The sequence below is a fragment of the Calliphora vicina genome, chromosome 3 (genome assembly GCF_958450345.1).
Source record: "Calliphora vicina chromosome 3, idCalVici1.1, whole genome shotgun sequence".
Lineage (NCBI taxonomy): Eukaryota > Metazoa > Arthropoda > Insecta > Diptera > Calliphoridae > Calliphora > Calliphora vicina.
In genome coordinates, this window is record NC_088782.1 from 59033132 (window position 1) to 59156789 (window position 123658).

Consider the following 123658-nt stretch of genomic DNA (forward strand, 5'->3'; position numbering starts at 1 on the left):
TTAAGTCCATAAAGTTGACTATTGTTTTAAATTTCGTACCATAAAACAATTTTCAAATATTATTTAAAATGTTGTTTTATTATTTAATTTTTTTTAAATTTTTTGAAATTTCATTTTTTTTATTTACATTCATTGAGAAATATTTTCAATTATTTGAATGTATGTATAATAGAGTTAATTTCAAAAATTTGATTTGCGGATATCATCATTATTCTGAAGGTTTTTGCGTAAATAAAAATAATGGCGTCCTTTTTTATTGGAAAGTTTTCACTCCACCTAAACACGCGCATTTTGAGCGAGTAAAAACGGTTGAATATACTGCAAATATGATTTCACCAATGGATTCTGCATCAAAATTGGGCGCAAAATCTCTTTTAAAAATATAAAAAAAAATTTTAAGCTTATCAAAACGGTACCAATATTTCCTTTCTATGACAACCCGTTAAAAAGTTATGTGGTTTTAAAAATGTTTTGCTAACAATTTTCAAAACTTTTTTTTACCAAATTTTATTTTCTTGTTAAATAAATAACTTTGAAGCCTCATAACTTTTTAATGGTTCTATGAAAGGCTTTTTAGAATACAAAACATAAGGATTTTGGCAGAGACTTGCGACGAATGCCTATGAGTCGGTTAAGCCGAGCTGCCGAGCTGCCGAGTCGTGATATATTAGAACATTATGACAATATGACTGATAAGACACCTTGTGAATTGACCAATTGTTATTAATTCCAATTGCAGAAAAGAAGAGTCTCAAATTGACGATTCACAGCAAAAAGTGGTTTATAATTTTATGTATTTTTTTCTAGCAGTACAAATACAATTAAACTCAAAAGATAGTAGTTGTAAGATTATCTCCGATTTAATTTAAAATTATGTATGAATTATTGCCAGTCGAATATTTCAGATCTTTTAAGTAATATAACAGATTTGCTGTATTTAAAGGTTTAAAAAACTACCGATTGATACAGCTTTTGTTACTCCCCGTCTCCATGTAACATAAGTTAGAAATTTTTATGTTCGCAATTGACAAATTCTATTGCTTATAGGGGGGTCAGACGGCATGTATTGCTTGTGTATTGGGACATGTATTCCATATACATGGAATTCCATGTGTATGTCAAAATTCACGTTATACATACGACTCATTATTTCCACGTTCAAACGTACATATGTAATTGCATGTGACATAACCTCTATTAGTTTATATGTTTGTTGTTTTTAACAATATATTTATTTAAACATTTTTAAATCACAATAAATATATTTAATGCAATGAAATTTATTTTGTAATGATTTTTCTTTTTTGTTTTTTTTATTTTGCACTCACACAGTGTTGTATTTCAAAATACAACACTGTTATACACACGAAAATAGAACATACTCTAATTGCCAAAAATGTCACGAGTAATACACATGTATTTTACATACACAAAGTTTCATATGGATCACACGGTATGTATATGTTTACATATGGAAAAATGTCCCAATACATGGCATAAAACACAAGCAATACATGCCGTCTGACCCCCCTTTTACATAGAAATGTTACATGTATTGATCCACATGATAAATGTTAAGTTTTGTGGTTGTGCAATAATATTTTAACATATGCTGTCAAATTTGAGATTTTAAAATTGTGTTTTTTCTTTGCATAAACCAAATCAGAACAAAAGTAGTTTTTTTTTTTTTAAATAAGATAAATTAAGAAAAATGTTTAAAAAGTAAAAATAGTTATAAAAATAAATTACAGGTTTTCCGCCCCATGATTTGGAAATAAAGTTCCGTTATTCAGCCAACGCTATTTCTTATGTTAAGAAATAAAAATTGTGTGTGGAGAAGGGGGCTTAGGTAGATAATATTTGATCAAAAGAGATTCTTATCATATCGAAGCCAAGATAAAACTGTCTACTTTCGCTTTAGCGATAATTTGCAGTAATTTATAAAGATTTTGTTTTAAGTAGATTAAATTTCATAAATACCATAATTTCATTACTGCAATAGAACTTGGATATTTAATCTAGTAAAATAAAAGTTATTTATTGGTTTCAACAAAAGAAATCTAGAACAAAGACAAATATCATTCCAAAAAAAAAATATATTTTTAAAAAGTTTTATGCTTAAAGAAAACAAGGGCTGATCGTAATTTTCTTATTTGAGATTGTGGCATTCGATATGGAGTAAGAAATTTAGTACATCTTATTACAATTTCGATATCGAAATCATTTATCGAAACGATAGCCCATTCGATCATGAATACGGTAATTCGGCCCCAGGTTTAATGGGATTATCACTTTTGTTGCCAATCGCATATTTTAGTTCTCGTTATGCAATTTTTGTTTCTAAAGAGTTTGCAAGATTTCGAAATTTCTTTTATAGTAAAATACACATTGTGCTTAGTTGACAATTTCTTTAATGTTATTTTATTTGTATCAGCTGATGTTGAATTATTGCCGGTTCGCACACGTCAAATTTACCTTAGCAAGTCTTGAGTTTATAGAAGAGAGAGGAGAGGACATTGGAAAGATTTTCCTCTTGTCCTAACTCTCTATAAACTCAAGTAAACTTGACGTGAGCGAACCAGCACTTAACAGTTTAGTTTCTGTAAACGATGCCACAAAAACCTTGTTGTAGCAACTATATTTCAACTTTTTATACCCTTTACCATCATGAGAAGGGTATATATAAGTTTGTCATTCCGTTTGTAATTTCCTCAATATAATTTTCCGACCCTATAAAGTATATATATATTCAGGATCCTTATAGATAGCGGAGTCGATTAAGCCATGTCCGTCTGTCTCTTGAAATCAATTTTCTGAAGACCCCAGATGTCTTCGGGATCCAAATCTTCAATAATTCTGTCAGACATGCTTTCGAGAAGTTTGCTATTTAGCAAAATCGGTCCACAAATGGCTGAGATATGAGAAAAAACCAGGACAACTAATGACCGATATTTCAAAAATCTTTGCAACGACGTATATAAGACCATAATTAGTAGGACCTAATGGGTCAAAATCGGAAAAAATACTTTTCAACCCAAATTTTTTTTTCACCAAAAAAAAAAATTTTAAAAAACAAAATTTAAAAAAAAATTTTTAAATTTAAAAAAAATAATTTTAAAATTTAAAAAAAATAATTTTAAAATAAAAATTGGAAAAAAAAATTTTCCAAAAAATGAAAAAAAAACACTGGAAAAAAAAGAATAAATTTTGTTTACCTAAAAATATTTAAAATTTGTATTTTGAAGTATAATTTGATGAAGGGTATATAAGATTCGGCACAGCCGAATATAGTTCTCTTACTTGTTTATTAATGAAATTATATTCCCTAATCATGAACAATTTCCATTACATTGAAACGGTTATTTAGTACTTTAAATCAACCAATTATGTTAATTTAATTTTTTTCGTTAAAATAAATAGTGGAGGTTATAAAATATTCGGCCCAGCCGAGTGCAAATTACATTATTTACTTCTCTTACGAAGTTTTCTTTTCTAGCACTTTTGGTACTATCACATTATTTTCCAAAAAGATAGCAACCTTTTTTCAGAAAAGAAAACTTCATTTATGTTAAGGAAATGTGGTAGTAAAAGTAGCATATGTTTAGACAGAACCGAGTTTGAAAAATTTTGAGAAAAAAAAAAAATTTAAAATAGTTTTTGTTTGTTTTAATTTTAGTAAACTAAATTTAAATATGTGTAATTTATTGTATTTAATATGTATATATAAAAACTATTTATGCCTTATATTACAAAGAAAAGAAATTATTTATATAGTCTTTCGTATCAATTACAAAAATAAAAATTAGTACATTTGTTTTCTTTTTTTTATATTTTAAACACTTTACAAATTAAATTAATATTTATAGTACACTTTCTTTTAATTGTTTTTGTTCTTATCTGTGTTATTTTCTTGTAAAAACGTTTTTCAATAATTTTGCATTCTTAAAAAAAAGGTGGGGGTGTAGAGAATTTTAATAAAATAATTATGTATTTGGAAATAAAAACGAAATAAATTTAAAACAAAAATTTATTATTTAAATCAATACGATTTGTTTTCTTCTTGTTTCTTCTACTTAATCGTGTAAGTTGTTTTGTTTTGTAAAAAAAATACCACCATAAAATTCGATTTAAATCGTACTATGTATTAATATGTAATTAAAAAAAAGTGAGAGATTATCTTGTTGGTTTGTTTGTTCCTTTTTGAATTTAAAATAATATTTAAACCTAAAGGTTTTTTATGTAAACAGTGGCAAATGATAGAAATCAAACCCTCGATAGCCTTTGGCAGCCAGCCATATATAGACAACATGATAAGCTCCGGGTATGAAACATATAAGACCGGCCACAAAAAACACTACACCCTGTGAGGTGTTCGCTGGATCGGCCACCGCAAAGGTGCCCATAACAAATAGTCCGGTACCGACAATTAACAAGGTAACGGCTGCTAATACGGTACGCCAATTTTCTCGTACTTTGGGATGTCGCCAACAATATGTGCTCACTTCATCTGTGGATATATTGCCATATTCTTGTATTAAAGAATCACTATCACGTGATGTGGTATCTTCGGCATATTTGTTGTAACCTCTGGAAATAAAAAAAAATAAAACAAAAGACATTTAAAATAAGTTCAAACTTAATATAACAATGTATGTAGATATTGTTAATAATTATCTTACTTATGGAGTATATGATAGAATGTAATAATAATAATAAAATTGTCTTCATATAATCTAGAATTTATTTTGTATGCCGCCTACTTTTACAGGATAATAATAATAACAAACGTATTATGTCCTTGTGAAATTCTTGTACATTTTAAATTTCAATCCTACCCAAACGCCTACTGTTTTCAAGTATTTGTTTGATTGCATGTGGCTTGTTTCAGAGTTCTAAAGGAGTTTGTTAAATATTTGATAAAATTGTTATTAATAATTAAGAAACACTTTTACTATTTACTATCTTTTACTAAATTTGAATATTTTTAATACAAAAAGTAAACAAAATGTTGTAAAATACTGAAAATATAATATAAACAAAATATTAAAAAAGTGTTGCCTGAAGTTAGGCGTTAAAAACGGTAGTGACCACGATGCAGAATTATTTTATCAATTTAAACCAGTGGTGCCCGAACACATACCATCAAAGCTTTGGTTGTGTTGGTAAAACAGCGGAGAATTTGATTTGATTTTGTTCTGTGAGATGAAATCAAAGCAACAAACACATGATCATTATAAGAAAACGCACAAGTAAGCTTATAGTGTATGTGTATCAATGTAACGTCAGCAGAATTTTCTTGCCCTATTAGGGAATTGTGATTTCGGGCACCACTGATTTAAACAAATCGATCATATCAAAAAATGGACTTCAATTTCGACAAAATTCATTAATACAGGGTTTCGTATATTTTTCGAGAAAAAAATGCAGAAAACATAATTCTTAGGAAAAATTGTTAAATTAAATTTTTTTGTTTTATAAAGAAAATATACAAAAATGAGTTGCCGGAAGTCAGGCATTATAAAAACAGCTGTGACTAAAACCAAGCCACTGTGGTGCAATTCTAAAAAATCGTTCGTATCAAAAAATTGATTTTATTTTCGGCCACATTTAACTGCTAATTGCGAAGATAAATGCAAAGAACATTTAAATTTTACTTATTGCTTTACAAACAAAATATTAAATAGAATTTGATGCTAGAATTCGGCGCTACAAAAACAAAAATTAAAATTATTTTAACAACTTTCAGGAGGGTGAAAAATTAAATTCCCCCAAAACCCAAAAAGGAAAAAAATAAATTTTAATTAATTTTTCCTGGTTCTGCGCTTGAAAAAGTGGATCAATAAATGCATAATACAAAACATTAACCAAAAATGTGTTGTCTGCTGTCAGGCGCTATAAACATAGCAGTGCACTATGTGTCCAAAAGCCAAAATTGCGTCAAAAAATATTTCCAAGGGAGCTAGCGTTATTAAACTTTGTGTAGAGACCCCTGTTGCTAAAATAAGCATTTTAAAAAAATTGGCAATAACCCCCTCCCCCGCCATTTCTGGCATTTATGTCATCGTAGTGTTAGGAATTGAACCGTAAATTTTTTTCCAAAAGCGAAAGTTGAACATTTGAATTTTTGCCGCAAAAATTGGAAATGGGCACATAGTGCAGTGGTCCATTTTTTACAAATATTTATTTCGAAGTTGCAAAACAGACAAATTGAATATTTCGTCTCGATTTAACCGCTTTTTAGGATATTAATGCAAAAACCTAAACTTATGGTAAAAATTGATTGTTTGATTTATAAAGAAAAATGTATTGCCGGCAGCCAGGCGCTATAAAAATCAGCAATGACTAAAACCAAAACACAGTGGTGCATTAAATTTAAATTATTTTATCAATTTAAAAAAAAATCTATCGTATCAAAAAATTTAAATAATTTAAAAAAAATATCGATCAAATAGGAAGACTGATTTCATTTTTGGATTCTGTGGCTAATCGAAATTAATCCTTGCAGTGATGGGATTTTAACACTTATATTTAGTGCCAAATTGATGTCGAAAATTCGCCAAAATGTGACCTACAATTGCTTTCCAAAAAAATAAACAGGATGTGGATCCCTTTTTGACATAACTTTTATATTAATTGTCAATTTATTTGAAATACTCTTCTTCATCTCATATCAAACTTGTTAACATCTGGAATGCTGTTTCTTCACAGCTGGAGGTTCCATTGTAATTTGTTTTGCAACAATATCTCGTGTATTTTGCATTCTGGCAAACTGGAGGGTATATTCCTGAAGAATCCAAATGTGACAACTTATTATACCCTTCACCTTCGTGAGAAAAGTAGGACAACCTACATATATCTGGATTACTAAGTCATTAATATATACAATATGGATATCTAATGATAGATATTTCAAAGACCTTTGCAACGACGTATAAAACACCATAGTAAGTTGGACCTACAATTGGTCAAAATCGGAAAAAATATTTTTTAACCCGAATTTTTTTTTTCAGCAAAAGTTTTTTTTCGCTAAATATTAAAAAAAAAATTGAAAAAACAAAAAAAAAATATTAAAATTTAAAATATTTTTTTTTTAAATTTTAAAAAAACAATTCGAAAATTTTTTTTTCCAAAAAATTAAAAAACAACTTTTGAAAAAAAATAAATTTTGTTTACCTAAAAATATTAAAAATTTTTATTTTGAAGTATAAGATTCGAAACAACTAGTGTTTATAAACCGGTTAACCGAAAAGCCGGTTTTTCTTCGAAATCTCGGTTTTTTGCGAACCGGTTAATTTAAAATGTTGAATTTCGGTTAACCGGTTTATCCGATTTTTATCAGTCGGTTAACCGGTTTTTGAAATTTAGGTCTAAAATCAAGAAATCTCATGGTTTTGTGCATTTTTTATATTCATTGTATACACATTATTGGCCTTATTTGAAACCTAAACTGCTGATTTACAATACAAACCTATTTATATTGATATTTTTAAGAATTACAATGATTCTAAATAGTAGAGGACGATGAGTTTACTTAAAAACTTTTTCAGAATAAATTGCACATAATTCTAGAAGTTAAGTTAAATCTTAATAATGATTCATTATAAACTGAGTGATGATTTTACCTAACGTTAACTTGAATTTGATGTGCATACCTTATTTCAATCAATTTGAATTCATTAGTGTATTTTGTTCTTAAAATTTAATTTTATTAATCATTTCGTTAGCTTAGTGTTACTTTTCAGATATAATTCAATGATTTGAAATATTTTTGAAATCTGATAATGGAGTTTTATTAATTATTTGGTAAGATTTATAATGACAAATTATCACAGTTATGAAGAAGTGCGTTTGCACCTCATATGTCCTTTTTTGGACTTTGAACATTCTCTGTTTCATATCAGAAAGTCGAGGTGATAATAAATTTCAAAATTATCAAATATTTAATTAAAAAATTGATTTACATTTTTTGGTTGAAATTTAATGAATATACCAATAATTAAAACAAGTATTATATATATAGTAATATGGATTTAGCACTTTTGTATATTCATAGTTATTTAATATTAACCATTCCTGACTACTAAAAACTACAAAATTTTAAGCTGTATATACTTTATTGGACAGTTTATGTTTTCTACGCATATATGACGGTTAACCGGTTTTTTCGATGTCGGTTAACCGAAAAACCGGTTTTCTAAAAAAGGCCAATTTTCGGTTAACCGACAAACCGGTTTTTTAAAAAGTCGGTTTTTTATAAACACTAGAAACAACCGAATATTTAAAATAAAAAAAAAAAATTTCAAATTTAAAAAAAAAAAAATTTTAAATTAAAACAAAAAAAATTTTAAAATTTAAAAAAAAGGAAAATTTTTAATTTAAAAGAAAAATTTTTAGAAAAGAATTCAAAAAAAAAAATTTTCCAAAAAATTAAAAAAAACAACTTGGAAAAAAAAATTTTTTTGTTTACCTAAAAATATTTAAAATTTTTATTTTGAAGTATAATTTGGTATAAGATTCGGCACAGCCGAATATAGCTCTCTTACTTGTTTGAATTTTATTTGAATACCACCATTTTTAAGATATTTATGTTCGTTAAAGTGGGCCGTATATGGTAGCTATTACTTATTATTAAGCGATCGTCACAAAATTTGGTAACATAATCAGCGTATACACTCAGGTCTCGTTTTATGCGATAGATGCGTTCCAAATAAAATCGCATAAATTGAATTCGCATAAAACGATACTCTAGCTTCATATAAAAACTAATGATTCGTTCCAAAATTCTGAAAAACCGCATAAATTCAAATTTTCATTAAAAAACCAAAGCAAATTCGCATAAAAAAATCAACAAAAATATATTTATTTCATTTACTTAAATAGTAAAAATACAATCCGTTTAAAAAAATAAACAAAAATATAATATTAATTCATTAATTACAGAAAAAACTGGAAATGATCCAAAAAATAAGCTAAAACATTTTTTAAGGAAATTCTGTAAATATGTATGGTTAATCTGAATCATTGAATAATTGTCTGTATCGTTTTGGAATTGGTTCAACGTCACTTTCATCACTAGATGATATAATATATTGTCATCATATTGTAAAATATCATTTTAATCACTAGAATTTAAAAAAAAATTAAAATTCCAAAAAAATCGTTAATTTAAAAATCGCATAAATTTGAATCCGCATAAAACGAGACCTGAGTGTATATAATTTATATATATATGTATATATATATTTTCGAGATTTATGATTATGATTTTACAACCGTTTCTAACCAAATTTAATAGGATTGGTCCTTGTGCCAAAATTTGTCTAATTATATTTGAAATTGCGATCTGTAGTTCGATTACAAGGTTTACATGTACGAGCGGACAGTCAGATGGACGGACAGAAAGTGATCATGATCCAGATTGGTACACGTTACAGCACTAAACTGTTTAAAAGATTTGTTTGTCTTATTTGATTAAATTATGTTGGATCGTGGTCAAGTAGAATTGTCTCAGAGTGATCGTGCAGCGAGTTATAAACTGTGGCCAAGAGTAAGCCAATGTAATCTGCACAACCTAAATGCAATACATATGTATGATTTAAATAATAATATTAATACAACATTTATTAAAATACAGCATTCATTCAAAACTCTGCTTTTTATACTTACCATAATGGCACTTGGAGACTATACAAGGTCATTCATAAATAATAATAATTTTATAAAGTGAACATATTTCAATTCATTATTTTTTTTTTGTTTTTAAATATTTATACATGCATATAAATAACAAAATAATTTTTATTTAAAACGCATTTGTCGTTATAAATACAAAATTCCAGTGTAACTTATAGCAAGGTATTTTGCATATTGGAATTGGCAATTGAATTTATGCACGCCAGGCATACTAAGTAGTGAGACAGATACTAGTTTTCATTAAAACAATTTAGCTGGAATTTATTTATTTTTTCTAGTATTTGTCTCAGAAACTGAAACTGAACGCAATTACTAATTACCTACATACTTTACTACATTAATTTTATTTTGATTTAAATAATTTTTTTTGTGCAAGACATCCATTTGCAAATTACGAGTAAACAACAACAAAAACTATTTATTGTATTGAATTGAATTATTTATCTTTTATAACAGTTGGATATTTTAAATAAATATTTGTATTGCACTGCTCGGCACTGCTTTGTATTTGTTTGTATATTTTTGAATCGGTTTCTTGCAAATATTTATACATTTGGCGTGTGTCTTCATTATCATTATCATCATTCTCATCATGAACATCATAGTTATATTAAGAACGAGAAAAAATAGTTTAAAATAATTGCTGTATTTCTGGCTGATTGTTTGACTGATGCAATTCATTAAATGCTTCATTGTCTAGATCAGATTTTAATGTGTATTTTTCTAATATGAAAGTTTGATTATTTTCATGTTGTTTTTACAAAGAATTATAATTGTAGAGAATAATTTTTTAATATTTTGTTTGTTGTTTTTTTTTGCACAACCGCTGATTTTAATGAAACGATAAATGTTTAGACTATTTAAAGAAAAATTTTATTTCAGTTTATGAGCATAAGTCGTAATTAATTGTAACATTTTTAAATGAAAGGTTAATAATGCTCCTGTCAGTTGACTCCTGTCAAATTTTGAACAAGCAGCGTCATTTAGTTTGTGTTTGACAGCCATTGCTAGCAGACTACCGCGTGACTTGAGGAGAAAAGGGAAAAAAGTGAATTTCTTGTGCTCATTAACACTTTCAGCCACGGTATTATGTGTATAAGTTTAAAATCAAAACAATTGCATATTTACTTTAATCAAAGTTAGTTTATTATAAAAAATTAGAAAAAATAAATCAAAACATGAAAAAATCACTCCATTCCAAGGTTTTTTGTAGAATGAGGTGGTTAATTTATCAACCACCTCATTAAAATTTTCGTATCGTTTAAATTTTTTTGGAAATCTAATCATTTTAACTAAATTTCCTGATCAAACAAACGAAATAGCAAAGTAACACTGAATTCTATGAACAATAAAAACTCTGTGCATTTTTTATTGAATGCGTGAAAGTCTTTTAGAAAAACTGCGGTTTAGAATATTTTCAATTTAATATATTAATCTAAATTTGTTTGTAAAACTTTGCCCTCAGGATGGGCAAAGTGGATATCTAATTAAAACAAAATTAAAGCCATGTCCGTCTGTCTATTGAAATCAATTTTCTGAAGACCCCAGATATCTTCGGTATCCAAATCTTCAATGATTCTGTCAGACATGCTTTCGAGAAGTTTCCTATTTAAAATAAGCAAAATCGGTGTACAAATGGCTGAGATATGAGGAAAAAACAAGAACAACCTCGATTTTTGACCTATATCTGGATTATGTCATTAATATAGACAATATGGATATCTAATGATAGATATTTCAAAGACCTTTGCAACGACATATATAAGACCATTGTAAGTTGGACGTACAATGGGTCAAAATCGGAAAAAATATTTTTTAACCCGAATTTTTTTTTTCACAAAAAAAAATTTAAATTTCAAAAAAAATTTTAAAATTTAAAAAAATTTTAAATAACAATTCTAAAAAAAACATTTTAAATAACAATTCGAAAAAAAAAATAAAAAAACAACTGGAAAAAAAATTTTTTTGTTTACCTAAAAATATTTAAAATTTGTATTTTGAAGTATAATTTGGTGAAGGGTATATAAGATTCGACACAGCCGAATATAGCTCTCTTACTTGTTTTTTTTATTAAAGGCACCACTGAATTATAAATCAGCTGTTTACTGTGTAGCTGTCGTCTTTAAAATAATTCAGTTGCTGCCACACGACTACAACTGCAGCCAGCAGAATTTGTGTTAGTGTAACCTGTTGCCTTGAATGTGTTTAATGCATATAGAAAAGGTGGTTAGTAAAGTGAGCACTAAACCACAAAGAGCTAAGCATTATTTTTGCGGAATTATCTCATCACTCAAACTAAGACTAAGCTTGATAAATACTATGAGAACTCTGCACCATCAATTTCAATGGTAAATAAGTGGTTTAATGAATTTCGTAGTGGCCGTGCATGTCGAAAGTTCTGGACGCCCAGTTGAGGTCTCTGCACCCGAAACAATTGGAAAAAAAATCACGATATGGTGTTGACCGTTCGGAGTTTGAAAATGCGACAGAATGTGAAAGCCATAGTCATCATGGCTCAGTGGTTTCAATTTTTAATGATCACTTGGGTATGAGAAAGCTTTTCGCAAGATGGGTGCGGCGATTGCTCACGATCGGTTGCACACATGTGCTGATTCCATGGCATAAATGGCTCGGCGGAAAGAAATTTGACTCCAACGATGAAATCATCTCACAAAAAAATAACTAATTCGATGAGCTCGACAAACCTTATTTTTTTGGAAGGGATACAAAAATTGGAGAAACGTTGGACAAAGTGTATAGAGCTCTAAGGAGACTATGTTGATAAATAAAATATTTTTTTTGTCAAAAAAGCTGTGTTTCATTCAACAAGTCACGGACTTATTGACACGCCCTAGAACCTACAAACAAGCCTATATTCATAGAGAAATTTACATGGAGCGGAATCCAGAAAATAACTCAAACAAAAAACTTATATCTACAAGTGTTGTTTTTGTTTTCACATAGTTTTTTTTACTAATACATTCTCATCACTTAGGTTTTAGACAACTGAGTTAGGTCTTTGACAGGAGAGTTTCCGATCTATGAGTGTTTATCTATAGCCATATTGTTTTTGAATGTTTAACCCTTTGATGGCCAAATCATTTCAATACATTTTTGATGAAAGCTGGCCTGGCCCACAGCTTTAGGTTTCTTAAATTTTAGTAATTATGTTTTCAATAAAATTACTTTGATTATAATCAAATCATCTTTCATTCAATAACCTTTAACAACTCTCATAAACTTACATATACATATGTATGTAAAGTGAAAGGTTTCCACAATAAAGCTTCATGTTCTTTATGAATAATTTGGGTCAAACTGTCAACACCTTCAAATCTATTCTTATTTATATATCGTACCACACTCAAACTAGACAGCTATAAATATCTACTCGTAAATTAAAACTCAATTTCCAAAACAAAAATAAATTATAATTTCTTCAATGTTAAAAGCAAAACTAAACTACAAATCATTAAATTCTTTTCACAAAAGTACTCGTACTTTTACAAATCGATTATTGGTAAAATGTGTTTGTTTTTTCTATCCGATTTATTTTTAAACTCATGCAAGTACTTTCCAGTATTAATCATATTTTCTTTATTGCTGATGGCAGAAACTTAAAAACAAAAATAGAAACTAAATTTTTAAATAACTAAATTGTGTAGGCTTTTAAACAGTTTTTTGCTGTTGTGTTTTAATTCATTTAACCAAATACTGTTTAATGCAGCGAATATTTATTTAATCTTCTAACGGTTATTGTGGGCTGCTTTAAAAAAACATGTTACCCAGTTTGTGTATTCAATAATATTTATTTATTAGATAAGTTTTGTTGTTATTTATGTTTTATTTAAACAAACAACAAATATCGAAACAAAAAAAAATTTAACACATTCGATATTTTTGTGCAATAATTTGTGCAATTGAAAAAATAAAAAAAAAAAACAAAAACATATCAGTTTTACGGCGTGTGATAGTATGAATTACAACGTCATATATGGTTGTGGTTTTAATTATTATTAGATTTTTAAAATTTCAAATTATAAATTCGATCAAATACAGGTGGCACCAATTAAGCACAGTTAGCTAAATTAAAACAACAGATTTGAAATGTATGTCAGATTTGTTTACGTGCCAAGATATTCTCATAAAAATTGTTATAGGTCAGTAAGTATATAAATACTAGGGTTTTGAATTAACCGCTTTTTAATCTAAATAAAATTTTTTTTTTTTGAAACATAGTGACCGAGCCATCAGTTTAAAATTAATGTTTTTTCCGCGGTATTTACTGACTATGTCTACATAGTAAAGACTATGACGTCTTTCAGGCTTCTGGATGAATGTCTTTCCGGCGAAAATTCTGGTGAATTTGAAAGCTACAGATCCGGTGTTGCGAAATTTCATAAGGTGACTTTCTATGTTGCTAGTCAGGCGGTGTTAAAGGCTCTGAAGGTGTCAATTCAGAGCTGGTAAATTACTATAAGCGAGCTCTAGACACTACAAATGACCACTGTGTTGGGTTCCAGGACACTCTAATATTAATTCATCTACTAACTCTGCATTGAATTGAGAGACATTTTTCTCAGGACTAACTAATCCTGGGTGGGAATATTGAACTGTAGGCTCTCTGACCGAACATGGCACGTAGAAGGCAGTTACTGGACCAGGACGGAAGTAGTATTAGGGTAATCATAAGTATGGTTACTGATCATTAACCAGTTAGAGCTAGGACTAGTAGATGGGACAACGGCACTCCAGTCAAACGTCTTAGAAACTTCTTAAACAATTTTATAGTCTTTAAAGGAATTTACAATGGATCCACGGGTCTCCAAGTGGAATTAACTTAGGGAAAGAAAAATGACTGAGTAATGTGAGGGGACCAGTTGTAGTTCTATTACTTTATGTGAAGAATACAATATACATGTCAAAAAAGGACAAAAGAGAGCAGAAGAGTGATTGGCTCTAGGTGAGGTATTCATTACACACCAATGTTTTATGATCAATCCAGACTTACATAACAAGATTCTGATGGATCTCAGAGAACAGGTGTACAAGCAATAGCGTTGCAATGACAACCACCTCGACAAAATAAGTTGATACAGTTCTATCAATATTACGATCGATATTCGGCTAAATATAAAGCAGCCGTGGCACACTGGTCGATCCCATAGGTCAAAAATAAAAAAACAAAGTGAAAAGTTTGTCACCAAATGTGTCATTACTATTCTTATAAAAACAAGGTTTTAATATTTATAGATGTTTTTGTTTTATTCCAACTATTAGGAATATTATAGCCAAATTGCATATAAAAACTTAGTGTTATAATTATTAAAGATCAGAGCTTCGAAATAATTAATAAAATTTGAGCTTAATTCACTAAAATCTTAATCCGTAATTGAAGAATGTCAGCCTTTCATTCCATAAATCCATTCCTAATATTTAATTTTTTAGATTCATTCCAAAGCCTTTGTTTAAACTGAATTAAATTTAAAGTTAATTAATAACAGAATTTATTCAAACTTTGAATGATTAAATTTTTGTTAAATCAAATCATTTACAAAATTAATTAAAAGAATTGTCTTAAGCCTTTTTGTACTTGATTTGAATTGAAAAAAAAATTTAATCTATTAATAAATTTTTTAAGCTATTTTGTTATGGATTTGAAGAAGAAATTTAAAGAAATTAGAATGATTCAATAAGAAATAAATTCACTTTTTAAATTTTCATACGAAAAACCTCAAATAAATAATAATAGTAAGCGGTCTATTATTGCCGCGATATAAGCAAAAAACTGTAAAAAGCTTTTCACTGTTTTTGGTGAAAAAATTGGAGTTCTTAGTTGTTTTCTATGTATTTTTGTCAGTTTTTAATTCCCGGGATTCCCGACTAAAAATCCCGGGAATCGGGTAGTGAAAAATTGGCAAAATTCCCGGGAAATTTGTACCGGGAATTCCCTGGATAAAAACCCTAATTGTTATGCATGTAAAGAATTGTGTTTGTTTTTTTATTTTCCACGGACTTTTAATATTTTTACTTTATGAATTTGGTCCTTATTATAAATTGTTTTTGCAATAGTCACATCTTATAATTGCAAACTTTCGCGCTCACATATTTTTGATATATGGTGCTTAGAATGCTGAAAAAGCTCGAAAAGTGAAGGATGTCGTGAAAAACTCGTGAAACAAAAATGCAATCGTATAAAAACAAAAGTTCAAAATACATATTCTGATTGGCTTGCCTAAAAGGAGTCGATTTTATTAAACTCACATGAGCGGGCGGACCACGCCCAGATTTAGTTTGCAATATTTTTAGTAGGAATTCTTATTGATTTTAAATTTTTTATCAATTTTAAAAAAGTTTATAGTTTCACTTATATGGAGAGTGGGTGTGGCTGTTGTCCAATTACGCCCATTTTTGAAAAAAATGTGTGTTATCGTTATTATATATTGTACCAAAAATTATAAATGTACTATTATTTATTACCGAGATATGGAATTTTGATTAACTAGAAGCAGAATAGTGATTGACTCGAAATGGTCTATTAACTCAAGGATGAACTATTGGTTATATACTAATGTTATATGATAGATCTCACAGAACAGGCAACGGCAAGGTCCTGCAAAACTGAAATGTTTTAAAAACAATAGCGATGCTTACTTAATTAATGAATTTCTAAAATCATTCCAAGAGGCAATATCAGTCCTAAAGTTGTGATTGAATTATAGCGAGACATTTATTCATCGATTGATTTTCTGAAAGGGAGCAATATGTATGTTTCATCCAAAAAAGGAACTCAAAGTATTTGCAAATAATGATTATATTGTCTAACAGGGATTGAATTAAGCAATGTGGTCTTTAAATTAAGAATGTTTAAATTCGGGTATGCTGTAAGTAGTTGCAGCAGTTGAAATTATAAAATTTTCAACCTAGAGGTTCTAAAAGGAGATCAAGTCTCACTACTGCCACTTAAACTGGATGAGACATTCACCCCTATCGCGAATCAATATTTCACATGAAATATGTTATCTTTTCCTTTTTTCGTTCATCAACTTTCTTCACGTGAAAAAATTCCGCATGCTGTGGAATTTTTAGATGAAATTTTGTAAACAATAAACAGCTGTTACGAACAAAATCAACTATTGTGAATGAAAAGTTCATGGGGAATTTCACGATAGCAATTTTTCGTTCGAGGGAAATGAATATTTCATGGGAACAAAATTTCACATGTTAAAGGGGGGTCAGACGGCATGTATTGCTTGTGTTTTGTGCCATGTATTGGGACATTTTTCCATATGTAAACATATACATACCGTGTGATCCATATGAAACTTTGTGTATGTAAAATACATGTGTATTACTCGTGACATTTTTGGCAATTAGAGTATGTTGGCTATTTTCGTGTGTATAACAGTGTTGTATTTTAAAATACAACACTGTGTGCGTGCAAAATAAAAAAAAAACAAAAAAGAAAAATCATTACAAAATAAATTTCATTGCATTAAATATATTTATTGTGATTTAAAAATGTTTAAATAAATATATTGTTAAAAACAACAAACATATAAACTAATAGAGGTTATGTCACATGCAATTACATATGTACGTTTGAACGTGGAAATAATGAGTCGTATGTATAACGTGAATTTTGACATACACATGGAATTCCATATGTATGGAATACATGTCCCAATACACAAGCAATACATGCCGTCTGACCCCCCTATTATTGCCGATAGGGGTGAATATATCTACTAGGGTGGCCCTTAATAAACGAAAGTTGGAACATTAGTAAAAAAATCATCCTGAAAAATGTTTAGGTAAATCGGTTTGAGATGCATTTACAAGGGAAAAAATGAATTTTTTTCAGTTTTTGTAAAAATTTTACCATTTAAAAATTACTTTTGTAATTTAATTTAAAAGAATCGAAATGTGCACGTAATTGTCGTTCTAATGAGACATAACAAACAGAAATTGGTCAAAAATTGTTAAAGTTATTAAAAATTCGCCAGGCCATTAACGTGTCTCAGGCCACTAGAACATGAAATGTAGGAACAAAATTAACATATTTTGAGAAATATTAAAATAAAAGTTTATTTTTACTTAGAATATATCCATATTTACTTGTATATGAGTTTTTGTCTTCGTAGGATACCGTTAACCTATTCCAAGGTATGACCAAACAAAATTATTTTTTTTAACGGCAGTTTCAAAACTACATTTTCAAATTATTAAAAATTTTGTTAAACAAATTGATCATCACATGGGGATTTATTAAGAATATAATAGGGAATAAAAATGTGCAAAAATTATGAATATATCTCTTATAGTTTTTCCGTACTCGCGATTTAAATTTTGCAATTTTCGAGAAAAACCAATTATTTGGCAATTTTTAGGCCAATAAGCTCTATTTCCTTACTCTTATGAATTTTAAGTAAAACTTATTCAGAATATTATAGTCCAGATAATTGTAAATATACTCTGAAACTTTAACTAAAATCGGAAAACGTTAACCCTTAAATCGTGAAGGTCAAAAGTCAAATTTTTCAATATTTGGAATTTCTCTTGGAAAGCCGATTTTGATGAAATTTATCTTTCCAAATCCAACTTTCGTTTATTAAGGGCCACCCTAATGTCTACTGGTCTTAATGAAAAGGGGACCATTCGCTAGGCATAATTTAGGTACCTATTGCACCATTTGGACTTGTTGTTGATATAAACTTTATGAATAACTGATGTACAATTATATAAAATATCAAACTCTCTTGACAGAGTCGAAGGCTTTCGTTAACCACGAGTATCATTCAATCACAAGCACTTTGTCATTTAATGCATGGCAGATACTTCACGCCTTCTGATATACATGCTGTTGCTGATAATTAATTCAACTGTAGGTGGTGAAGAGCTTCCAGTGTTTACTCGACAGTGACATGAGTGATATAAGTGTGAAGCTTTGTCACTCAAATACCGTCGAAATGTTTCATAATCGGCATGGATATTCGGCTGCTGCAAATTAAACCACGTTGCAAATTTTCCTCGTCGGGTTGAAGAGACAAGATACTAGGTAACTACTCATATTACGAATCAGGAGGGCGATCATAGGATCGTCTCCATTGATACTTCGGATGTCAGTATAATTTTTTTTCCAGTTGCTTCATTGCCTAGGTTCATCAGTGTCCACAAAGACATAGAAGAAGAAATATTGATACATTTGTTTTCCTAAAACTTTGAACCTTTTTATAAACACATAGAACTATTTTTCTGCGGGATACGTACACCAACTTCGTTAAGTAAAGATTTTTGTTCCCAAAACTTTTTTCTATTTATTTTAAATTTTTCGGAAATAGTAGCAAAAGAAATTCTCACAATTCACCTTTAACACAGCCCTCGTAACATAAAGACCCTCATAATAATGTCTTTAATATTTTCGAAATGATTTAAATTGGGTTAAATTTACAAAACATAAAGCAGAGGTTAATGACATGATTCCGAATAAATAAACTAAATTTTTTTTTTAAAAAACACCAAAAACCTAAAACAAAAACGAAATGAAATGAATCTTTAAGCTGTAAATGAGAGCAGTGGTTATAGCTTGCGGTAACAGTTTGTTGGTTTTGTTGTTTTCTTTTAGGTGAATCTACTATATTTTAACTACTGTAGATATATTCATATGGTAGGGCATGGGATGGATAGATTTATTTTGTATGTTATGTAACTTTAGTTACTGATGATACAGATACAAATATAAGCAGCATTAGTAGAGTTTGCCAAACTTTTAGTATGTAGTATGTTAATAATTAAGTGATACTATTACATCATAAATCAAAGGGAATGAAAAAGAGATTTTAAAAGTGGTTAAGAGATTTTTTCCCTATAAAATATTTAATGTGTGTAGGTATGTATGTATTGACGCACAGCCACCAGCCAGTATACTTAGTTGCATTGTGTAATGAGTGGTACTTTGTACTGACTTTTGAACTCAACGTAAGTGTAACATTCAAATATAGTTGGAGAAATTTAATTTAATTAATAATATTCCACTAGTTTACAAAATTTTTGTTCAAGATGTAAACCATATATGGATTTATTATTTTATGCCATCTAACTTGGGGAAAAATATTGGAAAAAAAAGCCTGCAAGTTTAAACGGGACTCTATCATTCCTCGTCTTGTTGTTAAAGACTAAATTGTATAAAATAAGTTGGTAATAACCATACTCAAATAATCTAACCAATTTTTTTTCGCTTCACCTCATTAATATTATGCTGATACTATGATTTAGGTGGATCGTCAGGATTTATATTCTGGATATCACTATTCTTCATTGCAATTGCCGTTCATTTGGGAAGCGTTCATGTTCGGCAGTGTCCATAAAGGCAATACAGAAGAAATAATGAAGAATTTGTTGTCCTTAAACTTTGAACCTTTTTATAAACTCATAGAACTGTGTATATCTCTGAGGGGATACGTACACCAACTTCGTTAAGTAAATATATTGTTTATAGCCAATATCCGGTCGGCATTTTATTCAATTTCGTAAAAATTATATTAAAACTAGCTGACCCGGCATACGTTGTCCAGTCCAATCAACAACAGCATACATCTAAATCAATGTACATATTTTGAGTTTTTATATAAGTAATCGAATTTTAGTCTGAAATATGAGTGACTAGCTGACCCGGTGCCCTTCGCCACCCCAATTAGAAGAAAGAAATAGTACTATTAAGTCTCCCGTTCACTCGGGTCCATATAATCTTTATTTCATGTTTCTAAATTCATTGGTGAAGAAATTACAAAAAGTACCATTCGAATAAAGAAAAAGTACCAAAAAGTCTCCCCCTAGAATTCTCACTCACTTAGTACCATATATGCTTAATTTCATGTTTCTAAGTCCATTGTAATATAAAATTCAAAAAGTACCATTAGATGAATGAAAAAGTACCTATAGTTCAGTTCTCACATTTTGGTACCTAAATATAATCCCTTATTTCTAACACTAACTTCACTCAGATACATAGCATCTAACTTTAATGTCGATAAGTGAAATAATTTAAAATATAAAAAAGGTACCATTAGGAGAAAAGTACCAATTTCCCTTTTCCTCCTTGAACACCCCTCAAGTTTGAAATTTAAAAATATTCTATTTTGCGAAAGTTGTCATGTCTCAATCGATTAAAATCTGTGTTAATGTGCCCAATAATAAATATGTTTTAAAAAAAGTACCAAACTGTTTACCCGGATTTGGCCTAAAATACACCATGCCACTCAAGTTCCAAATAACAACCTGTTAGTTAATTTTTGTATGAATCCAGGAACCAATGTTAAAAAAATTATTAAAATCGGCTTAATAATTTGCAATAAAATGTATTTTCCCGATTTTATCCCCTTTTTGCCCATTGCGGTGGTAAAATATTATTAAAATAATTTTCTGTATCGTGGTGGAAGCTCATAGTAAAATATTCGAATGTCTATGTCAAATTATAGAAAAACATATTTTATGAAAAAGTACCAAAAATAAACACAATTTTTATCCCTTAAGGGTTCGAATTTCCAAAAAGTACCAAACTTATATTTTTTATTTTTTGATAAGTAAAGAATACGATTTAAATTTTGTTTCTATGTTTATTGGTTTAAAAGATACATAGGGTGCCAATAAAGTACCAAAATACAGTTTTTACCCGTTTTCTATCCTAAAAGTTTCGAATTTCGAAAAAGTACGAAACACCTGTCAGCTTATTTTTTTAATGGAGTAACATGCAATTTTAAGTTTTTTTGTATCTTTATTAGTTTAGAAGATATAAGATTACCGGATTTACCCGTTTTTACCCTTTTTACCCCCTAAACGTTCGAATTTCCAAAAATCCCTTCTTAGTGGATCGTTTTGGGGAGGGAGGAACCCACAGTTAAAATTTCATGATTCTAGCTTCAGTCGTTTGGGCTGTGGGATGATGAATCAGTCAGTAACGTTACTCTTTTATATATATAGATCACAGATCGAGCACTTTTTCTTGATTAAACGCTTAGATATATGAGTGATCACAGATCGAGCTCCTTTTCTTGATTAAATGCTTATTGGTCAAGTTATTAGCGATTTTAGATATTTGGAGTTTTTATATAAAAAATCGAGTTTTTGTCAGAAATATGAGTGATCAAGCACTTTTTCTTGATTAAACGCTTAGATATTTTGAGTGATATAAGAATGATATAAGAGTGATCACAGAAATATGAGTGATCACAGATCAAACTCCTTTTCTTGGCTAAACGCATATTGGCCAAGTGAGTCTTTATATAAAAAAATCTATTTTTTTTCAGAAATATGAGTGATCACAGATCGAGCTGCTTTTCGTGATTAAACGCTTATTGGCCAAGTTATTAGCGATTTTAAATATTTTTGGCCAACGCAAATAGAAACACTCATCGTTTCTCTGATGGACCTAATGTGTGGTTGGAAAATAAATGGGTTAAACCTGGAACTGGAATTCCTTGTTTGCGCCTTTGAAATTTCTTTGACGATTGATTCCAAGTATTATATCTTGGCATTTCGGAGTATTATATCTTGGCATATCAAAAACTCTGCTAGAAAATGTTGTAGATGGCGGTCGATCAACCATTTTCCATATGCTATGTCACTACCTTTGTTCACATATTTACAGCATTTGATATGTGGGCGTATAAGTGAGTGTATTATTGGGCGTAAAAACCTTTTGTGGACTGTTGTGAACGTTCTGCGATTTTAGATATATCGAAAAAAAGTGGGCGTGGTAAATTTTTCTTACGAATTTTACTACGAACATTTAAAAACAAATTAGCCAAATAGCCGTTTTTCGATTTTAGATAATTCGAAAAAAGTGGGCGTAAAAGTAGGCGTAGTCAATTTTTCATTCCGTAAAAACCTAAGTTAGACTATGACCAACATTTTAAAAAAACAAGTAAGAGTACTATATTCGGCCGTGCCGAATTTTAAATACCCTCCACCCTAATATGATGGTATAACAACTGAAATAATATAACAATTGTTAGTAAGACTAATTTTTCCTTTTTAACCTCAAGTGAATAAACAGAGTATAAAAAAAGAAAATCTTGTGTAGAACAACATTTTCTGTAGAAAATCTTGTGAAGAACAACATTTTCTGTAGAAAATCGTGTGTAGAACAACATTTGCTGTAGAAAATCTTGTGTAGAACAACATTTGCTGTAGAAAATCTTGTGTAGAACAACATTTGCTGTAGAAAATCTTGTGTAGAACAACATTTGCTGTAGAAAATCTTGTGTAGAACAACATTTGCTGTAGAAAATCTTGTGTAGAACAACATTTTCTATAGAAAATCTTGTGTAGAACAACATTTTCTATAGAAAATCTTGTGTAGAACAACATTTTCTATAGAAAATCTTGTGTAGAACAACATTTTCTATAGAAAATCTTGTGTAGAACAACATTTTCTATAGAAAACTTGTGTAGAACAACATTTTCTATAGAAAATGTTGTTCTACACAACATTTTCTATAGAAAATCTTGTGTAGAACAACATTTTCTATAGAAAATCTTGTGTAGAACAACATTTTCTATAGAAAATCTTGTGTAGAACAACATTTTCTATAGAAAATCTTGTGTAGAACAACATTTTCTATAGAAAATCTTGTGTAGAACAACATTTTCTATAGAAAATCTTGTGTAGAACAACATTTTCTATAGAACATCTTGTGTAGAACAACATTTTCTATAGAAAATCTTGTGTAGAACAACATTTTCTATAGAAAACCTTGTGTAGAACAACATTTTCTATAGAAAATCTTGTGTAGAACAACATTTTCTATAGAAAATCTTGTGTAGAACAACATTTTCTATAGAAAACCTTGTGTAGAACAACATTTTCTATAGAAAATCTTGTGTAGAACAACATTTTCTATAGAAAATCTTGTGTAGAACAACATTTTCTATAGAAAATCTTGTGTAGAACAACATTTTCTATAGAAAATCTTGTGTAGAACAACATTTTCTATAGAAAATCTTGTGTAGAACAACATTTTCTATAGAAAATCTTGTGTAGAACAACATTTTCTATAGAAAATCTTGTGTAGAACAACATTTTCTATAGAAAATCTTGTGTAGAACAACATTTTCTATAGAAAATCTTGTGTAGAACAACATTTTCTATAGAAAATCTTGTGTAGAACAACATTTTCTATAGAAAATCTTGTGTAGAACAACATTTTCTATAGAAAATCTTGTGTAGAACAACATTTTCTATAGAAAATCTTGTGTAGAACAACATTTTCTATAGAAAATCTTGTGTAGAACAATATTTTCTATAGAAAATCTTGTGTAGAACAACATTTTCTATAGAAAATCTTGTGTAGAACAACATTTTCTATAGAAAATATTGTGTAGAACAACATTTTCTATAGAAAATCTTGTGTAGAACAACATTTTCTATAGAAAATCTTGTGTAGAACAACATTTTCTATAGAAAATCTTGTGTAGAACAACATTTTCTATAGAAAATCTTGTGTAGAACAACATTTTCTATAGAAAATCTTGTGTAGAACAACATTTTCTATAGAAAATCTTGTGTAGAACAACATTTTCTATAGAAAATCTTGTGTAGAACAACATTTTCTATAGAAAATCTTGTGTAGAACAACATTTTCTATAGAAAATCTTGTGTAGAACAACATTTTCTATAGAAAATCTATTTTCTATAGAAAATCTTGTCTATAACAATATTTTCTATAGAAAATCTTGTCTATAACAATATTTTCTATAGAAAATCTTGTCTATAACAATATTTTCTATAGAAAATCTTGTCTATAACAATATTTTCTATAGAAAATCTTGTCTATAACAATATTTTCTATAGAAAATCTTGTCTATAACAATATTTTCTATAGAAAATCTTGTCTATAACAATATTTTCTATAGAAAATCTTGTCTATAACAATATTTTCTATAGAAAATCTTGTCTATAACAATATTTTCTATAGAAAATCTTGTCTATAACAATATTTTCTATAGAAAATCTTGTCTATAACAATATTTTCTATAGAAAATCTTGTCTATAACAATATTTTCTATAGAAAATCTTGTCTATAACAATATTTTCTATAGAAAATCTTGTCTATAACAATATTTTCTATAGAAAATCTTGTCTATAACAATATTTTCTATAGAAAATCTTGTCTATAACAATATTTTCTATAGAAAATCTTGTCTATAACAATATTTTCTATAGAAAATCTTGTCTATAACAATATTTTCTATAGAAAATCTTGTCTATAACAATATTTTCTATAGAAAATCTTGTCTATAACAATATTTTCTATAGAAAATCTTGTCTATAACAATATTTTCTATAGAAAATCTTGTCTATAACAATATTTTCTATAGAAAATCTTGTGTAGAACAACATTTTCTATAGAAAATCTTGTGTATGACGATATTTTCTATAGAAAATCTTGTGTAGAACAACATTTTCTATAGAAAATCTTGTGTATAACAATATTTTCTATAGAAAATCTTGTGTAGAACAACATTTTCTATAGAAAACTTGTGTAGAACAACATTTTCTATAGAAAATGTTGTTCTACACAACATTTTCTATAGAAAATCTTGTGTAGAACAACATTTTCTATAGAAAATCTTGTGTAGAACAACATTTTCTATAGAAAATCTTGTGTAGAACAACATTTTCTATAGAAAATCTTGTGTAGAACAACATTTTCTATAGAAAATCTTGTGTAGAACAACATTTTCTATAGAAAATCTTGTGTAGAACAACATTTTCTATAGAAAATCTTGTGTAGAACAACATTTTCTATAGAACATCTTGTGTAGAACAACATTTTCTATAGAAAATCTTGTGTAGAACAACATTTTCTATAGAAAACCTTGTGTAGAACAACATTTTCTATAGAAAATCTTGTGTAGAACAACATTTTCTATAGAAAATCTTGTGTAGAACAACATTTTCTATAGAAAACCTTGTGTAGAACAACATTTTCTATAGAAAATCTTGTGTAGAACAACATTTTCTATAGAAAATCTTGTGTAGAACAACATTTTCTATAGAAAATCTTGTGTAGAACAACATTTTCTATAGAAAATCTTGTGTAGAACAACATTTTCTATAGAACATCTTGTGTAGAACAACATTTTCTATAGAAAATCTTGTGTAGAACAACATTTTCTATAGAAAATCTTGTGTAGAACAACATTTTCTATAGAAAATCTTGTGTAGAACAACATTTTCTATAGAAAATCTTGTGTAGAACAACATTTTCTATAGAAAATCTTGTGTAGAACAACATTTTCTATAGAAAATCTTGTGTAGAACAACATTTTCTATAGAAAATCTTGTGTAGAACAACATTTTCTATAGAAAATCTTGTGTAGAACAACATTTTCTATAGAAAACTTGTGTAGAACAACATTTTCTATAGAAAATGTTGTTCTACACAACATTTTCTATAGAAAATCTTGTGTAGAACAACATTTTCTATAGAAAATCTTGTGTAGAACAACATTTTCTATAGAAAATCTTGTGTAGAACAACATTTTCTATAGAAAATCTTGTGTAGAACAACATTTTCTATAGAAAATCTTGTGTAGAACAACATTTTCTATAGAAAATCTTGTGTAGAACAACATTTTCTATAGAAAATCTTGTGTAGAACAACATTTTCTATAGAAAATCTTGTGTAGAACAACATTTTCTATAGAAAATCTTGTGTAGAACAATATTTTCTATAGAAAATCTTGTGTAGAACAACATTTTCTATAGAAAATCTTGTGTAGAACAACATTTTCCATAGAAAATCTTGTGTAGAACAACATTTTCTATAGAAAACCTTGTGTAGAACAACATTTTCTATAGAAAATCTTGTGTAGAACAACATTTTCTATAGAAAACCTTGTGTAGAACAACATTTTCTATAGAAAATCTTGTGTAGAACAACATTTTCTATAGAAAATCTTGTGTAGAACAACATTTTCTATAGAAAATCTTGTGTAGAACAACATTTTCTATAGAAAATCTTGTGTAGAACAACATTTTCTATAGAAAATCTTGTGTAGAACAACATTTTCTATAGAAAATCTTGTGTAGAACAACATTTTCTATAGAAAATCTTGTGTAGAACAACATTTTCTATAGAAAATCTTGTGTAGAACAACATTTTCTATAGAAAATCTTGTGTAGAACAACATTTTCTATAGAAAATCTTGTGTAGAACAACATTTTCTATAGAAAATCTTGTGTAGAACAATATTTTCTATAGAAAATCTTGTGTAGAACAACATTTTCTATAGAAAATCTTGTGTAGAACAACATTTTCTATAGAAAATATTGTGTAGAACAACATTTTCTATAGAAAATCTTGTGTAGAACAACATTTTCTATAGAAAATCTTGTGTAGAACAACATTTTCTATAGAAAATCTTGTGTAGAACAACATTTTCTATAGAAAATCTTGTGTAGAACAACATTTTCTATAGAAAATCTTGTGTAGATATAACAATATTTTCTATAGATTTTCTATAACAATATTTTCTATAGAAAATCTTGTCTATAACAATATTTTCTATAGAAAATCTTGTCTATAACAATATTTTCTATAGAAAATCTTGTCTATAACAATATTTTCTATAGAAAATCTTGTCTATAACAATATTTTCTATAGAAAATCTTGTCTATAACAATATTTTCTATAGAAAATCTTGTCTATAACAATATTTTCTATAGAAAATCTTGTCTATAACAATATTTTCTATAGAAAATCTTGTGTATGACGATATTTTCTATAGAAAATCTTGTGTAGAACAACATTTTCTATAGAAAATCTTGTGTATAACAATATTTTCTATAGAAAATCTTGTGTAGAACAACATTTTCTATAGAAAACTTGTGTAGAACAACATTTTCTATAGAAAATGTTGTTCTACACAACATTTTCTATAGAAAATCTTGTGTAGAACAACATTTTCTATAGAAAATCTTGTGTAGAACAACATTTTCTATAGAAAATCTTGTGTAGAACAACATTTTCTATAGAAAATCTTGTGTAGAACAACATTTTCTATAGAAAATCTTGTGTAGAACAACATTTTCTATAGAAAATCTTGTGTAGAACAACATTTTCTATAGAACATCTTGTGTAGAACAACATTTTCTATAGAAAATCTTGTGTAGAACAACATTTTCTATAGAAAACCTTGTGTAGAACAACATTTTCTATAGAAAATCTTGTGTAGAACAACATTTTCTATAGAAAATCTTGTGTAGAACAACATTTTCTATAGAAAACCTTGTGTAGAACAACATTTTCTATAGAAAATCTTGTGTAGAACAACATTTTCTATAGAAAATCTTGTGTAGAACAACATTTTCTATAGAAAATCTTGTGTAGAACAACATTTTCTATAGAAAATCTTGTGTAGAACAACATTTTCTATAGAACATCTTGTGTAGAACAACATTTTCTATAGAAAATCTTGTGTAGAACAACATTTTCTATAGAAAATCTTGTGTAGAACAACATTATCTATAGAAAATCTTGTGTAGAACAACATTTTCTATAGAAAATCTTGTGTAGAACAACATTTTCTATAGAAAATCTTGTGTAGAACAACATTTTCTATAGAAAATCTTGTGTAGAACAACATTTTCTATAGAAAATCTTGTGTAGAACAACATTTTCTATAGAAAATCTTGTGTAGAACAACATTTTCTATAGAAAATCTTGTGTAGAACAACATTTTCTATAGAAAACTTGTGTAGAACAACATTTTCTATAGAAAATGTTGTTCTACACAACATTTTCTATAGAAAATCTTGTGTAGAACAACATTTTCTATAGAAAATCTTGTGTAGAACAACATTTTCTATAGAAAATCTTGTGTAGAACAACATTTTCTATAGAAAATCTTGTGTAGAACAACATTTTCTATAGAACATCTTGTGTAGAACAACATTTTCTATAGAAAATCTTGTGTAGAACAACATTTTCTATAGAAAACCTTGTGTAGAACAACATTTTCTATAGAAAATCTTGTGTAGAACAACATTTTCTATAGAAAATCTTGTGTAGAACAACATTTTCTATAGAAAACCTTGTGTAGAACAACATTTTCTATAGAAAATCTTGTGTAGAACAACATTTTCTATAGAAAATCTTGTGTAGAACAACATTTTCTATAGAAAATCTTGTGTAGAACAACATTTTCTATAGAAAATCTTGTGTAGAACAACATTTTCTATAGAAAATCTTGTGTAGAACAACATTTTCTATAGAAAATCTTGTGTAGAACAACATTTTCTATAGAAAATCTTGTGTAGAACAACATTTTCTATAGAAAATCTTGTGTAGAACAACATTTTCTATAGAAAATCTTGTGTAGAACAACATTTTCTATAGAAAATCTTGTGTAGAACAACATTTTCTATAGAAAATCTTGTGTAGAACAACATTTTCTATAGAAAATCTTGTGTAGAACAACATTTTCTATAGAAAATCTTGTGTAGAACAACATTTTCTATAGAAAATCTTGTGTAGAACAACATTTTCTATAGAAAATCTTGTGTAGAACAACATTTTCTATAGAAAATCTTGTGTAGAACAACATTTTCTATAGAAAATCTTGTGTAGAACAATATTTTCTATAGAAAATCTTGTGTAGAACAACATTTTCTATAGAAAATCTTGTGTAGAACAACATTTTCTATAGAAAATCTTGTGTAGAACAACATTTTCTATAGAAAATCTTGTGTAGAACAACATTTTCTATAGAAAATCTTGTGTAGAACAACATTTTCTATAGAAAATCTTGTGTAGAACAACATTTTCTATAGAAAATCTTGTGTAGAACAACATTTTCCATAGAAAATCTTGTGTAGAACAACATTTTCTATAGAAAACCTTGTGTAGAACAACATTTTCTATAGAAAACCTTGTGTAGAACAACATTTTCTATAGAAAATCTTGTGTAGAACAACATTTTCTATAGAAAATCTTGTGTAGAACAACATTTTCTATAGAAAATCTTGTCTATAACAATATTTTCTATAGAAAATCTTGTCTATAACAATATTTTCTATAGAAAATCTTGTCTATAACAATATTTTCTATAGAAAATCTTGTCTATAACAATATTTTCTATAGAAAATCTTGTCTATAACAATATTTTCTATAGAAAATCTTGTCTATAACAATATTTTCTATAGAAAATCTTGTCTATAACAATATTTTCTATAGAAAATCTTGTCTATAACAATATTTTCTATAGAAAATCTTGTCTATAACAATATTTTCTATAGAAAATCTTGTCTATAACAATATTTTCTATAGAAAATTTTGTCTATAACAATATTTTCTATAGAAAATCTTGTCTATAACAATATTTTCTATAGAAAATCTTGTCTATAACAATATTTTCTATAGAAAATCTTGTCTATAACAATATTTTCTATAGAAAATCTTGTCTATAACAATATTTTCTATAGAAAATCTTGTCTATAACAATATTTTCTATAGAAAATCTTGTCTATAACAATATTTTCTATAGAAAATCTTGTCTATAACAATATTTTCTATAGAAAATCTTGTCTATAACAATATTTTCTATAGAAAATCTTGTCTATAACAATATTTTCTATAGAAAATCTTGTCTATAACAATATTTTCTATAGAAAATCTTGTCTATAACAATATTTTCTATAGAAAATCTTGTCTATAACAATATTTTCTATAGAAAATCTTGTCTATAACAATATTTTCTATAGAAAATCTTGTCTATAACAATATTTTCTATAGAAAATCTTGTCTATAACAATATTTTCTATAGAAAATCTTGTCTATAACAATATTTTCTATAGAAAATCTTGTCTATAACAATATTTTCTATAGAAAATCTTGTCTATAACAATATTTTCTATAGAAAATCTTGTCTATAACAATATTTTCTATAGAAAATCTTGTCTATAACAATATTTTCTATAGAAAATCTTGTCTATAACAATATTTTCTATAGAAAATCTTGTCTATAACAATATTTTCTATAGAAAATCTTGTCTATAACAATATTTTCTATAGAAAATCTTGTCTATAACAATATTTTCTATAGAAAATCTTGTCTATAACAATATTTTCTATAGAAAATCTTGTGTATGACGATATTTTCTATAGAAAATCTTGTGTAGAACAACATTTTCTATAGAAAATCTTGTGTATAACAATATTTTCTGTAGAAAATCTTGTGTATAACAATATTTTCTGTAGAAAATCTTGTCTATAACAATATTTTCTATCGAAAATCTTGTGTAGAGCAATATTTTCTATAGAAAATATTTTGTGTAGAAAATCTTGAGTATAACAATATTTGCTATAGAAAATCTTGAGTATGACGATATTTTCTATAGAAAATCTTGTATAGAACAATATTTTCTATAGAAAATCTTGAGTATCTTGTGTATGACGATTTTTTCTATAGAAAATCTAGTGTAGGACAACATTTTCTATAGAAAATCTAGTGTAGGACAACATTTTCTATAGAAAATCTTGTGTAGAACAATATTTTCTATAGAAAATCTTGTGTAGAACAATGTTTTCTATAGAAAATCTTGTGTAGAACAATATTTTCTATAGAAAATCTTGTGTAGAACAATATTTTCTATAGAAAATCTTGTGTAGAACAATATTTTTTATAGAGAATCTTGTGTAGAACAATATTTTCTATAGAAAATCTTGTGTAGAACAATATTTTTTATAGAGAATCTTGTGTAGAACAATATTTTCTATAGAAAATCTTGTGTAGAACAATATTTTCTATAGAAAATCTTGTGTAGAACAATATTTTCTATAGAAAATCTTGTGTAGAACAATATTTTCTATAGAAAATCTTGTGTAGAACAATATTTTCTAAAGAAAATCTTGTGTAGAACAATATTTTCTATAGAAAATCTTGTGTAGAACAATATTTTCTATAGAAAATCTTGTGTAGAACAATATTTTCTATAGAAAATCTTGTGTAGAACAATATTTTCTATAGAAAATCTTGTGTAGAACAATATTTTCTATAGAAAATCTTGTGTAGAACAATATTTTCTATAGCAAGTCTTGCGTAGACCAATATTTTCTATAAACAATCTTGTGTATAACAATATTTGCTGTAGAAAATCTTAAGTATAACGATATTTTCTGTTGAAAATCTTGAGTGTAACATTTTTCTATAGAAAATAAAATAATTTTCTATAGAAAATCTTGTGTATAACTATATTTTTTGGACATGTTGTGTATAACAGTATTTTCTATAGAAAATCGTATGAAAAACAGCATTTTCTTTAAAAATCTTGTCTATTATAACAGCATTTTCTATAGAAAATCTCGTATTCAACAGCACTTTCTATAGACAATTTTGTGATAACAGACGACTGTTTACAACATAAAGCTACAGTAATATTAAAATTTTAAGTACTCTGGTGATGAAGAAAGTAATTTTTTAATACTATTTTAATACGGAACAAAAATATAATTTTCCATCCCTGTATATAAGATTAAAAGTAAATCTTAAAATAGGAGAACACATATGGAACCGTAACAGCAAATCAAATATAGAATCGTTTACATAATCTGTTGAAATTTCATAAAATTTTATAGAAATTGCAAACGGAATGACAAATTTACATATACATATGTATATAGCCATGCCACTTATGATGAAGGGTATTAAAAGAATTAAACACAACAATCGAACAAAAAGCTTTTTCTGAAATGTTTGTTATTTACTTTCATGTTTAAAAACGGCTAAAAAAATAGAATAACAATATGGGAGTCAAGGCGAATTGTTTAGACAAGTGAACTGTCAATTCACTTGTGATTGTTGTGGCGAAAAATACAACAAACCCAAAAGCAAAAACAACAACAGGCAACTTTGACAGTTCGACTATCTTTTAACAAAAACAAAGTACCTGTTGTTTTTGTACATGTTGTAGTTCTGTCGTCACCTTCTATAGATTCGCCTTGCTGGGAGTGGTTGCGTTGCTCAATTATTTGTTGACAATAGCAACAAACAACAACAAAAATGAAATAAGCGCAAAAGCAACGTGCTCAAAAAACGTGGTTGTTGTTTTTGTACAATATGTGTTTTGTGCAGTGTTACCATATGTTAAGTTTTCCCTTTTTAGCAAGGTTTTTGAGACGCAAAAAGTTTTATTTTTAAAAAAATATTTTTTTTGGAATATTGATATCAATAAATTGAACCGATGATTTCAAAATGATAGTCCCCAAATTCATTCACGAAATGGGGAGATTGATTTGAATATATTGAAAGTGTCTCCAGCACCAAATTCACATAAATTATCTCATATATGTACGAATTGGGTTTTGTAATTTTAGTATGTACTTAGAAATAAAAAGTTTTCTTCAAAAAACATATAGCAACACTGGTTCTGTGTACGCGTGAGAGAGTTGCTCTTTTGAGAACACATTATAAAAAGCTCTCTCTCAATGCGAATTTATATACTAGCTGGTGTTGATAGCACAGCTGATTAATGCTGTTTGAGCTGTCAATTATCCTGTGATTGTTGCGGCGAATGCTACAACAAACGTAAAAGTAACACAAACAACAGGCAAACTTTGACAGCTTAAACCACATAAACAAAAACAAATTGCAAGTGGTTTTTGTAAATGTTATACTTGTTGTAGAATCGACACCACCTGGTATATAAATTCGCATTGCTGAAGATTGACAAAAAAACACATTCATACATACATACATACAAATAAAGATTTGTTTGTTATTATACATATATTTGCATGACGTCATGGAAAACAATAACAAATTACATTGTGTTTTGGTTTTTTTGGTTATATCTCAGCCCAGGTCCAACTTACTATGGACTTATATACGTCGATGCAAAGGTCTCTGAAATATCTATCATTAGATATCCATATTGTCTATATTAATGACTTAGAAATCCAGATATAGGTCAAAAATAGGTAAAAAATCGAGGTTGTCCTGGTTTTTTCCTTATATCTCAGCCATTTGTGGACCGATTTTCTCGATTTTAAATAGCAACCGAGCCGGAAGAATTCCGGAGATATTGATATATGAATCATGTATGTATGTTATTTGGGGGCTTCGGAAAGTTGATTTCAACACACAGACGGACAGACGGACAGACGGACATGGCTATATCGATTCCGCTATCTATAACGATCCAGAATATATATACTTTATGGGGTCGCAAATGAAAAATGTGGAAATTACAAACGGAATGACAAACTTATATATACCCTTGCCACTCATGGTGAAGGGTATAAAAAATTGTCTAAATCAGTTTGGCCGTTCTCAACTGATGCAATTACCAACGAACGACAATTGATTTTAATTTATATAGATTCATTTTTTTTATTATTCAACTGTTGACAGATGCGTCTTCACTGAAGATAAAATAATTTTTACATTTTTAATCCTTTTAAAATTTCCAAAATTATTACAAATATTCATTAACATATATTGCAGCAAATGTCAAAATCTTCAGTGAAGACGCATCTTTTTCGTATCTGGCAATAATTGTCAACAGTTTTTCATTGACAATTATTGCGAACATAAAATATCAAATTTGGTTGTCAATTTGTGATTGACATTACAAAGAAAACAAAAAAAAGAAAGAAAAGAAAATTATTTGCAGAAATTTTACAAAAAGATAAAAGAAAGTAAATCTTCTTTTACGTCTTTTAAATTTTGTGTTAACATAAATACTTTTCCCCGTAGCCTTTACATAAATAAAGAAATATGCAATATTGTGCCGTTAATGTGCCGGGAGGGAAATAAATCTGTAACTTCTAGACGATTAGTCCGATTTCAATGAGGAAGTGCTGTCGAGTTTAAGTTTTGAGTTTGAACCTCATCGGCCTACCAAATACGCGACCAGAGGTCCCCAAATTAGGACACCTCGGGTATGTTACATTTTTTAAACGATCCTATTTCTTCGTTTGGTTTCCGATTTCAAAAAAAAAAAATTACACATAAAGAATCTCCTGGTTGAGCACTATAAAAATGCTATCAATTATCTATAATTATCTATACCACTGTGCGGCGTTATTTCTTTATTGCCAACATATTTATTGCTAGTCTAGTCGAATGGTAAACAAATATTTTTTTATGAGCTTTGAAATACAAAAATATATTTCTTTATCAACTACCATTTATAGATTTTTTCAAAAATATATTTTTCAAACAATCAAAGCTTCGAATTAATTAATTCAATTTGAGCTTAATTCACTAAAAACTTAATTCGGAATTAAAAAATATCAGCCATTCATTCCATAAATCCATTCCCAACATCTAATTCGTTAGCTTTATTCAAAAGCATTTATTTAAATATAATTCAATCATTGTTGGATTAATTCATAACTGAATTCATTCAACCTTTGAATGGTTCAATATTTGTTAATTCTAATCTTCTAATCTTGTTGTTGTTTTGCTTTTAATCATTTACAAAATGAATTGAAAAACATTGACTCAAGCCTTTTTGTAATAGATTTGAATTTTGTAATGGATTTGAATTCAAGAAAATGTTAATGATTCAATAAGGAATTAATTCTATAAAGAATGAATTATCAAAAGTACAAAATAATTAAGTCTATGAATTAATTCATAAGGAATTCATTAACGGAATCGTTGAGAGATACATTTTTTTTTGATTTCTCAAATTGAACAAAGAATTAATTCTTTCGAACGCATTGCCTCAATGAACAAAAAATAGTTTTTTTGTAAAAGTATTTCATACACAGTATTACACAATTAATAACGAATACTTGAACTTTGCAGATATTTGTTGATTGATTTCAAAAATTATTTAGATTCTCTTTTATACACTTTTCCATTATGCCTTAATATTGTCACTCACTGTGTAATTTTCATAGAATTAAACAAGTAAGAGAGCTATATTCGGTTGTGCCGAATCTTATATACGCTTCACCAAATTATACTTTTTTCCAAAGTTGTTTTTTCATTTTTTAAAAAAAAAATTTCAAAAACTATTTTGTTTTTTTTAATTTTTTTTGGTCTTATATACGTCGTTGCAAAGGTCTTTGATATATCTATCATTAGATATCCATATTGTCTATATTAATGACTCAGTTATCCAGATATAGATCAAAAATCAAGGTTGTCCTGGTTTTTTCCTCATATCTCAGCCATTTGTGGACCGATATTGCTGATTTTAAATAGGAAACTTCTCGAAAGCATGTCTGATAGAATTATTGAAGATTTGGATCCTGAAGATATCTGGGGTCTTCAGAAAATTTATTTCAACAGACAGACGGACATGGCTTAATCGACTACGCTATCTATAAGAATCCAGAATATATATACATTACAGGGTCGGAAAATTATATTGTGGAAATTACAAACGGAATAACAAACTTATATATACCCAGCTCACGAATGTGAAGGGTATAACAAGGAAATGTTTTATTGAAAAATTAACGTGCCCACTGCCAATTTATATTAAATTTGTTTTCCAAAACTGAAAACATAATTTCGAATTTAAAATGTAAAATTCTTTAGCATTTTGTTTATGCAGTTTAATTACGTTTTATTAATTAAACAAAATATTTTGTGTTTAAATATAGCCAAATATGAGTAAATAATCTTATCTGGAATTTCAATTTGTTTTATTTATTTTTAGCTATTAAATAAATTGTGTTGATAATAAGTTTTTGGACAATTGATTTTTGCATTTAATTTAAAATATTAATTTTTAATTGCATTAAGGTGGCCCATATTTTGCACTTTTAGGATTTTCGATGTTCCCAAGGTCTGAAATTGTTCTCCATTGACCGAAAATCAAATGCTGATAGCTAACTATTTTTTATGAGATTTTGAATTATTAAAATTTTAAAAAATTAGATGTTGAAAAAATGCAATTAAAAATAGTTTTTGTATTTAATTTTTCCATAGATGAGTAAATAAAATTTAGTTTTTGGTCTTAAATTTGTTAAAAATATTTCTTTAAAGTAGCAATATTGAAAGTTCCACCCTAATGTGCATGTTTCATTTTAATGAAAAATATTGATTTTTGAGTGACTCATTATATTGTTGTCTTTTGTCAGCAAAGCAAAGAATATTTGTTCAATGCAAATATTACAAATTAACATTTTAGATTTAAGTACCAAGTTTTAGATATTTCACTAACAAGTCAGAACGCAGCAAGGACTCAAAACTTATTATCTCAACGGTTTTAATTGAAAATGGAGTACAAATATTTAAAACAGATTCATAATATTTAAAACACACAGGATTCTACAGTTGAAATAAAAAAATCGAACTTTCGACTTTTAAAAAGTCGACCTTTTGACTTTTTTTAATTTTTCAGCAATAAGTTAATTGCTCTAGCAATCGACTTATAGAACCCTAGTACATTAATATTGTTATAAAATATATTCGATTTCTGACGCATTTCATTTAAATCAACCCAATTCCAAAAAAAAAACTTTTATAAATCAATTTTCTTAAAACACACTCCATTTACAATGAATTGAATGTTCTTTTTTTTGCGGTTTTTTTGTTTGTTTATATCTTTTGTTTATTTATTTAAATTTATTTTTTTTTCGTTCCATAAGACAGCAAAAATTAGTGTGTGTACAAGCTCAACAGAATGTTTTATATTTAATAATATTATTAGCAACCTTATAAATGTTTAAGCAAATATAGAACAATAAAATTAGCGTTATTTAGTTTTGCCACTATTGAAACCAAACAAACAAAAGCAAATAATAAAATTGGCAAAATAAACCAAATATATGCTAAATAGCGCAACAAAATCAATAATTTTTGCAAAAAACACTAATAACCCAATAAACAATTTAAGTGGCCAATAATTTAAAATTCAAAAAATCAATCACGTTCTCATTTATTTAAATGTGCAAACAGACGTAATTGTTTTGTAGTGTATTTAAAAAAATGAGAAAAACAAACATAAATCAACAACAAATACCTATTTATTTTATAATACTAATTTAAGTAAATAGCTGGTAATTAAATCAATTCGTAAAATGTTTGCAAAAAATATTCCATATTTTCAATGGAATATTTTTATTTTGAGAATTGGAACAAAATAATTTTAGTATTTTCCAAAAGTAATTATTCAGGTATGTGGTGAAAATCGATATCGAAAGCTAATTCATCATCAGCTTTTAAAAATCAATAGATTTTCAGATACCCCCTACCACTAGTAGGGGTGCCACTCGAAGCCAACGGATTTTAGACCTATCTGTCGAAAACTCTTGAGAGACTGATAGATCTTTATCTTAGGAGCAATATAGCTACCATCATCAATAGCAAAGCTCAGCAAGCCTACCTCAAGGGTAAGTCCGCGGCATGAGGTTGTGGGTTACATTAAGCACGTCTTAGACCATAGGGAATATACTTTAGCTGCGGTTTTGGATATATAGGGAGGCAATCAGAGAGTCGTTAGTTGAAATCGGGGTTAAAGACTTCATGGAGATTTGGATAGTTTCGATGCTTGGTAGCAGGATTATCAACTCAAACCTAGGGGATGACAGGATTAGAAGACGGGTTACCAGAGCTACACAGCAAGGTGGAGTATTGTCTCTCCTGTTATGGTTACTAGCGGTGAACTCTATTCTCATGATCTCTGAATCTAAAGGTAGGAAGATAGTTGGCTATGCTGACGATATTTTGATTATGATCAAGGGAAAGTTTCTTTCTAGGCGACCTTTCAATCTGGACCAAGACAAATGGGCTGGGTGTAAACCCAACGAAAACAAAGTTAGTACTCTTTACCAGGAAATATAGGGTAGGTAGTTTTAATTTGCCGGAAATATACGTCGTTCAGCCAACTTTATCAGAGGGAGCCAAGTATTTAGGACCTTCCTTGATTACAGATTATCATGGAAGAAGAAAGGCTTAACCCTCTAATGCTTAAGCATGCCTTAAGGTACTCATCGCAAAATGTCAATAAATGCAAATATAAGTGATATTTATGTGCTGTTTTTCTATAGCGAGTGAGCGCTTTGAGTGGACGTTTTACATGTATTTTGTTTTTGTTACAATAACAAAACACATGTTAAATTTCCACTCAAAGTACTCATTCGCTATAGAAAAACAGCACATTAATTTCAAACTTTGAAAGCTTTTGAAAATAATTTAAGTAAGTTTTTTAGCAACTGTTACATGAGTTTTTGAAGAAAAAAAATCAGTTATATTTGCATTTTTTGGCATTTTTGCGATGAGTACATTAGGTATGCTTGAGCATTAGAGGGTTAAAAGGGATCTCAATGACTACTGCACTTTCAGGAACTCTATTGGTAAGAATAGAGGACTACGACCAGGCATGGTAAACTGGATTTACAAATTCCCACGAGGTAGTATAATTGGTCAGGCTAGCATTCCTATTAGGATTTCGGACCATAGGGTAACGACTTCAGTATTTCACCTCCAATTGTGTTTTCAAGTAGGGACGAGTGGGTTGGATCTAAACAACTGTTTCAAGGGGGTGCAGTTTTCACTGATGGTTCCAAAATGGAATCTGGCACGGGAGGAGCAGGAGTTTATGTAGTAGCTGAGGACATCAAAGTGTCATACTGACTCCCAGACGAATACAGTATCTTCCAGGCATAGATTCTAGCGATATGGAAAGCAACGGACTTGATAAGAATCAGGAAGCAGTGAGGGCTTTGAAATGCTCTAGAAGTATTATTCGAACTATACATTATTGGAACTATACCTCACTGTAAGATACAGGAAAATGAGATAAAAGGTGAACAGGCCAAAGGGTTTGGATCTGGATTATATTAGTAGGGACTGTCACTATTAAAGGTTGATCTTCGAAATATTCCGGGACATCACGAACTAATCCTGGTGTAGTAGGATGGATGGCATGGTCGCCACAGCTATTTAACCAAAGTTGGATGCAAAGGCAACCAGAATACTAAATGGGTTGGATAGGAAAAGTCTCAGTTCTTTAGTAGGAGTGATAGTCGGGCACTGCTCAATTGGAGCCTTTATTGGTAAATGGGATATGAGCGCACAGGATACTAAATGGGTTGGATAGAAAAGTCTCAGGTCTTTAGTAAAAGTGATAACCGGGCACTGCTCTATTGGAGCCTTCATTGGTAAATGGGAGTTTTGCTAGGATGTTGAAGAACTGGAAACTGTGTAACATATTCTGTGTAACTGTCCCAGGCAACAGAGTCTTAGGCAAAAACTATTAGGGGAAAAATTCCATGATGAACTGGGGGATATAGCTAGATATGATATTTCCTAGATACTATTCTTTATCAGGGGAATTGGCTGGCTATTTTTAAGTAACGCTGAATCCCAGTCTATACTTTTTCTTATTTTTATACCCTCCACCTTCGTGGGAAGGGTATATATAAGTTTGTCATTCCGTTTGTATTTTCCACAATATAATTTTCCGTCCCTATAAAGTATATATATTCTGGATCCTTATAGATAGCGGAGTCCGTCTGTCTGTCTGTTGAAATCAATTTTCCGAAGCCCCCAAATAACTTACATACACGATTAATACATCAATATCTCTGGAATTGTTCCGGCGCGGTTGCTATTTAAAATCGAGAAAATCGGCTGAGATATAAGGAAAAAACCAGGACAACCTCGATTTTTTGCCTATTTTTGACCTATATCTGGATTACTAAGTCATTAATATAGACAATATGGATATCTAATGATATACATATATTTCAAAGACCTTTTCAACGACGTATATAAGAACGTAGTAAGTTCGACCTACAATGGGTCAAAATCGGAAAAATATTTTTTAACCCGATTTTTTTTTCAACAAGTTTTTTTCGATAAATATTAAAAAAAAAATTTTAAAAACCATTCGAAATTTTTTTTTCCAAAAAATGAAAAAAACAACTTTGGAAAAAAAAGTTTTGTTTACCTAAAAATATTTAAAATTTTTATTTTGAAGTATAATTTGGTGAAGAATATAAGATTCGGCTAGCACTCTACTTGTTTTCTTTGTCTTTCTTTTTCTCTCCAATTTAATTTCTTCTCTTCACACAATTGATCCTATGGGTCTCTGAGTGGAAGTGTACTTCTATAGTACACACCCTTTCATATCTATCTATACCCACTATCAAAAAAATCAGGGATTTTGTCATTTGGTTTGTGACATATCGAAATATTGATCGTAGAACCAAAAAATATATATCCTGGATCCTCAGAAGATTCTAAGACGATTTTGGGAAATCCCGGGAGATTTTTCCCGAGTAGGAATCCTAGTTCGCAACAACTAAATCCTAACCAATGATTCTTTTTAAATGCATATCCAAACTTAAGAGTTGTCCGATTTGAAATGAAATGTTCATCAGTGCAGTTTCCACGAAATTAAAAAAAAGTTAAAAAGACATTTTATATTTTTAGAAATTGAAATAGTTCTAAAACTTATATTAAACATTTTGTACCGTTAAGTTACAAAAAGCTTACGTACTACTTATTTAGGCACGTTTTATAGGAAAACGTACCAAAAACTAACTAATTTGTAGTTTTTCTAAGTAAAGCTAGTAACAAATCTGGTTAAATGTGTAACTGCTTTTACAATAATTAATTTCAAATACTTACTGGGCACAATAAAATGTTTTGAGAAACAAACAATAGTATTTAGTACTTGTATTTGTAATTTAAAATCATAATTTATTTTGTTTCTTAATTTTTTCGACTAAAACGGAAGTTATTAAAAATTTTTATTATTATGGTTGTTATTTTTATGTTTTTTTTTTGTCAAAAGGGAAGTCACACCTTCAAATAACCGTTACATTGCTCACAGTAAAACCCATTAAAAAGACAGACAAATCGTAGTTATAAGAAGAACATAAATGGGTAAATTCAAACATTACGAATTTCGTTGTGGGTTCCAAAGGAAATTAACAAATGCAAAATAGATAACAAAATGTAAAGAAACATGTTAAGCGGTTGAATACTTGTTTAAGAGTTCAAGTAAAATGTACGTACAAGAAATTTTAATGTTTTTTTTTTCGAGGATTTTTGGTTTTTAAACCATTTCGGTACATGGTAGACGAAGTAAACTTTTTTCTGATTTTCATAACCTTCCAAAAACAAAAATGCTTTAAACAAAGAAACAAGTACAAGTTCTGGTAGTTCTGGTGAGTACTTGTAAGATTTCATTGCATTATAAAAATAATAAAAACAATTTCATAATAATTGTGGTGAATTTATGTGCCTGTACTTGCACAGTGCAGCGCGGCTTAAACCCCTTAATAATGCTCTTGTTTTTTTTCCATATAATTTAATTTAATTTCATTTTATTGCATTTCATTATTGTCGATGTGTGTTTGTTTTCATTTTAATTTCATGTGTATTATTTTCGGTTAAATGCGTAAAATTTTAATTAAAAATTGAAAAAAAAAAAAATACTTTAAACTTGTTTAGTGTTTTATTACCAGCGTGTAGGTTGGTAGTTTATCTGGCTGTCGGTCTGACTATCTGTCGGTTTGATTGTTTGGATTTCAGTCATGCAAGTATAATGTTGCGGTTATTTTTAGTATTAATGTCTGTTTTAATTTAGTTTATAACTACAAGTACTCTTTAAGTATTAACTATATGTGTAATTTTCTGGTTTAAATAATTGGAATTTAAAAACAGTTTTTTGGAATATTCTTATACGTATTTTCCCCACCGAAACAATACAATGTTTTAGTATCACATGAAATATGTACCAGTGAACTTGTTATACATGATTTTTAAATCGCGGCAATAATTTAGAAGATATGTATTAGGATTGTCACTTATTCGAGTTCAATTTTAATAGAATAAAATTTGAATTTTTTTTTTAATTACTCGAGTAATCGATTAATTTTTAAAATTTCCTCGATTACACAGTGCAACACGAATAAAAATAACCATATACGGACACCATTACGTGATAAAAGACCCATGTCTCCCAGTTTTACTGGACTTTTGCACCTTTTTATGGGCCCCCAAAGATTTGGGTCCTCGTGTCATTTTTGCAAAAAAGTGATAATTTTCTCAGGCTCATATTAAAGTTGTAGCCCTTGTCATAAAGAACAACAATTGTGAACATATAAATTTATTCGAGTATTATTCTAAACTGAAAGATTTTATTTATTCGAATAAAAATTATTTTTTTCTCGATTGTTCGAATAAGATATCATGAATTTCCTCCAGTTGTTTGGTCGGTTAACGATATACCCATCAAAATCTTGCTAATGACTAGAAATTACTCAAGAACTTACTTTTCAATGACTACTACATACCGTCTGGATTACTTAGTAGTGTAATGAATTATTTATTATCAGTCATATTTTCTAGTAATTTACATTAACACATTCTGGTTTTATACCCTTCACCATGAGTGGCAGGGTATTTTCGTTCCGTTTGTAATTTCTACATTTTTCATTTGCGACCCCACAAAGTATTCAGTATCGGCCATAACTAAAGCACCCCCTCAGTGAATTTTTTTCATATTATATTTTTTTGTATAAAAACAAAGTTTTGAATATGTATTATTTTCATCTCAAAAAAATGTTTCATTAATATTTTGTTGCAAATTCTTTGTTTTGGATGACACCAGCACATGTCTTAGGCATAGAGGATATTAAGTATTTTATGGTGTCTTGCGATATTCCTTCCCATGCTATTTTAACGGCTTGAAATAAATCGTGAAAACTTCCAATCCTTATTTCGGCAATTTTCACTCTTTATTTTCATATTAACAATCTCCCACAAGTTCTCAATAGGACTAAGATCGGGAGATTAAACAGGCCAATGAAGAACTTGAATCTTATTGCTCTGTAGCCAAGTCTTACAAACTTTGGAGGTGTGCTCGGGAATTCTTTCGGCTCGGTTGCAATTTAAAATCGATAAAATCGACCGACAAATGGCTGAGAAAAAAGGAAAAAACCGGGACAACCTCGATTTTTACCCTATTTTTGATCTATATCTGGATTACTAAGTCATTAATATAGACAATATGGATATCAAATGATAGATATTTCAAAGTCCATTGCAACGATGTAAATAAGGCTATAGTAAATTCAACCTACACAAAATTTTTTTTGTCATAAATTCGTTTTCCAAAAAAAAAAATTAAAAAAAAAAATTGGAAAAAACGTTTACAAAAAAAATTAAAAAACAATTTAGAAAAAAAAAATTTTTTGAAAAACAATTAAAACAAAAATTTAGTTACCTAACAATATTTACCTAACAATAAGTTATAATTTGGTAAAGGGTTAAAGATTCGATACAGCCGAATATAGCTCTTTTACATGCTACAGATAACGACTTCTCTAAGACCAAACTATCAATTAGAAATAAAACAATGAATTAAAATGCTACTGTGAGAGTAGTGAATTGTCAAAATTTAGCATTTTAACTCAATATATGAATGTTTTTGCTAGGTAGCTTGATACACGAATAAAGATAAGACTCCATTTGAAATTAACCATAAGAGTATAAGAGTATTTTACATCCAATATGTGACATTGTGATCTTTTGTTATGGATCGTCCTATTGAAGATCAAGAAATCACAAACATTTTTTGTTTAATACTATAAATTTATAAGCAAAAACACACAGTAGTAATCTTTCCAAAAAAATAAAAACAAGTAAAAAATTATATTCGGTTAAGCCCGACCATATAAGGGCATATTGTGGACCGATCACAAAAAATTTAGTAGCCTGATTTTTGTGCATACAAAACTTATATGAGTTAAATTTTATCTCCATATTAATACATCTAAAATACTTGTAGATGTTAAAGTGATTTCCAGAGGTCGGCCGATCGTCATGAAATTAAGTGTCATGACTTCCATATATATTAAATTTATTTGGAGCGAAATTTGTATAGATACTTCAATTAATCGGGTTTCTGGTTTAATCGAGCAAATAATTAATCGATGTTTAGATTTAATCGGTTAATTTTAAATTTTTCAATTAACCGAATAATTTGTATTTTAATTTTAAACTGAAAATAAAACCACGAATTTTGTGTACTTATTTAAGTACTCTAATAATAAACAACTAAGAGAGCTATATTCGGCTGTGCCGAATCTTAGATACCCTTCACCAAATTATACTTAAAAATAATTTTTTTAAATATTTTTGGGTAAACAAAATTTAAATTTTTTTATAAAAGCTTTTTTAAATTTTTTCTTTTCGAAATTGTTTTTTTTATTTTTTTTAAAAAATTTTTTCCTAATTTTTTTTTAAATATTTTTTTTAATATTTAAAAATTTTTTTTTGGAAAATAATTTATGACAAAAAAATTTTTTTGATGAAAAAAAATTCAGGTTAAAAAATATTTTTCCCGATTTTGACCCATTGTAGATTATAATTTTTTGTGGATCTTGCTGCTAGTCTCATGAGATTTTAAGATAGTAGCTTTTCTTGTTTGATCGCGAGAACTTTAAAACCAAAATGGGAAAACAAACTGCATTTGAAACAAGAAAGTAAGTCATAAAATTTAAAAATGAAGGCAACTCGTCACGTGAAATCTCCTCTATAATAGGAAGAAGTCATAATACTGTAAAAAAAATTATAGACAAACAAAAAAATTTAGAATTTTAGAAGATCAGCAACGTGCCGGAACACCAAAACGCCTTAACAACCTTGAAATACGATCGATTGTGAGAGCAGTGAAGAAAGTATTCACAGTAAGTGCAGTAAAATTATGCGAAGAATTAACAGATTCGTCTGGAGTGAGAGTTAGTAACAGTACGGTTCGCCGAGCGCTACACCCAAATGCTCTATATGGTGGAGTTCCGAGAGAATAACCCCACATTTCCAAACGAAATAAAGAGCGACTTCGAGAATTCGCAAACAGGTATAAAAACCAAGAAAATTGTTTTGAAGAGTTCGACCAAAAAATGTACTATCCACCGTAAAGCATGGTGGTGGTTAGGTGATGGTGTGGGGGTGTATGGCGGCAAGTGGCATGGGAAAACTCATTATTGATAGTTTGATGAGCAAAACCGATTACCTAAATATTCTTATAGAAAATATGGAACCCATCATTAGAAAATTAAATCTAGACCGAACCTGGATCTTCCAACAGGACAACTATCCGAAGCATACTTCTTAACTTGTTAAAGAATGGTTGTTGTATCATACACCGAAACAACTGGAACAACCCCCACAGTCACCGAACATTAATCCCATTGAACATCTGTGGTAGCATTTGGACAGACAGATCAGAAAATGAAATATTACCGGCAATGACTCTCTACACGAAATCCTGCAGGAAGAGTGGTTCAACATCCCAACATCGGTGACATCAAAATTGGTAGAAACCATGCCAAGGAGGCTTGAAACTGTTTTAAAACCCAAAAGATGTCAAATAAAATACTAAACACGTTTTTTCTTCTAATTTCCCTAAACTGTACACTTTCTTTTGACGCGTTAAAAATGGAGTATTTTTGGTTTTGTTGTTACTGTTTTTGTTGCAGTTGAACTAGTTTAGTTTTTTGTTTATATATTGCAAGAGAACAATTAAATGGTTTGTTAAATATACTAGAACTGGAGAACAAATAGCTTTTTAATATGTAAATAAAATGTTTTAAATGTAAAAACAAGTTGTACACTTTCTTTAGACGCTGACTGTACATATATCGTGAGAATATTTGTATGGGGAGACTAGGTGAAATAATGGACCGATTTCAACCAATTTCAATAGACGATCGGTATATTTTAAAGTGGGTGTTGGACTAATATTTTTAGGCCCAATATAATGGTGTAGGATATAAAAATCTGCAATTCAATATACAAAATTACTAAGAGTTCATTATTATCGCTTAAAATTTCTTATCCTTGTATATAAAGAATTCGATTTAACCATGTTAAACTTAAGAATTTAATTGTTTTTATAAAATTCTAAAAATAAAAATTTATTTAAAATTAATTTAAACAAATTAATAGATTAGTTATTTTACTTTGTCTAAATCCAGACATTTAAGTTCAGTGGGTTAAGGTTATCTTAAATACTAAAAGCACTTTGCTATTTCTTGCAAATGCCAACATGTACTTTGTTCTTTTTGCTATTTTCTTTTCACTTAAAATGGTTTATATTAATTTTTGTTTTCGTAATTCTGTTAATAGACTTGATAAACTATAATTTCCTTACAGCTTTCATTTCTTTAATGATACTACTAGATTTTTATTATTATGTATAATACTTCTCGTATGTATGTATGTCTTTAATAATTAGCAGTTCCTTAGTTTGTCTTAATGAGCTGCGTAAAAATGAAACATGCTGCTAAAATATAAAGAAAACGCATAAAAACAAACAAATGACAGCAAAGAATATTAAAATTATTATGGAGCCAACGAAGTGTTAATGATAAGAAATCATTAAGTATTAAGAACAGAAAAATACTCATGCAATAATAATAATAACAACAAACAAGAAATAATATTCTATTAAGAATTCCTATTCCTATCAATGTAAGAACGAACGACTCTGACTAGTCAGTCAATCGCATAGTAGTCATTCAAAACCAACTACACGGATCGTGCATATTTATGTATTGGCTGTGCATAAATAATTACTAATTTCACGTTTAGTTTTTTTTAATGTACAATACTCAACAAATACTACTATGTTTATGACGAATACTATTTATAGAAAATAAATGAAAATTTTTTTAAAAAAAAGTCATTCATTCAATCATTCTTACTATAAGCTGGTACGAAAATGTGGAAAAGAAATCTGGTGATGGGAAGTTAATTGTGAAATTATAATTAACCCATTAGGAGGTGGTGCAAATTAAAGGGTTAACAATTAATATTTAATAGAGTATTCAAAAAATTGCACATGTAAAAAAATCGGATTTGGTTTTACAAGAAAAACATGAACAACTTAGGAAATTTTTATGGAATAGTAATTTAGTGACTATTGAATGAAAACTTTAGATTCTAACGATGTATTTTATGAAATTTTTCTATATAAACACTTATAATGAACTTAAGTTCAAATCATCTCTCCGTCAATGACAAAGAGCTGAACTTTCAAACAGGAAACTCTAATATTTAGCTAAATTTTCCAAATAAATGTTAAGCCAATGCGGAAAATGTCAGTGAATTGTTTTTTTTAAAATTTTATTTTTTTTAATTTTTTAAATTTGACAATTTTTTTCTTTTAAATTTAAAAAACAAAATTTTGTTTTTTAAATTTTTTTTCGGTGAAAAAAATAATTCGGGTTAAAAAATATTTTTTCCGATTTTGACCCATTGTAGGTCCAACTTACTATGGTCTTACATACGTCGTTGCAAAGGTCTTTAAAATATCTATCATTAGATATCCATATTTTCTATATTAATAACTTAGTAATCCAGATATAGGTCAAAAATCGGTTTTTTCCTCATATCTCAGCCATTTTTGGACCGATTTTGCTGATTTTAAATAGTAAACTTCTTGAAAGCATGTCTGACAGAATTATTGATTTCAACAGACAGACGGACATGGCTTAATCGACTCCGCTATCTATAAGAATCCAGAATATATATATACTTTATGGGGTCGGAAAATTATATTGTGGAAAATACAAAAGAAATGACAAACTTACTGATTGGACAAACTATCAAAGCTTAACTACAGGCAGGAACTATTAAAGTACATATTCCAAAAACTTTTAAAGTTGATCCACCCACTTTTACGCCCATTTTCAGAGTGTGTGTTATTTTACGACAGTATGTACTATTGAAAAGCTTTACTAAAAATATGACTCGTTTATCTGGAGATGAGAATCAAGTCTATCTACAAGAGCAGTCTATCGGTAATATCAACACGACTGTATTCGTTCTTTGTCCCATTTTGGGCACCACGGCAGTAGGTCGAGTTAGTAGTTGCAGTTCTTGGATATTAATTGTCTGAAACGTATTCATTCAACGGTATAAATGAATGGTATGATTACTACTTGCTGAATATCAAATGATCGATTAGACTCTCTTCGCTCTTGTCAGAATTTTGATAAATGTGCACAGATTCATGTATAAGGAATCTGTACATTTGGCACTGACAGACCTGGCATCGTCATAACTCCGTACATTGTCTGATATTTCGAATTCAGTCGTAGTTGTTGTTCAGTCCAAATCGGTTGATCAGTCAGATGCGGTGTGAGAACTAATATTGCAAGATTATCAAGTGACTTATCATGAAATTATGAAAAGAACTAAGACAATTTAACCATCATAAGATATATTTGCGCTTTTAAAGGTTTGTCGCTGACGGATCTGGCCAGATTTGTCGGAATCAGCGTAATGTTTATACGGGAACTGCAGCAATCGTAACCATGTTCAATAACTATTCTTCAACCTCTCTAAACTTCCAGTGCCCCCACAGGGTGTGGCGACAAGTCACAACGTTGATGAGCTTTGCGATATGGTAAATGGTTAACTCAACGAAATCCACAATTTCTTCACTGCACGTAACCTGCAGTTATCACCAACGAAGTCATCGGAAATACTCTTCTCCACCTGGACGAAGGAGGTAAGACTCAACTTAGGCATCATGGTCGACGGCGTACAAATTCTGACTGTGAACTACCCGAAAATCTTTGGTGCCACTTTTGATAACATTTTTAACTCCTCAGCACACGTAACTGCAATCACGCATAAACTGCGAAATAGCAACAAGGTCTTCAAGGTACTAGCCGGCAGCACTTGGGTTATGGACAAAGAAACCTTGCTGGCTACCTACAAAACGATCAGTGGAGCTCCAGTGTGGTCGCCTTCGTTGAGTGATACTGAGTAGAGAAATATTCAAAGCTGTTAAAATGCAGCCTTAAGGACCGCTACAGGCTTACTTCAAGTTACCTCCGAACACCACCTTCACGAAGAAACTAAAGTTCTTCCAGTCAAGGAACACAACGTCATGTTTAAGCAACAGTTCCTTCTGGAATGTCACTGGAGGTGTCATCCAAACTTCGACATCACACAGTTGGAGTCTCTCCCAAGGCATGTCAGACAGGACTTACGTAAATACAAGGAGAGCATACAGAGGTATGTGCAGGATTCATTTGATCACAGCTTTGAACGACATTCATAGAGACGCCATCAATTCTGGGGGTAGCAGGATACCTTGTAAATGTTGTCCCACCACCGATAGCAGACGCCTGTCATGTAAAACAAGAGTTGTTCTGGCACAACTAATAACAGGATGCAGCCACAGGCTTAATATCTTTTCGTCCCACATAGACCGTGTCATCCTCAACTTATACCCAGCAAGTGGTCATGGCCCTCATGATAACCTCATTACGTCCAGTGGATTTATGGACTCATCCAGTCCAAGTAGCATAATTCCTTGGACTTGAACAACAAGCAGAATCACCTGATTAAAACGTCCAATCCCAGATTTTCCAAATTTGGTAGTGATCGTTTAAAATGGGTGGATGAGTCAGAAAACATGAAAGTTACCTGTGTTTCATGAATCAAAACAGTCCAAAACTAAACAGTTCTCATGAGCTCAATCCACCTGAATTCCTCGCACACGAGGTGAGATGGTGTTTCCTTTACCAGAAGACTTTAAATAAATTAACGAAAAATAACTGCCAAACACAGATCAATCTCTATCTCTTCGTGTGTTTTTATAATAACCAACACTTAAGATTGGATCTGAGACCTGTCAAAATACCTCAAATAACAGGACTCGGAAAAAATGTTTTATATATTTTTTCCCCGAAATGTTCGATAAAATTTTATCGAGAAATTTGGGGAATCTGTTTATAAATTTTCTTTCTTTTTAAAATTAGTATTGGATTTAAACGTACAACGAAACAAACAAAGACTTTTCCATATTTTTGTGGTGCTTAAAGGGTTAATTAAAGTTCAGTTTTAAAAAAGAAATGAAATGAGAAAATGAAAGAAAGAAAAAAATACAATAAATATAAACAATACAAAAACGTTGGTTGTTGTATGTAAATCTAATACGAGTATTTTAGTACTTAATATACATAATAATAATGTAAAAATGGACGTCAATGAATTATTTCCGGAAAACGTTCAAGAAGAAAGACCGAGTGTCTTGACAGACATACTATTCGTAATGTATGTATGAATATTTGTGAATAAATACTTAACGTTTTATAAGGCAAACACCTTAAAAGAGTCATAAATACTCAATCGTGCATACATCAACATACTCTTGCTAGCACACAGTGTGACAGTTGGGGAAAAATGTTTAGTTAAATAAAAAAATAAAATTCAACCTCTGTCTTGTCTACTCAGTCGTACTTAGTTGTTTGTGTGAGCACAAAAGAAGTCCATGATGTATACCGTTTCGTCCGTCAGTCATTCCCGTCTATGATTTGATAATATTAGACATTTTCAACGTCTGGCCAGTTATTTAAATTAAAATACAAGTACATGTCATGTAACGTGCCAAAGTAGTTATGAAAAAAAGGTGCTTAAGCGGGGGAGAGAGGCATGAGAATGTTGGAGGTGGTGTTGAGAATAATTATGCCGTTGTTTGAAGCTTTTCGAAACAACACTTGTACGGATTTCTGTGCTTGAATATTATTATAATTGTTATAAATTTTTTGCGTTTTTCAAATTTGTCGTTTGGAAAAATTTATGGAAGTAGTTTATGTTCATACATTTGATGGTATGATTTATTATTAGTTTTGCAATTCAAGAAGGTTAATTAGAGATTTTGTTAAATAGTTTTTTAAATTGGAATCTGGTTCATTTGAGTGATATGGGAACTAAGAATGTTTTAATTGTATATTCAAGAGGATTCTAAATCCAATATGGTAAAATTTGATACACTGTAGATATGCCTTTGAGTGAAGGTTTTATAAGGCTTGCGCCGATCGGATCAGTGGCTTAGAAGTTATATATTTTTAAACATTTCTTTAGTTTGCAATCGGCCCCTAAATTTCCTCCTACTTATTACTTTGTAAACCAGTGTTCGGCACTCATAACCACCTGGGGCCGAACATGCTCGTTTATTTATGATTACAATAGAGAATTTAAGTCCATACGTAGTTATTATAATCCATGAAGCATGTTCTCTTTATGCCGACCACTGTTTTAAATACATATTCGGATGTTCCAGTGTACCTCCCCACCATAGTGGGGAGGGTATTATGCGTTTGTGCAGATATTTGTAACGCCCAAAAATATTAGTCTAACACCCACCTTAAAGTATACCGATCGACTTAGAATCACTTTCTGAGTCGATTAAACGATGTCCGTCCGTCCGTTGGCTGGCTTGTTGTTCATGTAAACCTTGTGCGCAGAGTACAGGTCGCAATTTTGTAGATATTTCGATCAAATTTGGTACATATTATTTTCTCGGCCAAAGGACCAAGCCTATTGGAACTGGCTGAAATCGGTCCATTACTTCACCTAGCCCCCATACAAATGTATCCCCGAAATTGGACTTTATCGGTCATAAATATTTAATTTATAAATGTATCTCCACAAATTGCGCTCCAAATAAGTTTTGTATATACAAAATTCATGTCACCAAATTTTGTTACCATCGGTCCATAATTAATCATAGCTCCCATACAGACCCGCTTCCGAAAATCACTTTAACGTGCATAAATCGCTTAAAAATGTTGGTAAACTCACAAAATTCAACATAGCAAACTTCCATATAGACATAAATCACACGACCTAATTTCATCGGTGATCGGTCCATACTTGGTCATAGCCCCCATATAAGGCCCACTTCCGAAAATCACTCAAAAATATAAATTATTTAAATTTTAAAAGAAAAATGTTTTTGCTCTTTTACTTGTTTTTACTGCATTTAAACAAAACCAAAAAAACCGAGATTATTTTTAAACCATTGATTCGGCATCAAAATGTCGAACAACAATAAAGTATGACAATAAGACTGGCGGACATTTGAAATAACAACAAAGGCACAACAAACTGCCATACAGGAACAAACATTCATCCATTCACATTCATATATTCAGTATTGTACTCAAAAATCGAATGGATGGATGGCAGGCAATTTTAAAGAGCAGCAAAGAAAGACGATACAAAATAAACAGAAATAGCAGACATATTTGATAAGATTGCATTGCATGTTACAACTTAGACACTAAACTTGAAATGAGTTTGGATAAAAAGTAATAAAAAAAATATGTATAAATGATGTGGGTATTTGTGCATTTTTAAAGACGCATAATTTAAATTTGACTAAATAAAGGAACTGTGAAGAAAGATAAACAAAATATTGCAAAAAAATCGAAGATAAAGTCAGAAATGGGCTGTTGCACACAGTATTATTTAGAAATTGTTTTCAGCCCCAAATAATCGACTACAGTTGATGTTTATACCAAAAACTGATATGATTCTTATTAGAATACATAAATGGGGCCTTTTTACAGAGCAACACTTTCCAAATATTACCTTCATCCTCTCAACATGTTAGCTACATACATCTTTGACATTCTGTCTGATGATACAGCTAATGTATTATTAAAGGTCAAGGGTTTAAAATAACCTACATAGAGAAAACAGATTCGTTGTAGCAACCGATTTTGTTGCCAATCGAATGATTCGGTTGCACAAATCGAAGTTTTTGGTTCTAGCTACAAAAAATCAGTTGATAAAAAAGAATTTCAGTTGAAACTACCAAAAACTTTTAAAATTATGTTACCACAATTAAATCTTATTAATACTGCGATTATTATCATAACCTTCACCTTCGTGAGAAGGGTATGCATATATAAGTTTGTCATTTCGTTTGTAATTTCCACAATATAATTTTCCGACCCTATAAAGTATATATCGTTAGTTTAGTACGCAAACGTAACAAGTCCACTTTTGATTGAAATTAAGATTTTGATGCAGAAAGATAGTAAACATAAGATACATATTTTGCCATAAAATATTTCGTTATTTTGTTTCTAACTGATGTTTTTCAGTGATACGCAAAAGTGCTAACTCCACAAAAAAAACAAACATTGAATATGCTATTTCAATCTACTTTTTCAATACTATTTGCTATAATACTTTGAAGATTAACATTTTTCGATGTAATAGTGTGGTTACACAATTCACTGTAAAATAAAAAAAAATAAATTTTGAAGAAATAATAATAAAAAACTAATTTATTTAAGATTTTGAGTTATTTTTCTTTACAGCAATGAAATATAATAAATAATATAAAATAATAAAACGAGAAATTAAAATTTATTATAAGAAAATGAGCTAAGTCCAGCCAGAAAACACAAAATCATAAAAATCAAAAGAGCTAAGCCCTAAAAATGGCTTCAGTTTCTAAAGACATTTCAATTATTTTATTTTTTCAACTGATACTTAAAGCCAACAGATCATAGGGGAGAACTGTTTACAGATCTAAAGAATATTGAAAGCAAAAAAGACCGTTTTTTGTCTCTCCTGTAAAATTCAAAAAATGGGACTTGGCATGTTTGCGTACTAAGCTAACGATATATTCTGGATCCTTATAGATAGCGGAGTCGATTAAGCCATGTCCGTCTGTTTGTTGAAATCAATTTTCTGAAGACCTCAGATATCTTCGGGATCCAAATCTTTAATAATTCTGTCAGACATGCTTTCGAGAAGTTTCCTATTTAAAATCAGCAAAATCGGTCCACAAATGGCAGAGATATGAGGAAAAAATCAGGACAACCTCGATTTTTTACCTATATCTGGATTACTAAGTCATTAGTATAGCCAATATGGATATCTAATGATGGGTATTTCAAAGACCTTTGGAACGACGTATATAAGACCATAGTAAGTTGGACCTAGAGATGCTAATCGGGACTGCAAGTATTTTCCTCTTGTTCCTTCAGAAATAAAGTGATCTATTTCTTTTGCAAGTGGCAAATCTACATTATAACTTTGTTTCGCTATTGTTATTTGGGTTTTTTTATATTTATTTTAATAATATCTTCTTTTAGCCTTTGAGCAATCGAAATATTTTCATTTTGTTCGAGCTCCTCATCTGAGATAAAATCAATTTCGTTTGAAGAGGATTTAAATTGAGTTTTGTTAGATAACTTACAAAAAAATGTGAAGAATTGATTTTCCAGAGCCCCACTCTAGGAAAACCAAAAATACCGCTTTCCTTTATTAACTACTAGTTGACCGCCCCGGCTTCGCCCGGTAGCATTTACTAATGTTAGTTCGTCAAGTTTCTCGAACCCACATACGCCTGTTCTTATTTATTTGCAAATAAAATATCTAAATTTGTACTGCATACTTTAGGGAACTTTTTTATTACTGTTGACTGGACCTAAAAAAATAAATTCCGAGTTTTACCCGGAATTTTTAATTTTTTTTCCTTACAAACCATATCCTGAAAATTTCGAATCGAATAAAAAAAAATCAGCCAATCGCTCCAGCCGTTCTCACGTGATGACATTACATACATGGACCATTTCATCCCGTTCCCGGTATTTTCGGGAACGGGATTCCCCGTTTGGTATCTCTAGTTGGACCTACAATGGGTCAAAATCGGAAAAAATATTTTTTAAACCGAATTTTTTTTTTCACCAAAAAAAAACATTTTAAAATTTAAAAAAAATTTTAAAATTTAAAAAAAAAAAAATTTTTTCCAAAAAATGAAAAAAACAACTTTGAAAAAAAAAATTAATTTTGTTTACCTAAAAATATTAAAAATTTGTATTTTGAAGTATAATTTGGTGAAGGGTATATAAGATTCGGCATAGCCGTATATAGCTCTCTTATTTGTTTTTATTTTACTTAGATCAAAAGTTTAGGTGTTTCTCTTCAAGTTCAGTAGAGCCTAGATGGATGCTAGTAATCTTGGTATCCACATCATTCCCGTATTTATTTATTTCCTAATACACCTTTCAAGTCTCCAAGAAAACTTTCTTTCGGCCATCTTTTCTTTGGTAAGGTCTCAATGGCATCACCAAATAGTGGCCTTTCAACATTTAAATGTTACCACAATTTATGTAGGAATCACGTGTTTGGAGTTCATCCGCAACGAAACTAACATTATATATGGCCTCCTATTTAGTGGATTTCCATATCAATAAATAATACTCCCAGTGCAATATTGTTGTGTACACTTATTATGCGCAAAATTCATAAACCATGAAGTAGAAAATAAAATAAAGAGGGGGGTCGGTTAAATAAAAAAAAACTTAAAAATTAAATAAATATAAACGAACAAAGAAAACACGAAAGAAAATAAATAAATAAATAAATGCATGAATATGTATGTGGCAGAAATGTTTGGTTGCTTGGCCAAATAGTATTTGGATGCCACTGAGATGTAACCAATTGAAATGGAAATTAACAAAGCAGATTCATGTCATTTGCAATAAGAAGACGAAACAAGACAAATCAACTGCAAGAAACACAGCTGACTTATTTCTATTGCCAGTAGTGTATGAAATATCATTGCGAAAAAAGATGGTCGGTCGGTCATGATGATGTTGGGGATGATAAATATTGAATAAAAACAACAAAAAAAACTAAGCGAAATGTATTTAAACTTTAGTATGGTGGGCTATTTACACTACACTCATGCAACATTTATGTTCTTTAGTTTGTTAGTCTGTCTGTCTGTCAGTCGGCGTATCTTCGAGTAGCAGCTGCAAATTGATGCCAAAACAACTGCCTGCTGGTCCGCTTGTTGTGATAGCAATAACAACATAAGCAATAATAAATATGAATGAATAAATTGCCTCTTTTTATATTTTCGCACTTGCAGGAGTCATTCCCATTAGCTTCGAAATGTATGGATTTTTTTAAATATTTAAAAAATGGTTTAGTAAATTTGAATTTAAGAAATTAGTTTTGAAAATTTATGGTTTTCAAAACTAATTTCTTTTTTCTGATATATGTATGCTGTTCTACATAATTTTAAATCGTTAATACAACGGAACTGTAACTAAGAGTGTGATAACTGGACTCTGAAGTTCTATTATATTAAAGAATCCATGATCTCTCACCATCTGCTGGCTTCATATTTAGGGATCAACGATCAACCAATTAGAGTTGATGGGAGCTCTCTCTAATCATATCGAATTTGCTCCTAGAGTGAAACAAAGCTTTAAGATTTGGTTTTCACTAAATACGTTTTATAAAGTTACTGAAAGATGTCAGTCCAGGCTCAGATCAGACAATTGAAAAGATGAAGAAAAGCTAATAGAAATGGATTTATCTAATAAATATCTAAGAAACTGACAATCAAACAGCACGTTAAGGATTTAAGGGACTCAGAAATTCTATAGTAATCTTACTATTGATACCGCATAATCTCTCTCTACCATTGGTGATCCTTAATCGGTCGGTTTTCTTGGTATTTGTGTTCTGTGAACATCCCAAACAAATTCGGAGTACCGTCTTCCTATATGATTAATACTAGCCGTTATAGAATAGTGACCAGTAATCGAACATACTGAGGATCCTTGTAGGTGCGATTACTGCTCAGGCTCTATTAGAAATTAGGTTTCTGACATGCTCTCTTAGGACCGTCCAATATCAACCAAGGTCCACTGAAATAGTATCCTATAATGGAGACTGAAAGGTGCTCTCAACAATATTTATCTCACCACCAAACCCAGTCCCTGAACCTTGTCTTGCAAGTTCATCCCCGACCTCATTCCTATGTACGTTACAGTGTCCTGGTACCCAAGTCAAGCTAAGAACCTTCAGTTCCACTAACAATCAACTTAATTGAGTCTGTGACATTGTAGCCTTGATAGCCTCATCAACATCTCCACCTCAGCACATCTCACAAACAATTTGGAGTGCTCTTGTAACATTTATTAGTCGAATAGGATCAACATAGGTTATCTGATTGCTCTTCTTCAACTCTAGTAGCATTTTGGATTCTGCTATGTCTAACTTGGATCCTATAGACTATTACACCTTGCAGTTCGTTCAAATATTACTCTCCAGTGATTACTGCTCGGTGTTGTCAACAATATCTACCCAAACACCAAGGACAGTCCCGAACCTTGTCTTGAAAATGCATCCGTGACTTAATTCCTTGGTACGTTCAAGTGCCCCGGTACTCGACTCAATCTAACTTCACATTCTGGTATCTGGCTTGGGCCATTTAACCCTTAATATCTTGCACTACGATCTGCTCTCCAAAACTCGATCAATAGCAACCAAAGACCGCTCAAAAATTACTCTATAGTGGTGACTGGTGGTTTCATTCCGTTTTACTTTACAATGCTCTGGTACCCCACTCAACATAACCTCACTCAGTTTCATTAGCCCGCGTTGAGCCTTTTGCAATACTCTACTATCTGACCAGCCTTCAGAGCAGGCTGACTGTCTCCTAGTAACATTAGCCTTTATCAATTCCGAGGCTTTCAAGATCGTAATCGCTGCCTGGAAGACACTGTTTTCGTGGGGAAGTCCATCCAAGTGTCAGACTCCTCTACGAAGTCACGAACTTCCGAGCCTATTTCTATCTTAGAACCTTACGAATCAAAGTCAGTCGTCCTTTTCTTGTGATAGCTATTGGCGGTGTATTATCGCTCCGATTTCCGTAACCTTGTAATCGGTAATTCACAGAGGAATAACTCCCAAAGAACCCGATTCAGTACAAAATCTTCGTCTCATAGATTCAAAGTAAACCTCTTACTGGAACTCTGGATATGTATTCCACAATGGGTTTTATACATAGAATGATATCCAGAGGTCCATGAGCTGCAGATACTTTTAAAGAATTTATTTCCATATGACAGCCAATTACTTTATCCAAACGTCCCAAATGTTTACAGAATTAGTCTTTACTATAACAGAAGCATATTTGTAGTAGTGACTGCCCCTCTTTTCTTCACCTTGAAGTATTTTCAAAAAGTCCGAAATGATATCAGGGCATGGAAAATTGAACGCTGAATCCAAATTATCATTAAATAAGAATCGCATGGACATTACAATTACCATGGTCTGTTATCAATTACAAAACCTCTGCTAATGTTCAGCAACCTGTGCAGTTCAATTCCATTTTCACTGCAAGTGTCAACACACTCTTAACGTGTGGCAAGTAGTACATAAAGTACTTACTAGCATTAGTTGCACAAAGTATTATTCAGTAGATACGAATGCATGTCTTTGTTCGTTCAATGGTTGGCTGAGTTTTCTCCTGGTGTTTTTTATTTATTTTTATTTTATTTTTTTAGTTTTACATATTCTTAAATACATTTTACAAGTAGACGAGAACGTACTCATAAGTAAGTTTACACATTGATTTTTGCATGATTTTTCCCTCTTATTTTTTTATCATTTTGGTTTTCGTTAAGTAGTATGAACTCATAAATAATAATGAAAAAGTAGTCTGAGTGTATAAACTATGTATGTTTTTCATGTATAATATGAATTGTAAATAATTTAAACTTACATATTTATACACATATTAAATAACTACAACAATATTTTATTTTTATTATTAAAAAGAAGCCGTTTGAATAAACCAAAAACCTTATAAATTAAAAGAAATCGCGCGTAGGTGTTTCTTTTTATCTGTGAAAAAATAAAATAAAACAAAAAGAATACAAAGCGATAACAGAAAAACGTGAATTTCGTTAAATGACTTAATTATATTTTTTCTTAATTCTGGTTTTATTTATACAGACATAATCATGAACTAAAGTTTTAAATCTCGAAACATGAATGATCAAATTTGATCATCGTGTGTGTAAGAGCTTCTAGAGTTCGTTACTTTTGCAAATGTGGTTTGAGAAAGAGCATGTGAAAAGTAATCTGTATCTACGTTGCTTTAATTTACAAATAATTTTAACAATTTCAAACATACATTTAGCGCCTCATTTTGTAAATAAAATAAAGAATTCATATGAAGATTATTGGTTGTTTATTTATTTACAAAATGAGGCATTAAATATTGTAAAAGTCTTTTGTAAAAGAATACGAAAATTTAATTGTCAATATTTAACTTTATTTTACTAAAAAATATTGCCCTTTTGTTTGGTTAAATGTTACACTCTCCCTCGAAAAATGTTACCTATTTCATACAACGTTTAACAGCTGTTCGTGCTTGAGTTTTTTTTATGTGTGTGAAGATAAATTCGTATTTAACTAGCACAGACAAAAACCACATTTTTTAACATTGCTCATTTTACAGTCAACAGAGCACTGTTAATCACTTAACAGTCTTGATAATTGAATTATAATACCAAAATACGTCTGAAATAGGTATCAGAAATAATTTCAGAAACAATTTCAGAAATATAAAAAATTAAAAAAAATATTTCAGATGTTTTTTTTATAATAATATTAAAAAAAAAGTCTATTTTGAAAAAAGTCACTTTTATGATGAACTTCAGGCGACGAATTTGGAAAAATATGGAGTTGCACACGTAACCCACTATATACGAATGGTAGTCCAATGGGTCCTAAATGCGACTGCATAAGTCGAATTTCTGAAATAATTTTGGAATTTGAGAAAAACAGTTTATAAAAAAAGTCTATTTTGAAAAAAGTCACTTTTATGATGAACTTCAGGCGACGAATTTGGAAAAATATGGATTTGCACACGTAACCCACTATATACGAATGGTAGTCCAATGGGTCCTAAATGCGACTGCATAAGTCGAATTTCTGAAATAATTTTGGAATTTGAGAAAAACAGTTTTTAAAAAAAGTCTATTTTGAAAAAAGTCACTTTTATGATGAAGTTCAGGCGACGAATTTGGAAAAATATGGAGTTGCACACGTAACCCACTATATACGAATGGTAGTCCAATGGGTCCTAAATGCGACTGCATAAGTCGAATTTCTGAAATAATTTTGGAATTTGAGAAAAACAGTTTTTAAAAAAAGTCTATTTTGAAAAAAGTCACTTTTATGATGAACTTCAGGCGACGAATTTGGAAAAATATGGATTTGCACACGTAACCCACTATATACGAATGGTAGTCCAATGGGTCCTAAATGCGACTGCATAAGTCGAATTTCTGAAATAATTTTGGAATTTGAGAAAAACAGTTTTTAAAAAAAGTCTATTTTGAAAAAAGTCACTTTTATGATGAAGTTCAGGCGACGAATTTGGAAGAATATGGAGTTGCACACGTAACCCACTATATACGAATGGTAGTCCAATGGGTCCTAAATGCGACTGCATAAGTCGAATTTCTGAAATAATTTTGGAATTTGAGAAAAACAGTTTATAAAAAAAGTCTATTTCGAAAAAAGTCACTTTTATGATGAACTTCAGGCGACGAATTTGGAAAAATATGGATTTGCACACGTAACCCACTATATACGAATGGTAGTCCAATGGGTCCTAAATGCGACTGCATAAGTCGAATTTCTGAAATAATTTTGGAATTTGAGAAAAACAGTTTTTAAAAAAAGTCTATTTTGAAAAAAAGTCACTTTTATGATGAAGTTCAGGCGACGAATTTGGAAAAATATGGAGTTGCACACGTAACCCACTTTATACGAATGGTAGTCCAATGGGTCCTAAATGCGACTGCATAAGTCGAATTTCTGAAATAATTTTGGAATTTGAGAAAAACAGTTTTTAAAAAAAGTCTATTTTGAAAAAAGTCACTTTTATGATGAAGTTCAGGCGACGAATTTGGAAAAATATGGAGTTGCACACGTAACCCACTATATACGAATGGTAGTCCAATGGGTCCTAAATGCGACTGCATAAGTCGAATTTCTGAAATAATTTTGGAATTTGAGAAAAACAGTTTTTAAAAAAAGTCTATTTTGAAAAAAGTCACTTTTATGATGAACTTCAGGCGACGAATTTGGAAAAATATGGATTTGCACACGTAACCCACTATATACGAATGGTAGTCCAATGGGTCCTAAATGCGACTGCATAAGTCGAATTTCTGAAATAATTTTGGAATTTGAGAAAAACAGTTTTTAAAAAAAGTCTATTTTGAAAAAAGTCACTTTTATGATGAAGTTCAGGCGACGAATTTGGAAAAATATGGAGTTGCACACGTAACCCACTATATACGAATGGTAGTCCAATGGGTCCTAAATGCGACTGCATAAGTCGAATTTCTGAAATAATTTTGGAATTTGAGAAAAACAGTTTTTAAAAAAAGTCTATTTTGAAAAAAGTCACTTTTATGATGAACTTCATGCGACGAATTTGGAAAAATATGGAGTTGCACACGTAACCCACTATATACGAATGGTAGTCCAATGGGTCCTAAATGCGACTGCATAAGTCGAATTTCTGAAATAATTTTGGAATTTGAGAAAAACAGTTTTTAAAAAAAGTCTATTTTTAAAAAAGTCACTTTTATGATGAAGTTCAGGCGACGAATTTGGAAAAATATGGAGTTGCACACGTAACCCACTATATACGAATGGTAGTCCAATGGGTCCTAAATGCGACTGCATAAGTCGAATTTCTGAAATAATTTTGGAATTTGAGAAAAACAGTTTATAAAAAAAGTCTATTTTGAAAAAAGTCACTTTTATGATGAACTTCAGGCGACGAATTTGGAAAAATATGGATTTGCACACGTAACCCACTATATACGAATGGTAGTCCAATGGGTCCTAAATGCGACTGCATAAGTCGAATTTCTGAAATAATTTTGGAATTTGAGAAAAACAGTTTTTAAAAAAAGTCTATTTTGAAAAAAGTCACTTTTATGATGAAGTTCAGGCGACGAATTTGGAAAAATATGGAGTTGCACACGTAACCCACTATATACGAATGGTAGTCCAATGGGTCCTAAATGCGACTGCATAAGTCGAATTTCTGAAATAATTTTGGAATTTGAGAAAAACAGTTTTTAAAAAAAGTCTATTTTGAAAAAAGTCACTTTTATGATGAACTTCATGCGACGAATTTGGAAAAATATGGAGTTGCACACGTAACCCACTATATACGAATGGTAGTCCAATGGGTCCTAAATGCGACTGCATAAGTCGAATTTCTGAAATAATTTTGGAATTTGAGAAAAACTGTTTATAAAAAAAGTCTATTTTGAAAAAAGTCACTTTTATGATGAACTTCAGGCGACGAATTTGGAAAAATATGGATTTGCACACGTAACCCACTATATACGAATGGTAGTCCAATGGGTCCTAAATGCGACTGCATAAGTCGAATTTCTGAAATAATTTTGGAATTTGAGAAAAACAGTTTTTAAAAAAAGTCTATTTTGAAAAAAGTCACTTTTATGATGAACTTCAGGCGACGAATTTGGAAAAATATGGAGTTGCACACGTAACCCACTATATACGAATGGTAGTCCAATGGGTCCTAAATGCGACTGCATAAGTCGAATTTCTGAAATAATTTTGGAATTTGAGAAAAACAGTTTTTAAAAAAAGTCTATTTTGAAAAAAGTCACTTTTATGATGAAGTTCAGGCGACGAATTTGGAAAAATATGGAGTTGCACACGTAACCCACTATATACGAATGGTAGTCCAATGGGTCCTAAATGCGACTGCATAAGTCGAATTTCTGAAATAATTTTGGAATTTGAGAAAAACAGTTTTTAAAAAAAGTCTATTTTGAAAAAAGTCACTTTTATGATGAACTTCATGCGACGAATTTGGAAAAATATGGATTTGCACACGTAACCCACTATATACGAATGGTAGTCCAATGGGTCCTAAATGCGACTGCATAAGTCGAATTTCTGAAATAATTTTGGAATTTGAGAAAAACAGTTTTTAAAAAAAGTCTATTTTGAAAAAAGTCACTTTTATGATGAACTTCAGGCGACGAATTTGGAAAAATATGGAGTTGCACACGTAACCCACTATATACGAATGGTAGTCCAATGGGTCCTAAATGCGACTGCATAAGTCGAATTTCTGAAATAATTTTGGAATTTGAGAAAAACAGTTTTTAAAAAAAGTCTATTTTGAAAAAAGTCACTTTTATGATGAAGTTCAGGCGACGAATTTGGAAAAATATGGAGTTGCACACGTAACCCACTATATACGAATGGTAGTCCAATGGGTCCTAAATGCGACTGCATAAGTCGAATTTCTGAAATAATTTTGGAATTTGAGAAAAACAGTTTTTAAAAAAAGTCTATTTTGAAAAAAGTCACTTTTATGATGAACTTCAGGCGACGAATTTGGAAAAATATGGAGTTGCACACTGCGGAATTTCTGTTGCAATAGAAATTTATTTTTTATATAATTGAACTCATCAACGGTACACTCATATTCTCCCAGATTTTTCCAAACTCCATATTTTTCCAAATTCGTCGCCTGAAGTTCATCATAAAAGTGACTTTTTTCAAAATAGACTTTTTTTAAAAACTGTTTTTCTCAAATTCCAAAATTATTTCAGAAATTCGACTTATGCAGTCGCATTTAGGACCCATTGGACTACCATTCGTATATAGTGGGTTACGTGTGCAAATCCATATTTTTCCAAATTCGTCGCCTGAAGTTCATCATAAAAGTGACTTTTTTCAAAATAGACTTTTTTTATAAACAGTTTTTCTCAAATTCCAAAATTATTTCAGAAATTCGACTTATGCAGTCGCATTTAGGACCCATTGGACTACCATTCGTATATAGTGGGTTACGTGTGCAAATCCATATTTTTCCAAATTCGTCGCCTGAACTTCATCATAAAAGTGACTTTTTTCAAAATAGACTTTTTTTAAAAACTGTTTTTCTCAAATTCCAAAATTATTTCAGAAATTCGACTTATGCAGTCGCATTTAGGACCCATTGGACTACCATTCGTATATAGTGGGTTACGTGTGCAAATCCATATTTTTCCAAATTCGTCGCCTGAAGTTCATCATAAAAGTGACTTTTTTCAAAATAGACTTTTTTTATAAACTGTTTTTCTCAAATTCCAAAATTATTTCAGAAATTCGACTTATGCAGTCGCATTTAGGACCCATTGGACTACCATTCGTATATAGTGGGTTACGTGTGCAACTCCATATTTTTCCAAATTCGTCGCATGAAGTTCATCATAAAAGTGACTTTTTTCAAAATAGACTTTTTTTAAAAACTGTTTTTCTCAAATTCCAAAATTATTTCAGAAATTCGACTTATGCAGTCGCATTTAGGACCCATTGGACTACCATTCGTATATAGTGGGTTACGTGTGCAACTCCATATTTTTCCAAATTCGTCGCCTGAACTTCATCATAAAAGTGACTTTTTTCAAAATAGACTTTTTTTAAAAACTGTTTTTCTCAAATTCCAAAATTATTTCAGAAATTCGACTTATGCAGTCGCATTTAGGACCCATTGGACTACCATTCGTATATAGTGGGTTACGTGTGCAACTCCATATTTTTCCAAATTCGTCGCCTGAACTTCATCATAAAAGTGACTTTTTTCAAAATAGACTTTTTTTAAAAACTGTTTTTCTCAAATTCCAAAATTATTTCAGAAATTCGACTTATGCAGTCGCATTTAGGACCCATTGGACTACCATTCGTATATAGTGGGTTACGTGTGCAAATCCATATTTTTCCAAATTCGTCGCCTGAAGTTCATCATAAAAGTGACTTTTTTCAAAATAGACTTTTTTTAAAAACTGTTTTTCTCAAATTCCAAAATTATTTCAGAAATTCGACTTATGCAGTCGCATTTAGGACCCATTGGACTACCATTCGTATATAGTGGGTTACGTGTGCAACTCCATATTTTTCCAAATTCGTCGCCTGAACTTCATCATAAAAGTGACTTTTTTCAAAATAGACTTTTTTTAAAAACTGTTTTTCTCAAATTCCAAAATTATTTCAGAAATTCGACTTATGCAGTCGCATTTAGGACCCATTGGACTACCATTCGTATATAGTGGGTTACGTGTGCAACTCCATATTTTTCCAAATTCGTCGCCTGAACTTCATCATAAAAGTGACTTTTTTCAAAATAGACTTTTTTTATAAACTGTTTTTCTCAAATTCCAAAATTATTTCAGAAATTCGACTTATGCAGTCGCATTTAGGACCCATTGGACTACCATTCGTATATAGTGGGTTACGTGTGCAACTCCATATTTTTCCAAATTCGTCGCATGAAGTTCATCATAAAAGTGACTTTTTTCAAAATAGACTTTTTTTAAAAACTGTTTTTCTCAAATTCCAAAATTATTTCAGAAATTCGACTTATGCAGTCGCATTTAGGACCCATTGGACTACCATTCGTATATAGTGGGTTACGTGTGCAACTCCATATTTTTCCAAATTCGTCGCCTGAACTTCATCATAAAAGTGACTTTTTTCAAAATAGACTTTTTTTAAAAACTGTTTTTCTCAAATTCCAAAATTATTTCAGAAATTCGACTTATGCAGTCGCATTTAGGACCCATTGGACTACCATTCGTATATAGTGGGTTACGTGTGCAACTCCATATTTTTCCAAATTCGTCGCCTGAACTTCATCATAAAAGTGACTTTTTTCAAAATAGACTTTTTTTAAAAACTGTTTTTCTCAAATTCCAAAATTATTTCAGAAATTCGACTTATGCAGTCGCATTTAGGACCCATTGGACTACCATTCGTATATAGTGGGTTACGTGTGCAAATCCATATTTTTCCAAATTCGTCGCCTGAAGTTCATCATAAAAGTGACTTTTTTCAAAATAGACTTTTTTTAAAAACTGTTTTTCTCAAATTCCAAAATTATTTCAGAAATTCGACTTATGCAGTCGCATTTAGGACCCATTGGACTACCATTCGTATATAGTGGGTTACGTGTGCAACTCCATATTTTTCCAAATTCGTCGCCTGAACTTCATCATAAAAGTGACTTTTTTCAAAATAGACTTTTTTTAAAAACTGTTTTTCTCAAATTCCAAAATTATTTCAGAAATTCGACTTATGCAGTCGCATTTAGGACCCATTGGACTACCATTCGTATATAGTGGGTTACGTGTGCAAATCCATATTTTTCCAAATTCGTCGCCTGAAGTTCATCATAAAAGTGACTTTTTTCAAAATAGACTTTTTTTAAAAACTGTTTTTCTCAAATTCCAAAATTATTTCAGAAATTCGACTTATGCAGTCGCATTTAGGACCCATTGGACTACCATTCGTATATAGTGGGTTACGTGTGCAACTCCATATTTTTCCAAATTCGTCGCCTGAACTTCATCATAAAAGTGACTTTTTTCAAAATAGACTTTTTTTAAAAACTGTTTTTCTCAAATTCCAAAATTATTTCAGAAATTCGACTTATGCAGTCGCATTTAGGACCCATTGGACTACCATTCGTATATAGTGGGTTACGTGTGCAACTCCATATTTTTCCAAATTCGTCGCCTGAACTTCATCATAAAAGTGACTTTTTTCAAAATGTTTTTTTTTTAATATTATTATAAAAAAAACATCTGAAATATTTTTTTTAATTTTTTATATTTCTGAAATTGTTTCTGAAATTATTTCTGATACCTATTTCAGACGTATTTTGGTATTATAATTCAATTATCAAGACTGTTAAGTGATTAACAGTGCTCTGTTGACTGTAAAATGAGCAATGTTAAAAAATGTGGTTTTTGTCTGTGCTAGTTAAATACGAATTTATCTTCACACACATGTTTTTTTTTAAGTATTAGTATTTAGTAATTTTTTATACGTCTGTCATTTTTAACACGCGATAAATGGTTCGTCATAACAATTTTGTTATTGTTTCTTATTTGAAATAAATGCATATTACTGCCATATTACTGCATTCAGAATATCCAAATATATCTTACGTCCTGCGTATGATTTCTGTCAGAACTGTTCTTGGTTGTGTCTTTCTACTTTTAGATCAAATCAAATATTTTCCTTATGTTTATCAACATGTATCATTGTGATCATCCAGTAGTTTGCAAAATAATTTACTTTAATGTGTCCCTGATTCTTAATGAATGCTATTAATATTTTCCTTAAACACTCTTCCCGCTATCTTGTAATTGTGACATTATTGATAAAAGTATAACCAGTTTTCAGCATTTTCAAAAAGTATTTTGTTTAAATTGTTTGGAAGCTGGTAGTTCTTCTTCCCTAAATGTGGAATATAAATGAGTATATGGAAGAGTGATTCTATGTTTTCACATATTTAATACATCTTTTCCTAAAATTTACATCGTGGATTGGTTTCACCTCCTAAAGCTTTCATTCTTAGGATTGAGATCACTTTAAAATTCGAATTTTAAACCAGCAATGAAGCTGGCGATACCGTAAAATGTAAGTCATGTGGGGAATGCCCGATGTTCCTATTCAAGACTGTTTTCACAGTGTTATGTGAATTGTGGGCGGGTTTCTAGGCACGAATTGGTATCGGTGAGCTAGATAACCCGAAGATCTAGATCATTGTTAAACAAACATGTTGCCCTTATTACGAAGATGTTCGGATTTTGACATATATGAAACACGGAAGTGAACGATACTATTACATCTGCGATTTTCTTTCTTACCGCCGACCAATGATTTAGATATAAAGCCAAAATACGGCTGGAACATTTAGCACCGAAGAGATATTGTTGATGCTTCACTTCTTTCAACATATAACTGGAATATTGTGAATATTACGGCCGCTGAAGAATCTTCAAGGAAATAGTCCTAAATATGTACTCTTTGGAGCCATCAGAAGGTATACTATAGATTTGGTACGATCGTCGTTCGTGATCGTTTCACGAAAAAAAAATACAATGCCGAACACCGGTAGTCTGAACATGACATGGAGTACAACGATTTCGCTGATCCAAAAATACTAATTTCTTCACAGAGATGGTGGTTGCCTTATTTGAACTTTTGGAAATACTTTTGTCGGTTGACGAGGAAATCCTTCTTAACTCTGATCTCGGGGATTCCAACCACTCTAAAACTGCAGCAGTAACTGCTCGTAATCCATGGATCTACCAGGATTGGGTCTCCTTACAATCGTTGATGTACTTTAAGCTCTTATCTCTAAAGATGCAATCAAAATTAGATCCCATATTTTGAATTATAGTGATAAAGCGAGCTCCTGGGAAATTGGTGTAGGAAATTAGTTGGGGCACTCGATTGAGGTGGTAGCTATAAACGTACTATGGTTTTGTTAATGAATGCTGGTGCATTTGATGGCGATTCAATTTTCTCTCAACTCTAGCAAATCTAACAATTGGAGGCTTGTGATCAGGTAAAGACTCTGAGCACTTCAGGATTTTGTGATGAGGCCCCATTTCCTGGCATTCCTATTGCAAAATGAAAATCGTTAGTCTGGGAAACTGTCGGGGTTTGGGCTTAGATTAGGTGGTTCAACGAAACCGTATATGAAGTGGGCACAACAAAGCTACTTATTCGATTTCGTTGCGATCACATAAAGTTTGGAAGCTGGGTGTTCTTCTCCTTACTAAAGCTTGGAATCTCATTCGTAGATAATGTGGTTACTTGGGAGACCTGCTTGAAGAGTGGCTGCCTCGGACAACAGTTCGTAGAATTTGTGGGTCTTTCGCATTGAAATGTATTAGCCGTTAGATATTTTCCTTCCATTTGTCGATTAGACGGTTGTATCACTTTTCTTGATACATTATTTTACACTCTTTTGACCAGAAGTAGACGGCCTTTGACTTCCCTTAAAAAACGACTTATTTATAGACGCCCATTAGCCGGTCACAGGGATTTTAAACTCTTGTGTATTTCGAACACCGTAGTAAAAGATTCCTCGGTGAATATCCTTAAAGGCGGAGTTAATGATCATGTCTGCACCATCTTGAGCTAATTCACCCGCTGATGATTATAGTATTCATATGATCAAGATATCAGCTTTTAACATGGATTATGGACTAGTCAATATCTGTCATACATATTCGAATTTATACCGATTGCCAATTTGTTAATTAATTTATTTGACTACTTATTATTCTGCTGGAAAAGTTATTTATTTATGTTCGTGATGACCTAAAAGTAAGCTGTTTTAATGTGTCCTACAATAAAGCGATTCATGTACGTAAAACAAAATTTCTTTGTCTGGGACATGACTCCAACCCATGTACTTCAACTATTTTCATTTGTTAATTTACCGTCTTAATCACTACACCACGATCTACCTATTTTGTTAAGCATTAGCAACTATTTTCACGCACAAAGAAAAATCTACATAATTTTTTAAATTATATTCCAATTTAATTAAAAATAATTCATTAAATATAATTGCAATTACAAAATAAAACCGGGGGTTGAACTCGCTACCTCACGGTTACATTCATATTTGACTTGACTAAAAATAATGCATTCAGGAAGTAGTTAAATTGTAGTTACATTTCAAATTGTAAGTGAAGTTTTTGCTGGGTCTTAATTGGTGTGTAAACCAACAGGAATACATGAAATTTCCAAATGAGATGGCAGGGCAATCGATACAACTGGCAATAAAATATTCCCATAGGCTTAGTTTATGATCATGTGTGGGGCTTTGAATAGTATTATGGTCTAGTACCTAGGTGTTCTTCCAAGAAAGCCTGTAACTTTCGGCTATCTAACATTTCTTTTACAAAATAAGTTTATTGTGGTAGGCATCTTCCAAGCTAACATATTTGAAATGTCTGGATAACTGTTCAATGCAAATGGTGTTATAGCTGGAAATAGAACCTGAGTCTACCTCTAACTGTAAATCTATATTTTGATTAAAAAAATTGGATAAAGCATTGCCATACTCGAGGTGGTATCTAACAGACAATTTCTTTTTATAACCTTCACCTTCGTGAGAAGGGTATATATAAGTTTGTCATTCCGTTTGTAATAATAAAATCTGTATCTCTGTCCGTCTGTTGAAATCAACTTTCCGAAGCCCCAAATAACTTACATACACGATTCATACATCAATATCTCCGGAATTTTTCCGGCCCTGTTGCTATTTAAAATCGGTCCACAAATGGCTGAGATATAAGGAAAAAACCAGGACAACCGCGATTTTTGACCTATATCTGGATTACTAAGTCATTAATATAGACAATATGGATATCTAATGATAGATATTTCAAAGACCTTTGCAACGACGTATATAAACCATAGTAAGTTGGACCTTCAATGGGTCAAACTCTCCAAAAAAAAATTGAAAAATTTTAAATAAATTTTTAAAATAACAATTCGAAAATTTTTTTTTACAAAAAATGAAAAACCAACTTTGGAAAAAAAAATAAATTTTGTTTAAAAAAAATTTTAAAATTTAAAAAAAACATTTCGAAATTTTTTTTTCCAAAAAATTAAAAACCAACTTGAAAAAAAAAATAAATTTTGTTTAACTAAAAATATTTAAAATTTTTATTTTGAAGTATAATTTGGTGAAGGGTATATAAGATTCTGCACAGCCGAATATAGCTCTCTTACTTGCTAAAAAATGAGACATGAACTAATCAATGATTTTATGTATAGACGAATAGACAAGCTGGTGGGCGATTATCATTATGTCTCATGCAACTAATTCCAAAATGAAATTACTCATCAAAAACAAATTGCAGTAATTTTAAATTGAAATTGTGATTTAATATATTTATTAATAGCTGTGTGTATACTGTAAATCAGGTTCCTTATTGTACGATGAATTAACAGTTTTACTGTAAACAAAGTACAAAGATTTAAGTGCCAATAAAGACAAGTTTATATTGTTTTTACAAGTATTTTTTTTTTTTGTTTTAAAAGCAGGGTTATAGAAACAAGTTCTACTTGAAAATATTTCTACTGTATGTTTGGTTGTAAAACATTTATTTAGTTTTAAAAAAGGGCTTTTGTCAAGGTCAGTTATTTTAACATTTGTTTAAGCTACATATTGTTGTTGAAGATGCTTTCAAAAGAGAGAGGGTCTTTTAATAATAAAAAATTTAAAAAGATTTTTCTTTCTTTCAATTTTGTAAAACACAAACATTTTTATTTAAAATTCCCACACTTACTGGCAGATGTCAACGAGCTACATAAGTGGTTGGCTTGTTTTTTATATTTAAAGCAGAACGGAAACAAATTTTAAAAAAAAACTTGTTGTTCTCTTAAAATTTTAATTGTTTATAAAAATTAGAGCGCAAAAACAAACAATTAAGGGCATTTTACGAAATTAAAGCAAAACAATATAAACAATTGTACGAATTTATATTTATTTAAGCATGAAAAATATTCACAAAAACCAAAATGCAACTAAAATTTTAAATTAAAAACTAAATTGAAACGGCTTCAAATAAATCATTGACATAATTGTTGCTATTGTTTATTTTTGTTTTTTTTTCTGTTATTTACTCTTTTGTCTTGATGAAGATACAAATAAATTTAAAAAAAAAAACAAAACCAAATTCAAATTCAAACACATAACTTAATATTAAACTCAATGCAAATGAATGAATATTCACCAAATACATTTTAATATGATACAATTGCTTTTGTACACAGTACATTTGGTGATTAATATTAGACAGTGATGAGCAAAAATGAGGAGACAGTGAATTGGATTTAAAAGTGGTTTGAGTAAGGTACTAAGGACTGAGATCATAAAATTCTTAACACACATTTTTCATTAAAACTTTTAGCCCATGTATTATTTGATTTTTGTTTTGATCAAGTTACCTTTGTAAAGCATGTCAGTTATTTTATTTAACGTCAATTATGTTCATTTGTTGTTAATCTGATTAAAATGAGTGACCAGAAACAAGTGCGTACTAAATTTTTTTTAAATATTTTCAATAAAACCCAACTTGGTCCTACAAAAAGTTGGCCAAACAATCAAAGGTCTGCTATCAAACTGTTTCCAATGTTATTAAACAGTACCGGAAGAACTTGTCCGTTGATATAAAACCTGGCTCAGGTAGAAGGAATGGTCCACATGATGTTTCTAAAGAAAAAAAAAATGGAAAGTATTTTCAAAAATTCTCAACACCTCCGGTAGGAAAGCAGTCCGTCCGGTTAGGTCAGTACTCGAACTATTTGGAACGAAAAGTTAAAGGCAATGCAGGTTTAAAAGCATACAAGCCTCAAAAAGTTCCTAACAGGAACTCTGCTAACAATTTAGAGGCCAAAGACAGAGCACGGAAATTTAAGTCAAATTTTATACAAAAAATATATACACACAGAGAAAACAGATTCGTGATAGCAACCGAATTTGTTGCCAATCGAATGATTCTGTCTTAATGACCGAATTTTACAGTTGTGACTGCAATATTTTGGAAGGGCCAACTAAAGTTTGGTTGCTCAACTGAAATTCTTCTTTATCAACTGACTTTCTGTTGTTAGTGTGCAACCGAATCATTCGATTGGCAACAAATTCGGTTGCTTTCACGAATCTGTTTTCTCTGTGTACCTGCTGCATAATGGATGACGAAATGTACGTATGGAAAATTTTTCGCAGCTTCTGGGTAAATTTTTATACCCTACACCACCTCTATGGTATAATGCGTTTGTACAGATGTTTGTAACGCCCAAAAATATTAGTCTAATACCCACCTTAAAGTATACCGATCGACTTAGAATCACTTTCTGAGTCGATTAAACGATGTCCGTCCGTCCGTCTGGTCGGCTGGCTGTCCATGTAAAGCTTGTGCGCAGAGTACAGGTCGCAATTTTGAAGATATTTCGATGAAATTTGGTACATATTATTTTTTCGGCTCAAGGACCAAGCCTATTGAAACTGGCTGAAATCGGTCCATTATTTCACCTAGCCCCCATATAAATGTCCCCCCGAAATTGGACTTTATCGGTCACAAATGTTTAATTTATATATGTATCTCCACAAATTCCACTCCAAATAAGTTTTATATACACAAAATTCATGTCACCAAATTATGTTACGATCGGTCCATAATTAGTCATAGCTCCCATATAGACCCGCTTCCGAAAATCACTTTAACGTGCTTAAATCACTTAAAAATTTTGGTATATACACAAAATTCAACATAAATAACTTTCATATAGATATAAATCACACGACCTAATTTCATGGTGATCGGTCCATAATTGGTCATAGTCCCCATATAAGACCCACTTCCGAAAATCACTCAAAAATATAAATTATTGAAATTTTAAAAGAAAAATGTTTTTGCTCTTTTACTTAGTGTAGGGTATTATATGGTCGGGCTTGACCGACCATACTTCCTTACTTGTTTTATGTTGCAGATGCTCGAGGGAATGTTGCAGAAAAGTTTAGAACCCAAAAGCAGACAAAATTTCCCAAAAAGTTCTTGGTATGGCAAGCATTATGCAGTTGCGGCAAAAAAAAACCCAAACATTTGTTACAAAGGGCTCTATAAATACCGAAATTTACATCAGGGAATGTTTACAAAAGAGGATGCTTCCATTCATAAGACTTCTTAATGTGTCCACTTATTTTTGGCCTGATTTGGCATCCTGTCACTATGGTAAGCAAGGTCTTGAGTGGTACAAGAACAATAATGTGGTATTTGTACCAAGAGAAGCAAATCCTCCAAACTGCCTGGAGCTGAGGCCAGTGGAGAGATATTGGGCTCTTGTTAAAAGAGAATTGAAGAGCACAAAAAAGGTGTCCAAAAGTGTGGTAGATTATAAACGGAGATGGACAACCTGTTCGAACAAAGTCACATAAAGCACTATAAAAACCATAATGGAAGGGTTTTCGAAAAAGGTTAAAAATTTCGTTTCTATAGTTTTGCCAGGCTATTGGGTTTATTTAGTTGGAGCCAGTGTGTCAATCCTTATTCTTGACAATAGCTTCGTACCATAATTCGAACTACATCTGGTTTTTCTGCCACTATTATTTGCTTTTGGCTTTCCTGAAGAAGGTACACATCTGGCAAGTTATTTGCAGTTCATATCCAATAAGTTATCGCCAATAATATTGCAATTTGTATGTTTAATTTGCGAGCATAACCGCTCTTCAGCTTACTTGTGAGCATCTGTTTCTGATTCTCTTTTTTTATATGCACGAGCAAAACAGCAGGTCTCTCAATCGACATGCATTATTTCCACATCAAAGATTCTTTGATGAATAAGTTGATGGATCTGCAATTCATCCTCAACTCTTTGGATGGCAAATTTTAGACAGGGCAAGAAATTGAAAGAATTTTCTCACCTTCTTTTCTTGTTCCTTATTGTGAAGACTTCTACAATTAACTATAACTGATAGCGTGTTCTTCAGTGTATTGTAATAGATAATACCAGTAATTTTTACTGCTAGCGACGGAATCCAAGTTAAACTTGCAATTGTACTAATGATTTCATCATTTCATCGCAGATTATGTAGCCAAATTGTCAGCTATATAATTTTCCTGGCTAATATCTTGGCCACAGACTCATAACAGCGTTATCCTGCAATGTTTTTCTATCACTTACATAGATACTTGAAATTTTTCTGTTGACTTAGATGACGAGAAAGCGGCCTTGTTATCGGTAACTAGAAATTTCAGCATGCATAGTATTACATGTTATGTAGCCTAGTCTCTCTTTTAGACTCATCAGTATTCTCTCTCGAGGCACCTTAGGGTCATCATTTTACTCTTTAAGGCCACATTCAGGAAAGTAGGGTCCACTAAATCAATAGTTTTTAGTAATTTAAGATCCTGGCATGTTAAGAGTGCTTGATATGATATGAATCATACTCCATTAAATAAGGTGGATCCTCTACATATATTGGTAATGGAGGATGACTATAGGAGTACATGCAGACTACCGGGGTTATCATGGGTAATGCCAGGAGGTCTGGTTGGGCACATGCGCATTCTAGGCATCTTTGATAATGATCCTAGTATTGAAATATCGGACTATAAGTCACCAATTCTGGTGTTACATTGGAAGTTTAAGGTCCTTATACCTGGAAGTGACGAGTGGTCAAATCAGAAATGGTGGCAGAAGTATGGTTTACTGATGGTTCCAAACAGGCTAATGGTGACACTGGGGCTGGTATTTATGGGCCCAATTTTCAAAGGGTACATTCCCATCAATATTCCAGGCGGAGATTTAGCTCATCCTTATATTCTCCAACGAATGTTTAAGAAGGAGATTAAGGAATACTAGGATATTTGTGATATTTGGCTATCAGACATAACAAACAGACCTCACCTCATATTAGGTGAGGTCTGGTGTTGTTATGGACTGCTGGACATCCTTGAATCAATTTGGTGCACAAAATGAACTCCCATTGTGCTGAAATAGAATCAGTAACCTCCTTCACATATCTCGGGAGTATTATTTCCAGTTCTGGCGGTTCCAGTGAGGACATAAAGTCACGTTTATGTAAGGCTAAGGCTGCCTTCGGCGTGCTATCTTATGTTTGGCAATCCACAACCATATCTAGAGACACAAAAATAAAGATCTTTAATGCCAATGTAAAGCCTGTCCTACTCTACGCATGTGAAACGTGAAACGCATCCAATCGCGAACTGCAAACAATGCAAGCTTTTGTGAATCGTTGTCTGCGTAGAATTCTGCGAACAATGAGTTGTGCTAACGGACGCGGCAGTCGTCGATTCGTTGAGAAATGGTGCTGGCTTGGACATTCACTACGCAAACCACAAGCTGATGTAACGAGACAAGGTACCGAATGGACACCTCAAGGAAGCCGAAGAAGGGGTCGTCCATCCAAAACCTGGCGCAGACTAGTGGAAATGGAAGCAGCAGAGGCTGGTGTATCCTGGAGCGAAATAAAACACATTGCTAACGACAAACCCAGATGGAAAACTTTTGTTGAGGCCCTATGCTCCTAAAAGGAACTACGGGAAAAAATATATATATAATGTGAGTGAACAGTGCAGTTTTATGTGACTGATCAATGCTGGCAACTTGCAGAACTAAATGGCTCGGAAGGGCTCTTATAGCCCCGGGGGAAGTAATTGATCTTTAGTACCTAGTTATTATTGAAAATATGAAGATAGCCAATTTGGCGGGTTAACTATGTTAACTGAACGTTACAAGTCCATCATTTGGGTATATAGATCTATCTGCATCCGGAGACAAATCTGTTGAGTGATCAGTGTATTCTATTATCGTTGATCCGGACGGATCATATAAGCATCAAAAGCACTTCCAAGGAAGGCTGCATTTATTTTAAGTTTTTTATTTTAATGTTTCATCATTCAATTGCTTTCTTTAAATGAGAAATTATAATCAACAATTGCTCTTCACAGTTTATTTATTACGATACGAGCGTACAATAACTTTTATTTTTTGCCAAGTGTTAAATGTGAGTGAACTTTATAAGTACCTACGAGTAAAATATAATGAAGACAACATTATCATATCAACATGACATCGATAATTCCATTGTGTATTTGTAACATGAAAACGTCAGAATACTCTATTAAATGAACAAAGCAAAATGACAAGACACAAAATAATAATAATAAATAAAAAAAAACACAATCAAGAGCAAGTAGGTGTTTAGTTAAGTGTAAACGAATGAAATTTACCCTAATGTTAAAGTATTAATTTTAAATAATCAGGACTATTCCAGTCTGTTGGCTCTCTCGGCAATAATAATGAAATAATGGAAATCTATTTCTTATTATTTTGTCAACAATTTCACTAAGTTTTACTTGAAGAAACTACGATTGTATGACGAAGCATAATTGCCACCTGTTTCTTTTTGCTATTGTGATGACAAAAATATGACAGTTATTAGAAATAAAGCATCACAACTATTTCAGAATGCTTAGTTTTTAGAACCTCGAAAGTGAATCTCTGTTTTCGAAATTTGTTTTCTTGAATAGAGCAGAATATTATTATGGCATTACGATTTTGACGTTTCTAATTATTGACATCCGGAGGAGATTTAATAACATAAAATTAAAATTTCGTTACATTTCATTAAAACTATTCATGTTATAAGTTCAATAAAAATATAATTAGTATCAAAGTATCAATTTTACAAGACCTTGTTCCATATAATATTAAACATGCGAATTAAAAATAATTGCATATACAAAAAATATTAAAATTAAGTTTTAAATTTGTTTTAAATTTTAAGATAATAGCATGTTATTAGTTGCCTTTATAAATCCTAAAATATGTTTGCTAAATATACATTGAGTGCATAAAATTTAAAATGTATAAACACCATACCCAACTCTATTATTAAATTAGTAGCTTTTATCATTTCCTTTAAACACATTTGATGGATTCAAACGGCCTGCTATTGTCATAATGTCCTAATATATTATGATCTAAAATTAATTCTAAATTAATAACACTTTTTGATGTTTTTTGTTTTCTCATAAAATAACACTTTTTTTGTTTAAACTATCATAATATATTACAACATTATGACAATATGATCTAATAGCAGACCGTTTGAAAACCCCAAATTGTGTGTAGCGTAAACAAAAAAATACGAATTGAAAATAAAAGTACTCTTGAACTACTAAAAACGTTATCGTTGTATACAAACGCACACAGCAAATAAACGCAAATTGTATAAATACGAGAAAAAAAATGCACAACATCAATTTAAAACAAAAAAAAAAAAACCAAATGCAAACATCGAAAAAATACTCATTTGTAAGTACTTTTTTTGTTTGTTTTTTATTTATTTTAGAAAAGTGCAGTAGTAATTGAAAACAACATGCATTCACATTCATCCCATTGTGTATTCACACAAAATATTTAAATACTTATTTTGTTTTGTGTGCATTTTTGTTTAGTTTTAAATGACATATGGGCAATTCCATAACATCGTACGTGACATTTGTACGCCTATAGAGTGGAATAGATTTAGCAAACATAAGAGTATCTGAAAAATAATTTGGTTTTTATGTTCCATTAAGAGGTTATTATATTTTAAAATAATAAAAAGTTCTTTCGAAACATTGTTGTCCAAAATATCGAGCGAAATAAGGGTATATCGTACGTGACATAAAACGGAACTCATTTTGAGGTACATGTAGAAATATGCGAAAATTTTCGAATCGTGAGAGGCGTTATGTTTTCTTTTAATTTCTTACACTAAACGAAATACCTTATCCGTCATATTTAAATTATTATGCCAATAAAATGTTGTTATAATCTCTAAATACTTACACATACAGCCCAATTATGAATAAAAAAATTCCGCGGGAGTTTTTTCCCATTGAATTTGAATAAGAAAAATGAGAAAAGGAGAAAAACTCCCGGGGAATTTTTATTCATAATTGGGCTGATAGTAATATTTTAGTGTTTCCACCTATTCAAATCATCTTGAAAAAAAGTTTCAAGGGTTTTTGGGTTTTCGGTCATGGTAGTCATTCTCGTGGAATTGCCCATATGTATGTATGATGGTGGGTATTATAGATTTGAGTAGACATATGTTACACATGTAGTTAAGAAACAATTCTAGTTCTACATACATATAAAGACAGATAAACTCCAATGTGTATTAAACCATTGCACATGCAGAGGAAATAAATAGTTGACAAATTCTCGCTCGATATCCACAAAGCGGAAAAGCATATTTGTTTCATATATTCTAGTTAATCTCACGATATTCTTAAAGTGGTTTTAAAATTATTAAAAGCAATGCTATATTCACATTACGAGAAATGTACAACATAGCATTAGTACGAAATCAAATTATCTTCATAATGACTTGCAATTACTGAATAACATACTTTCACCGTTTGCATATAAGTACTTAGGTAACACATAATTGGCGTTCGCGCGAAGCATAGCTCACTTGGGTCCATCGTAAGTCCCGTTGTCGTACCTCTTTTGTACTCCATCCATTCTGTTGTTTTAAACTGTCTATTTTCTTATCGAAATAGACAGTTTTTGCCTATAAGTATTTGATGACCAAAATTCTACGTATAAAGACCCGAATGCTGAGACGATGTTCAGTTGTCCCCTCATTTGCCAATATCCAGTAAGTACTGCTATAAGGTTTCGTAAATGGTTTTGGGTGTATGACTTAAAAATGCATATTTTTTTTAAATTTTTAGCTTTTATTTTGAAACATTTGTACAATGTAAAATTATTCAAGGTATTGACCTTGACCTATGACCTTTTCCCATCTTTCTGGCAATATTGGATTCCGAGCCAAAAGAATTGCTCAAGCCAATATTGGATCCTGTGTTCCAAAGTGAATCGTATCTCCGAGAGAGCGTTCTGCTTCGATCGAAACAAATTGTAGTAGGACGGTGCACGGTTTGGACTATACAGTGGGTGCGGCAAAACTTCCTAACCACTTCATTCTAAATACTTTTAAACAGGTATTGCAACATGTGGACGAGCGTTGTCATGATCTGGGCATTTGCCGGACAATGCTCGTTTAAAACGAATCAGTTACGTTCGGTACAGATTCCCTGTGATGGTCGGGTCAGATTTCAGCAGCTCATAATATGTAGGAGCCTTTTGCTCCCAACAAATACAAAGAGTTACCTAAGCACCATGAATATTTGGCTTTGGTGTCGATTCGTCTGGTTGGCCGGGCTTTACAAATGATCTCTTACGCTTCGGGTTATCTTAATTTTTCATCGCAAGTAATGATTCGGTGCAAAAATTATTGAAAAATGGACATGCAAAATCGTCTTTCACGGTCTCCCGGCTTCAACTCGTATGGTAGCCAATTTACCTGCTTTTGGATAAATCCTTCTCCTTGCAAACGTTTTGAAATACCTGCTTGAGAAGCTCCCAATGATTTTGCAAGCTCTTGTTGAGTTTTACAACAATCTTCATAGATTAGTGCCACCAATTATTGATCTTCAAACTTATTTGGTTGGCATGGGTGCTCTTTTGTTTCCTTATATGTTCCCGTGCCCAGGAACCCATGCATGTCTCGCTATCTCCTCTAGAAACACGCGGCATGTGATGACTAGTCCACCATCACCTGGTAGCCTAAGGTACAGTCTCAGGTTCAGATTCAACAACCGGACTTTAAGTACTTTTTTTAATAGACATTTACATAAGCACTTAAATGCACACACGAATAAGGATGGTAGATGGAGTTGTATTTGTGGACATTTTAATGTTCCTAAATTGTAAGAGACTGGGATAACCTCTGCATAAAATATATTCCATCGGAGGAACAAATATTCCCAGATGCACAAATGAATGAGCTCTTCTGCAATATCGCGAATTACGTAAAAATTTGCCAGTATGAGAAACAACTCTAAATTAAAGCCCATTACACTCTTATATCTATAGAACTGTGAAAAAACGGAAACATTGAGAATCAAAAAGTCCATGACTTTTGTGGCTCTATGCACTTTGTCCATCGTTTCTCAAATTTCTGTATCCCTTCCAAAAAATAAGATTTGTCGAGATCATCAAAATAGCTATTTTTTGAGATGATTTCATCGTTGGAATCAAATCTCTTTCCGCCGAGACATTACTTCACGTTTGGAAACAAGAAATAGTCACTCGGAGCTAAATCCAGAGAATAGGGCGGAAGAAAGAGCATTTCGTAGCCCAAATCATGGATTTTTGCCATGAAAACTGCACATGTGTGTACCCTTTTGTGCACACGATTGTCAGCAAACGCGGCAGCTTTCTCATACCCAAGTGATCATTCAAAATTTAAACCACTGAGCCATGTGAAATGCCTATGGATTCTACAATCTTTCGCACTTTCAATCTCCGATCGGCCAATATCATATCTTGATATTCTATATTGCTTCGAATGTAGAGACCTCAACTGGGCGTCCAGAACATTCGGCATCTTACGTGCTTGTACGGCTGCAACGAAATTCAGTAAACCACTTTTTTACCATTGAAATTGATGGTGCAGAGCTCCCATAGTATTTATCAAGCTTAGACTTTATATGAGTGATTGGTTTTTTTCCGCAAAAAATAATGCTGAATGAGCAGATGAAATTAACTTTTTTCCCATTCCTCCTCAAGTCACAAGATATTCTGCTATCAATGGCTGCCAAACAAACGCTTTTTCAAATTTTGACAGGAGTCAACTGACAGATGCCTGTTGACAGGAGCAGTATTGTCTTTTCAGTTAAGAGTCGGTAAATCCACCTCGAACTACAATGGATCAATAAATTTGGCTACTCTGTCACTGTCACCAGAAATCATATTTGTTTTTGAAACATCGGTCAAACATATTCCATGTGAAGCGAGCTTACAATCAAACCTATAATCTGGTCCTATTATTGCATAAATACGAAATGTTGTTGCCATCTAAATGATATTAGATTTTATTGGTAATTTGACATATAAAATCTAGATCCTGAAAGCTACGCACTAATGTTCAGCGCTGTTAAGTGTCAGATAAGTCAGTGGTAGTCACAAACTGTCTCTGTCTCACTGAGTGCCTACGAATCAATTTCGTTCAATATTCAATTTCTACTTATAAAAACTAAACAACATACAAACTGAGAGTCCTCAGAAATATCGTTGGTCCTCCACATATTTTCGCCTTGTTGATACAAATATTCACCTGAAATGGATGTAGCGACCACTCAAATTAAAGCTATTCGCCCGACCTTCATGTTTTACATTACGGGAAAACATCGTCAATAGTCTGGGCTTATAATCACATTAAAACGAATGACAATTGTTGCTTTCATTTAAATCAGAATAGATTTGGACATAAAAAATCTTGATCCTTATTTCAATTCCGAAAATAGATCGGAATCTCCCCTTCCTCAAACGATTTATTGCCACGAACTACAAATTCGCAATAAACTGAGAGTCTCATCAATTATGCAAATATTCCCTTGGAATGCGGTAAAGATGTTGGGTAGCAGACTTGACTAATTAATATTTTGATATGCTATACTCTAATCAAAATATTATTTTTTTATGACTGAAAGTACTTAATTATTTTTAGGAATTGTGCGAGATATTGTAATGAATAAAGAATATATTTATAGAATAGACTCCTAATAAATAAAGGGACCAGGAATAACTGTTAAGCTGTGGTTTAAAATGTCTATTAGTCTTCGACTTTTTAACTTCTCTATTCATTTTTCTCAACTGAGAAGGTTTTTTTTGGGTTGACTTATATAAATAGTTCATGAATAAAATCATTCATTTAATAAATCAGAGACCAATATAAGGAAAATATGTTGAATTAAAGAGTTTATTTCAAAAACCAGTCAAGTAACAAAAAATCCAAAATTTTGTTATTGGGCGATTACTGTTTTGTAATGGTAAATTCATCGTTTAATGCAAAACAAATCAAATACTTCCACCCTATTATGAGGAAGCAAAGCCGATAGATCCGTTTTTAGTGCCTACTATGTAATACTAGGGCCTAATCTATTTTTTTTAAATAAATGTGAAAAGTACTTGGTTTGATATGAAGAGTTTTATGGGAATATTTTTCAATGTCCTAGAACGGAAGCAAAATGCACTGTAGAACGAGTGTCGGATGACGAATAGTTATTTCAAAACAAATATGTTGCTTGACTGGTTTTTGAAATAAACGATTCAATTATAATGCGAAGAAATAATATAATACTATGATAGTTTCCTGATGTAGGGTATTTTCAATTTAATTTCTAACAATTATCTATATATCTACCTTCTATTATGTGCTTTTAATTATAACCACAACTTAATGGTTAAACTGAAAAAATAGACTTCAAAAAAAAAAAAAAAAAAAAAACAAATATAAAAACAACCAATTGTTAAGTAACTAATTTTTGTAAAACATCGAGTCATTTTTTGTTGTTGCTGCAATTGTTTATAAATATTGTTATAAAAATAAAACAAAAACAAAGAAAAACAAGAAAACTAAACAAAACTAATAAAAAGAGTAAAATATCTTTGAAATGTGTTATAAATAACAGGCAACAACAATCACATAAACCTAGTAGATACGAGCGAATACAAACATAAATATGTATATGAAATGTTTTACTAATGAATGACATACATATATTGTATATTTTTTAGTATTTATTTTTGTTTTTTATTATTGTTGTTACACTTTTTGTTTATATTTTTTTTTTTGTTTTGTTTAAATATTAAACGACCGGCAGTTGATAAGTTTTCATTACAATTGTATCTAAAACTACTTATGTATCGCACATTCAGACAAATATACCCAGAGTATTTAGTTACATTCCTACATATTTCAAGCACATATTTACTATTTATTTATACGTAGAAATATAAATATTTTATAGTTGTTTTTACAAGTTACAAGTATTTAAATACTACTTCATCTATATAAATGTTCATAGATATGTGTGTACTAAGTGTGGCAATACTTATTGTGAGTAGTGGAAAAAAATGAATGAAAACTTGATAAAAAAACCAAATGTAATAAACGGCAGCTATACAAATAAACAATTGACAAAGATATTAAATCAAATATAAATGTAGACACGTTCTATTGGTTTATACATGTTTGTTTGTAGGGTAATATTGTAAGGGAGGACTGATATTTATAATGGTCTGCTTGAGAATTCATTCACAAAATGCATTTATTTTTATGTAATATATGTGAGATTTCATGTCAAGTGAACCAACTTTTGAAACGATGTCTTTCAACAAGATCAGTCGAGATCTCTCTAAGTTTGAGGGGGTCAAAATTTGACATTTTTGCTAAACAGTTGTTTTATCTCATCCATGTAACTTATTACCTATAGTTCTTAGCAAAATGTATCCCAAATAGTTTAGATAGCTATTTCTTTAATCTTTCGAAATCTAACTCAGAGAGTTCTCGAACGATCTTGTTGAAATGTTGTGTCTGAATTACTATCCAATAGGACTAACCTTGGTGCAAATTTCATTCCGAATGGAAGACATCGATTTCAAAACTTGGTTCACTTGACACGAAATCCCCCATATAGATATTTTATTTTCGAAAAATATACAGGAAACAGATGGATAAATGATTTTTGAAGAACGTGAAGTATGTATAAATTGAGAACATGTTCTTCAGTTTCAGACTTACTCATAACGATAGAACATGGTGATCATGCGCTTTAGTGTATCATTAGAGTTGGTCCCATTGCCTTCACCTACAAGCGGTCGAGAAGCTCAAAAACAGACTTTCAAACGTGAAGGAGCAAGAACTGTGAATCTAAGTATCATAAAATCACATCTACCCCAACATTAATAGTGAGATCCCTTGGTTTTCTTGCTTACAAGATTCAATTCGTACATGAATTGAAGTCTCACGGGCATCGTTCGCGCCATTCATTCGTTGAAGGAAACAATGCTATTGATCCACAATTTCATTTGAAATTTTTTTTTCAGTAATGAAGCACACTTTTGTTAAATGATAATCCTCAAGCCATTGACGAAACACCATTACATTAAGAAAAACTCTCAGTTTGGTGCGTATTGTGGAATCATTTGTCCATATGTCTTTACAAATCACGGTGGTCAGAACGTTACAGTCAACGGTGCACAGAGAAAACAGATTCGTGATAGCAACCGAATTTGTTGCCAATCGAATGATTCAACCTTAGTGATCGAATTTTACAGTTGTGGCTACAGAGTTTAGGAAAGGGTAACAAAAGTTTGGTTGCTTCAACCGAAATTCTTCTTTATCAACTGACTTTCTGTTGATAGAACTGAAAAATTCGATGTGTGATTGGCAACAAATTCGGTTGCTATCACGAATCTGTTTTCTCTGTGTGAGCGTTATAGAGACATGCCTACAAATATTTTCGTACATCAATTGGGAGGCATTATTATTGCAGACATGTGATTTCAGCATGATGGTGCCACATGTCACACAGCCTGCGATACAATCAATTTACTGTGAGAAATGGACCTGTTAACTGGCCACCTAGTTCATGTATTTGGACCCCATTATATTATTTTCTGTGGGGCTTTATATATCCTAGGTCTATGCAGATAAGCTAGAAACGATCGAGCACTTGAAAGCGAATATTCGACGCGTTATTGCCAAAATGCAGCCTGATTTACTGCGAATGGTGAGTCAAAATAGGACCTCCATGTTACGCTAGTCGCGACGTAAAAATTATCTACGTGTTTTGAAGTGAAATTGTAGAAGTCTATGGAAAATTGTAGATTACAAAATACAGACTCAAAATTATAGCACGAAGGAAGCTTTATCAGATGAGTTTATTATGGACTGTCAAAATATTTAAAAATATATGATTGAATCGCTGTGAAGCATAAATAACCAAGTAAGAAAGTATAGACGGTCAAACCCGACCTTATAATACCCTACACTGAGTATATGTGCAAAAAATCATTATTTTATTCAAATTTTAATAATTTTTTCCTGATAGACTTTCGGAAGTGGACCTTATGAAGAAGCTATGGCCAATTATGGGCCGATCGTTCTAAAAATAGGATGTGTGATTTAGTATTTTTGTTAAATTTTATTTGAAATCCAAAATTTCTATGAGATTTAAGATCGTTAAAGTGAATTTCGGATTTCGAATTATATGGAAGCTATGTCCAATTATGAACAAATCGCCATAAAATTGGGTCATGCGATTTATGTTTATATGAAAATTATTTTTGTAAAATTGTATTTGGATTTCAAAATTTTTGATTTGCTTAAGTGGGAGCTATGACCAATCGTCATCAAATTAGGTTGTGTGCTTTATGTCTATATGAAACTTATTTCTTTTGAATTTAATGCAGATACCAAAAGTTTTAAGGGATTTATTCTTGTTAAAGGAATTTGCGGAAGTGGGAATTATATGGGAGCTATGATTAATTATGAACCAATCGCAATAAAATAAGTCCATTCGCTACATTTTCCATATGGTGTATATGAGTGACTAAGAAACATTTGTCAAAATATGTCCAAAATCCCTCATAGAACTTTAAATTTTCAAAAATACAATTCAGCATTCTCTCCTATATGTGGTGATAGCATTGTCCCTTGTCTCCATTTTCCATATAGTGGGATTCCATGCGATGGAATAATTTGGCCATATTTGACAAAATCCTTTATAGAACTCAAAAATATTCAAAGTGAAATTTCAAATTCTTTTTAAAATTTTTTCAAATATAATTCAGACAAATAGGTTATAGCGTCTGATAGTGTGATACATTGCCTTCATTTTCCATATGGTAGATATGATTGACAAAGAAGCATTAGCCCAAAAATGTATATACATATTTAAAATATAACAATTTCTTAAGATTTTTTTAGGTTTTTAACCTATAAATTAAACATTAGGAAAAGTTTCCCTTGTATTGTCAACCACTAAAATTCCAAAGTTATTAGCCGATTTCGCACAAAAAAAATATATTTTTTCTACGAGGCGTAGGGTACTTAAGATTCGGAATAGCGGAATATAGCAAGCACTCTCGCTTGTGTTATACAGTAATTACTGTAATTATTCCTAACTTGGCAGCTCTATTTTCACCTTTAGTCGGAAAAAAAACTAACGTTTTTTTTTAATCCACAAAACGCAAAAAAACAACAACTAACAGTAATTACTAGTCAATTATCATAATTGTAAATAAAATAAGTACAAAAACACACTTTAAACTAACAAAAAACTATAATTAAATTATGGCAACAATCAATCATGAATCATAGATGACTAAAGAGATTTATTTTTACCAGATGAAGCAATTTGACAAAGTGACAAAGTGCGAAAAATGAGGAGACACGAAATTGGTACAACAATAAGAACAACAACCAAATAACTGCAATAGAGTGAGATTAAAATTAAATACACACACTTGCACACACATACACACTTTCTCAATAAACCACCCTAAACTCCCTAACCTGAAGAAATGAACAATAACAAAAAGGAAGAAAGGAAATTTTGCAAAAGGAACAAAATGGAGAAGTAGAGTAGAAAAAGGGAAATAATAAAAAAAGAACAACTTACTTTGGATCTTGTATACGGATGGATACATCATCTGTGGAACGTTGTTTTGAACGCATCGGTGTTGATATCACTGTGGAGCCATAGACACGTATAGCTTCATCGGTCTCCTCTTCGAAAGCATCATGTATGGAAAAACGTTTCTCTTTGCCCTGGCGGCCCGAAGAGAAATTATTACTGCTATTGTTGTGCATGGTGTAGTAAATGTGTGTAGAGTTGTAGAATGGGTGAGTGAGTGAATTTATTAATATTGTTATTGTTTTAGTTGCTTTTTTATCCGCCTTGTCTGTCTATATGACTGACAGATTGACTACTTGTCTGTCTGTCTGTTGCTAGATTTATGTTTGGCTGCGTGCGTGTGTATATGTTGATGTTTTGTTTATTTTATGTTGGGCTGTTTGGTTGGTTGGATTGCTGGCTGGTTTATGTTATTGTTGTTTTTTTTTTGTTGCTGCTACTGCTGTTTCTTGTATTCTGTTTTATTTATTCACTTCTTTGTGTTTTCTTAGATATTTTTAGATTTATTCTTTATCAATTTACACTACACTTGCTCGTTTTAAAAACAATAAAACAATTTCATTTAGTATTCAACTTTTTCGTGTGTATTATTTATATGATTTTTTTTTCACTTTTATTAAAAAAATAATAAATAAATAAAATATTCCTTCTATTGCTCGCGTCCCACTAAATTTACAAAAGAGAATCGACAATTGCTGACTGACTGACAGCCCAATAAACTTGTGTATGGGGCTGTGTATATCATGCTACTAAAGTCTGCAATTAAATTAAAATTTGTGTAAATTGTATGTGGATGGTATTTACAACTGTGGGTACTAAAAATAACAAGGGCAACACTTGTCTCACTAATGTACAGAGTTGATAAAATAATATAATAAATAAATTACTTTAAACTAACATAATATTTATATTAAATAAATAATAAATTTAATAACCATATTTTTATTTAATTTATTGTTCATATTTAATTTATTTAAAAGAATTTATATATTTATTTAACTTGGTGTTCATTCACAATAACCTGTTGTTTAGTGTTGTATTTATTAGTATGTTTTGTTATAGCCAACCGAATAAATTTACTATTAGGCAGGACAATTTATTTTCTTATTAGAAGCAATAGCTAGCTGTTCTTTTTGATTTGAGTAGACTTATATATTTCCGTTAATTTTAAATTAATTTCTGTTTTATAAAATACAAATAACTTGTTATATTTCGTGATAAATAAATATTAGAATAAAAATAAGAGAACAAAAGGAAAGCTTTATCAATAAAATAATTATAATTCTAGTTTTGTGTAATAAAAATCAAAAGTACAATAATATAATTGTTTATTACGAAATAAAACTTTAAAAAATTTTCCAGAAAATTTTTGTGTTTTATTATTGGTTTCATATATGTACATTTTCTTATGAGAATTTTGAGTTACAGGTAGAGTATCAAAAATCTTTGTAAACTCCATCGGTTTCTGTTATTTTACTTTTCGGTTTTTTGACAAACCGGTTTTTGTAAGACGGTTAACCGGTTTTAATAAAATATATTTTCTTGATACCATTTTTAAAAATATTGATATATTTTATAGAAAATTATAGCATTTGACAATATTTCTTAAAAGATTTAAAATAATTGCATAAAGATAGAGCCTTAAGAATTCAAAAATGCCAAATTTCCGAAGATTTAGTAGTCAATTTTTAACACATTCCCTATTAGCGTTCACGACCTTCTTCATATTAAATAAAAATTTAATATAAACTGGTCAACCGGTTTTTTCGAAGACAAAAACCAAAGCCGTTTAACCGGTTTTTTTTTTAAAAAGACAATAATCAAAACCGGGTTTTTCATAAACACACTTTTTCGATTAAACCGGAAACAGGTTTTTTATATTTGCCGGTTTTTTGGACACTCTAGTTACAGGCAAATAAATAAATACAAACGTTAATAAATCTTTTATTAAATAAGAATACAGTTTCAGGTTTTATTTTTGTATTGTATGAATATTAGAGATTTTAATCTAAAACTTTTTTTTAATAAAACAAATTGAGACTTTTTGATTGGAACAGAACAGCGACCCTATAATTCTGAAAGGGCATGTTGAGTAGATCATATTTGTAGAATAAACTTATAGTCCAGGTGGTCTAAATTTTTTTTACAGTGGGTCAAAGTTTAAATTTTTTTCAATCGAAGGTAGCATTATACTTACTGAAAAAAATGTTGTAAGTTAATATCTGAGAGAATTCTTATTGTCAGAGTTATATTGTGGAATTTTATAGGGATCATTTTTGTGGAAAATCTTAACCCCCTATCTCCTATCTTTAGGGGTCAAATTGACCCCTTTTTCAAGAAAATCGAAAAAAGTCCTTTCAAAAAGGACATTTAAGGATTAAAATATTCTGCGAAACTTTTTGCCGTAAAATGTCATTGGGGGTCACCAAAGACACACAAGTTGTAAATAGAGCCCTTTACGCTTAATTAGCAAAATTACACGCCATATAGGGTCTCACATTTTTTAAAAATATTTCCAAAAATCCAAGTAAGATCCGAATGAGCTGAAATTTAAAATGTAAATAGTCCATAAGGAGATCTACAAAATATATGTAAGTTTTCGTAATGGATCCATTTTTGATAGCAAGTAATGATTCGGTGCAAAAATTATTTCCTTTTATACCGTTCCAGCATTATTTCGGACATGCAAAATCGTCTTTCAGGGTTTCTCATCTTCAATTCGTATGGTACCCAAATTCCCTGCTTTTGGAGGATTCCTGTTGCTCGCTAACGTTTTGAAACTGCTGCTTGAGTAACTCCCAATAATTTTGCAAGCTCTTTTTGAGTTTTTACAACAATCTTAATGAAGTAATGCCTCCAATTATTGAGGCCTGTTTCACGATGTCGAAAGGAAAATGATTTTTGGCTGGACTTGCCGATCTTTGTCTTCCGTGTCAAAATCACCACTTCTGAACCGAACAAACCATCGCTCACACATTGAAACACATTCACCATAAGCTTCAGTGAGCAATAGGTATGCTTCAGAGGCACATTTTTTAAAATTGAATTAGTAAAGCAAAACTTCCCGCATATGACTCTTTGTTGGTACAAAATTCGACATTTTCAAAGCAAAAAAAAACTTTGTTGTTCACTCTATAATGTTCAATAACCAATTGAGAATTAATGACAGATATGTACCCTTCAAAATTACATTTAAGTTATTAAAAACAAAACCGCGTTCAAAAGTTACACCATCCATAGTAAATACCGCATTTTTAAGTCATGCTTTCTTGAAGTATGGATTTTTTAGCTTTATTGATTTATTCACCTGCACTTAAGTACAAGGTGGTGCAAAAGTAAACTTCCGATGTTTTTTGATTCTTCTTGTGGATTATTTTTATTTGGTCTTTTAGTTTTTTCACATCAATTCGAGAATATGATGTCATGTAAATGGTCGCCGCCACAGTTGATTGTCATTTGAGCCCTTTTTATGGCATTTTCCATCACTTTGGCCAAAACTTCCGGCGATAGGCCCTCACATTCTTGACGGATATTGTCTTTATGAGCTGCAAGAGTCTGAGGCTTGTTAACATAAACCCGCGACTTCAAAAAGCCCCATAAAAAGAAGTCTGGAGCGGTCAAATCAGGCGATCTTGCTGGCCAGTGCAAATCGCCAAAACGGGAGATTAGGCGGCCGGGAAATGCATCCTTCAGCATATCGGTTGTGGCACATGCAGTGTGTGCCGTTGCACCGTCCTGTTGTAACCACATGTTTTCCAATCCCAATTCATCAAGTTGCGGCAAAAAGAACTCGTTGATCATTGCTCTGTAGCGCTCACCATTCACAGTAACCGTTTGGCCCGCGACGTCTTCGAAGAAAAATGGTCCGATGACTCCTCCAGCGAAAACAGCTTACCATACAGTGACTTTGAGCGGGTGTAATGGCTCTTCGTGGGTTACACGCGGATTTTCAGTACCCCAGAAGCGTAAATTTTGCTTATTTACGTACCCGCTAAGATGGAAATGGGCCTCATCACTCATGATTATTTTTGATGAAAAAACCGACCGATTATTGGTCAACTAAATAGTCAGCAATATTACGCGTTCTGGAGCAGTGTAGCGTAACATTGTTTATTAACGTGTATTTCGCATGTGTTTACTACACAAATGTCAAAACAGAACTGACATTAGGGACCAATCGCAAAATTTATAGCATTTTCTGATTAGTTTTGCGCCACCTTGTACTTTACCAAAAATATTTTTTCCCATCTGCCTGCCTCAACCAATGCAAGTGTTTTAATCCTTTTTTTTACGCATTTCCATAAACTTAATCATATTTATTAAAGTAATTCCTGTAAAAAATTAAAAAAAGACACCTTTATTTGTTGTCACTTGGTTCAATCAACTTAAAGCTTTTGTTAATTTCTTTTGAGTTATTCATAAATATTAAATTGTCGTAAACATATTTATTAAATAAAATTATAGGTATAAAACTGTAAAACTGTGTGTTACATAGAAAATTAAATTGTCACATTAACTTAAGTTAAAGCAAGTAGTTGAACAATTATTTGTCTGACAATATACTTGTCATTCCCTGATTGCTTGGTATTTACAATAAAAGCGACAAAGCCACACTTAAATTTGAAGTGCTGTCCTTAGCAACACGTTTTTCATAAAAGCAAAATGGAATTGTACACAGAGAAAACTGATTCGTGATAGCAACCGAATTTATTGCCAATCGAATGATTCGGTGCATACATAGCATTTTTCAGTTCTAACAACAGAAAGTCAATTGATAAAGAAGAATTTCAGTTGAGGCAACCAAACTTTAGTTACGCATTCCAAAATATTGTAGCCACAAACTGTAAAATTCGGTCACTAAGATAGAATCATTCGATTAGCAACAAATCTGTTTTCTCTGTGTATTATTATCGTTCAGATCTATTAAATGGTAACAGTAAATTTGGTCAGCTTGCTTTGGTGTGAAACACATTTTCATTTTGATGGCTGGGTTAATCGTCAAAATTGTTGCATTTGAGGTTCAGAGAACACACATGTGATAGTCGTAAAACAAATGCATCCTCAAGTGTCATTGTTTGGCTGGATTTTTGGCTATTATATACAGTTTCACAATGATTGTGTTTTTTTATTGCTGCTTGTCGCCCAATTGTATTCCTACTTGTCCCCAACTCTAAATTCTCACCCTACAATTATTACCATTAACATGACAATTTTAATAAATTAACACCTCTAATTTAAAAATTATAAATCATTCCCCCCACTAACAGTATAAATCAAATAGTTTTTAAACCAAATCACAGCATTTAGTGTGTTAAACTCTCGCCTTAAACATGATAAGAAATTGGAGAGATTTCGTTGGCAATATCTTTCCCTCCAATCCGGAAATTGGTGAAATTGGTTCGCTCAAATTAAACATATGGCTAGCCAATATTACAGGGGTGCCGATAATTGGTCTAAAAAAGGAATCAAACAACATGAAATTGTTAATATTGGTATATGGCATTTGTACTAGTTTCTTGGTGACATTTGTTTATACTGGTTTTGAAATTTATGATTTGATCTTGAATCTAGATGATTTGGATAAAATAACACAGAATATTTGTTTGTCTTTGACACATGTGACGGGAACAGTGAAGGTATTTATTATAATGAATAATTTTTAAATTAAATGTAAATTGTGTTAATGTTTTGTTTCTTTACAGATTGCAAATTTGTTTTACAGATATAAAGATCTGAAAATGGTTATAGACAAGTTAAAATATGTTACAAAAACATACACCAAATCGCAGAAACAGGTAAGGAAGCGATAAGTATATACTAAAATATTTCAAAATTTTATGGTAAAAACATATTTAGCCATATTTAATTTGAATTAATTTAATTTTTTTCGGTAACAGTAATTTCGGTCTGACTTAAGTTATTAATAAAATGTTCAAAATTAAAAACAATTAAGAGAGCTATATTCGGCTGTGCCGAATCTTATATACCCTTCACCAAATTATACTTCAAAATACAAATTTTTAATATTTTTAGGTAAACAAAATTTTTTTTTTTTCAAATTTGTTTTTTTAATTTTTTGGAAATTTTTTTTTTTCGAATTTTTAAATATTTTTTTGTCAAATTTTATTTTTTTTTTTAAATTTTTTTGTTTTTAAAATTCGTCGTTGAAAAGGTCTTTGAAATATGTATCATTATCCATATTGTCTATATTAATGACTTAGTAATCCAGATATAGGTCAAAAATCGAGGTTGTCCTGGTTTTTTCCTCATATCTCAGCCGTTTGTGGACCGATTTTGCTGATTTTAAATAGAAAACTTCTCGAAAGCATGCCTCACAGAATTATTGAAAGTTTGGATTCCGAAGATATCTGGAGTCATCAGAAAATTGATGTCAAGAGACAGACGGACATGGCTTAATCGACTCCGCTATCTATTAGGATCCAGAATATATATACTTTATAGGGTCGGAAATGAAGAAATTACAAACGGAATGACAAACTTATATATACCCTTCGCACGAAGGTGAAGGGTATAATAAGATGACAAAGGTGTCATCTGGTTGTTTATGTCGTATTCAGTGCCCACATCTTTGCTTAGAATATTTCCGAGTTAACAAAATGATTCGATGTCCTCGACTACCTCATTATAGAATGCGAGCGAAGATGTGTCCGTTGAATTGATGGGCTATTTAGAACAAAACATCTGCATAATCTATATCGTTGAGATATTCATTTAAATTCCAGCGAATAACACGATGGGAGTCGATATTAGTTTATTCCATAACAGAAACAACAAAAGTGTAGGTGACAGAACACAGCCTAGTTTTTGTCACAGATAGTTTGGAAAGGTTGAATCTCATTCATTTTAAAACAGACTACGGACTCTGAATCTGTGAATAACACCTTGATTATGTTCATTACCTTTTCCGGTATTCCTTTCATAACGAGCGCTATCCAAATAGCGCTATAAGACACCGTGTCAAATGCCCGTTCAAAATCTCCAAAGAGAAGATGAAGCTGGGAGTTGTGCTATGGATTGTTTGATAATTAGAAGGTTCTGTCTAAATCCGACCTGCTCATTCCTCGATTTCGGAGAAAAGATGGGCCATTAAGCACAAATCATTCGCATAATCTTTATCGTTGAGATATTCATTTTAATTCCAGCGAATACCACGGTGGGAGTCGTATTAGTATAAGAGAATCAAGAAAGGTGTAGGTGACAGAACACAGCCTTATTTTACGCCACAGTTAGTTTGGAAAGGTTTAATCTTATGTCTTTTAAAACGGACTACGGACTCTGAATCTTTGTATAACACCTTCATTATGTTTTAGGAGACACCGTGTCAAAAGCCCATTCGAAATCTACAAATAAAAGATAAAGCTGCGAGTTGTGCTCAATGGATTGTTCGATTATTAGTCGCAGTGTTTAATGTGATCTTTGTATGAACGTTTCGGTCTAAAACCGGTCTGCTGCTTCTGTCACATTGGTTCAATAAATGGGCTGATCCTCTTAAGTATTAATAGCGACACCACCTTACTGATTGCATTTAACAGTGTTATACTCCTCCTGTTTTTACATTGGAATAGGTCACCTTTTTTGGGGCACTGTTACAACTATTCCTTCTTTCCACGACATGGGTATCGTGTTGGTATTCTATACCTTTCGCATTATCAGTTTAAGATATTGAGCTATTGGTCCGTACTTTAATAGTTCGGAGGGGATGTTGTCGGCGACGGCGGTCTTTGCGTTCTTCAGACTATTGAGGATCTTAAGAACTTCTCCTAAGTGGGTGGCGAGAAGGACTTTTCTAGTAGATGGCGATGCCCAGATACTATAAAGAAATCTGGAGCTGTGGTAGGAGCGGTCGAGAAGAAACTATGGCATCTTTTAAGTTGTTGGTCAATAGTGTTAAGGTCATTGCCATTGCCATTGTCATCTTTTATCTTAGCAGTCTTCCAAGATTCCTTATAGCGCTGTACACATATCGTAAGTTACCAGTGTTCGCAGCCTTTTCGATATCGTTGATGATATTATCGTAGAAATTTTCGTAATCCATACTTAGCATTTGTTTTACTCTACAAGTGGCGGATCTGTAATCAGTCTTTAGTGCCTAGATTTAGAATTATCAACTTTATGTTTAATTCGTCTACGTGCCTTTATAATTTTCCGCTGTCCGCCCATATTTGGGCTATATCCTGCCACTGGTACTCTGTGTTCGAATGAAGGCGTTCTCTTAATGCGTTGTTGTAGGCAAGATGAGCTTGTGGATTAGAAAAATTCGACAGGTTGTATTTTTGTCGTTTCGGGTTATCTTTGTTATGGGTCGCAGGGCGAAGCTTAAAAGCTCCAACTAATAACTGGTGGTCGTTGTTAATATCTGCACCTCGGCGAGATTTCACATTCAATTTATTTATTATAAAGTGGTAGATTTGGTTCCGTGTTTGAACGTCGGGTGTCTCCCACGTATATTTATGAATATCCCTGTATGGGAACTAAGTTCCACTGATATAAAAACAAATCAACTAATCTTTCACTGTTGTCGTTTCGTACGGTAGCAAGATCGAGTGTTCTCATAACTTTCCACATGCTGACATTGTTGTTATCCACCTTAGCGTTGAAGTCGCCCAATAAGATTTTGATATCACCAGTTGGAGAAGTTTTCTTTCGATTTTCCATCATCAGGTTCGTTAGGAGTATAACTCTGTAAGATAGTTATTTTGCAGAATTTCGAATTAAATCTTGCCTTAACAATTCGGTCCGAGAAGGGTACATAATCAATAAGGATTATGTACCCTTCGATGAAATGAAAATATAAGACCGACACCACATTCGTTTGCAGTCATGACCTGAGTATATAAAAGTATGTGCGGTTGGAAGTTGCTTGGGGCCATTGTATAACCACCAGATTTCGCTTAGGCCAAGATTACCCAGATTATATGAATTGAATTCCTTGCAAATTTGTTCCAGTCTTGATGGTGTAGAGAGGCTTCGGACATTCCAGCCTCCAATCATTATCCGTTGTTTGAGGCAGTAAGTCGTAATCGGATTTATTAGTGTTTCAGCAATATTTATATTGATTGTTTTTACGAATTGAGTTATTAGCACAATGCCAACCAATATTTCGTCATGACAATGGGAGCCTCATCGGTACTCAGAATTTAAAGATAGACGTTGCCAGACATCTCCAATTCGCTGAACTGCCGGCCACTGCTTATTAATCACAGTTACCTGTCAAAGTATAAGATAGGGAGGCAACCCGCGGCGGCGTCCCATATCATATCAGCTATGCTTTCCTGTGTGGTTTTATTCTTCTGAAATTCCTAACTTTGCAAATTTTATCTTTTTTTTTACAATTTCAGCTTGAAACCTTTCAAAATGGAGAATTGGAAAACAAAATAGTGTTAAGCATCTATATTGGTATAGTGGGTATAACTGGAATTTTGGCCATGATTGTGCTGTTCATGCGTAAGTATTTCTGTTAAAAAACCCTATATATCCCTATATTCTTAATTGTATTCCCATTTTATTAGATCCTGAATCTGTGGCTGGTGAAATATTTCCCTATCGTGTAATTCTGCCATCTTGGTTGCCACTCTTTTGGCAACTCATCTACATGGGTATGAGTGTTTCGATATTTGCCATACAAATAGTGTCCGTTGATTATTTAAATGTTACCATCATCAATCAAATACGTTTTCAATTGAATATATTAAATTTGTCATTTGATGAATTGACCATTGCAGCCAAGACTCCGGTTAACAAGAAAAAAGAACATGCTAAAGCATTGGAGGTTTGGAAAGGAGAACCATTGGCACGTTTAAATTCGATTATCGAACATCATTGTTTATTGAGGGAGTAAGTGGCAGAATAAGATCATATCATGATAAAATTATTCACATTTTTTTTGTTCGTTCTTTAAGAATTCGTCAACTGACTGAGGATATTTTCTGTCAGCCCGTTTTGCTGCAGTTTTTCACGTCTTTGATGATATTTGCCATGACCGGTTTTCAGGCCACGGTCAGAACTGGTGGCAGCAATGGGGCTGTTTTAATTTATTTTTATTGTGGCTGCATCTTTTGTCAACTTTTCGTTTATTGTTGGTTTGGCAATGAAGTATTTGAACAGGTAGGTGAGGTGACTTCTTTTAAAGTTCTTTTTTTTTGTTTTTGTATGTGTTTTCATGTTTCTTTTGTTCTGTTTAATGTGTTTAAATGAAAATTAAAGAGTGGGTTTATTTTATGGCCAAATAAGGGATTTCAATGACAGTTTTGATTGTGGCAAATTAAACTTAAGCTTGTTGTGTGTTTTGTCAGCCAAACATAACCATGTAGTGTAGTTTTCTTTATCAATTATATTTTGAAACATGTTTCTTAAAATGGCTCGAAATCAATTTCAGTCAAGTGAAAATCTTTATAGTCGTTATTCAGTACGATTAAATGATAAGGAAGTGATATTAGGGTGATCCTAAAGAGAGAAATATAATCAATGAAGACATTGACATTTTCCCATCTTTCGGGCAATATTTGGATTCCGAGCCAAACGCACTGTTCATCTTTTGAGGCCAAGAACGAATCAAGCCAATTTTGGATACTGAGTTCTAAGTTGAAGCGTATTCCAGAGAGTGCGTTTTACATCGATCGAAACAAATAGTATTCGGACAATAGTATTTCGGCAAATGCTCTCTTCAAGCGAATCATTTGTATTCGGTGCAAGTTCCACAATATGGTTTCATAATATATAGGACCCCTTTGCTGCCACCAAATACAGAGCATTACCTCAGCGCCATGGATATTTGGCTTTGGTGTCGATTCGGCTGGATGGTCGGGCATCTCTTATGCTTTGTTTTATTGTAATGAATCCATTTTTCATCGCAAGTACTGATCGCTCGGCAAGGTCGCTCGGCTTCAATTCGTACTGTACCCAATTTCCCTGTTTTGGATGAATCCTACTCCTACTGAATCCCTATCCAATCAAAATTTTTTGGAAATAAATCTGGCAGTTCCAAACAGCTGGTTTGATCGGGATAAAATTTGACGTCAGCGTAGCCAAGGAGTATTTGAGTTTAAGTTATTCAAATGGGCCCTACAAATGCTGCAGATGCGGCGCTAAAGGTACCTTCAACATGTAAAATTACAAAGGGCAACAAAATCAAAAAAAAATTAAGAGGCTTTTTAAACCACTACACAATTTTGATGTATTGAGGTTCCAGTAGTACAAATATGGTCCACATTTTAAATTCTATGGAAAAGTTTTTTTTTTAATTTTTTTTTTCTAAAATTGCGAATTTTTGTAGATGTTTCTCCACATAATTTATGATAACTCAAAAAGAGTTAGTCCGATATTACTAAAATAGACTTGGAAAAGTTAAAATTTATATATTGCGTTTTAATCGGCTGAGTAGTTTCGAAGTTATAATAACAAATTGAAGCAAAAAATATATTTTTTACGTGAAAATAGCAAATTTTTTTGTTTTAAAAAAATCATGAAAAATCGAAAACGGCAGAAATGGTTCAGGTTTATTACTTTATCACAAACCCACATATAATGGCAACAAAATGAGATATCGACTATAAAAATCGATTGATTCTTTTCGAATTTATTCACAATTAAGTGAATTCGGTAATTTTCATAAAATTTTACTTTTTTGTTTGATATACATAAAAATGAGTAGTTAATAATCTTCTTACGATTGATTGAATTTTGAAAACATTTTCCCATGCTATGTACATATTTTTACTTATATATTGCGTTATAATCGGCTCAGTAGTTTCGGAGTTATAATAACAAATTGAAGCAAAAAATATACTTTTTACGAGAAAATAGCAAATTTTTTTGTTTAAAAAAAATCATGAAAAATCGAAAATGGCAGAAATTGATCAGATTTATTGCTTTATCGTAAAGTTACATGTAATAGGAATAAACTGAGATATCGACCATAGAAATCGATTAATTATTTTCGAATTTATTCACAATTAAGTGAATTCGCTCATTTTCACAAAATTTTACTTTTTTGTTTGATATACATAAACTTGAGTAGTTAATAATCTTCTTTCGATTGATTGAATTTTGAAAATATTTTCCCTATGCTATATACAAATTTTCACATAAATATTGAGTTTTATCGGCTGATTAGTTTCGGAGTTATAATAACAAATTGAAACAAAAAATAAATTTTTTATGTGAAAATAGCTAATTTTTTTGTTTTTAAAAAATCATGAATAATCGAAAACGGCAGAAATTGATCAGGTTGAAAATTGGAACTTTTTTAAGATTACTTCAATAATATCGGAATAACCCTTTTTGAGTTATCATAAATTATGTGGAGAAACATCTACAAAAATTCGCAATTTTAGACCAAATCGACTCGAATATTTTTTGTTAGTTAGACAACTAAATTACCAGTAATATACAAAAGATTTCAGAGCCAAATCAATTATGGATTCAAAAGTAAACGATTTTCAATTAAAAAATTAAAACAATAGTAGATTTTGGCTGTTTTTTGGGCAAAAAGATGACTTAACTCTTTTTTTATTAAAAAAAAACTTTCTTTAAGAACATATAACAATTTTATGTTTTTCTGTAAGCTTTCTTTACGGAGAACATTTTGGTATAAAAAACTTAGTCGGACCTTTTAAATATTTTAATAAAATTTTAGACATTATCCGATCCGACCGATTAAAACTATAACAAGTAAGAGTGTTACATTCGATTGTGCCGAATCTTGTGTTTCCACCATTAATGTGTGACAATATAATATTTTCTGATATAGCGGATCTTGTATGGGACTAGGGACAAATGTTGCCCGATTTTTGCCATACTTTACAGTATAATTTAGAACCAACATAGCAACACAGTATTTGTGGCAAATTTCAGCCCGGTAGCGCCTATTTTTCCGCCCTATCGTGATTTCAACAGATGGACGGACATATCTAGGTCGTCTTAGAATTTCGTAAGGACCCAGAATATATATACTTATGTGGGTCTGCGATGAATATTTCGATGGTGAGTATAAAAAAAGATTAGCAAACAATCTCACCCTTATTACCGTTTAAAGGTTAATAATAAATGTCATTTTCTCTTTACTTATTTTCATTTCTAAATTAAGAGTCTATTTATTTATAATACTGCTCTACTCCCTTCAAAAAAAACATTTCATTTCAGAGCAAAACACTTGCCACCAGTGGTTTCAATTCATCATGGTATCTCTTCGATCGTCGCTATGGCAAATCTCTGGTGATCTATCTAACCAATGCACAATGTCCATTCATATTTACAGCTGGCGGTTTCATGGGACTCTCTCTGCCAAGTTTTGCGGGAATTTTGAGTAAATCGTATTCGTATATTGCTCTACTACGTCAAATATATGGAAGATAAAAAAATTAAAATAAAAAAAAATATAACACAAATCAAACAACACACAAACTCATTCATGAAACTGATTGTTGGCAAAAATAAAAAAAAAAAAAAATAAAATCAAACAAAATTGCTATAAATTGCACTGGTATTGACTAATTGATATTTTTATGCACTTGAACTTTTCGCAACAAGTTAATTTAATTTCTTTGGAAATTACATGCTAGTAATTGCTACAAACTAATAAATTAATTTCTAATAAAATGCTTAAAGTTAAAATGAATAAAACGGATTTTGTATAATTCATAGACTAGGAGTTTTTTATGTTAAAAAAACTCGTTAGTTGGAATTAAAATTGGCGGGAATTTTAACGCGAAATACGTCACAATAATGAGTCAGTTTTATAAATGTTTAGTATAGAATTTGAAATACTTATTGTGGGAATTTATGTCAATAAATGTTTAACGAATAGTTTAAGCTAGTGTATTTTAATAAGTGATTTCTTCTGTTAATATTATTTATATGACAGAGATGGTTTTACAATTATCAAATGTTTCATGTTCCTATATTATAATAATATTTAAGAAACCAGAACAAAATCGAACAAAATTGAAATCGACCAACTGATCTGATTTGAATGATATGGATACCAACGACACGTGGTTTCAGTCGTACGGCGATTTGTGACACATTCTGCACGAGCAATTTGAGCGCATGATCATCAAACAAGCAAAATTTACGCATTTGGGCTTCAGAAAATCCTAGAGCGAATTTATTCACAATTAAGTGAATTTGCTCATTTTCAGAAAATTGTATGTGTTTTGTTTTTTGTTAAAATTTGTTTACAATAACAAAACACATGTAAAATTTACACTGAAATTACACGCTTGTAAGCACATACAATTTTTTTAAAATGAGCGAATTCACTTAATTGTGCATAAATTCGAAAAGAATCAATCGATTTTTATGCTCGATATCTCATTTTATTCCTATTACATGTAACTTTACGATTAAGCAATAAATATAAAGAATTTCTGCCGTTTTAGATTTTTCATGATTTTTTAAAACACAAAAATTAGCTATTTTCACATAAAAAATATATTTTTTGCTTCAATTTGTTATTATAACTCCGAAACTACTGAACCGATTAAAACTCAATATATATCTGAAAATTTCTACATAGCATGGGGAAAACGTTTTCAAAATTCAATCATTCAAAAAAAGAGTATTAACTACTTAATTTTATGTATATCAAACAAAAAACTAAAATTTTGTAAAAATGAGCGAATTCACTTAATTGTGAATAAATTCGAAAATAATCTATAGATTTTTATGATCCATATCTCATTTTGTTGCTATTATATGTGGCTTTGCGATAAAGTAATAAACCTGAACAATTTCTGGCGTTTTCGATTTTTCTTGAGTTTTTTAAAACAAAAAATTGCTATTTTCACGTAAAAAATATATATTTTGCTTCAATTTGTTATTATAACTCCAAAACTACCGAGCCCATGGAAACGCAATGTACGTATAAAAATTTTACATAGCACGGGGAAAACGTTTTCAAAATTCAATCAATCGAAATTAGAACATTAACTACTCTATTTTATATATATCAAACAAAAAACTAAAATTTTGTGAAAATGAGCGAATTCATTTAATTGTGAATAAAATCGAAAACAATCAATCGATATTTACGATCGATATCCTATTACATGTTGCTTTGGGACAAAGTAATAAATCCGAAAATTTTTTGCCGTTTTCGATTTTTCATAATTTTTTAAATTAAAAAAAATTGCTTTTTTCACGTAAAAAATATATATTTTGCTTCAATTTCTTATTATAACTCCTAAACTACTGAACCGATTTAAACTCAATATATATGTGAAAATTTCTACATAGCATGGGGAAAACGTTTTCAAAATTCAATCATTCAAAAAAAGAGTATTAACTACTCAATTTTATGTATATCAAACAAAAAACAAAAATTTTGTAAAAATGAGCGAATTCACTTAATTGTGAATAAATTGGAAAAGAATCTATGGATTTTTATGATCCATATCTCATTTTGTTGATATTATATGTGGCTTTGCGATAAAGTAATGAATTTGAAGAATTTCTGCCGTTTTCGATTTTTCATGATTTTTTAAAAACAAAAAAATTTGATATTTTCACATAAAAAATATATTTTTAGATAAAATTTGTTATAATAACTCCGAAACTACTGAGTGGATTAAAAAGCAATATATAAACGGATTAAAGGCTATGTAAATTTCAATTTTTCTAAGTTTATTTTAATAGTATCGGAGTAACCGTTTTTGAGTTATCATTATTTATGTGGAGAAACGTCTAAAAAAAATCACAATTTTACTTAAACATTTTTTTAAAAAAAACCTCTCCATAGAATTTAAAATTTGGACCATATTTGTATTACTGGAACCACAATATATCAAACTTGTATAGTGGTTTAAAAAGCCTGTACAATTTTTTCGATTTTGTTTCCCTGTGTTATTGATGACGTGTGGTTTCAACAGATCGGTGCCACCTGTCACACAGCCAATGAAACGATCAATTTATTGCAAACCAAATTTCCCGATCGCAAAATTTCACAAAAATCAGCTTTTAAGATCGTGTGATTTAATACCACTGGATTATTTTTTGTGGAGCTATGTTAAGGACAGAGTCTATATGGAGCCGTGATGTGATTAACGAAATAGAACCGCCATTTTACCAAAAAGTGATTAAAAATTTTGATGAAAGAATCTACATCTGTCGGGTGAATATTTTCCAGATATCATTTTTCATTTATAATTGCCGATATTTTCTCTTCGTAATACAATACAAATTTTAATCATCTAAATTTTATGTTTTATTTTAGAAAACAAAGTTCTTATTGAAAAATATAAAGGAAAAAACAACTGAAAGAATTAAATCAAAATTAAGTAAGATTGATTGCATTCTTAATCTGTTCTCTTTATATTTCTCTTTAATAAATTGATTTTTTTAATTGTTTTTTTTTTAAATTCTCATTAAACTTTGAATTGTTTATACTAAAACATTAAACACTTTAATTGCTATTGTTTGAAATCTATACGATGACTAATAAATTTCCAATTGATTTTGTGAAATAATCACAAAATGCTAATAATACATGTTAAACATATGCTTAGTATTGGAAATGTTTATTTTTGAAAAATTGTGGATACAAAAGTGCAGGAAATATTAGAAAATAAAAAAAAAAGATTTTTGAAATTTGTTTGCAAATGTTTACATTTGTTTAGTATTGGGTGTGAAGGCAGGGTGTGCTAACTTAAGCACTTAAGCCGATTAGGGTGGAATAGATTAAAAAGAAATTCACACGATTGACTTGTAGATATGTATAGCACAACAATTACTGATAACACTGGCTTACAAGGTTTTTGTACATGATGGAAAATATATATGGATTTGTAATATTTTGAAATATTTATTAAGAAAGAAAATACTAAAAATTAACTCTCTACACTCCAACTGTAGTCTCTTGGCATATGCTGGTTCCATAAATACTGATTATTCCGTTCAAATCAGGGGTAAGTCGGAAGAAAAGTGGCAATAAATCTGTCTATTCTAAACTATTAATCCGATTGCAACATGGAGGAGGACATAAGCTTTTAGAAGATGAAAGTTGTGACCACCCTATTAGAACACAGGCTGTCAAAGTTGACCACCTTTAGTTTTGAATAGCTCTGTAGAGCTCGTAAATTATACAAATGTGGATAGATAATAATAAAAAAAATTTCAAAATTGTTTTTGAAAATTTAAAAAAAAAATTCAAAATGTTTTAAACATTTTTTTTTTAAATTGAAAAAAAAAAATTTCCAAAAAAAATTTTACTAAAAAAATATTCAGTTTAAAAAATATTTTTTCCCGATTTTGACCCATTGTAGGTCCAACTTACTATAGCCTTATATACATCGTTGTAATGGACTTTGAAATATCAATCATAAGACATGGATATTGTCTATATAAATGACTTAATAATCCAGATATAGAAAATTGGCCAAAAATCGAGGTTGCCACGGTTTTTTGCTTATATCTCAGCCACTTGTTTAACGATTTTCTCGATTTTGAAAGCAACCGAGCCGGAACAATTCCCGATATACTGATGGTATCAATCAACTTTGTAAGTTGTTTGGGAGCTACGGAAAGTGGATTTCAACAAGACGGACATGACTATATCGACTCCGCTATCTATAACGATCCAGAATATATATACTTTATGGGGAAATTAAAAACGGAATAACAAACTTGCCACTCATGGTGAAGGGTTACTAAGAATCAAGTGTCTGGGAAGTTTTATACTAAAATTTATTTTATTAAAATAAATTTTTTTATTCTTCACTAAAATCATAAAATAATTCTTTATAAATTTCAAAAATTATTACTCTACCTTAAACGGAAATTCTTTTATGAGCTTTCAATCCAAAATAGAAATACATATGGATGCATGCTTGAGTAAACACAGAAAAAAGAAATTCATAATTGGAATGAATTTTAAAAATAAATATTATTAATCGAAAATGAATTTTTTTTCTCAAAATTTTTTCATTCAGAATAAGAACATGTTCATAAATATTATAAAACTGTTGATATTTTATAATAAATTGCACTACAATTGCATTACGCAATGATTTAGTTCAAATATTTCTGTAAAGTAGCTCTCTATTGATCAATCATTCAAATTGAATCAACAAAATCGGAAACGTAAAAAAATATTGTTACGTTTTAACCTTTTCAAAACGTTGGTTTATTTCCTTTAAATAAACCGGATACTTTTGATTGCAAATAAAAGCCGTTTAGTAGTTAAAAATTGTAATTTCAGATATAAAACCTGATTTAAATAGTAGATACTAATAACTTTCTAATCTGTATTTAATCCAAATTTTTACTTGTCAAATATACGAGAAAACATGAATTTTCATTTTGAAAAATTCCCGAAAAATATCAATAAAAATTTCCCGAAAATTTTGAAAAAAAAAATTTCCCGGGATTACAGAAACAACACATTTTCAATAAGCTACTCTACCCAACCTATCTCAAAAATATGTTTCATTCAATGAATAACAAAATATTTTATTGTAAGCTCGTGTAATTAGATTATGGGTGTATACGAGTATTTCCAATTAAATCGTGTAGCGCTTTTATTTAACGCTCAAATTAAAATGAAATTAATTGTTAAAAAGGAATTGAAAATTATTAAGAAAATTGCTGAATTAAAGAAAGACATACATGCTACCAAACGTGACACAAAATTTAAAATAGTTAAACATGTTTTTATAAGATTTTAGAGCGGAGAGTTAAGAAAATGTAAAAACAAAGAAGTAAACTGTCATATCAATTTAATATCTCGTATATTAAATTGACAAAACACAATTCAGAATAAGAAATTATTTTTTGTTGTTGTATATTTTAGGAAATACATTATTACAGAGGTCAACAGCAAAAAAACTTTTTAGCCCCCATATTTAGATTTGATGCACTATACCTAAGTACAAAAATGGTAAAATTTTTCAATTTTAAATTTTTAAGTAAAATTAAAAATTTTGTTATACGTTTCTCCTCATAATTAATGATAACTCAAAAACGGTTAGTCCGATATTATTAAAATAAACTTAGAAAAATTAAAATTTCCATATCCTTTAATCCGTTTATATATTGCGTTTTAATCCACTCTGTAGTTTCGGAGTTATTATAACAAATTGAAGCAAAAAATATAATTTTTATGTGAAATTAGCCAATTTTTTTGTTTTAAAAAAATCATGAAAAATCAAAAACGTCAGAAATTGTCAAGATTTATTGCTTTATCGCAAAGCCACACATAATGCGAAAATAATAAGATATCGGTCATAAATATCGATTGATTCTTTTCGAATTTATTCAAAATTAACTGAATTCGCTCATTTTCACAAAAAATTTGTTTTTTGTTTGATATACATACATAAAATTGAGTAGTTAATATTCTTCTTGAGATTGATGGAATTTTAAAAACATTTTCCCCATGCTATGTACAAATTTTCACATATATATTGCGTTTCAATCGGCTCAGTAGTTTCGGAGTTATGATAACAAATTGAAGCAAAAAATATATTTTTTATGTGAAAATAATTCTTTTTGTTTTAAAAAAAATCATGAAAAATCGAAAACGGACGAAATTGCTAAAATTTGTTGCTATATCGTAAAGCAAAATTCAACAGGAACAAAATATGATATCGACCATAAAAGTCCATTGATTATTTTCGAATTTATTTACAAATAAGTGAATTCTCTCATTTTCACAAAATTTTAGTTTTTTATTTGATATACATAAAATTGAGTAGTGAATGTTCTTCTTTCGATTGATTGAATTTTGAAAACATTTTCCCCGTGCTATATACACATTTTCATATATATATTGCGTTTCAATTGGGTCAGTAGTTTCGGAGTTGTAATAATAAATTGGAGCAAAAAGTATATTTTTTACGTGAAAATAGCTAATTTTTTTGTTTTAAAAAATTCATAAAAAATTGAAAACGGCAAACATTGTTCGTATTTATTACTTTATCGTAAAGCCACATGTAATAGGAACTAAATAAGATATCGAACATGAAAATCGATTGATTTTTTTTCTAATTTAATCACAATTAAGTGAATTCGCTCATTTTCACAAAATGTTAGTTTTTTGTTTTATATACATAAAATTGAGTGGTGAATGTTCTTCTTTCGATTGATTGAAGTTTGAAAATATTTTCCCCGTGATATGTACAAATTTTTATATATATATTGCAATTCAATCGGTTCAGTAGTTTCGGAGTTGTAATAATAAATTGGAGCAAAAAGTATATTTTTTACGTGAAAATAGCAAATTTTTATACCCTTCACCTTCGTGAGAAGAGTATATATAAGTTTGTCATTCCGTTTGTAATTTCTACATTTTTCATTTCCGACCCTATAAAGTATATATATTCTGGATCCTTATAGATAGCGGAGTCGATTAAGCCATGTCCGTCTGTCTGTCTGTTGAGATCAATTTTCTGAAGACCCCAGATATCTTCGGGATCCAAATAAATTGAATAATTCTGTCTGACATGCTTTCTAAAAGTTTACTATTTAAAATCAGCAAAATCGGTCCATAAATAACGGAGATATGAGCAAAAAACCGGGACAACCTCGATTTTTGACCTATTTTTGATCTATATCTGGATTACTAAGTCATTAATATAGACAATATAGATATCTAATGATAGATATTTCAAAGTCCATTGCAACGATGTAGATAAGGCTATATATAGTAAGTTGGACCTACAATGGGTCAAAATCGGGAAAAATATTTTTTAATCCGAATTTTTTTTTCATGAACAAATTTTTTTTGTCATAAATTTTTTTTAAAAAAAAAAAAAAATTTCAAAAAAAATTGGAAAAAAACTTTTTTTAAAAAAAATTTTGAAAAACAATTGAAAAAAAAAGTTAAATTTTGTTTACCTAAAGTATAATTTGGTGAAGGGTATATAAGATTTGGCACAGCCGAATTAGCTCTCTTACTTGTTTTGTTTTAAAAAAATCATGAAAAATCGAAACCGGCAAAAAATTTCAGATTTATTACTTTGTCACAAAGCCACGTGTAATAGAAACAAAATAAGATATCGATCATAAAAATCGATGGATTCATTTCACTTTTAAGTGAATTCGCTCATTATTTATTTTTTTCCATTGATTGTTTTTCAATAATACAATTTGTCCAATCTTTATTTTCAAGTATAATTTGGTGAAGGATATATAAGATTCGGTACAGCCGAATGTAGATTTCTGTTTAGATGACGATATATTCCTACAATTTTCAATTTTTTTCATTCTTTTATAGTGTGGTGATGTTTGCCATAAATTAAATTTAAAAAAAAATAAAAAACGAACTGTAACAAAATAATTCCATATGTCTTAAAAAATCTTTATTCATGTATTTTTTTTTTTTTTTAATTTTTCATTCAAATGTCTGTCTGATTTCTTTCTATATAAGCACAGTTATTCATATACATATGTAACTAGTATGTGTGGCTGTAGTACGTTTGCAAATGTGTGTTTTAAATTTCAAGGATCATTTTCAATTGTTTCAATTTAAAATTTTAATGTTGAGTTGTGTTGAAAGTTTTGTTTTTGTTTGTTGATATAAATGTTCATTATTGGCATTAATATTTTGTGGCCACTTTCAGTCATAAAATTCCTTATTAAAGTTCATTCGAAAAGTCTGCATTCCAATAAAGTACAAAAATACTTAATAACTTTTAATGTTTATGGATGAGTCCACAAATATAAAATATGTACATGTTTGTATATCTACATATGTCTAGAGATGTAACTGTGTAAATATATGTAGGGTAATATTTAATAATGTTATTATTGTTTTTGTTCAACTGAAATATGATTCATTAAGAATAATCTTTTTTCTACACTTAAAAAAAAATTGAATAGTTCTTTGTGATTTGCCTTTCGATAGAAGTGGTTTAGAAACATTTTATGTCGGAAATAATTCGGTAACTCGTGAACATCAAGATTAGAGTGATCAAATATTCGACATATACAAAAAACCGGTTTTCGAATAATTCGAAAAAGCGTAATTTTTAAAAGCCGGTTTTCGGGTTTTTCTATCAAAAACCGGTTCGAATAATTGTAGTATAAATTAAGCATAAACTATCTTTTTATTAAAACTATGTAATTAAAAAATCATCCAGTCTTCTAAAAATTAATTTAACATAACTTTAAATTTACTCAAATTTACTCAATAGACGTACAAATGAATATTATTTATACATACTTTTAGATAATACTAATAGTTAGTTGTATTTCTTAAAATATTATTTCAAGAAGAGAATACAATTTAAATTCCTTAATTTATTTTTGATTAAAGAAGCAGAAATAACACATTCACTTATAGTTGAATTGGGATTAACTATTAAAATTACATTGTATAAAAGACTTACCCCCATTTTCTTAATCTCTGGTTATTTTTTATCGTGACGATAAACTGACAGTTCTCATGTTCAAATGTTTTAGGTTTATCGTTACGAAAAACGATAACCAGATATTGAGAAAATGAGGGTTAATTTATTTTAACTCTTTGACAATTTTTCCTAATACTCAAAATCTTGTTTTAAGTCGCTAGTTGTTGCAATATTAGTTCTTATGTGTGGATTTTGAACTTCAATGTTAAACTGAGCTGAGCTTCTAAAATTTGCGAGTCACTTTCAATATATTCTAAATCAGATGAACTTTCTTTTAGCACGGGACTGTTTAAAAAAAAGGAACCGTTATACGAAGCTACATCACATACGCCAGTACGAGAAAATTCTCGAAGGTAAAAAAACAAAAACGAGCCTGATTGCCCTTACGAAATAATAACAATCACGATGGAGTTGTTAATTAACACAGGCCTACTTTGAAACTGCGCCTTGGTCTTGATATGTAACTTGTAAATGGCATTTAACATGAAATCATAACACACATTTAGAAGAATAGTATTGTTTAAATAATCGCTAATTATAATAAATATTAAAGTTAATCTCAAAATCTTAAAATAAATAAAAAAAAATATTCGATTTTGTCGAATAATTCGAGAAAAAAAACCGGTTTGTCGAATAACTCGAAAACCGTCCTTTTGTAAAAACCGGAAAATTGGAAAAAAAACCCGGTTTTTCGAATAATTCGAAAACCGGTTTGACCACTCTAATCAAGATATAAATTAAAGAACTTAATTTTACACAGTTGGAGTTTAGGCGTTTCTGCGATGATTTGAATTTAATAGGGTTCGTAGTTGGATTGGAGAGTAGAGACAATATTTTTTCGGGCTCGTATACATTTTTTATAAGTTTTTAAAAGCAAATGTAAGTGTGTGTAATGAAAAAATTGGATCATTTAAGGGAACAGGTCCACCATCAGTCCTATTCAGATTTATATAAAATTATCTAAAAAGGAAAAGTCTCGATTATAAATAAAACATTATTTTTTATTATATTTAGACATACCAAAATTTAATAAGATATCACTGAGTACATAACGACAGAGCGGCATCTTTTATGAAAAAACTAAATTTTCAGACAAAATTATTTCCAAAATAAAATGTTTCTAAAACACTGTGCGACACTGGTGGTCATTTGGTAGATTTAGGTATATTTAAATATATTCAATATTGTGTTCATCCATGTTCTACTCCCTTAAACGCGTTAGGGAACTTATCACATGCGAGTGTTCTAAATTCCGCTTGACCGCATGTCTCATTGTTCATTACAATAAGTACATTTTTCAACCCAAATAAGAGTGTCATATTCGGCTGTATCGAATCTTGTTTACCCACCATCAATATGTAGTTTTGGATTTCTATGGAGACTTGAATCAGTTATGTCCCGAACTGTACAGAATTTGATAGAGTGACTAATTTCTTAAAACTTTAAATAACTTATGTCAAAATTTATGTTAAAATATTTTTCTGATGTAGGGTTTATATGGGGGATAGAGTCAATTATGGACCGATCCTCACAAAAGTTGGTAGAAAGATTTAGGTGAATATAAATCTTGTTTTTGTCCAATTTTATCACGATATTAATTACACTTTGCATGAATTTGACACTGTTTTTTCTGTCAACCTAATTCGAGTATGCTGAATCCAGTACTGCTAACCGTTTTGTTAGGTTAGCACTTGCTTTCAAGATATACCGTTATTTTAAAATTGGAGGAGGTTGCACAATATATATTAACGTAACTCAAAAACTGATTGGCTTATTGATTAAACTAAAAAACCGAAATTCTGCAATAAAATTACGTTTAAGTAAGACTTAAACTTATTTTAATCTGCGTCGTTTTAGAAATATAAATTTTTTATAAAAATTTTCGAAGTTTTTGTTTTGAAAGCGGCATAACAATTTGGAAAATGCAGCTACGCGCATAGAAAACAAAATTTCAAACAAAAAAAGCAATAAATGATTAAAATCTGTCAACAACTTTTGATTTTATACACAAAAGAAAAAAACAAATATCCCCTGATACCATTTCAAAATTTTTCACATATTTTTGCAAAAATTCTTCTATAAATTTATTAATTCTTAAAAATGTTATATATTTTTGAAAAGAAGACAGAATTATACGTTCATATATAATATTTACCACTAGTCAAATTTATGGATTCAAAATCAACAACAACAGAAACCGGCTGCCCCGGTTAACAGTTTTTTCAACTTGCACAGTGTTATTATAAGGCAATCAAGACATTTGCTGTATATATATACTTTTTGGTTGTACGACCAATATTTCGATATGTTACAAATGGAGTGATAAAATCAATATACCTCCCAATGTTCTTGTTTGTTATACGGTAATTCTAAATTTAATCAATCCAAAAAACAGTTTTATTAATCTTTTTCGATTTTGTTAAAATTCTGACCATGAACTGTGCATTATATGTAGGGTTCCTAATTTGCCGGACTTTTTTCTTTCCCGGGAAGAAATTAAAAAAATCGTTTCATTCCCGGGAAATTTTTCCCGCGTAGGAACCGTAATTATATGCCATCATAAATCAAGGTCTATCAATTTTTAGTTAATTTTACATTAAAATCTATTTGACGAGACTATAAATGTACGAAATATTTAAAACCATTTATTTTCTTTGAAATTTGTGTAAGTTGCTATATAAATAGCTATTATAATCTTAGTGTTTGATAACAATTTTATGATATGAGAATATCAGTTTCATTCAATACTATATAAAGTACCTTAGTACAGCTCTTACTGGTCTACTCCTTTATAGCTTTTCGGCTACTTTAGGGATTTCATTATGAAGAATGGGCCAATTTCATCTAAGACGGGTTTTGCTTATGTTCCGAAAGGAAATTTAATGTATAACACTGTAATATTAGAACAATTTTTTCCATAGAGGCATGATTCCAAATCGGGCCAGAAATATCAAGGCACTCTGTTCTGTTTTAAGAAAAAGGTAAAATCCGTTTTTGTAGACACTCCGTAATACATATTTCTTATCGTGTCTGATGTCACGAATGTTTGGCTTCTTTTGCCACAGTTGTAAATTCTTGGAGAATTGTGTTTGTTTTTGCCCGGTATTGTTCTTGAACATTACCTCGTCCATCAGGCACATAAAAATATTGACGGTGGAATTTGTGAAATGTCTGCCAGTACATAAGTTTCATCATTCAGCTCACAACAAGAGTATTTTTTTTATAAAATTTTACCTCAATTTTTTCGCTCGCGATCTGGAACTTTCCGAACTTTTTTTTTTAAGTTTTAATTATCTTTTCATGTACTTCTTTTGTCCATTTTGAGGGAAATATCAGTTTTTTCTGACTCACTCTTTATAATCTGCTATATGAATTTGTTCCTCACGTTGGTGATTCCTTACATTGAGATAAATATCCTTTTTTGGAGACATACATATATTCACTCAATTAAAAGGAACAATATTTATGGAACCTACGCTACTACCATATTGAAATAATTTTTGATATTTTTTTTTTAAAACGTGCCACTATTAAAAACAAAAATCTTCCGTTAGAATTATTTTATATAAATCCGATGTGAACTTAAGGCGCCCATTAGACGATCAAATATATCTGATGACAGGCTTGATGTTTAAGTAATATTTATCGTGTAATGACTTGAATTTGACAGTCGTACGATTGTTGAGTGCAAATTAAAGCAAATATATTTTATTAGGTTTGACGGCAGTCTAGTGTAAATAAATATCTGGAATTTAAACGTTGATTTATTGTAACATAGCTAATAAAGGCATGTTGCTGCATAGAATTTCACAAATTAAAAAAAAACTGTTAAAAAGTAAAAAAAATAAAATTAAAGTAGTTTAGACGTCAAATAATTTGTCAGATAAATATACAACTATGTTGATATACATATTTATATCCTACAAATAATTTATGTTTTCTATTACATAGTTCTCATTAAATATACTTCCATAAACAATTTATTATTTCTAATTTCCTGTACACTTCCGTAAAATATTATCTTTTACTAAATAATATAAAACCATCATGTACTTTATAATAAAAACTCTCGACATAAAGTTCCAATCGCGAACTTTCTCGAACAATGTGTGTTTACGAACTCAATTCGTAACAAGATAATATTGAAATTGTTGCCGAAAGCAATAGCCGAAGGTTAGCGAAATTGGTGGTACCATGACTATCTATAAACAATTTTATGGAGAAGTCTTTGACACATTAAATAAAACAATTATCACCTATTGTTAAACGAGCATTAACAAATGATTAAATATTGTTTAACTATGATAAACGTTATCAGGTAAATGATAATTGTGTTAAAGAACTGGACAAATTACACTGAGGTAAAAGGTGGCTAAGAAATAAGAAAAGGTGGTTCTCCTTGAAAATGTTTCGCCAACATTTCTTTTCAGCTATATATTATAAAAATTTGTTCTGAATGGATTAGAAATGTTATAGTTATACCCAGGGACTGTAACAAATATGACTTTTTTCATAAAAGTCAGAAAATAACAGTACGTCTGCACCTATGTTGAAAACAGGATAGGGCCAAAACGAAAGGAGCTAGTTGAAATAGGGTTTGATAATAAGGTTTGTTTTTTATTAAAAATTAATAATATCGGTCCATGATTTCACCTAGCCCCCATTTAAATTTCCCCCCGGAATCCTGTTTGAGAAGTCATATATATGTTGATTACACAGGCCAACAAATTCCGAAAAATTATAGAGGCTTTTTAAACCACTACACAATTTTGATGTATTTTGGTTCTAGTGGTACAAATTTTAAATTCTATGGAGAGGTTTTTTTAAAAAAAATTTCAAGTAAAATTGTGAATTTTTTTGGACGTTTCTCCACATAAATAATGATAACTCAAAAATGGTTAGTCCGATATTGTTAAAATAAACTTAGAAAAATTTAGATTTAAATAACCATTAATCCGTTTATATATTGCGTTGTAATCGGCTCAGTAGTTTCTGATTTATAATAACAAATTGAAGTAAATATTATTTTTTTTTTCGTGAAAATAGCTAATTTTTTTATTTTAAAAAAATCATGAAAAATCGAAAACGGCAAAACATATCCAGATTTATTACTTTATCGCAAAGCCACATGTAATATGAACAAAATGAGATATCGATCATAAAAATCGATGGATTCTTTTCGAATTTATTCACAATTGAATTCGCTCATTTTCACAAAATTTTAGTTCTTTGTTTTATATACATAAAATTGAGTAGTTAGTGCTCTTCTTTCGATTGATTGAATTTTGAAAATATTTTCCCTGTGCTATTTACAAATTTTCATATATATATTGCGTTTCAATCGGCTCAGTAGTTTCTGAGTTATGATAACAAATTGAAGTAAAAAATATATTTTTTTTTGATGGATTCTTTTCGAATTTATTTACAATTAAGTGAATTCGCTCATTTTCACAAAATTTTAGTTTTTTGTTTAATATAAATAAAATTGTGTAGTTAGTATTCGATTGATTGAATTATGAAAACATTTTTCCCATGCTATGTACAAACTTTCATGTATATATTGCGTTTCAATCGGCTCAGTAGTTTCGGAGTTATAATAACAAATTGAATTAAAAAAAAATTTCGTGAAAATAGCAATATTTTGTATTTTAAAAAAATCATGAAAAATCGAAAACTGCAAAACATATCCAGATTTAATACTTTATCGCAAAGCCACATATAATAGAAACAAAATGTGATATCGACCATAAAAATTGATTCATTATTTTGGAACTTATTTACAATTAAGTGAATTCGCTCATTTTCACAAAATTTTGGTTTTTTGTTTAATATACATAAAATTAAGTAGTTACTGTTCTTCTTTCGATTGATTGAATTTTGAAAACAATTTTCCCATTTGATGTGCAAATTTTCACATATATATTGCGATTCAATCAGTTCAGTAGTTTCGGAGTTATAATAACAAATTGAAGCAAAAAATATATTTTTTACGCGAAAATAGCTAATTGTTTTGTTTTAAAAAAATCATGAAAAATCGAAAACGGCAGAAATTGTTCAGGTTTGTAGCTTTAGCACAAAGCCACATTTAATAGCAACAAAATGTGATATCGATCATAAAAATTAATTCATTATTTTCGAATTTATTCATAATTAAGTAAATTAGGTCATTTTCACAAAATTTTAGTTTTTTGTTTTATTTTTAATGTTCTTTTTTCGATTGATTGAATTTTGAAAACATTTTTCCCATTTGATGTACAATATTTTCATATACATATTGCCATAGAGAATAGACATAGAGCGGAAACTCTCCTGTCAAAGACCTAGCTCAGTTGTCAGAAACCTAAGTGGTGAGAATGTATTAGTAGAAAAAACTATGTGAAAACATTATTTTGAGTAATTTTTTTGTTTGAGTTTTTTTTTAGTTTCCGCTCTATGTTTCTCTATGCATATTGCGTTTCAATCGGCTCAGTAGTTTCTGAGTTATGATAAGAAATTTAAGCAAAAAAATAAATTTTTTATATAAAAATAGAAAATTTTTTTAATTTGAAAAATTATGAAAATCAAAAACTGCAGAAATATTTCAGATTTATTGCTTTATCGTAAAGACACATGTAATACGATCAAAATGAGATATCGGTTATAAAAATTCTTTTTGAATTTATTCACAATTAAGTAAATTCGCTCATTTGTATGCACAAAATTGTATGTGATTACAAGCGTGTACTTTGTGTGTAAATTTTAATTGTGAATGAATTTGAAATCAATCCATCGATTTTTATGATCGATATCTCATTTTGTTCCTATTACATGTGGCTTTGCGATACAGTAATAAATCTGAAATGGGACAGTATGTATCTTATAGAAATTCTATAGTTATAGCCAGCTATATTGGAGATCCCACTGTGCATTGTGATACTTATACCTATTAAGTTCTCTTATTTTTAGTTTAAGCAGCTGGCGTGGCAATAAATTAGATATTTAAGTGTTAAACAGAGTACGTGTTGGAAAAACAAACTTATCAATTTCATTAAATAACACAAGACTAAGTTCTAGTTCATTGATTTCACTGACATCATTGCAAATATCAAAACTATTTTTTTTCCTCAAATTTCTAGCAAAAACAAATAAATTATTTCCATCACTGAATATTGGCTAATATAATTTCTTTCAGTGTAGTACCCTGAAATATGTAAGTAACATGAACTCACTCACTGCGCGTAAAAACATCAATTGCAAAATGCATGCAAAACTTATTAATATATAAATATATCACTTTTGGATGAGATGCTATGGATGGATGGATGGATGGATATTGCCATCCATGTACTTAAATAACCACAATAACAAAAACAACAACAGTCACAGTAACAGCAACGACAGTACCCATCTCTAAATAAAAACAAAAGTACAACGATTGTTATTGTTTAAAAAACACCAACAAGACAACAAAATACTTATACGTTGAGGAACAAAAAAAAAAAACGTAAACAAAACCAAGACACCAAAGTTGGCTGGATGATGGCATTTCCAAGTAAACATTAAATTCCGAAGATTATCGTAAACAATGTGACACGATTGGAGGAGCCAGCCAGAAAAAAAACTCACATTTTCTTTTGCAACACAACAAAAGAATAAGTCAGTCCAGACAGCTGAAGTTTTAAGAGAGTGAGTAAAATTAAGAGAGATAACAGCCGGTATGAAAATTTTCAATTCGAATAGATCAGATACTTTTTGTGGTATGCGAAAAGGGGGATTTTTATTCAAATGTTTTTAGATAATATTCCATGAATTTTTTTATTTGAAAGGTTCTAATTAATTTGGTAAAAAAAATTATCATTTAAACAACGAAATCGATTTCGAATAAACAGACCTTTAATATTCTCGGGAATATTCTTTGAACTTTTTCCAAAATCACTAGTGGTAGATCGACTGTCATCAAAACTATTTCAGATTCTTTATAATATCCATATAACTAGTGATATCGGGAATATTTAAAAACCCGTTTCGAAGAAACTTTATGGAACCTGCTCAATTTGCGACCCCACAAACTCTATATATTCTGGATCGTTATAGATAGCGGAGTCGATATAGCCATGTCCGTCTCTATGTTGAAATTAACTTTACCTAGCCCCCAAATAACTTACAAACTTGAATGATACATCAATATATCGGGAATTCTCCCGGCTATTTTCTATTTAAACTCGAGAAAATGGGCCCACAAATATCTGGATTACTAAGTTATTAATATAGACAATATGGATATCTAATTATAGATATTTCAAAGTCCATTGCAACGATATATATAATGCTATAGTAAGTTGGACCTACAATGGATCAAAATCGGGAAAAATATTTATTAACCCGAATTTTTTTTTACCGAAAAAATTGTTTTTGTCATAAATTTTTTTACAATTTTGAAAAAAAAAAAATATTTTGTTACCTAAAACTATTTAAACATTTTATTTTAAAGTATAATTTGGTGAGAGTATACAGTAATTTTGACTTACCTGCACAATCAACTTTGCACGATATTTTGTGCAGGTAAGTTAAAAATGCAGTTAACCTCAATGCACTTACCTGTTCATTGATGCTGGTAAGTGCATTTACAGTTTACTGCCCAAAAAAGCAGCTAACGTTAACTTATTCTCAGGTATGACCAAAAAAATAAAATTTTTTTAACGGCAGTTTCAAAACTCCATTTTGAAATTTTTAAAAATTTTGTTAAACAAATTTCCGAATTTTTTTATCATCACATTGGGATTTATTGACAACATAATAGGGAATAAAAATATGAAAAATTATGACAATACCTCCTATAGTTTTTCCGTACCTGCGATTTAAATTTTCCGATTTTCGAGAAAAACTAATTTTTTGGCCATATTTTGGCGAAGGAGCCGAATTTCCTTACTGTTTTTAAGTGAAAGCTATTCAGAATATTATAGTTCAGGTAATTTTAAATATACTCTAAAAGTTTTACTAAAATCGGAAAACGTTAACCCTTAAATCGTGAAGGTCAAAGGTTAATTTTTTCTAGATTTGGAATTTCTCATGGAAAGATTGCGAAATGTTATATATTTTTGGGCCGATTTTGATGAAACTTAAGAAAAATAAAAATTGAAGTCTAGTATTTATAATAACAACAAAAATTAAAATTAAACCTTAATATCACTTGGGGTTAAAATGACCCTCAACTTTTAACACATTCAATATGAATGGTGCTAAGTTTAATGTTTTTTCAGAATTAAATAAACAGATTCATTCAAGTTATTTTTTAAATCTAATAAATCAAAAGTACACTAACCCCCATTAACACGAAGTCTGGTTATGCCTTAACTAATAGTTATACTGTCGGTTAAAATTATTTTTGTATGAAAACTGTCAGTATAACTATTAGTTAAAACATAAACAGACTTCGTGTTACTGGGGGTAAAGGATTAAAATCAATTTTATTATTCAAAATATGAATTACGTTATTAAAGGAAAAATTAGGTATAAATACTTTGCCATTTGAAAAATTTGTGGTCAAAATTGTGAAAAAAATTTCAAAATCTATTTTCTAATACACAATACAATATTTTAAAGTTTGTTTCCTATAAAAATCAAATTTTGATCAGCAAAATTTAAATTGAAAATTTTTTTTATGGTTTTAGAAGTTTGGGGTCATTTTAACCCCAAGTGATATTAAGGGTTAATTTTAATTTTTCTGCTGTTTTTGTAAATACTAGGCTTTGTGATATATTTAAAAAAAATCCCACTTTGACGCATTTAAAGTGACCCAATCGAGTCTAAATGTATGACCGACCCCCACTAACTTTGGAGGACCGATCCACCCATGCTAGTGGAACACCCCCTGGAACCCCCTGGGGGGTCACCGTACAAAAATTTCAAATATCACCACTTTTGGCACTTTACATGATGTATGTATTGTGTATAAATTTTGTTTATGGAGCGTATGATTAATATAAATGTGATGTAGGTAATAAATAATATTAATCATGCGTCTGTGAGAATCAGCATAGCTTTATTTTTAAGATTTATGCATTAAACACATTCAAAATAACAGGCTACACGACCACACGAACACAAATTCTGCTAGCTGCATTTGTAGTCGTGTGGCAGCTACTGAATTATTTTAAAGACGACAGCTACAAAGTAAACAGCTGATTTATAATTCAGTGGTGCTACTTTAATAAAAAAATAACCGTACAAAATTCCAATGAATTAAGATTGAAACAATTATTTTCGGTAAAAATATATATATATATGGTTATAATTAATTAAGTATGTACCTGTTATTAATTTATTTCAATATGGTTATATAGTTGGTAGCCTGCTGTCTTGAATGTGTTTAATGCATTAGTTTAAACTTTAAACCATTGTTAACCAAACTCTCACAACAATAGATTTGCTTAGTATTCTAGTGTTATGAAAATATGAAAATATCCTTCACTGGCAACACATGTAAAATAACCCATGTTCGTTTTTTAATTTCGGTTTCACATATATAAGAAACTCACACATAGACGGTGCCCGCGGGCGTACTGCTGGATACCAATGCCTTAAACCAACATAATTTTTGCTCGCAATGAGCAAAATGATTAACACTAATAGTTTTAGCGTACTTAAGTAATGGACTATTCATATATTTTATAAAATAAAATAAATTTAATGAACAAAAATATAACATTTTAATTCACTTTGGATTAGATACCCAGGAACATTTTTAGAACATGTTCCAAAATAACTAGTTCTAGAATATTTATAATCAGAACTAGTTCAGATTCTTTGACAACATTGATTCTAGACTCATTCTATAAAACACAAACTTCATGAAACCATTAAAAACACGTTGAACTCTGTTTAACTTTTTGTAAAAAACGTACGAAAATTATTGAATTTAAAATGTTGCTATTTAACAACGATGAACAAAAATTAATCATAAGTATCATGGATATGGATGGATCTATTAATCTAATTGCATTAGGTACGTTAAAACAACTGAAATATTGTGTTCATTGAAAAAAAATTTACAGCGATCTTTTTCAAAATATTTGTTTAAGAGGATTCATTGTGAGCATTTATATAAACAAATACAAGTAACATTAAATATATCCAATTACTTTTTTGTAATATAATGAAAGAAACAAACAATGTTTCCCAGAACAAGTTTTAAATAAAAAACAATGATGGAAAAACTAGTTCTAGAACCGTTCATAAGAAGGCGTGTTAGTAATAGTATATCGTCTAGTTCCGAGGTTGACAATTTCAAACCAAAATCATTAATTAGAGAACTGTTTCCAGAACCGTTTCAAGGAACGGATAATGGCTTCTTAACGATTCCATAGAACTTGTTCCGAATGTGACAATTTGAAACAAAAATCATGAGATTTAAATAAACAAAAAATGTTATTATACCCTTCACCTTCGTGTGAAGGGTATATATAAGTTTGTCATTCCGTTTGTAATTTCCACAATATAATTCTCCGACCCTATAAAGTATATATATTTTGCATCCTTAGGGTACTGCTACACGTTCAATATATATTGTGATATTTGGATCGCAATCCATTTTATTGGATCAAGCAAAATTATGTTATTCTGCAATTTGGATGGCGATCCATCAATACTGCATGCTACACGTTCAATAAATATTGCGATACTGGATCGAGGTCAATATATATTGAACGTGTAGCAGTGCCCTTATAGATAGCGGAGTCGATTAAGCCATATCCGTCTGTCTGTTGAAATCAATTTTCTGAAGACCCCAGATATTTTCGGGATCCAAATCTTCAATAATTCTGTCAAACATGCTTTCGAGAAGTTTGCTATTTAAAATCAGTAAAATCGGTCCACAAATGGCTGAGATATGAGGAAAAAACCAGGACAACCTCGATTTTTTACCTATTTTTGACCTATATCTGGATTACTAAGTCACTAATATAGACAATATGGATATCTAATGATAGATATTTCAAAGACATTTGCAACGACGTATATAAGACCATAGTTAGTCGGACCTACAATGGGTCAAAATCGGAAAAAAATATTTTTTTCCCGAATTTTTTTTCACTAAAAAAAATTAAAAAAACCAAAAATTTTTTTTAAATTTAAAAATTTTTTTTTTTTAAATAACAATTCGAAATTTTTATTTTCCAAAAAATGAAAAAAAAACAACTTCGGAAAAAAAATAAATTTTGTTTTCCCAAATATATTTAAAATTTTAAGTAAAATCTATTCAGAATATTATAGTCCAGATAATTCTAAATATACTCTAAAAGTTTTACTAAAATTGGTAAACGTTAACCCTTAAATCGTGAAGGTCAAAAGTAAAATTTTTCAATATTTTGAAATTCTAATTTAAAGAGCGAAAAGTTGTATATTTTTGGGCCGATTTTGATGAAACTTAACATTAATATAACACAAAGCCTAGTATTTACAAAAACAGCAGAAAATTAAAAATAACCCTATATAGCACTTGGGGTTAAAATGAATACAACATTTCGCTCTTTAAATTAGAATTTCAAAATATTGAAAATTTTTGACCTTTACGATTTAAGAGTTAACGTTTTCCAATTTTAGTAAAACTTTTAGAGTATATTTAGAATTATCTGAACTATAATATTCTGAATAGATATTACTTAAAATTTATAGCAGTAAGGAAAAAAAATTGCCAAATAATTGGTTTTTCTCGAAAATTTCAAAATTTAAATCGCAGGTACGGAAAAACTATAAGAGATATTTTCATAATTTTTCCATATTTTTATTCCCTATTATATTCTCAATAAATCCCAATGAGATGATAACAAAATTCTGAAATCTGTTTAACAAAATTTTTAAAAATTTTAAAATGGAGTTTTGAAACTGCCGTTAAAAAAATTTATTTTTTTGGTCATACCTGCGTATAGGTTAATGTTATCCTACGAAGACAAAAACTCATATACAAGTAAATATGAATATATTCTAAGTAAAAATGAGCTTTTATTTTAATATTTTTCAAAATATGTTAATTTTGTTCCTACATTTCTTCTTCTAGTTGCCTGAGATACGGTAATGGCCTGGCGAATTTATAATAACTTTAACATTTTTTGACCAATTTCTATTTTTTATGTCTCATTAGAACGACAATTACGTACTCATTTCTATTCTTTTAAATTAAATTGCAAAAGTAATTTTTTAATGGCAAAATTTTTACAAAAACTGAAAAAAATGCATTTTTTCCCCTTGTAAATGCATCTCAAAACTTCAGAGGGTTTGCGGCACTTCTTAACCCCAGCCGATTTACCTAAAGTTTTTGCAGGATGATTTTTATACCCTTCAGCTTCGTGAGAAGGGTATATATAAGTTTGTCATTCCGTTTGTAATTTCTACATTTTTCATTTCCGACCCTATAAAGTATATATATTCTGGATCCTTATAGATAGCGGAGTCGATTAAGCCATGTCCGTCTGTCTGTCTGTCTGTCTGTCTGTCTGTCCGTCTGTCTGTCTGTCTGTCTGTCTGTCTGTTGAAATCAGTTTTCTGAAGACCCCAGATATCTTCGGGATCCAAATCTTCAATAATTCTGTCAGACATGCTTTCGAGAATTTTGCTATTTAAAATCAGCAAAATCGGTCCACAAATGGCTGAGATATGAGGAAAAAACCAAGACAACCTCGATTTTTGACCAATTTTTGACCTATATCTGGATTACTAAGACATTAATATAGACAATATGGATATCTAATGATAGATATTTCAAAGACATTTGCAACGACGTATATAAGACCATATTAAGTTGGACCTACAATGGGTCAAAATCGGGAAAAAAAATTTTTAACCCGAATTTTTTTTCAAAAAAAAAAAATTTAAAAAACCAAAAAAAAATTTTTAAAATTTAAAAAAAAAAAAATTTAAATTTAAAAAAATTTAAATTTAAAAAAAAAAAATTTAAAATAAATTTTTTTCCAAAAAATGAAAAAAAACAACTAAAAAAAAATTTTTAACCCGAATTTTTTTTTCAAAAAAAAAAAATTTAAAAAACCAAAAAAAAATTTTTAAAATTTAAAA

At 30.3% G+C, this 123658-nt stretch overlaps 2 protein-coding genes across 2 annotated transcripts; one reads left to right on the plus strand and one right to left on the minus strand.

The window, feature by feature from the left end:
* Nucleotides 1–3654: 3654 nt before the first annotated feature.
* LOC135954371 (transmembrane protein 134) lies at nt 3655–87672 on the minus strand. Its single transcript, XM_065504519.1, has 2 exons — nt 87234–87672; nt 3655–4587 (listed from the first exon to the last, which is right to left on the minus strand). The coding sequence occupies exons 1-2, from the start codon at nt 87422–87424 to the stop codon at nt 4236–4238; spliced, it is 543 nt and encodes a 180-aa protein (XP_065360591.1). The 5' UTR covers nt 87425–87672; the 3' UTR covers nt 3655–4235.
* A 4882-nt stretch (nt 87673–92554) lies between these two features.
* LOC135953788 (odorant receptor 4-like) lies at nt 92555–100687 on the plus strand. Its single transcript, XM_065503795.1, has 6 exons — nt 92555–92884; nt 92951–93043; nt 96608–96713; nt 96779–97103; nt 97169–97373; nt 100410–100687. Exons 1-6 carry the CDS (start codon nt 92579–92581, stop codon nt 100620–100622), a joined length of 1248 nt encoding a protein of 415 aa, XP_065359867.1. The 5' UTR covers nt 92555–92578; the 3' UTR covers nt 100623–100687.
* The last annotated feature ends 22971 nt before the right edge of the window (nt 100688–123658 follow it).

Bases quoted from the DNA above. Each gene is read 5' to 3' on its own strand.
- LOC135954371 (XM_065504519.1), bottom strand. From the start codon at position 87,424: ATGCACAACAATAGCAGTAATAATTTCTCTTCGGGCCGCCAGGGCAAA. The intron at 4,588-87,233 runs GTAAGTTGTTCT...TTTTATTTCCAG, and splicing joins ATCCGTATACAAGATCCAAA to AGGTTACAACAAATATGCCG.
- LOC135953788 (XM_065503795.1), top strand. From the start codon at position 92,579: ATGATAAGAAATTGGAGAGATTTCGTTGGCAATATCTTTCCCTCCAAT. The intron at 97,104-97,168 runs GTAAGTGGCAGA...TCGTTCTTTAAG, and splicing joins CATCATTGTTTATTGAGGGA to AATTCGTCAACTGACTGAGG. The intron at 97,374-100,409 runs GTAGGTGAGGTG...ATTTCATTTCAG, and splicing joins GCAATGAAGTATTTGAACAG to AGCAAAACACTTGCCACCAG.